General features: G+C 48.7%; 5 protein-coding genes and 1 pseudogene across 11 annotated transcripts; 3 read left to right on the top strand and 3 right to left on the bottom strand.

Annotated features, from left to right (window-relative positions):
- Nucleotides 1-33,849: 33,849 nt before the first annotated feature.
- Nucleotides 33,850-53,621, top strand: Adgre5 (adhesion G protein-coupled receptor E5). 5 transcript variants are annotated; one of them, XM_038312582.2, is made up of 20 exons: nt 33,850-34,068; nt 41,930-41,980; nt 42,181-42,312; nt 42,741-42,899; nt 44,651-44,782; nt 46,166-46,312; nt 46,957-47,103; nt 47,184-47,227; nt 47,337-47,414; nt 48,140-48,317; nt 48,398-48,514; nt 48,681-48,904; nt 50,724-50,891; nt 51,582-51,773; nt 51,950-52,176; nt 52,268-52,334; nt 52,423-52,514; nt 52,607-52,775; nt 52,878-52,982; nt 53,060-53,621. In XM_038312582.2, exons 1-20 carry the CDS (start codon nt 34,038-34,040, stop codon nt 53,087-53,089), a joined length of 2,490 nt encoding a protein of 829 aa, XP_038168510.1. In that variant the 5' UTR covers nt 33,850-34,037; the 3' UTR covers nt 53,090-53,621. The 5 variants fall into 5 exon arrangements, with proteins under 5 accessions (XP_038168510.1, XP_038168509.1, XP_038168513.1 ...); XM_038312581.2 differs by having other exon boundaries at nt 33,851-34,068; nt 44,645-44,782; XM_038312585.2 differs by lacking the exon at nt 46,166-46,312 and having other exon boundaries at nt 33,851-34,068; nt 44,645-44,782.
- Nucleotides 53,622-53,701: 80 nt separating this feature from the next.
- Ddx39a (DExD-box helicase 39A) lies at nt 53,702-62,240 on the bottom strand. Of its 2 annotated transcripts, XM_038312587.1 has the most exons (11): nt 62,118-62,240; nt 57,329-57,540; nt 57,040-57,167; nt 56,321-56,413; nt 55,820-56,003; nt 55,080-55,198; nt 54,616-54,747; nt 54,425-54,534; nt 54,198-54,342; nt 53,955-54,102; nt 53,702-53,865 (listed from the first exon to the last, which is right to left on the bottom strand). In XM_038312587.1, exons 2-11 carry the CDS (start codon nt 57,534-57,536, stop codon nt 53,849-53,851), a joined length of 1,284 nt encoding a protein of 427 aa, XP_038168515.1. In that variant the 5' UTR covers nt 57,537-57,540; nt 62,118-62,240; the 3' UTR covers nt 53,702-53,848. The 2 variants fall into 2 exon arrangements, with proteins under 2 accessions (XP_038168515.1, XP_038168516.1); XM_038312588.1 differs by lacking the exons at nt 57,040-57,167; nt 57,329-57,540; nt 62,118-62,240 and adding an exon at nt 55,416-55,476 and having other exon boundaries at nt 56,321-57,033.
- Nucleotides 61,034-65,967, top strand: LOC119802237 (annotated as a pseudogene).
- Nucleotides 65,968-82,604: 16,637 nt separating this feature from the next.
- Nucleotides 82,605-112,914, top strand: Pkn1 (protein kinase N1). Of its 2 annotated transcripts, none has more exons than XM_038312534.2 (22): nt 82,605-82,778; nt 88,750-89,050; nt 92,178-92,329; nt 92,830-92,965; nt 99,134-99,279; nt 99,764-99,977; nt 100,396-100,590; nt 102,564-102,673; nt 102,767-102,910; nt 105,443-105,518; nt 105,602-105,743; nt 105,830-105,923; nt 109,443-109,522; nt 109,599-109,674; nt 109,764-109,855; nt 110,778-110,954; nt 111,120-111,182; nt 111,294-111,370; nt 111,618-111,760; nt 112,012-112,119; nt 112,215-112,295; nt 112,641-112,914. In XM_038312534.2, exons 1-22 carry the CDS (start codon nt 82,758-82,760, stop codon nt 112,842-112,844), a joined length of 2,832 nt encoding a protein of 943 aa, XP_038168462.1. In that variant the 5' UTR covers nt 82,605-82,757; the 3' UTR covers nt 112,845-112,914. The 2 variants fall into 2 exon arrangements, with proteins under 2 accessions (XP_038168462.1, XP_038168461.1); XM_038312533.2 differs by lacking the exon at nt 82,605-82,778 and adding an exon at nt 87,712-87,762.
- Ptger1 (prostaglandin E receptor 1) lies at nt 111,050-116,349 on the bottom strand. Its single transcript, XM_038312536.1, has 3 exons — nt 116,271-116,349; nt 114,290-115,260; nt 111,050-113,741 (listed from the first exon to the last, which is right to left on the bottom strand). The coding sequence occupies exons 2-3, from the start codon at nt 115,241-115,243 to the stop codon at nt 113,475-113,477; spliced, it is 1,221 nt and encodes a 406-aa protein (XP_038168464.1). The 5' UTR covers nt 115,244-115,260; nt 116,271-116,349; the 3' UTR covers nt 111,050-113,474.
- Nucleotides 116,350-118,440: 2,091 nt separating this feature from the next.
- Nucleotides 118,441-130,723, bottom strand: Gipc1 (GIPC PDZ domain containing family member 1). Its single transcript, XM_038312842.1, has 7 exons — nt 130,640-130,723; nt 121,858-122,178; nt 120,945-121,130; nt 120,671-120,851; nt 120,009-120,121; nt 119,195-119,276; nt 118,441-119,088 (listed from the first exon to the last, which is right to left on the bottom strand). Exons 2-7 carry the CDS (start codon nt 122,143-122,145, stop codon nt 118,937-118,939), a joined length of 1,002 nt encoding a protein of 333 aa, XP_038168770.1. The 5' UTR covers nt 122,146-122,178; nt 130,640-130,723; the 3' UTR covers nt 118,441-118,936.
- Between the last annotated feature and the right edge of the window lie 9,560 nt (nt 130,724-140,283).

Genomic DNA, 140,283 nt, shown 5'->3' with positions numbered 1-140,283 from the left:
ACTCAGAGACATCCACATGAGTTTTTAATTTTTTGCTCTGTTTATGTGGTAAAAATCCATTCTATGATAATATCTTTCCTCTGCATTGATATTCTTGTAGGAGAATGCTTGAGGGTAAAACAACCAAAATGCAATCAAGCTTTGGATCCAATCCACATGTGTATCTTGTAGTTTCTTTTCCACCAAAGCCAATTCTCTCTCATCTTCAGCTGATAATTCTCTTTGACTATTTAAATTCTTGTCACCATCTAAGGTTTTAAACAAATTACTCAGTTTTTTTTTTTACTTCAATAGTGGGCCATAGATTGGAAGTGACTCCTAGCAATCTTTGAAAGTCATTAAAAGTCTGCAATTGATTTCTTCTAATTTGCATCTTTTGGGCTCTATTTTTTGTAGACCTATTTTATAATCTAAATAATTAATAGAATTTCCTCTTTGTATTTTTTTCAAGACCAATTTGTAATATCCAAGGAGGAAAAATTTTCTTTACTTCTTCCAACATTCTTTTTAAGGTATCTACATTTGAGTCAACTAGTAAAATATTATTCATTGTAAACTATAGATTGAGGAAATAGCTTATGTATTATTTCCAATGGCTGACTTATAAAATATTGTCACAGAGTGAAGCTATTTAACATTCTCTTTGGGAGAATCATTCATTAATATCACTTAACAAGCTGAGAATTATTACAAGGAAGTACCATGAAGGCAAATGTTTCTCTGTCTTTTTCTTGTAAAGATATAGTGAAGAAACAATCTTTTAAATCAATACAAAAGGGCATACCTTAGATAACAGAGAAGGCAAAGGAATTCCAGACTGTAGAGAGCCCACTGGCTGAATCATCTTATTAACAGCTCTTAGATCTGTTACCATTCTCTATTTTCCAGATTTGGGGGGGGGGTTAGTTTGTTGCTGTTGTTGTTGTTGTTGTTGTTTTTCAAGACAGTGTTTCCCTGAATAGCTCTAGCTGTCCTGGAACTAGCTCTGTAGACCAGACAGACATTGAACTCACAGGGATATGCCTGCCTCTGCCTCCCAAGTGCTGGAATTAAAGGTTTATGCCACTACTTCCTGGCCAGATTTCTTCCTTTTTTGATTTTTAACTTATTTTTATTAAGTATACAGTACATTTCTTTTTAATAACTAATACAAGGGAATTCCAAGGACTTGTTGATTCTCCAATATCTAAATGATCTAATCTGCTCCTGTACCAGCTATACTAAGGCCTGCAGTTTCTCTGTTGTTAAAGGTCATTGTTTAACCCATACAGAATTGACTATCAACCATTTTAAAGGTAGGGCTGTTGGTGCCTTTGAAAGAGCAGCAGCTATTGTGCCCAGCTCTTGTACAACCTGAATGGCCAGTTGTTCTTTATAAATCTTCTAATATTTCTCATAAAACATACATTAATTTATGATTTGTTTCTAAGATTGGAGGAGTGTTAACCTGAGTATTCCATTGCTGTAACAAATGGCATCCCCACAAATTCAGGCTATGTTAGCCACATATGGTTTTAACGTTTCTCTCTGTCCTTCTGTCCCTATACATTCAACCACTCTCATGCTCTACTTTACCTGAGATAAAGTTCCAGTCCCCAAAGCTGAACATTTACCTCCTGAACTGGCTAATTTGGAATCCAAGGTTCTGGTGCCGTTATTGTGACATCCTCACCTGTGTCTACAAGACGTTCCATGACAATGTCATTTCCTTGTACTTTTAATTTTGGTTTTTGTATATTTGTAGAAGTTTGCCAAAATATCTGCCTTGTGGTTTCTCCTGAAATTTTTGTTCTCTCTTCTATAGCTGTTCTATTATCCAGAGCAGTATGGTTTCTTACAATAGGCATTAGGTTTTTTAACTGCTCTGGGAAGGAGTTTCCTCCACGATGACAGGAAATGACTGAACTGAACTTGGCATAGGGACGTGCAAGAAGAGCCTCAAGGCAATCCCCTAGTTGATTTACATTCATTAGTCCAGTGTCTGCCCTTGCCACACCTTCTGCGTAATCCAGAAGGGAGGGGTGTTCTCTTTGAGTTGTGATTAGAAAAAACATTGTAGGGGCTGGGGAGATGGCTCAGTGGTTAAGAGCACTGCTTGCTCTTCCAAAGGTCCTGAGTTCGATTCCTGGCAACCACATGGTGGCTCACAACCATCTGTAATGAGGTCTGGTGCCCTCTTCTATTGTATATATAATAAATAAATAAATATTAAAAAATAAATAAATATTTATTTTTTAAAAAAAGAAAAAACATTGTTTCTAGGAATGATCTGTTTCAATCCCTTTTTAGGTGACTGTGTTTACAGCAGTTGAAACACTTGACATTTTGATTTTTCTTCAGACCTCTGGAAATCACCTCTCTGAGTATCCATGCTTCCTATGGCCTTGCGATTCAACACTAAGTGTACCTCAGCTCCATTCCTCCAAGGGTGCTGCTCTTGTCTTTAACAGTCTCATTATCCTTTCCCATAGAGAATTGGCACTTTCAAAACTCAGAGATTCAATTATTATTTGTCTAGCTTCTGATTTTGGTATCATTTCATTTGCTGTTGAAGTCAACTTTGTAAGAAATCCATGAAGGTTTCTTTGGGCCCTGTATAAATTTAGTAAATAACTCAATTTTCTTTCCTACTTCTTCAATTCTATTCCAAGTTGTCAAAACTGCTGTGTGGCACAGAGCCAAGGTGTGGTCATCTTATAGAGTTTGCTGTTGTACATCAGCATAATCTCCTCCTCCAAGAAGTTGACTGTGGGAGGTTTCCATACCTCTGGCCCTACTTCGTTGGTCAAGGGTCTTAGCCTCATCTCTCCACAAGGTCCTCCACTGTAACTGAGGACCAGGTTCCAAGACTGCTGTAACCAAGCCTCTCCAGTCTGGAGGGATAATTCTATCACAAGTTGACCATGCATTTAACATCTGCTTCACAAAAGGTGAATGTGTGCCATATGAGAATGTGACTTCCCTGAATCTCCTTAAACCTAACATTTCCACAGGAGCCCATTAAGCTCTTGCTCAACCTTGAGGCTATCTATCATTTGCAGTTTTTCCTATAAGGTTACTGGATAAATTAAAGTTGGCTGTTTGAAAACCTCTCTAACCTTAAAGTGTAGTGCTGAGATAGGTTCCCCGTTAAATTCCTCTGGCTGGATCTGAATATCTCTATGACCTGTTTTAATAAGTTTTCCTAAAACTTGTATCTTAGCATTCACATTAACCAATATTTTAGTGATAAAACAAAAATGATACCACTGATTATGTTTATAATTGACATTACATAAATCCTATCTAAATTAGTTATCCTCTCGTTTGTTTCATTTTCAAACCAGCCAGTGTATTGTCATACAGAGATCTAACTCCCTCCATTTTAACAGTGTTTCCCATTTTTTTTTAGGAAAAAAATGTAGTGATATTTTATTTGTATTTTAATAAACAAAGCTTGCTTGAAGATCAGAGAGTAAAACAGCCACACTGGTCAGTAATACAGATAAGGCAGTGGTGGCACACACCTATAATCCCAGTAGTCACATTTTTAGCCATAGAGGCTGGGTGGTGGCAGTGCATACCTTTAATTCCAGCTCTAAAGAGGAATATAAGACAGGAGAAGACAGGTCTAAGCTCAGTCACATTCTGAGCATTTGTGGAGACAGGATCGCCATTTCAATCTGAGGTAGAGGTAAGAGCCAGTGGCTGACTGCTTTGCTTTTCTGATCTTCAGGTTGAACCCCAATATCTGTTTCTGGGTTTTTATTATTCATGCTACATTTGGTGACCAATGTTTGGGGTTCAAGTTCATGAAAAAGCCACCAGCAGAGGCTGTGGAACTCCTGCCAGAGCTACACGTAGGGCTCCAGCCCCACCTGGCTAGGCTTTACTTTTTTTTCCTTAAGCCTCTGAGCAAGTTTGGGATTTTTCTGTTGTAGCTTTCAGGCAGCCCCCCAACGTATGTGTTTTTTCCAAACAATCACCTATGCATTTTTCAGGCAGCCTTTTTTTAATCTCTCTCTCCACCGTGGGTTGTGAGCTCTCCCTGAACCTTCTTCTCAGGCTGCTGCCAAATTAAGTAGCTGTCTTGAAATCCAGTCAGGGTTTTACTGTTCTATGCAGCAGCAATAAGTTTGTAATAGAATTATTCTTAATTACTGGATAGATTTGGTTACATGTGTTTTAGAGCCTGGTACACAATTACAATGGAGTACCTGGTTCAGAGAAGAGGCTAAGATTTTTGAAGAATGGAGTAAAGCTGAAGATAGGGAAATCCCCCAAGATCAAATTCTTGGAGAAGGACACTCCACTACTATAGAAAGGCAAGCTGCATATGATGACCACACCCTGGATTTATGACATGCAGCAGCTTTGAATATGTAAGACAGATTGGAGAAACAGAAAAAGAAATTGAGTCATTTACTAAAGTTATACAGGGACCAAGGGAAGTCTTTGCCAATTTCTTTTTTATTATGTCTTTTTATTAAGTTCTACATTTTTCTCTGCTCCCCTCTTTGCCTCTCCCCTCCCCCCTTCAACCCTCCCCAAAGGTCCCCATGTTCCAGTTTACTCAGGAGATCTTGTCTTTTTCTACTTTCTACTTCCCATGTAGATTAGATCTATGTATGTCTCTCTTAGTGTCCACATTTTTGTCTAAGTTCTCTGGGATTGTGGTTGGTAGGCTGGCTTTCTTTGCTTTATGTTTAAAAACCACCTATGAGTGAGTACATGTGATAATTGTCTTTCTGTGTCTGGGTTACCTCACTCAAAATAATGTTTTCTAGCTCCATCCATTTTCCTGCAAAATTCAAGCTGTCATTATTTTTTTCTGCTGTGTAGTACTCCACTGTGTAAATGTACCACATTTTCCTTATCCATTCTTCGATTGAGGGGCATTTAGGTTGTTTCCAGGTTCTGGCTATGACAAACAAAGCTGCTATGAACATAGTTGAGCACATGTCCTTATGGCATGATTGAGCATCCTTTGGTTATATACCCAAAAGTGGTATTACTGGGTCTTGAGGAAGGTTTTTTCTAATTTTCTGAGATATCACCTCACTGACATCCAAAGGGGTTGTACTAGCTTGCATTCCCACCAGCAATGCAGAAGTGTTCCCTTTACCCCACAACCTCTCCAGCATAAGTTGTCATTAGTGTTTTTGATCTTGGCCATTCTTACAGGTGTGAGATGGAATCTCGGAGTTGTTTTGATTTGCATTTCTCTGATGACTAAGGATGTTGAACATTTCCTTAAGTGTCTTTCAGCCATTTTAGATTCCTCTGTTGAGAGTTCTCTGTTTAGTTCTGTACTCCATTTTTTATTGGATTATGTGTTTGTTTGGTGACCAATTTCTTGAGTTCTGTGTATATTTTGGAGATCAGATCTCTGTCTGATGAGGGGTTAGTGAAGATCTTTTCCCATTCTGCAGGCTGTCGTTTCGTCTAGTTGACCATGTCCTTTGCTTTACAGAAGCTTTTCAGTTTCAGGAGGTCCCATTTATTAATTGTTTTCTCTCAGTGTCTGTGCTGCTGGGGTTATATTTAGGAAGTGGTCTCCTGTGCCAATGTGTTCAAGTGTATTTCCCACTTTCTCTTCTATGAGGTTCATTGTGGCTGGCTTTATGTTGAGGTCTTTGATCCATTTGGACTTGAGTTTTGTGCATGGTGATCGATATGGGTCTATTTTCATTTTTCTACATGTTGATATCCAGTTATGCCAGCACCACTTGTTAAATATGCTTTCTTTTTTCCATTTGATATTTTTTTGCTTCTTTGTCAAAAATCAGGTGTTTGAAGATGTGTAGATTGATATCCGGGTCTTTTATCAGTTCCATTGGTCCTCCTGTCTGTTCTTATGCCAATACCAGGCTATTTTCAGTACTGTAGCTCTGTGGTAGAGTTTGAAGTCAGGGATTGTGATGCCTCCAGAAGTTCTTTCATTGTACAGGATTGTTTTGGCTATCCTGGGTTTTTTGCTTTTCCATATGAAGTTGAATATTGTTCTTTTGAGGTCTGTGAAAAATTTTGCTGGGATTTTGCTGGGCATTGCATTGAATCTGTAGATTGCTTTTGATAAGATTGTCATTTTTACTATGTTAATTCTGCCTACCCAAGAGCATGGGAGATCTTTCCACTTTCTGGTGTCTTCTTCAATTTCTTTCTTCAAAGATTTAAAGTTCTTGTCATACAAGTCTTCCACTTGTTTGGTTAGAGTTACTCTGAGATATTTTATGCTATCTGTGGCTATTGTGAAGGGTGTTGATTCTCTGATTTCTTCCCCAGCCCTTTTATCATCTGTATACAGGAGGGCTACTGATGTTTTTTAAGTTAATGTTGTATCCTGCTACATTACTGAAAGTGTTTATGAGTTGTAGAAGTTTTTTGGTAGAATTTTTCAGATTGCTTATGTAAACTATCGTATCATCAGCAAACAGTGAGAGTTTGACTTTTTCTTTTCCGATTTCTATCCCCTTGATCTCCTTTTGGTGTCTTATTGCTCTAGTTAGGACCTCAAGAACTATATTGAATAGATATGGAGAGAGTGAACAACCTTGTTTTGTTCCTGATTTCAGTGGAATAGCTGGGAGTTTCTCTCCATTTAGTTTGATGTTGACTGATGGCTTGCTGTATATTGCCTTTATTATGTTAGGTATGTTCCTTGTATCCCTGCTCTCTCCAAGACCTTTATCATGAAGGGATGTTGTATTTTGTCAAAAGTTTTTTCAGCATCTAATGAGATGATCATGTGGTTTTTCTTTTTCAGCTTGTTTATATGGTGGATCACATTGACATCTTCACCAATTTCTTACGAAGATTGACTTCAACAGTAAATGGAATGATATCAAATTCAGAAGTTAGACAAATAATAATTGAATCTCTGGCTTTTGAAAATGCCATTTCACTATGCAAAAGGATAATTAGGCTGTTAAAGGCAAGGTCAGCACCTTTGGAGGAACAGATCCAAGATATAACTAATATTGAATGTCATGACCATGATGATGCATGGATAGAAGAGGTGATTTCCAGAGGTTTGAGGATAATCACAATGTCAAATGTTATAATCATGGCAAACAAGGTCACCTTAAAAGGGATTTTGTAAATAGGTCATTCCTAGAAACAATTTTTTAAAATCATAATCCATTCAGAACACCCTTCCCTTCTGGATTATGTGGAAGGTGTGACAAAGGCAGGCCTTGGACTAATGAATGTAGGTCAGCAAGAAATATTTATGGTAATCCTTTGTCACTGGGAAATTCCTTGAGGGGCCTCTTACAGGCCCCATGCCAAGTTCAGTTCAGTCATTTCCTGTCATAATGGAGAAAGCTTCTTCCCAGAGCAATTAAAGAACCTAATGCCTATTGTAAAAAACCATACTGCTCTGGATAATAGAACAACTATAGAAGAGAAAACAAAAAATTCAGGAGAAACCATAAAGCAAGTATTCTGGCAAACTTCTATAAATGTACAAAGAACAAAATTAAAAAATATGAATAAATGGCAGTGTCATTAAAGGTCTTGTAGACACAAGTACAGATGTCACAATAACTACCCCAGAATCTTGGCATCCAAATTGGCTTCTTTAGGAGGTAAATGTTCAGCTTTTAGGGACTGGAACTTTATCTCAGGTAAAGCAGAGCACAAGATGGGTCATGAATTTGTGGGGATGTGATTTGTTACAGCAATGGAATACTTATATCAACGTTCCTCAAATTTTAGAAACAAATCATAAATTGTTTCTGGGCAAAATATTAGAAGGTTTGGTAAAGAAGAGTAGCAAACCATTCAGGTTGTACAAGAACAGGGCACAACAGCTGCTGATATTTCAAATGTTTGACAAACAAATCTGTATAGGTTAAGCAATGGTCTTTAACAACAGATAAATTGCAGGCTTTAGAACAGCTGGTACAGGAGCAACTAGATGTCCAGCATATTGAAGGATCAACCAGCCCTTGGAATTCTCCTGTATTTGTTGATAAAAAGAAATCTGGAAAATAGAGAATGGTACAGATCTAAGAGCCATTAATAAAGTGAGTCAGCCAATGGGCTCTCTACAGTCTGGAATTCCTTTGCCTTCTATATTACCTAAAGGATGGCCTCGTATTGTTATTGATTTAAAAGACTGATTCTTCACTATACCTTTACAAGAAATAGACAGAGAAAAATTTGCCTTCGTAGTATCTACGTATTATTCTCAGCCTGCTAAAAGGTATCAATGGAAGATTCTCCCACAGGGAATGTTAAATATCCTCACCCTGTGCCAATATTTTATAAGTCAGCTATTGGAAATGATACACAAGCAGTGGCTACAATCCACAGTTTACCATTACATGGATAACATTTTGCTATCTGATTCAAATGTAGATACTTTAGGGAGAATGTTTGAAGAAGTAAAGAAAATTTTGCCTTGTTAGGGATTACAGATTGGTCCTGAAAAAGGTACAAAGAGGAGATTCTATTAATTATTTAGGCTATAAAATATGTTTACAAAAAATTAGACCCCAAAAGTGCAAATTAGGAGAGATCAATTGCAGACTCTTAATGACTTCCAAAGATTGCTAGGAGACATTTCCCATCTACAGTGCACTATTGGGATAGTTCCTAATGAACTGATTTATTTAAATGAAACCTTAGATGGTGACAAGGACTTAAATAGTCCCAGGGAATTATCAGCTGAAGTTGAGAGAGAATTAACTTAGATTGAAGAGAAATTATAGAAGGCACATGTGGATCATGTGAATCTGAATCTTAACTGCATTCTGATCATATTACCCTCCAAACATTCCTCTATAGAAATTTTAATACAGAGGGAAGATATTATCTTAGAATGGATCACTTAAAATGAGTGAAAAATTAAAACTTATGCTTTTTATTTTTTAGAAAATATTATATTTTTATGAAAACTTATATTTTTATTTCTGCTTGGAAGGAATAGACTGAGCAGAAATTTTAGTACCTTTTACTAATGATGAAATTGAAAAATTATGGGAAGAAGGTGAACCCTGACAAAGAGTTTGTAGTAATTTTTGGGAGAGATTAACATCTATCACAAAAGCAAGAGAATTTGACTTACAAAGAGAACTAATTGGTTCTATCCTCACATTGTATGGGACACACCAGTAACTGGAGCCCCTACATTCTATACTAATGCAAGTAAATCAGGAAAGGCAGGTTATAAATCAAAAAATGTAAGTAAGGTAAAATAAAACCCTTATGATTCTGTCCATATGTCAGAATTATATGCTATTCTCATGGAATGAAGGGATCTTAAAGAAACTCTCAACATAATTACCAATTCACAATATTCAGAAAGAGTTGTTTTGAATATTAAAAGCACTGAATCTATACCATATGATACACAATTGACTTTATTATTTCTTCAGTTACAAGATATAATCAGGTTAGGCATCATCCCATATGCATAACACACATTCATTCCCATACTGGTCTGCCAGGTCCTCTAGCACAAGGTGATGCTGAAATTGATCAGTTATAGACTGGAAGTGTATTGAAGGCCTCAGAATTTTATGACAAATATCATGTCAATAGCAAAGGCTTTAAAAAAGATTTTTCCATCATTTGATAACAAGCCAAGGAAATCAAAAGGAAATGTCCTTGTTCTTTATACAACCAAACTCCACTACCTGCAGGAAGTAACCCAAAGAGTACTCAAAGGAATGAAATCTGGCAGATAGATGTGTTCCATTTTGTGTAATTTGGAAAATTAAAATATGTACACCACACCATTGATACCTACTCAGGATTTCAATGGTCAACTGCTTTGAGTTTGGAAAAGGCTTATTTGTTCATCACACATTTGCTAGAAGTTATGGCCATCATGGGTATACCTGCACAAATTAAGACTGACAGTGCTCCAGCATATGTTTCTTGTAAAATGAAACAATGTTTTGCTTATTACAATGTAAACCACATTACAGGTATAATACATAATCCTACATGGCAAGCAGTTATAGAAAGATAAAATCAAACTCTAAAGGATATAAATAAACAGAAAAGGATGATAAATAGACTGCATAATGATTTTTATACTTTGAATTTTCTAAATGCTAATGAGAAAGGAACAACAGTTGTGGAGAAACAATAGGTAGTAGAAAGAAACTAAGAAATTAAATCAGCTGATATACATCTTTAAAAATGGAAACCGGGATATGTGTTACATTGGGGAAGGTGTTTTGCTTTTGTTTTCACAGGAGAAGAAAACTATGGATACCATCATGAAGGTGAACATGAAGAGGGAAATCATGAGTCAAATAATCCCAAGCTAACTTCAAAAGAGTATTCTAAGATTATTCTTTATTGTAAGGGAAAAAACTCATGGAACAGGAATGGGGGTCCACCTCAAGGTGTGGAGCATGAGAAACAGAGAGAGAGAGAGAGAGAGAGAGAGAGAGAGAGAGAGAGAGAGAGAGAGAGAGAGAGAGAGAGAGAGAGAAGGGAAAGAGAGAGAGAGAGAGAGAGAGAGAGAGAGAGAGAGAGAGCGCTGGGAAGTTTCTCTGGGTACCCAAAAGCCATGCGCCAACTTGGTCCAGCCTTTTAAAGGTCACTGACTGAAGGAGGTGCCCCACCACCTTCTCGTTTTGTCTAAATAAGAGAGTTCCCTACCCAATACAAAACTATATATACACTAGGAACAGATATCAATTAGAATTACAACCAGCATAAACAATATTAACCACAGAACATATTCTAAATGTTTTAATAAATAATCTATCCTAAGAAGTATAAGTCTTGTATTGGAAATTGCTTGGCTGGATCATAAGAGGAATGTAACTATGACTATCTAATCTTCAACCCCATCGAAGGCCTGAGAAGGGAGATAATATTACTTGAGTAAGCAGGAAGTGCAATCAAGCAGCTTCCAAAATATGCAGTAGATGATAGAGGCAACTGGCTACCTGAGCAATCACCCAAAGTCTCATTTGAAATGTTGAAGCAACCAACTTTGGCTAAGGCCTAGAGTAACTGACAGACCATTTTCAGAGGCAGGAAAATTTTCACAACCATCTTAACAAGGTTTGGCAGTCTTTTTTCTTGTATCTTGCTTGTCCAGTCTGAACACCTTGCACTTTGTCAGTGGTCGAGACATGGGCAGTTCTTTGCCCAAAGGCCAGTTGTGCCAAGAAGAAAATAAACTCCAAGTGGAGGGTCTTCAATGCTCAACATTCTCTTGGGAATAGATCAGTGCTACCAGGAGCAATCGTGTCTCACGTCAACCAAACCCTAAGTTATTTAAATGCTATATTTTCCAGATCGTTGAAGCCATTGAAGATTACCTATCTATGCAGAATACAATCTCTATGTATCTAAAGAACCTAATTAGTCTGACTATAAGTATAATATGAATGACTATTGACCTATAATACTTAATACCTATATAACTTAAAAACTAAGACTTCATATCAAAATATTAAACAATCTTGCCGGGCGGTGGTGGCGCACGCCTTTAATCCCAGCACTCTGGAGGCAGAGGCAGGCGGATCTCTGTGAGTTCGAGACCAGCCTGGTCTACAAGAGCTAGTTCCAGGACAGGCTCCAAAGCCACAGAGAAACCCTGTCTCGAAAAACAAAAACAAAAACAAAAAAACAAAATATTAAACAATCTTTAAACAACTGAGCAGTAAATGAAGACAATGACCTCAAAATGTAAACAATGTAAAAGTATCTTGATCAGAGGCAGAAATGTATAATTCAATATGATAAATATATCCTAAAAATTGTATCAATACACAAAATGTCTTAAACAGAGGTAGAAACATGTATACATACAATCTGACAAAATAACTTTGCACAGGTGTACAAATATTGTAAACAGAAATAGGAACATATTCAATATAATAAATCTAATTTAAACTTATATCAATATACAAGAATCTATGTCAATGTAAATTGTTCATTAATAATAGCTCACAAGTATTCACTCTATTATTCACTATTATTATTATTATTAGTGTGAGTAAGTTCACATTAATCTACCCATTATCCCATTCAATTTTTCCTCTTTTTTTTTCTAGATTTCTGGGCCTACATAATTTCCACTCCAACCCCCAACTCTATGAAGCTGAGCGCATCCAATGAGGGAAATCATGAGTCAAATAATCCCAAAATAATTCCAAAAGAGTTTTCTAAGATTATTCTTTATTGTAAGGAAAAAACTCACAGAATAGGAAAGGGGGTCCAACTTCAAGTTGTGGAGCGTGGGAAACAGAGAAAGAGCTGGGTAGGCTGGCAACTATTTCTGAGTACCTAAAAGTCATGCCCTAATGTGATCCAGCCTCTTAAAGGTCGTTGGCTGAAGGAGGTTCCCCATCACCATCAAAACTGATAAAGATTAAATTTGAACAAGAGAGACTTCTTAATTAAAAGAGATGATAGCTCATTAAGCACCACGGCCATTTAATCTAAACTAAACTATAAAAATAACAAATTCTGCAGGGCAGCGGTGGCGCATGCCTTTGATCCCAGCACTCAGGAGGCAGAGGCAGGCAGATCTCTGTGAGTTCGAGACCAGCCTGGTCTACAAGAGCTAGCTCCAGGATAGGCTCTAAAGCTGCAGAAAAACCCTGTCTCGAGAAAACAACAACAACAAAAAAAATTCTTTTTGTTTGATCAGATATAACTTGCCAAAGGAAAATCTCCCCCAAATTAGGGTTTGGAAGGGTTTAGTTTCTGTCTTTTCAGGAGAATAAAGGCATCCAGCTAAGGAATCTGAAGACAGCTGGACAGACGAGACATCTGAAGAAAAAGGGCAAATCATCCAGAAAAAAAAAAAATGTTCCAAGAAAAAGAGTAAATTGGCCTATTGGTACATCACATTTCCATCAGGATAAAATTTTATAAATCTTTCCAAATGTTTGTTTCTGCTGTTCTCTACAGACAAATACAAATGATCTTTTTAAAAGTCCCAATCCAATTAAAGATTAAAGCTGGCTTTGGAGTTGGAGTGTGGCTCTCTCCTTCTCTAAACCCAAGCATGCTTATTAAAGTAAAATCCAAAATCTCTGTCTCATGTCAGAAGAGCCACCTGATATGGGACAGAAGAAAAACAAATATTTAAGGGCTATTTTATTGTTACTAATCTCATAATCCTTTTGTTTTATATTGACCCTTTAACATAATATATATATATATTTGTCATGATGTTAATGGTCATATAGAGTACTAAATAATTCTAGAAAAATGTTTTATCTACCTTCCTGTACATGACTTCGGGTTTGAGTCTCTATCCATTTTCTGCAGTGAACCGTGAGCACATCTAACAGAGACATTTGAAGTCTCCAAAAGAAGGATAGGGCCCCACAACAATGATTTCTCCAGGTCTATGATAACACCACTAAGATGAAGAACACCACTTAAAAATCGTTTTTGGACTACATACTGCTCAGAACAATTTTGAGGTGGCTAGCTGAGATGATCCAGCCTAACAGACTACTCTAGCCAGGACTTGAGATAAGCCCTGCACTTTCCCATTATACAAATACTGAACAACAAACGATACAGCTACCTCTCCCAGGACTTGACAATTAAGCCAAATTTTTCTTTTCAGGATCCCCTAAAGATGCCTTTGCCCCCAGACAGCAGGAAGTAATTTTAAGAACACAACACCCACATTCCCAAGAGGTGGGGTGGGTACTTTTTAGTCTTTCATTGGGCTGTGGATATTTATTGTTTAGGGGGTTGGTTACAAGCTGTTATTGGTAATGGTCAGTAAAAAAGATGAACAAAGGAGTTTAGATTCAGGGTTCTTGTTCTGAAAATAAAAAAGGGGATACACATACTATAACACAGACACTGAGAGCAAAATTAATAAATGGACCTCCTGAAACTGAGAAGCTTCTGCAAATTAAAGGACACTGATGTAGGTGTGTCTTCTATCTATCTGATGGTTTCATTGGTTAATTAATAAAGAAACTGCTTGGCCTGATAGGTTAGAACATAGGTGGGTGGAGTAGACAGAACAGAATGCTGGGAAGAAGGGAAGTGAGTGAGATGCAATGAAGCTCCGACCCAAGATGGACGTAGGCTAGAATCTTCCCGGTAAGCCACCCCTCGTGGTGCTACACATATTACTAAATATGGGTTAATCAAAATGTGAGAGTTAGCCAGTAAGAGGCTGAAGCTAATGGGCCAAGCAGTGTTTAAGTGACTACAGTTTGTGTGTTGTTATTTCGGGTGTAAAGCTAGCTGTGTGAGAGCCGGGCAGGATGAAAAGCAGGCCTGCACGCAGCTCCTCACTACAGGACATGGTCAACAAGACAAAACAGAAGCCTACAGAATGGGAAAAGATCTTCACTAACCCCACATCAGACAGAGGACTGATTTCCAAAATATACAAAGAACGCAAGAAATTGGTCATCAAAAGTACAAATAATCCAATAAAAATTGGGTACGGATCTAAACAGAGAACTCTCAACAGAGGAATCTAAAATGGCTGAAAGACACTTAAGGAAATGCTCAGCATCCTTAGTCATCAGAGAAATGCAAATCAAAACAACTCTGAGATCCATCTTACACCTGTCAGCATAGCCAAGACCAGAAATCCTGTAGCTGCTCCGTCCACAAGGCTGGCGTCTCACCTGGTCTGTAGTGTATGTGGGGACCCTGAAGAAGGAGGCTCTAATGCCAGTGAAGAGGAAAACCTTCCTTCATCCGTGTCCTCTTGTAGGCTTCCAGAGGAGGGTGTGGCCCAGAGAAGATGAAGATGAAACATCTGGATTAAAAGTGTGTCTTCTTTTCTCAAGCATCTTCCCACTTCAAATGAAGCAGAAACTGCTCACATTTGTGCCTTCCATTTTTAGGTTTTAGTTAATTCCAAATGAAGTCTATTTAAAAACCAACAATAAACATCATAATTCAAATAGACAATCCATTTCCAAGAAAATTATTTCTGTTTTCCCAAAAGGGACCGCTCATGTGGAATCCAGTGACGATGGGAGAGGAATCCAGCTCCTGGCCCAGTTGTGTTCCAGGAAATGACCTTTGAGCTCCTCAAGGAGAGGAACTGGAGTCCCAGGCTTAACCTGTCCTTTTCTTCAAAGTCATCCTTGGACACACTGTGTGTAACCCTAGAAACAGAGGAATTTTAAGGAAGGGGAGAATCACAAGTTACAGCTGCAGAGACTGAAAGTTCCAGTGCAAGGCAAGCTCCAGAAGGAAGAAGACAGGGAGCAGGCGACTCAGTTCCATGGAGAGGAAACTATTCCCTCCTCCTGAGTCCAGGGTTTGTATAGATTCTTCTGTTGTTGTCTTATATTTGGTCTAACTGATTATGTCTCCTGATCTCTGCTCTAAAGCCTAGAACCTGACCTGCATCTGTCCCTGCATGCAGACAAGACTGTGACATCTGCAGGAAGACCAAAGGAGTGACACATAGAGAGAGGCTTACAGCTTAGCGCTAAGACATGCCAGTGCCCCTCCTGCTAACACAGCCAGGCAGACACTGGGAGGCTTGGAGGTTTGATGAGGGCTCCTTTCCTCATCAGCTCTGGCATCACTGGGCCCACTATCAAAGGCAGCATCACAATTGTCCCCTTGAGATGTAAACTACCATGTGACAAGGTAGAGGTATTTTGGCTTTGGTGAGATCTGTGAATCCAAAGCTACTTCCTCCTGTCCAGAGAATGGAAGCTGAGTTCTTCTCCAGGCTGAAATCATGAAGTGTGATCTGCCTTAACTATTAGATCCTTACATATTATCGTGTCTCCTCCCTTAGGCATTAATGTAATTGAGCCCATCAATGCCCTCTCCAGAATGCCTCCCCTCAGGAAAGTGGATTAATCTGATAACTCACTGGAAGATAATAATCATCCCATTAATGAGACAGTGGACTTACAGTTCCTAGGAAGTCCTCCCTCCACATGGCAGTTTCTACAGAATGTCACGGCCAAGCCTGCTTGTGCATACCCCCCCCACACACACACACGCACATATCATTTAAAATTAAAATAAGCGGGGTGGTGGTGGTGCACACTTTTAGTCTCAGCACTTGGGAGAAGTGGGTAGATCTCTGAGTTCAAGGCCAACCTGGTCTATAGAGCGAGGGACAGGACTGGCAGGGATACACAGAGAAACCCTGTCTTGAAAAACCAAAAAATAATAAATAAATAAATAAATAAATAAATAAATAAATAAATAAATAAAGCCTAGAACATGCCATACTGTGTGTGTCGGGGGTGTATAGGAGAAAATGCAGGCATGACCTGGTGCCCAGCCTACTTGGCAGACTGCACTTCTAAATAAGAAGCATGGCACACCGTGCTCCCGAAGGCAGAGCACTGAATTCTGAGGTCGCATGGGTAGCCCGCAGTTGGCCTGTGACTGAGTCTGTATTCTCCTTGTCTCCTGTAGCGAGCATCTTCCACGTGAGATCCTGGTGGCCTGAACGGTCGCTGTCCAGTCGGTGGACATGTGCTAGCCAATCACAGTCGACAGACTTCTACTATATAAGTGGTTGTTCACGTGTAGTAAGGCGGACGCTGATCCCTGGAGCCCTGTCTGGAGCAGTTTATCTATCTCAGCGCCCATAACAGATTCATGGGCATTTCGGGCTTGGGGTGGGGGTGGGGTCACCCGCTAACAGTGGCAGGGGTGGTAAAGAAACTACCTACATGACTGCCCCATGGTATGGTTAAGGATTTTATTGAGAGAGAGAGAGAGAGAGAGAGAGAGAGAGAGAGAGAGAGAGAGAGAGAGAGAGAGAGGGACAAACACAGCCTGAAGCATCTGGAAGAGACCAGGGCAGAAAGGAAAAGAAGTATATTGAATATAGTGATATTTTATGATATTTTGTGTTTTAATAAATAAAGCTTGCCTGAAGATCAGAGTGCAAAGCTAAGCCACCAGAGGCCAGGGAGTGGTGGCACACACCTCTAATCCTAGGACACAAGGCCACCCTGGGCTACAGGAGATTGAATCTGTCTAAAAGAGAAACAGAGCACACACAAATATATTCCCAGCACTTGGGATCCCACGCCTTTAATCCCAGCACTAGGGAGGTGGAGACAGGAGTGCTATGGCTGGGCAGAAGAAACAGGCATTGCAGTTCGAGGTCTGGTGGAGATCATTGCAGTCTGCAGTCACACTGAAGACAGGATCGCCCCTTTGTTTGTCTGAGCCCCGGTAGAGGTAAGAACTCTCTAGTGGCTTGGCTGTTTTGTTTTTCTGATCTTCAGCTTGAACCCCTGTCTCTGGGTTTTTATTATTCATGCTACAATTGAACATGGCCAGCAGACTGAACATGGCCAGGACTAAGAAGAGAAGAGGGAGAGAATGGTAGGGATTACAATTGTGATGGTTATTCTTGGTTCTTTTTGTTGTTTTTGTTTTTGTTTTTTTGAGACAGGGTTTCTTTGTAGCTTTGGAGCCTGTCCTGGAACTAGCTCTTGTAGACCAGGCTGGCCTCGAACTCACAAAGATCCGCCTACCTCGGCCTCCCGAGTGCTGGGATTAAAGGCGTGCACCACTACCGCCCAGCTATTCTTGGTTCTTAACTTGACTACATCTGAAATGAACTAAACCTCAGAAACGGAGCAGCACACTTGTGAGGGATTTCTGCCTACTCTGAAGTAATCCACTTCTAACCTGGACCTTTTGAGGTGGGAAGATCCACCTCTAATCTGGACCACCCCTTCTGCCGGAAGCCTGTAAGGACGTGGAAGAAGGAAGTTTTTGTTCTTTGCTTGCTTGCTCTCACCTGGCTAACAAGTCCATTCCTTCACTGCATTAGAACCTACTTCTTCAGGATTCCAGTGTGTACTGAAGATCGGCTGAGACACGCAGTCTCATGGGCTGAATAACTTGAATAACTACTGAATGCTATACCACACACACACACACACACACAGCGAGCAAGAGAGAAATTCATTCTATAAAATTCTGTTTCTTTAGAGAACCCTGACTAGTGCAGGGAGAGAAAGCATCAAGCAGAGCAAGAGTGAGTAAGAGAACAGTGAGAGTAGCTGGATCAGAAGGATGAGGCGAGAGGGAAATCCCATGCGCTGGAGGGAGTTTCCATAGAGGAGGTGAGAAGGGCTAGGATGCAAGCATGTACTCTGAAATGTGTAACAGGTACTTGTGATACTGAAGAACGCCTGGGGGCAGCGTGTGCTTTGACATGCTGATAGGTTCCACAGGTAGCCACAGGTGCCTAGCCCTCTGTGCCTTTTGGCCAGAGATAAGGAAATGACTCCTTTTGGTAGATGGGAACCAGTTTTACAAGTTCCTGAAGAAGGCTGGCTTATATCTAACCATCAGAAATCCTCCTATAGTCCAGTTTGAGTTCATTTCTGTCTATCTGGACAGCCTGAGGGACTTAACACATACTATTATCTCCTCTCTCTGAAAAACTGTGTGTGTACAAGTGTGTAAGTGTGTTTCCTATCAAAGGTAGTTATCCTCAAGAACTCAGATTCCTGAGTCGTCTCCTCCACCTTTGCACAGATTAATCACGTCAGATTGTAAAGTCCTGCTCCTACCAATAAGATGAGATGCACTCACGTCAGGAAGCCTTTTTAACCAAGACTTCTTGCAGGCCTGGTCCGGTTTCTGTTGAACCCTGTTTTTTCCAAAAAGAATTTCTTTGTCAAGCTGTTTTGGCTCGTATTCGCCTTTGTGGACACCAAGTTTTTTGTTTGTTTGTTTTGTTTTCTTTGTTTCAAGACAAGGTTTCTGTGTGTGACAGTCCTGGCTGTCCTGGAACTCACTTTCTGTACTAGGCTGGCCTCGAACTGCCTCTGCCTCCCAACCAAAATTATTCTTTATTTCTAGTATTACTTAAAATTTAATTCAAATTCCGGGTGGTGGTGGCTCACACCTTTAATGCCAGCACTTGGGAAGCATCAGACAGATCTCTGAGTTTGAGGCCAGCCTGGTCTACACAGTGAGTTCCAGGGCAGCCAGAGCTACACAGAGAAATCCTGTTTCAAAAAAACAAAAGCAAAGCAAAGCAAATAAACAAGGATTTACTTCAAAGGGACCTGAGTTCAATTCCCTGCACCCACATGGCAGCTCACAACCATTTGTAACTCTAGCTCCAGGGAATGGTGCCCTCTTCTGGCTTCCATGAGTACTACATGCATGGTACACAGTCATACACAGGCAAACACCCACACACATAATCTAAAAAGAAAGAAAAAAAGATTTTAACCTGTAACCCGCCCAGCGGGTCAGCTATTCAGGGTCTCTGAAGAGGCACTATCTGGAAGAGACATGGGGGGAGAGAAGAACGAGACCAAGCAGGGTGCGATTGTCAAAGTCTCCGCTTATTGAAGCAAGCTTTTCATCTTAAATAGTCCTCCAGCGAGGAACTGCGGGCAGAGGGAGGGGGGAAGGGAAGGAGGGACTTGGCAGCTTCGGCAGCTATGCGGGGTAGTTGCAAGGTCAGTGGTTAGAACACCTGCAGTTAGCGATAAGCAAGGAACAATGTGGGCACTCTATGGTGCTTTTCAGACCTTGAGTCTCTAAGATTAACACTCAATGTTTCAGTTAACTTAAAGTTTTCTGTCTCAAGGTTTTACTTCAAGGCCCTGTAAGAAAGGAGAGGCCTGAAATGGCCCCTGACATTAACCCAAAGGTGGACAAAGCATTTGTGGCTCTTCCAAGTTGGTGCCCTCTTCTGCCCTGAGGGCACCTGCACACACTTGCACAGACACAAAGATAAAATATTAAAATCTATAAAAAGTTAATCTTTTAGGTCTGTCGGTCACCTCAGGAAGGCGGGTTCGCCTTGAGCCAGGCTAAAGAGATTGAAGAGGTAATTGCCCTTTAACGAGATAACGCATTTTCCTTCCCAGAAGCCCTGCTCTGAGCAGTCACTCACAGAGCTACCGCAACTAAATATGACCACTCTTCTTACACAGAAAAACACAAGTCTTTCTTTTTCTTTTTTCTGTCTCTTTCCCCAGAATCCTTGCATGCTTTCCCCAGCACCCTGGGCTTCCTTTTTTCCTCTGAAGACTATCATCTTATGCCATGAGGCTGCTCGATTTTGCTGGACCCTAGCTCCAAAGGCCCAGCTCCCCTTCCTCGGCCCTCTCTTCCAGGCAGCTGACAAGATCTGCCCCTCTCCTGCTCTGTTGCTCATCTCTTAACCTCTAATTAAATTGTCCCCAGACTTCTTTCTGAGTCCATTTCTAAATCATTTTATCAATGAGACTAATGAACCAGTAAAGGTCCTTAGCTTTCCCAGCAATGTAGGGAGTGTGTAAGGGGAGCATGTAAGGAGGAGGCTGGGAGGAGGCCAGGAGGGAGAGGCACAGCCTAAGATTGATGGACCGCATGAGGACCTGGGATTTTGTTCGGAGAGAAGTGTGAGTCAGAGGGGTCTGAGCTCAACAGTCAGTATCACATGATCAAGGAGGGGTGTGTGTGTGTGTGTGTGTGTGTGTGTGTGTTGTCTTTTTCCTTTTCTTTTTTCTTTTCTTTTTTTTGGTTTGTTTTTTTGAGACAGGTTTTCTCTGTATAGCTTTAGAGCCTGTCCTGGAACTCGTTCTGTAGACCAGGCTGGCCTCGAACTCAGAGATCTGCCTGCCTCTGCCTCCTGAGTGACGTCACCGTGTCCAGTTTATGACATTTTTATCAGTGTGTCTCTATGTGCACAGGTGCCACAGTGCATGGTACCCAGGTGACGGCCTTGGAGAGCTGGTTCTCTCCTTCCACTGTGTGGATCCTAGGGATTTAACTCAGGTGGTCCGGGTTAGTGGCCAACACTTTTACCTGCTGAGCCATCTGGATCTGCGCAGGTCGTCTGGATTCTTGAATTTACCCAGAAGTCGAACTCCTACCTCAGGGTTAAAGAAAACGCCATTGTCCCCTGAGCTGTCCCATCTGTGACCCTGAGCAAAATTTCTTTCTAGCCTCAATTTCCCCACCTTCCTCTGTTACAGTTCTAAGCATTAGCACTCCAGCACTAGGGTGGGTGTGGCTCGACAGGGTGGGGAGGGGGGGGTTAAGGAGACAAGAGAGAAGCCACACTGGCCTTGGGCAGGAATCTCTGAAGACACAGGACAGTCACCAGGCCCCTGACACTGCTCAGCTTGGAGGGGCAGGAGAGCAGGGTGCAGTCAGTCTTGTGACCTGTGTCCTTTCTGTACCTCTGCTCTCCCATGCTATAATACAACCACAATCCTCCCGGCCCTCGGGCCACTGCCACGCTGTAACTGTTGATCAGCTTCCCTCCTTGCTGGGAGTCTTGTTACTATGTTTGCTTGTTTGTTGATGTACAGGGATTCCTATTACTGACTGGGCCTCGATCGGCAATGGCTTTACTACTGGCCAACACCCGAGCACAGTGTGATCAATGCACACATCTCTCATGTACCCCCAGCTCTCGCTCTTGTTCCCTACTTCCTGCTGTTCCATGCCAGGCATGCTCCAGCCCCAGAGCCTCTGCCTGAGTCTTCTCCAAGCTTGGGACACTCTTCCTGAGATTTAGCCTGTTTCTATTCATCTACGTTTTGCCTTGGGGTTCTTTCCTTTCTTTCATTCTGCACATCCTACTTTCCTGCTTCCTTTGTGTCTGGCTGGCCCCTGGCGTCTCTCTGTTTCTATTTTTTTTTTCCTGCTCTCAATCACTCTTCCTGCCCAGAAGCCCTACCCACACCTCCTCCCTCATTATTGGCCATTCAGCTTTTTATTAGACCCATCAGGTGCCTTAGGCAGCAGCACATCTTTACATAGTTAAACAAATATTCCGCAACATAGATCTCAGAGTTCGAGGCCAGGCTGGTCTACAAAGTTAGTTCCAGGACAGCCAGAGCTACACAGAAAAAACCCAGTCTCAAAAAACCAAAACCAAGCCAACAACGAGGAGTTGAAGGTGATCAGCCTGACGGTACTGGACACCGAACTTGAGTCCTCTGAATGGCACCAAACACTCACAACTGCCGAGTCATCTCTCCATGCCAGAGAGATGGATTTGGGGTTCTTGCCCCTCCTCCTCCAAGTCTGACTGCTCTTTCCTGACTGGTCCTATTTTCCCCTTATTTGCATGCCCATATTCAGCCAACTGGCACTCTGTGAACCTAGGATGCTGTAGAATTCACAGAGGGGAAGAGGAGATTGCCTTTACACTTGCTGAGAACATACTGGCTGGAGAAGTCCCTGAGCCTGAAACGTTTACCCCTGGTGGGGTGCTCGCTGAAGCTAGGCTTCAGGACTCAACAGAACTCAGCCTTAGAGACATCATGCTCCAGCTAAGGATGGAAACCACTGGAAGCAGCTGGCAGCCTCTAGATGTGGAGACCCAGCTCCTGAGACATGTTCAGAAGTCCTTACCGCCACCAGGACTTCAGACTTTCTTCATTTAAAACCAGCATGGCCGTCTGTTCTAAGCGGTGTTTATCCCATTTTAAAGTTGCTAATCCCAAACTGACAATAACACACCCCTTGTTTGCACTCTTCCCTGACGACCCACTCCAGTCATGGAAAGGGTGGGACAGGAGCCCAAGTGGGGACAGGGGATGATCTCCACTGACCCCTTAATCTCCACATCTTGAAGGTGGAATAATCGGGATTCTGCAGGAGGCCTGGTTCTTAATTCCTTTTAATGACTGAATAGTATTCAGCTGCAGAACGGACCATTGTGCTGATTGACCCTTGGGTTGTTTCCACAGTGGGCATCTGTGAACTGTGCACTTCTGAGAGACCCTGGTGTCAGTCATGTGATTTAGAAAATAAACTTTTATGTTTATATGTTTGTTTATTGTATGTGTGTTTGTTCGTGGATGACCATGGTGCTGATGTCCACAGAGGCCGTTTATTTATTGTATGTGTGTTTGTGTCTTCTGGGAATCCCTGGTCCCCAGGCTTGGTAGCAACCTAAGACATCTCATCGGCCCAAGCATCCCCAGCCCTGAGTGGATACTCTAGGCAGGTATTCTCTACTGAGCCACCCACCCCCTCTGCTCTCAGCTGTGCCACGCATACATCCCTGCATGAAATGGCAGTCTCCCAAAGGACAGTTTGTGTGTATGAGGGTGATAGTGTCAGGGTCTTACTGCGTGAGGTCACTGAGACCTCAAAATTATGATTCTCCTGCCTCAGCCTCCTGGTTGCTGGGCTTGCTAGTGTGGTCTGCACACAGCTGACACCTCCCTTTTTAGGCTCTGACACATGATCCCCAAGGCTGTAGGCAGACACCCCAACTAGATGAACAGATGGGCCTCTGCCTCTTCCCAGATGGTTGTGACTTGCCAGCATTTACTGTAGGGTGAAAGAGGTCAAGGAAAAACACCCTGACTTGACCCCAGGACCAATGCTTGAAATCCCAGCAATCCCTGAGCTTGCCCCAGAGTCAAGCTGCAGAATTCCACAAACCCCAAGCCACCCTGGAAAGCCTGGCCCCCAGAAACCCTATATAAACTCTGTATGTAGCTCTTTCTTACAAGACGCCACCCTCTTGGGATCTTCCCTCAGAATAAAGCTCTTGAGTGAGGTTTGTGTGACTTCCGAGCCCGAGTGTAACAACTTTTGCCTGAGCTGAGCAGAGGGAGGGCAGAACTGTAACACTTTCCCGGGGGAAGATTTCGCCCAGTGGAGCAGAGTTGTTCAGCTTCCCCAGACATGAGGAAAGCTGTATATTTCTTAGGCTCTGTAACAGCTTCGCTGGGGGAACCCTCCCCTGCCAGAGTAGAGTGGTTACACTGGCTTTAGAACCCTTTCCCTGTAAGCTGCTTCCATTAGAGGCTTGGTGGTATTCCTTGGCTCCCGCCTGCCAGAATACCTTTCCAGCCCAGCTGCAATGCTTGTGCTTGCCTTTCCCCAGTGCCCAGAAAACACCACACAGGGGTTCCAGAGGGAGGGAGGTGAAGCACTGGGAGAGACTTACCCTGGAGCCCACATAAACCCCTTCTTTCCCTAGCCCTAATCCCTTCCTAGCATTCTGCAGGCCCAGGATACCCCTAAAGAGGCCTGGTCCTCCCCCTGGTTTTCGCAGGTGCCCAAAAGCTGCTGTAGAATGAGGAGGAGGAAGAGTCTGCAAGTTGCAGAGACGCCACCAGAGCTCAGGATTGCCTGGGTCCAGGCCCACTCCCATGCTGGCAGCTGTGTAGCCAGCTGGCCCACCCCTCCCTCTCTCCAGCTTTCCCTGCCAGCTTTGTCGGCTCCTCCTCTTCTTTCTTTTGTTTAATTTCAAAACAGGATTTCCAGCACGGCCTTGAACTCACCGCCTAGCTCGGGCTAGCTTTTAACTCACAGTGGTCCTCCTGCCTCCTACAGAGCCTCTCCAGATCAAAGGGGGTGTACCCATCCCACGCCCTCAGCTCTTGCTTCTACTTTTAAAAAATGGGGTAAGTGAGCTGGAGGGGAGTAAAGGCACCGGCTGCCAAGTCCAGGGGCCAGAACTAAAGGCTCAAACTGGAACATATTGAAAGGAGAGAGCAAATCCCACACCACAAGTTGTTTTCCACACACTACTAAGACGTGTGTGCACCCACAAACACACACATACCCACACACAAATAATTGTTTTTTCAAGACTCAGTTTGTAAACCAGGTTAGCCTTGACCTCAAGGTGCATGCCACTACATTTGATGAAAAAAAAGTGGGTTTTTGTTGTTGTTGTTGTTGTTGTTATTGTTGTTTTCTTGGTGAGGTGTTCAAAACACGATTTCCCTGTGTAGCCCTGGCTGTCCTGGAACTCTCTCTGTAGATCAGGCTGGCCTTGAACCCAGAGATCCACCTGCCTCTGCCTCGCAAGTGCTGGGATTAAAGGCATGCGCCACCACACCCAGCTGCAAAATAAGTTTTTTAATGTAAGTAAAAAATTGAAACAAAAACTTGTGCCAGTCACAAAATTTAGTCCCAGTCCTTGGGATGCAGAGGCAAGCAGATCCCCGTGAGTTCGAGGCCAGCCTGGTCTACATAGAGAATTCCAGGCTAGCCAGGAATACATAGTAAGAACCTATTTGAAGATAAAGAAAAAGTGTGTATACTACTCATCTGTGTGCACAAGTGTATGTATGTGCGTGTGTCAGAGTTCTATGTCTTCTACATGTTTAAGTGTGTTCACAAATGTAAGCATGTGTATGGAGATCCGAGGACCACGTTTTCCTAATTACTCTCCTCCCATACTATTATTCTTTTTTTCTCATTTTTTTTATTAAAAATTTCCATCTTCTTTCCTCCTCCTCCTTCCCTCCCCTCCCCTCCACCCATACCCCCACTCCCTCCCTCTCCAGGCCAAAGAGCCATCAGGGTTCCCTACACTATGTTAAGTCCAAGGTCCTCCCAACTCCCCCCAGGTCCAGGAAGGTGAGCATCCAAACTGACAAGGCTCACACAGAGCCCATCCATGCCGTAGAATCAAAGCCCATCGCCATTGTCCTTGGCTTCTCAGTCAGCCTCCACCGTCAGCCACATTCAGAGAGTCTGGTTTGATCGCATGTTCCATCAGTCCCATTCCAACTGGTCTTGGTGATCTCCTGTTAGTTCCGTCCCACCGTCTCAGTGGGTGAACGCACCCCTCACGGTCCTGACTTTCTTGTTCATGTTCTCCCTCCTTCTGCTCCTCATCAGGACCTTAGGAGCTCAGTCCGGTGCTCCAGTGTGGGGCTCTGTCTCTATCTCCATCCATCGCCAGATGAAGTTTCTCCCGGATGTATCTTCTGGTCCCATACTATTATTCTGCTGGAGATGAGGACCAATCCCCAAACTTGGCAGCCTGATTTTTTGAGACAGTCACTCACGGAAAACCTGGAGCTTGCTGGTTAAGGCGAGGCTGGTTGGCCAGTGAGTTCCAGGGATCCTCCTGTTTCTGCCTCCACAGTCTGAGATGACAGGCATGTGTCACCATGCCTTGATTTCTACATGGGTTCTGGGAATCGAACTCAGGTCCTCATGCTTGTATAACAACCACTGTACTAACTGAGCCAACTCCCCACCCCCAAACTTTGCTTCTGCTTTTCCTTACAGCACTTGTTTGTTTGTTTGTTTTTCAAGACAGGGTTTCTCTGTGTTTTTCTGTGAGTTCGAGGCCAACCTGGTCTACAGAGTGAGTTCCAGGACAGACAGAGATGTTACACAGAGAAACCTGTCTTGAAAAACCAAAAATAAAATAAAATAAATCCCCAGAATTGGGATTTTAAGCATCCGTGCTGCATTGCACCTGGCTCTTGTGTCTGTGTTTATGGTACTGTGGATGGAGTCCACAGCCTCTCACACATGAGGCAAGCACTTTGCCACGGAGCTACATCTCCAGCCCCTCAGCTATTAAAGTAAATAAATGGAATATATTATGGAGACCGAGCCACCTTGTTACCCGCCCTTTTCCACAGCTGTATAGCATTCCAGGGGTCTTCTGCAGTACTTCTGAGGAAGGTTTACACTAAAATCTCAGAGGCGCTCATGATAGCACACTGCCTTTGACAGTCTTACTCACCGGAGCCAGACTGTGTCTCTGGGGTACTACCCACACTTAGCCCAAGCGAGTCTCTGGGCTCTGCGCCCACCACGGAAGGAAGAGGAGAAACTCCATGATTTCCCTGTCAAACACCTCAGTACTGAATTCTCCCACCCTGCCCCAAACCTTGGTGATCAATGGCTGTCTGGATGGGGTGCAGCTGGCTGTGAAGAACCTCCTCAGCAGGGCTTCCTGTGGGACTGAGCGGCAGCAGCTGCTTATATTTCGGTCTATTTATAGCCCTAACCCCCACTTCTGTCCCAGCCCCAGCTGTTGGCACTAGTGAGCTGAGGCCCATGGGAAAGGGGAAGTGTGTTGCTAGGTGCTAGGCTTGTTTGGGGTTTGGGGATGCCCCTGCAGCTTCCTGAAGCCTTTATTTCTTAGAAGCTAGGAACATTCAAGTCACAGTTCTGCCCTTTCTCTCATGCTGCCCCACAGTGGGGAGAGGAGGAGGTGGGTGTAGGACCCGGGGCACTAATGGGTGCATTCCCCCAAAACTAGTTTGTCTCTCTCAGGGACCTACACCCCAAGAGCCTCTCCTTTCATGTGGAATCCACTTTGACAGCTGCCTGCCCCTTCCCTGACTCTCTCCTCTCCTCTCCTCTCCTCTCCTCTCCTCTCCTCTCCTCTCCTCTCCTCTCCTCTCCTCTCCTCTCCTCTCCTCTCCTCTCCTCTCCTCTCCTCTCCCCTCCCCTCCCCTCCCCTCCCCTCCCCTCCCCTCCCCTCTCCTCCTCTTTTTCTCCTCTCCTCTTTTCCTCCCCTCCTCTCCTCTTTTCTTCTCCCCTCCCCTCTCCTACTCTCCCTTCCCCTCTCCTTTCTTTTCCCCCTCTCGTAGGCTCTCACTGTGCAGCCTGGCCAACCTTGAACTCAAGATCTTCCTGCCTCAGCCTTGCTAGTTCTGAGTGAGACAACAGCACACACACACACACACACACACACACACACACACACACACACACGCCTTTATCTCTGCAGGGGCACATCCCAGCACCAACATCTGTCCCCCAGGGAACTCCCATGGCTCCAGCCTCAGGGCACTGTCAGGCCGGGTGGCCTTAGAGACAGTGACAAATCAGGTGGCAGGTGTGCTTCGCTTCACCCTACTTCGGGGCCGGGGCTCCAAATAACCTAAAGTCTATATTTAGGCGCTGTCGCAGCACTGCCAGTGACTATAAATACAGTCGCTGCACTGACTGCCGACACACAGACCGACTGGGATTCATTAGGACAGGGTGAGGAGTAGATCGCTGAGGCCAGGAGTCTGCAGCTGTGGGGCGCCAGACAGGGGGAACCCGGGTGCCCGGGACTGTAGGAGGAAGAGCAGCTTTCCCACCCTCTTCCCTCTCCCGTGGGGCTTCCTGGTTCGGCGACAGCTGTCCCGGCTCACAATTGCGCGGCCGCCCTGCTGGAGCCCAGTGCCCGCTCATCCGCGAGGAGCTGCCCGGCCTCTTCCTCTGCCATTGTCTCCAGCCGATGGCATCCTGTTATGGTCTCTCGGCCAGGGATCCCATCCGACCCCTGCCCTGCCCAGGCTCGTGCATGCGCTGTTGGGCTTGCGCTGGTGGGACGTCGAGGTCCCAGTCTGCTTGCCACACCCCAAAGACAGCTGCTAGTTTTTGCGTTTATTCTCTTGCAGCTTGGTCATTCCCTCAGGATCCCCGTGGGCGCCAGGAGAAGCTCCACTCACAGATGGGGAAATTGAGGCTCAAAGAAAACACATCACTCCCCAAAAGGGCAGAGCTTTGAGGTAGATTGAAGTGTTTTGAGCCACCAAGTAATTCATTATACTCTTGCAGGCTTCCCCAAATGGAAACCATGCTGCCCGGAGCTATTGGGAGGATGAGCAAGTTCTAATCGCTGTGAAAGCTTACAGAGAAAGAGCAATGGCTGACGTTCTAGTCAATAAAGGACGCTGAATTCGGGCTTTCGTCTACAACACTGTGGAAAAATGCGGGGTGCACAATAGATATCAAATATCTATTGCACCCATAATAAGCATAATGTGAGAGGGAGGCTGGACGGCTCAGCAGTTGAGAGCGCTGGCGCACACCTTTGATCCCAGCACTCAGGAGACGGAGGTAGGAAGATCTCTGTGAATTCCAGGCCAGCTTGGTCTACAGAGTGAGTTCCCGGACAACCAAGCTGAACAAAGAAACCCTGTCTCAAAAAAAAAAAAAAAAAAAAACAAAAACTGCTGCAACAGAGGATATGAGTTCAGAGCTCAGCATCCATGCATCCATCAGCTCAAAGAACCCAGCGCCCTCTTCTGGCCCCTTTGGGGTCCTGCATGAACATGCACACGCACACAGATACATTCCTTATTAAAAACAAAATTTTGCTTGTTTGTTTGTTGTTTGTTTTTTTCGAGACAGGGTTTCTCTGTAGCTTTGGAGCCTGTCCTGGAACTAGCTCTTGTAGACCAGGCTGGTCTCGAACTCACAGAGATCCGCCTGCCTCTGCCTCCCGAGTGCTGGGATTAAAGGCGTGCGCCACCACCGCCCGGCTAAAAACAAAATTTTACTAAGAATAAAAGAGATAGAAGTACTGGGTGGTGGCGCACGTCTTTAATCCCAGCACTCGGGAGGCAGAGGCAGGCGGATCTCTATGAGTTCGAGGCCAGCCTAGCCTGATCTACACAGTGAGTTCCAGGACAGCCAGAGATGTTACACAAAGAAACCCTGTCTCAAAACACAAAACAACAACAAAAAGGAAACAAACAATCTGAGATCCATTGCCAGCACCTACATGGTGGCTCACACTGTACTGTTAGCTGCAGTTCTGGGAATCGATCCTCTTCTGGCCTCTGTGGTCATCAGCCTCACAGCGGTACACAGAAACATGCAGACAATACTCACACACATAAACATTTTAGAAAAAGTATGAATCAGTCATAGTAATCCCATCCCTCTGGAGGCTCACACAGGAGGATCATGGGTTCAAGGCCAGCTTGAGCTATAAGGCCAGATTCCAACTTTAAAAAAATGATAAAAGTCCTTCCTGGGGACTAAACAGCAGAGAGGGGAGAGGGTCAGACGTAAGACCGAGTTTCTGGTGGACAGACGATAATGCTATGGGAAATAGAAACAAAACACCCAGGCCTGGGAGAAGACAGAGCCCGGCAGCTCTCAGGGCTTGCTGCCAGCCAGGCTAACCCGGGGGTTCACTGAGAGACCTTGTCCAAGAAAATAACATAGAACAAAATTGAGAAAGGCACTAGACACCAGCTTCAGCAAGGCACCAGCATGCACAGGCAAGCACACACATACACACATACCTATGTTCACTGTAAACACACCAAAAGAAAAATAAAGAGAAAATAAAAGAGAAGATAAAAGATAAAAGAAGAAAGAAAGAGCAGGAAGAATTGCCGGTCCAAGAGGTGGCCTTACTGTTGAGATGAAGGTGTGGAAGGCCTGATGATATTCAAATCCAAACCGAAGAGCAGGAGGCCTTCAGAGGTTACCTAGTGAGTCTGACAGAGTTGTCCCCCGCTGCAAAGACCCTGAGGCCAGACCCTGCCAGGGACAAAGGACTTAGGTCAGTGGTGATCATTTGTCTGGCATACTCCAGACGTGGGATTCTTCCCAAGCACTGAGAAAAACACCAAAACAAACAAACACAAGCCAGGTACACAGTAGTAAGTGACAGAAAACACTGTAAGACCTGTAACAACGACAATAATACTATGATTAAAATCTCGACTTTAATTTCAGCACCCAGGAGAAAGAGGCAGGCGAATTCTTTCTGAGTTTGAGGCTAGCCTGGTCTACATAGTGAGTTCCAGAACAGCCTGGTTGGGTCTTGATTGAAATATGCACTGGGGAAAGTCTAGAGGATGGGAACCAGGATGGGGCATGAGGAATGGAGCCAGGAGCTTGTTTCAACCTGCAAACAGTTCATATTTGGGGTGGCAGTGACAGAGGAGGGGACGTCATAGAGCCATCAGCCTGAAACTCTTCTCCTGCTACTCTGTCCCTCCTCACCCTGTCCCTCAGAACACTGGAATCTGCTGCTTTGTTTTTAAGGGTTTATTTTTATTTTGTGTATATCCATGCTTGCGTGCACGTACATCTGTGCACCCTAAGCCTGCTTGGTGCCGAGGGAGGTCAGAAGAAGGTATTGGATCCCCTGGAATTAGAGTTAAAGATGGCTGTGAGCCACTGTGGGTATGCTAGAAGCAAAGCCTAGTCCTCCGGAAGAGCAGCAAGTGTGTTTAACCTCTGAGCATCTCTCCAGACTCTTTGTTTTGTTTTGTTTGAGGTCCAGTCTATCTGTAGACCTAGTTGGCCCAGAATTCACAGTGATCCTCTTGCCTTTGCCTCCTGTGTGCTGGATGACTCCTGCGGGCCACTATATGTGGCTTTTTTTTTTTTTTAGTCTAGTTTTTGTTTTGTTCTGAGCCAGTATCTTGTGTAGCTCTGGCTGACTTTGAACTTGCTATGTGTTTTAGTCGGTGTTCTCTGGAGTAACAGAGCTGGTAGAACAAATATTTATATGGGATTCACTAGAGTGACTTACGGGCTGTGGTCCAGGTAGTCCAACAATGGCTGTCCCCCGACAGTCCAGGATCCAGTACCTGTTCAGTCCATGAGTCTGGAGGTCTCAGCTGATCTTCAGGGTACAGCAGGATACTGAAGAAGTGGGCTTGATGTCAGGGAAGGGACAAACTTGTCAGTGGCAGTGAGGACAGCAAGCAAAGAGCAAGAGCTTTGTCTGTCATGTCCTTCGTATAGGCTGCCACCAGAAGGTGCGGCCATATTTAAGGTGGCTCTTCCTACCTCAGATGATCTAATCAACTAAAAGCATCTTTCCCAGGTGTGCCAATTGTCTAGGGCTTGATGTAGCCAAGGTGACAACCAAGAATCACCACCACGCTTTGTGGATGTGTCTGTCTTGAACCCCTGATCCTCCTGACTCTACTTTCTTAGTGCTGGGATAATAGGCGTGAGCCTCCATGTTTGGCTTAATCCCATTCAACAGACAGGAAAACCAAATCTCAGGGAGGCTCTGACTGCCAGTCTGTAGGGACAGTGGGCCCTAAGGTCTTATTTTTTTTGGGGGAAAAAGCCCAAATTCCACTCTGGATTTGGACTGCCCTTTATCTCTCCTCCGCCTCCTCTCTACTGTTTCTTGCTCAAACCCCAAGGGATTAAATCCTGAGCTAAGGCTTGGCCATTTTACAGCAATGCTTTCCTGACGCTGCCATTGGTCCCTTCTCAGGGTCCCCTGTGAGTTACTTTGTGCCACACATTTTCCTTTATTTTTTTAACTCACACACTAAAGCTTAAAGAGAAACGTCTACCATGCTGAGAATCCTTGGCCGCAGTTTTCCTTCCACAAGCTTCAAGCTCAATGGCCTTTCTACTTACTAAAATACGGAAAATGGGTCTAGCGTAAGGACACATGGAAAGGAGCTGCAATATTTTTACCCCCTTCTAAACAGAGGTAGGAAGATGCAGATATATGATGGTTAATAATTATACCCAGTGCATTTAAAACACCATTATAACTGACAAGGTGAAAATAAAGATTTATATTTTGAATTTAAAAATCTAGAGACTGCGTAAGAAGCTGACTTTTTCCAAATAAAACATTATTTTATCTTTACAAAATATTTCTATATGTTTAGTTGAGGGAAACGTTGTGTCTTTCAGCGGGGAGGGTTTCAAGACAGGGTTTCTTCTCTGTGTATCTTTGGCTGTCCTGGAACTCACTCTGTAGACCAGGCTGGCCTCGAATTCACAGAGATCTGCCTGCCTCTGCCTCCCGAGTGCTGGGATTAAAGGTGTGCACCACCACTGCCTGGTCTTGTGTCTTTATTTTCATTATTGATTTTGTTTGGCCTTGGTCAGTTCTCTGTGTGTGTAGCTGTGCACCAGTGTAAGCCACGTCTGTGGAGACCAGAAGAGGGAATCAGATCCTCTGGCTCTGGAGTTGCAGACAGTTGTTAGCTGCTCTGTGGAAGCTGGGAATCCACCCTGACCTCAGGGAGAGCAGCCAGTGCTGTTATCCACCAGTGTTCTTAACCAGGAAGCCATCCCTCTGGCCCTACCAGCACGTGCTTTCTACAACTTCCTTATTTTTGTTTTAATTTTCTCTCGTGACATCAGTCAGGCTAGCCACGAACTCACAGCAGTCCCCTCCCCTTGGCCTCACGAGTGCCACCATGACAGGCTGTGCGCCTCGTAGCTACCTCCGTCACTGTGCCCTGGAATTTAGGGAGGTGAAAAGGAAGCCTACAGCTCCGGGGGTTTGGGCCTGTGGTTCCTGCAGACTTAGGCCTCAGAGGTGGGGAAATCAGGAGTTCAAGGCTTTTCTAGGCTACGCAGCCTGGGCTACCTGAGACACTGATTCAGAGAAAAAAAAAAAAAAGAAAAAAGAAAGCCAATGATGTTTTGAAAAAAATCACTAGATGTATCTGGGAACATAGTTCACATGGTAGAGTGCTTGCCGAGCATACACAAAACCCTGGGTTACACACACACACACACACACACACACACACACACACCCCACATAAAAAGATATGATAGCTAGACAAGTTCTTCAAACAGGAAACCAGTGTTCAGCACGTGTAAGCAAAAAGCCTTGGAGTGGTTAGAGATGTCCAGTGGTCAAATCTCCTCTGTCTAAGTTTTTATTACATTGTACTTGTTGATTTATTTATTTAGGGCTTATTGCTTGTGAAGGTCAGAGGGCAGCTTGCAGGGGCTGGTTCTCTCTGTCCATCATGTAGGCTCTAGAGGGGTGTCGAAGTAAGGTGGATAGGTTTGGGGCAAGTGCCTTTACCCACTGAGATGTCGTGGTGGTACTCCTCCATTTTTATTTTATTTTATTTTATTTTATTTGAGATAGAGAACCTATCTACATATCTCTGGCTGGCCTGGAACTTTTATGAGGTCAAGGACGGCCTCGGGTTTAGCCGCTGCTTTCCAGAATGCAGGGATTATAATAGGAGGGCACAACCTTCCACACCCCTTTTTTCTTTGTGAGGCAAAGTCCTGGTAGGCTTCAACTGCGACAAAACAGCAACACGAGAGATGACTTTGAACGCCTAATTAGGGCTAGGGTTACAGGTCCGCGCCCATTTAGGTGACACTGTAACTAGACAGGGCCTCGAGCCTGTTAAGCAAGCACTACACACACTGAGTCACATCTCCAATCCCTGACATTTCTCCTTCCCCGCCTGGCATTCCAGAAGGGTCCTCTGCCCTCCTCTGATTCTTATTTGGCCTCTGGCTTCTATGAGCCTCGGTTTCCCTCCTGGAAAAGAAGAGGGGTGGGGGTAAAGTCCTACTATTGGGAATGGGGGTCGCTCAGGAGCCCGGGGCGTCGCTCCGGTGGGAGCTCCACCCAGTTCTTTTCGCAGTGACTGTCCCGGGACACCTCGTCGGCGCCGCCCAGCTCTGCGGCCGGCCGCCTGTCCGAGGGGCGGGTGTCCGGGGCGCGCGCGCGATGGGTCGCGTTTGTTCCAGGCGCGGGCGCGCGCCGCGCCCTGGGGCTGTTTCCCCGGCACTTTCCTGTTACTTTCCAGCGGGGAGGACAGTTCCGGGGAGGGCCCTGCCCACGCCCGGTGCATAAAGGCCCAGCCCAAGCGGCCGCCACCACCCTCAGCCAGCCCAGACGCCGTCCGTTCCGCGCCACCATGAGAGGCGCCCACCGCCGCCTCCTGCTCCGTGAGTCCTCGGGGTTGCGCGGGGCCGGGAGGAGGCTCGCGGGACGTGACCAGGCGGGGCAGAGACAGTCAAAGTCCACTCACCTGTGCGCCCCAGAAGGCTCCCAGGGGTGCTGGGCTCTACTGCTGCCAATTTGAAGGCTAAGAGGGGAAACTGAGGCACTGGGACATATAAAGGGAGTGGCAAAGCCGGCGTGGTGACACAAGGCGTTAGAGAGGCTGAGGCAGGAGGGTCACCAGTTCCAGGTCTGCCTGGGCTATACAGCAAGACCCTGTCTCAAAAGAACAAAAGAAAAAAAAATGCAGGCTGCGGGCTGGAGAGATGGCACAGAGGTTAAGAGCATTAAGAAAGGACCTGGTTGGTTTCCAGCACCTACATGGTAGCTCTCAAGCGTCTGTAACTCCAGGGGACCCAACACCCTTTTCTGGCTTCCACAAGCACCAGGCATGCATGCAGTTCACAAACAGTAATAAAATTAAGAAAAAAAAAATACAGGATAAAGTAAACTCCACTGGTTGGTCGCCTGTACAGGCGCTCTTATGTGGAACACATGCCAGTGTGAGAATGACCCCAGAGAGTGGGAACCCCCGGCAGAGATGCTCCTTGGGACCTGCCTCAGACTGAGCAGCTGGCTGAAGGGATCGTGTCAGGCTGAGTTTGAACTTGGACTTTCCCGCCCCACCCTGGGTTCCTCCAACTGCTATCCGACTGCTAAGTTACCTAAGTAACTCGATAACAAACAATGAAGAAATGTAATTGAGGTGCAAGCTGGGGTTACCCCAACCACAATGACTGGCCTGCGTGCCAGCAACAGGTGGCAAGTGTCAGGCAGCGCAGGGGCCTGTGGGCTCTGGAACCAGGAACTAGAGTCCCCGTGGGGCACAGTTGGTGACAGACAGCTGCTGAGGCAGGCCTGCCTGTCATCACTGGGCTGGGTCACAGTGACCTTGGGCTTCACCTTCCTCCTCTGTGAAATGGAACAAGACGAGCTGCATTTTACCGTGCTGTTTCAAGGGCCAAGAGTTTGTCCAGAAACTTTCTGGTTGACAGTTTGAATTAACTGAACACATGGGTGTGGTGTCCATGTCTGCCAGCACAGTACTCTGGTAGTGGAGCCAGGAGGATTCGAAGTTCAAGGTCATTCTCTGCTGCGTATTGAGTTTGAGGCCACAGTGAGACCTTACCCCAAAAACCAAAACCAAAACCAACCAACCAGCCTAGCTGGTGTCTTTAATCCTAGCACTAAAGGAGACAGGCAGATCTTGTGAGCTGGAGGTCAGTCTGGTCTACATGACAAGTTCCAGAACGCGTGGGGACACACACACACACACACACACACACACATACACACACACACAAAGGGGGTGGGAGAGAGAATTAAGTGGGTACTGTTTTATCATTGTGATAATTATTTTCTGAGTGAGATGCTGGGGGATCTCCCGCACCAAGCACAAAGGCTTTTCCATTTTGAGCCTGGGAATTTGAACCACTCCTGCCTTCCTACCCCCACTCCTGGCTTCCCATTTTGAGTCTGGGAATTTGAACCAGATGTGTCTGGGAGCAGAAAAGAGCAGCTGTGCTCCTGTTTGGTTAACTTCCAAGCCTCCAGATGTGGGCAGCCTGGCCAGTGTCTTCAGGGTAGTGGAGTAGAGCCCAGCTCAGGGTGTGGGGATGAGGATCCCACCCTGCCTGGGTGACTACTCCAGCCTCCCTTCACCTTCCAGCCTGCTTACCCACTAATCTTTTTCCAAGCTCCAAACCTCACTTTGTCTTGGTGGAGATTGGACGTGACCCCAGCCCCTGCCTCCTGATGCTGCCCTGAGTCTTCTCCGGGTTTCTTAGGAGATAAAATTTCAGGGTAGTTAAGGATGACCTTGAACTTCTCATCCTCCTGTTTCCCCTTCTGAGGACTTGTGCAACCAGGCCTGACTTCATTTTGATTTTGATTTGATTTGTTTTGTTTTTGAGGCAGAGTTTGGCACTGTAGCTATGTATCCTGGACTGGTTTCGAAATTAGAATAACTCCCCTACTTCTGTTTTGTGTTGTGGTTATTGATGAGACAGGGTCTTGCTATGTAGCCTGGGGACCTGGAGCTCCCCAGGTAGAGCAGGCTGGCCCCAGCAGAGTTCCACCTGCCGCCTCACTAGTGGGCACCACCACACCCACTCCACCATGCTTTGACTCTTTTTTCTTTTTCTGGTTTTTCAAGACAGGGTTTCTCTGTAGCTTTAGAGCCTGTCCTGGAACCAGCTCTTGTAGACCAGGCTGGTCTTGCATGGTTTGAGTCTTAAAGGAGTTACTTAAGGCAATGGAGACTTGGCTCAGTGGTTAAGAACACTTGCTGTTCTTCCAGAAACAGGGGTTTCAGTTCCCTGCAACCACACGGTGGCTAACAACCACCTTTAACTCCAGTTCCAGAAGATACAATGCTATCTTTTGACCTCCCTAGGCACGAGGCAACACACGCGCAGACAAAACATCCATACACATACAAAAGGTTACTTGAGGGCTGGGAAGAGGGCTCTGTCAGTGAATGACCCATGGAAAGGGGGCTGGATATGGTGACTCACTTGTAATCTCAGTGTTGTGGCAGATCCCTGTGGCTCGCTGGCTGCCCAGCCTAGCCTGCATGATGAACACAGGTTCTGTGAGACCCTGCCTCCAAATTCAAGGTGGAAGGCACCAGGACTGGTCACACACAGAGAGACAAGTACTGGCACTAGACTTTAGAAACTGTGAAGTTGCCCCAGGGCCCATCCTGGAGGGAAGGTCGTTTGGTGGGCTGTCACACAAAGAGGAACTGGGTTCTGATGGGGGTGAGAGGGGGAGAAATCCAACATTGTGGCCCCAGAAAAGGAAGAATTCTAACTGGAGGCTGACAGTCGCCAGGCTGGGGTGGTCCAGCCTCAGGATCACCCCAGCTTTAAGGGGGTGAGTTTCACCCGGAGCCTCTGGCCCTCTATTGGCCTGGTGGGAACCCAGTCAGACAAAGACTGAGACCCTCTTAGAGACACTGTCCCCGACCCTTCCACCAACCCTGCCCATAGTGACTGACCCCAGGACCACCCCCCCACCAAGAACCTGGCATGCAGCCAGCCCAGTGGTGGGTGAATCATCCAGGAAGTGACTCACTTCATCTCCCCCTACCAACCAACCCTTCACCCTAGGGCTCGCTCTAGGATTCCTGTTAGAATTCTTTTCTTGATGCTGTGGGAACAACTCTGTCCCCTAGGCTCTCCCCATGTCCCCTGCTTCTCAGACACCCCTCCTCCCACTTTCTGTCTGCATGCCCCCCCCTTCCTCCTGTACTGAGAGGGAAACTGGGCTTCACACCTGCTAGGGCCGCATCTTCACACATGCTACACCCCATTCTTTCTCTTGACTTCTATTTTGAGACAGGCTCTCGTGCCTATGGTCTGTAGCCCAGGAGGAGACTTCGGTCTTCTGGCTTTGCATCCTCCACCGTCACGGTGCTGTACCACTGCACGGGTTGCCAGGCTTTCTCCTTTTAGATTTACTTAGCTTGCGTGCATGGTGGTTTTGCTTGCCTATGTGTGAATGCACCATGTGAACGCCTAGTAGGTCTGGAGATCAGAAGAGGGCACCGAAATCCCTAGAACTGGAGTTACTGACCGTTGTGAGCCACCAAGTGGGCACTGGAAATGGAACCCTGGGTCCCCTGGAACAGCAGCCAGCGCTCAGCGTTCTTATCTGCGGAGCCATCTCTCCTGCTGCCAGTTCTTTTGTTTTGTTTTGTTATTGTGTTTTGAGACAGGGTTTTTCAGTGTAGCCCTGGAACTTGCTTTGTAGACCAGGCTGGCCTCAAACTCACAGAGATCTGCCTGCCTTTGTCTCCCAAGTGCTGGGATTAGAGGCGTGCGCCACCACGGCCTGGCCCAATTCTTTTTTTAAATTTTTCGTTTTATTTTTTTGTGGGGTGGATGTGTGTGTGTGTGTGTGTGTGTGTGTGTGTGTGTGTGCGCACGCGCTCTCATGGCATGACACACATACAGATCAGTTCTCTCCTTCCACCATGTGGATCCCAGCTATTGACTCAGAAGTCGGGTTGTGCCTTTGTTTGAGCTCTCTCTCCTCTTCTTCCTCCTCCACCACCCCCTTTCGATTTTTGGCCTTGGAGATGAAACCCAGGGCCTTGTTTCAGTCAGATTCCCACGGATTTGCACTTGAATTTTGTGTAAACTTAAGAGCTTCCTGCCTCAGCCTCAAGTCAGTGGGTCACACACTTCTTGCCCTCATGCCCTGCTTCCCCTTCTCTCCCTGCTTCTCTCTTCCTTCCCCATCATTTCTTTTCTCTCTGCCTCTGCTTTCTTGGATGTCTGTCTCTAGTGACTGCGGCTACCTATGGCTTCCTGTCCTGCCTGGCGGGATGCCTGCCAGCTACAGCGAGGTAGCAAGGCTGTGTTCCGCAGCCACCCGCCCTCCACCGCAGCCACTTCCTGTGTGTGAGGAGGGCCTCTCTGACTTGTTACCCTGCGGTTGACAGCGGGTAGGTGTGGGTGGTGCTGGAGTGACAGAGCTTGGGTGGGACCTGGGAAACACAGTCCGAGTCGTCATTCTTCCCTAAAGGGTCATCGGGCCGTGGTGGCGCACACCTTTAATCCCAGCACTTGGGAGGCAGAGGCAGGTGGATCTCTGTGAGTTCGAGGTTGGCCTGGTCTAAAAAGCAAGTTCCAGGACAGGCTCCAAAGCTCTACAGAGAAACCCTGTCTCAAGAAACAAACAAAAAGAATGACAAGGGTCTGGCCTGGTAGCACAGGCCCGTCTCAGCTCCTTAGGTCACTGAGGTAGGAGAACTTCAAGTTCAAGCCCAGCCTGTACAATTTAGAAGTAAAGTAAAAAGCGGGGGGGGGGGGGGGGGGTATTGGGAACAAGGCTCAGTGGTTAGAGCAACTGCCTAGCATGCAAAGGCCTGGGGCTCATGAGGGAAAACAATGTAAAACGTGGTCGCTCCAACAGGGTGGAGGTTGGAGGGTCAGGAGTTCAAGGTCATCCTACTTCAAACAAACCTGAAGTGGCCAAGATAACTTAGTCCATAAAGGTGGCTGCTGTATGTAAACCCAGTGACCTAAATTTAATCCAGGGCTCCATGTAGTGAAAAGAGAAACAGCTTCCACACAGGATGTTGTAAATGCACTGCTTAGTTTTTTGTTAACTTGACACAAGCTGCAGAGTCATTTGAGACGAGGGACCCTCAGTTGAGAAAAGGCCACAAGTTGACCTGTTAGTCAAGTTTGTGGAGTATTTTCTTGATTAATGATTGATGTGGGAGGGGCCAGTGCCCCCCCCCCCCTTTCTTTGAGACATAATCTCTCTGTACAGCACTGAGTGTCCTGGAACTCACTCTGTAGACCAGGCTGGCCTCGAACTCAGAGATCCGCCTGCTTTGCCTCCCAAGTGCTGGGATTAAAGGTATGCGCCACAGCCCTAGTTTAATATTGTCTTTCACAGTTACTCTTTATCTTAGTTTGGTTTCTGTGCCGTGATAAACACATAGACACAGACACACACATACACACAACCTGGGCTATATAAAATAGCAGGCTGATCAAGCCAGTGAGTAGCCTTCCTCTGTAGATAAACTTTTCTGTCCCGCTAGTCAATTCTATCTAGTCAGCCAATTCCCCCATTAACCACACAGAGACTTAATATTAATTATAAATGCTTGGCCTATAGCTCAGGCTTATTACTAATTAGCTCTTGCAACTTAACCCATATTTCTTATCTAAATTCTACGACGTGGTTCATGGCTTGTTGCCTCATTTTCTACATGTCCTACTTCCTCTGTGTCTGGCTCTCTCGACTCCCGAGTCTTCCTCCTCTTCTTCAAGCTCTTTTTTTTTCTGCAAGTCCCACCTAACCTCTATCTGCCCACCCACTGGCCAGTCAGCTTCTTTATTAACCCAGTCATAGTAACACATATTCACATGGTCTCTGCTTCAGTCCCTGGTTTCTGTCTCCTGCTTTGACTTCCCTGAAAATAGACTGTAACCTGTAAGCAGATAAACCCTTTCCTGCCCAGCTTGCTTTTGATCATGGTGTTTATCACAGCATAGAGTCCAAACTAAGACAAAGATTTAAGTGTAAAAGACAGTGTTTAGCCAGGCAGTGGTGGTGCACACCTTTAATCCCAACACTCGAGAGACAGAGGCAGGCAGATTTCTGTGAGTTCGAAGCTAGCCTGGTCTACGTAGTGAGTTTCAGAGCTATATAGAGAGACTATGCCTTTTTTTTATGTATACAATATTTTGTCTACATGTATTCCTGCAGGCCAGAAGAGGGCATCAGACCTCATTACAGATGGTTGTGAGCCACCATGTAGTTGCTGGGAATTGAACTCAGGACCTTTGTTAAGAGCAGGCAATGATCTTAACAGCTGAGCCATCTCTCCAGCCCCAGAGATGATGGAGGAGTATTTATGTGTTAATTTTTTTGGTTAATAAAGAAACTGCCTCGGCCTTTTAATAGGACAGAAAATTAGGTAGACAAAATAAACAGAACAAAATGCTGGATAAAAGGCAATGGGGAGACGATGCTTCAGGCAGTCGCCATAAATGGTTGCCATGCCTCCCCTCTCTGAGATGAACACAGGTTAAGATCTCTCCTGGTAAGCGACCACCTCTTGGTGCTACACGGATTACTAAATATGGGTTAATTAACCAATGAGAGGCTAAAACTAATGGGCCAGACAATGTTTAAAAGAATACAGTTTCCATGTAATTATTTTGGGTAAAACTAGCCGGATGGCGGGACACAGCCCGCCACTCCATCTACACAGAGAGACTATGTCTTAAAAGAAAGTGTTAATCCCTAGGCACGTAGTAGGGTTTGTTGCCATCATCACCTCCATTGCCACAGAAAGGGAAACCGGGTGAGAGAGTAATGAAGCTGTCATCCATCATGCAAAAGCTTCCTGTGGCTTCCTTTCTCCACCCCACAGGCCTGGAGAGCCTAGAGCTCAGCCACCTGTACACAGGCTGTCTGGTGCTCAGGCCCTGGATGGGCCACTGTGGGTGCCAATCCCCTGGCTGTAGGTGTCTGAGCCACAGGAAGCAACACCTGGGTTTTGTAGTTTTTCCTCTCTGTGCTTTGTTTTTGAGGCAGATTCTCACTATGTGACGTAGGCTAGTTTAAAACTTGCATCTGGAAACTCTTGTCTGGCTTTCTGTTTTCTTTGTTGGTTTTGTTTTTTGCTTTGTTTGTTGTTTTAGAGACAGGACTCTTGTAGGCTATATTGGTCTTAACCTTGCTATGTAGCCAAGGATAACCTCAAACTTCTGATCCTCTTGTAATTTAACCGCTTCCCAAATATTGGGATTACAGCATGCGTCCCATGCTCTACTTTGTGAAAATTGTTGTTGTTTGCTTGTTTGTTTAATGTTTTTAAAAGATCTATTTATGTATTCTGTGTATATGCATCTTCTGCCTGCATGTATGTCTGCACACCAGAAGAGGGCATCAGATTCCATTAAAGACAGTTGTGAGCTGCCATGTGGGTGCTGGGAATTGAACTCATGACCTCTGGAAAAACAGTCAGTGCTCTTAACTGCTGAGCCATCTCCCCAACCCTGGTTGATTTTTTTTTTTTTTTTTTGAGATGGGAATCTCAGTATGTAGCCCAGGGTTGGCCTTGAGCTCCTAATTCTCCTTCCTCAACATCCTGAGTGACTGAATTATAAGCAAGTGTCATTATCCTTGCCTGCTGGGTCTATTTTGAGTACAAAATAGTACAACTACAGAATCTTAGCCCAGGCAGGGTCCGCACCCACTCCCACAGACACACAGCTTTGGCCGCCTGTCCCCGCTCTGGGTTCCGGCTGACCATCTTTTGCTTTGTTGCAGTGATGTGCATCCCACTGAGCCTGTCAGGAGCCCAAACCCAGAAGACTGGAGGTAAGGCCATTGGACACTAGGGCTCCAAGGCCAGAGCTGGGGAGGGAATCCCAGCCGACCACAGAGCCCCAGGAGCAGATGGACAGCCGCTGGGGAAGCTTGGGGCCAATCCTCACAACTTTCCAAGATTCTGTTCCGGGTGGCACTTCCCCTCTACTGGGCCTCCTTTACTCTCTTACCAAAGTACCTGCCCCCCACAGGCTGTCCCCGCTGGCCGTGCCCTAAGAACTCAGTTTGTGTTGATAAGAGAAGCTGTCAATGCAAGGAAGGCTTCACCTCAAGTGGCACAAATAGTCACGGGCTCATCACGAGACTCATAGAGACCTGTGAAGGTACAGAGGCTTGGGGTGGGCACATGGAGAGATGACAAGGTGTGGTCTGGGGCTAGGGGTCTCAGCTGCGTCAAATACAGAAAAAAGACAGCAAGATAGGGAGGCAAGAAGCTAACAATTAGGGTTTCCTGAGAGAGGGGGACTGGGTTCTGGGGATCGGTGCCTGAACTTGGCTTTAGGAGTGGGGAGGGGGAGGCTTGTCTGCCATTCCACCCCCACATTGGTATTGTCCATCCAGAGGACTGAGAGGAGCAGAGCTGACAGTTGCAGCCTTCAGGAATAGCTAGCTCAAACTATAGCACAGGGCGTAATTCCCCTCAGCGATGCTGGCTGTCACTGCTCCATGCTGTAGTCAGGAGGGGTGGGAGACCCTCCATAAAAGAACTTTACAATTTGGGAGGTGACCCTGACCGCTTGTTGTGTTGTAGATGTCAACGAATGTTTACAACCTGGTATGTCAACGATCTGTGGCTCGTTCGCCACGTGTAAGAACTCAGAGGGGAGCTATTACTGCACATGCAACCTGGGGTATAAGCTCCGTTCTGGGAAGACATCGTTTGCTAACAAGAGTGAGAACACATGTGAAGGTAAGAGCCCGCCAGCGTCACCCATGTCAGCTTCAAGGTCATCAGCATTAATTACCACAGCAGCCACAGGGCAGGGTCCTGATGTTGGTTCCGCCTCTGTGGTTTGCTCTGGGTCATGTGTCACATCCACAAGCATAGAGAGGCAGGGAGAAGGGGACCCCCTGCTCAGGCCTCATCCTGATAGCCGAGTGTGGCCCTGAAAGCCCTGTTTAGTCGGGTATTGTGGTGCACATCTATGATCCAGCACTCTGGAGTTTGAGGCTAGAATGTGAGTCAAAGAGATCTCTGTCAGTTTAAGGCCAGCCTGGTCTACAGAGGGAGTTCCAGGACAGCCAGGGCTACACAGAGAAACCCTGTCTTGGAAACAAAAACAAAACAAACAACAAAAAGAATTCTGAACCCTTTTTTCCCCGTGGCTTCGCTCTGTATTTCCTAAGCAGTACAGAAAATGCAGCATGGGGGCTGGAGAGATGGCTCAGTGGTTAAGAGCATTGCCTGCTCTTCCAAAGGTCCTGAGTTCAATTCCCAGCAACTACATGGTGGCTCACAACCATCTGTAGTGAGGTTTGGTGCCCTTTTCTGGCCTGTAGGCACACACACAGACAGAATATTGTATACATAATAAATAAATATTTTTTTAAAAAAAGAAAATGCAGCATGGGAGAGGAATGAGGGATTCACTACAGAAATCTTTAACAGAATTTTATAAGGGAAAAATGACTTTATTTACCCAGAACAGTAAATATGATGGCAAACAGACATTACCAACCTATATCCACCTGTTGTTTACAGAATTTATGGTGGATATTTGTTATATAAAGTTGTTTCCAACTTACTGGTTGTTTTCAGCAAATGATTACCACAACACACTCACACACACAAAGGCACACAGATACATTATTCTGGGTCAGGAGCATGGGAGAGCACAGAGCGTGAGATCAAAGCTGTGCATTAGATTAGGCTGTGAAGCTGATTACCCCGTCAATCCAAGGCACAGAAAGGTTGGACGCATTGTTCTCTGAACCGCAGGTTAAACTTCGACAGGCTGCACACAGCAGCACAGCAGCGTTAAGTGCACACTCAGGGGATTTCAAGGCAGGTGATTAACTTGATGGTACAATTTGGAAAAAGTTCATCCTCTGAATGCAAGAGATAGTTTCAAAGCCAGGTATGAGGTACAAGCCTTTAATCCCAGCACTCAGGAGGCAGAGGCAGGAGGATCTCTGTGAGTTCAAGGCCAGCCTCGTCTACAGAGCAAGTTCCAGGACAGCCAGGGTTAAATAACGAGACTCTGTCTCAAAGAGAAAGACTCTCACACACACAAAGAGAGAGACTGATTTTCAGAAAACTATGTCAATACATGAGTGACACAGTGTCTCCATGGACCTCAAGGTGACAAATAGCACCCAGCTCAGAGCAGGACCATTCAGTGCCTAAGGCCCTGGCTTAGCCATCGATTAGCACTCCAGACTCCAGCCTGAACTGCTTAGAGGACACGCCCACCTGGATCACACTCAAAGGCTGGCAGGAGCTCTGGGGTCACATCCTCTGCGGCTTCTTTACTACTTGGTTCAGGAAGTTCAGAAGTTCCTTCCGCTCATCTGCATCTCATTTGCATACGCCACCACCCTTCTGCCCATCTACATTTCATTTGCATAAGCCGACACGTCTCTGCTCATCTGCATCTCATTTGCATAAGCCTCTATCACAAGCACGTTCCGCTGCAGTGTCTGTCCTCTTCCCAGCATCAGTGGACACTGGGGTGACACCTGCGCCCTCCGGGATCCACACAGTTACTGCTGAGCCTGGAAGTCTCCCTAAGCAGCCAGCTACAGTACACCCACGGACACAGCCTGGAGGCCCAGGAGAAAAGACACCCAAGGGTAGGCCACATTCCCTGCCGTTGCTCCTGCTGGAAGACAGCACTATGGTCAGCCTCGTCCATTGCTCTTCCCAATCACCGTTCTATCCCCAGCAATCCTGGTTCCTTGAAGACAGCATAGAATGGTATGACCAGATTGGGCAGGGTGACATCAACCCCCAACACATTCAGAGTTGAAGGCAAGCACCGTGCAAAAGAAGGTGCTATGGAAGACCATAACCACTGACCCAGAACCCACCCTCACCTGAAGATGTCAATCTGCTACTGCCAGGCAAGGCAATTCAGGACAAGGAGGCAGGGCTACACTCAGTGCATCCCCACAGGTCTGTGACCCGGACAGGAGAGAGGACAGAAATGCCTGTCACTCCTACTTCCATGGACACAGCTCCCTTTCTGGACACTGTGATATTGAAGGGTTGGCATTAGTAGAATACATGTTCTTACTTCCCTAACTCCAGCCAAGTGATGCCTGGCTGGTTGTGTACCAGCTGGTCACTGCTCACCATACAGGCTGGCTCCCACTGTGTGGCTCCCTGGCCAGTGTTATTCCTTCTTGCCCTGCCCATTCTACTGGGCTTCTATATAAAGGGGGTGTGGCTTGGGAGCAAGGCTCACTCCTTCTCCGCTGCACAGAACAGAAGGCATCATATGATACCTTCATATGAGTTAGAAGGGGGTGTGCCCACAGAAGGAGATTGGAATATTCCAGATGCTTCTGTGTCATGACCCTAGCCAACCCTGAGCCTGAGGCTTCAACTTCAAGCACACAACACCTCCTCTCCCCCCGCTTCTTCTCATGAGGTAGATGAGGGTCAGAACCCCAGAGTCTGTAGGAACACCCAGGGCGGCTACGCACGCAGATGTCACCTGACCTCAAGCCCAGGCTGAGGCCCCAAAGGTATGCACAGGTGTACCCCCAGAAGCATCTGCAAGACCAGACAGGAGCTGGGAGGAAGAGGCGGGGCTGTAGCCTGAAGAGGGAGAAGTTCTGCTGGGTCTCGGGAGCTCCCAGAACTATGAAGACCCCACTGAGGATACAGCTCCCAGCAACATGTTCCGACAGGGTAGGGAGGCCCCAGGGTGTTCTCAGCCCAGAAGCTCTGGAACCCCCAGAGCTTGGCTCTTTCTCATTAGTGAGAACAGTATCACATCCTGTTCCGAGAAGGGTCAGAAAGCAACAAGAGGCCTGGGTCATGAAGTCCAGCCCCATGACCCAATCTGCTTCCTGGTTTTACCTCCTATAAACGGAGTCCCCTGATCCTTGCGGGGCCTGTCCTGCAGAGGTCACATGCAGCTGAGTTTGAGGCAGTGAGAAGATGGAAAGCAGGCACAATGCATGGAGGTATGAGCGGGGGCCAGGATGACCCTTTGCTTCTGTTCTCAGATGTAAATGAATGCACTTCCGGGCAAAACCGCTGCCACCCATCTACCCATTGCATCAACAAGTTGGGCAACTATTCTTGCAACTGTCGTCACGGCTGGAAACCTGTTCTTGGATCCCCCAATGGCCCAATCAACACAGTGTGTGAAGGTCCGGATGCCACCTTTTAAGGACCCGCAGTCTTGTTTAAGATTTATTTAGCCAGGTGTGGCAAAACACACCTTTTATCCCACCACTCGGAAGGCAGGCAGAAGCAGGCTTACCCTTGTGAGTTCCGGGCCAATGACCCTGCTTAAAATATATATATATATATATATATATATATATATATATATATATATATATATATGCACCACATGGATGCAGGTGCCCAGGGAAGTCGGAGGAGGCGTCAGCTCTCCTGGAACTGGAGTTAGAGCTGCTTGTAAGCCACCCGGTGTGGATGCTGAACCTGAAGGTTAACTGAGTCATCTCTGCAGTCCTCGTGTTTACTTAAGGAATGAAAGGAGGCTCTGTGGGGTCAGGCCTTAATCTCCTGAGGTTGAATGTAAAAAGCTGAGGGGCCCAGGAAGGGAGGTGAGACACTGAGAGGTATCCCCAGAGGACCCCAGATGAAGTCCATAGTCCTGTTTTCCCGTGTACATTCGCCTTAGACCTCTCCACATTCCTAACCTGTCATGTACCACTCACTGAGGCCACCAGGGACCAGTACTTTCAAGCCAGGCACTATGGATGTACTAAGGAAGAGACTGGGACCATACAGAAAGGACCTAACCCCTGTTTTGTGTCCCCAGATATCGATGAGTGCAGCACTGGGCAGCATCAGTGCCACAACTCCACCACCTGCGATAACACCCAAGGCTCCTACAAGTGCCGCTGCCGCCCAGGTTGGAAGCTAATCTCTAGGTTGCCCAGTGACCCAAAGAGCACCAAGTGCCAAGGTACTTGCCCTAGCCACCCAGCACCTCCATGCCCTGCCCATGCACTCTGAGATTACTGAGCCACAGTTCTGTCCCTACAGAACCCTTCCCTGCCTGGACACTGCTGCCCACAGCCCAGAGCCGGGTGAGTAGCCAGTGGGGACCAAGAGGTTGGATCCCTTCACACAGTCTGTCCATCCCCTTCAGCTGTGCTGCTGCCCACCTGTGACCCACTGTTTTGTTTCCTTTCCCAGAGTCTCTCTCGCTTTTCTGTTGAAGTCCAGAATCTGCTCAGGGACTTTGATCCAGCTATAGCCAGCTACACCATCCAGGTAAGGGAGAGGTCTGGGGACCCCAGCGCAGTAGGGGAAAACCAGTGTCCCTGACGTGCAGCCGTGTGTGTGTGTGTGTGTGTGTGTGTGTGTGTGTGTGTGTGTGTGTTTGTGTTACGACACAAAGGCTGTCGAAACGGCAACGACTGGAGCAGTTAAGAGTGGAGTTAAGCAGAGTGTGGTACACTATGCTGCTTGGAGCCTGGGGAAGGATCTCAGATTCCTGAGCTATGCAGAAAGACCCTGTGAAAAAAACAACGGAACAGGGCTGGGGTAGCAGTTGGTAGAATGCTTGCCCAGCATGCAAAACACCCTGGGTTTACTTAACTTCTAGCCGTGAACAAACAAGCTGTGGTGGTCAGTGACAGGCCTCCACCCCAGAAGGTAGAGGCAGGAAGATCAATAGCTCAAGGTTATAGGGCTGGGGGTGTGACTCAGTGGTAGACCAGCCTGGACTACCCCAGTGAGGGGCTGGGGGCATGACTCAGCGGAGCCTTGGCAGTCATGCCTGCTGGTGTGTGCGTGCTGTTGTGACATGCATAGGCTCATAAACCTCATCTCTTTGGTTTCTGGCTACTGTGTAAATCTTAATGTATCCCTGCCGCTGGTTCCCCAAGCAACCCATGCGGCTTTTCAGTGTCTGCTGATGGGAAGGGTGGTCCGGGTCCCTTTATTCAGTTCCTGTGGTTCAAACCTCCACAACTCTTGTCACTCGCCACCTCCAGAAACTCATTGAGGCCATGGACAAGCTGCTGGAAGCCCCCACGGATATAGATACTCTAAACGCCACTGACCGCCACCTAGTGGCCACCCAGTTGCTCAAGTATATGGAACAAAGCCTTCGAATGTTGGCCCAGTTCTTACCCAAGGGCCCCTTCACCTACACATCCCCGTCAAACACTGGTAAGGCTTCTTCTGGTCCCACCCCCGGGTACCATCCTGTCCTCGGTTTCCCCAGTCACCCACTGTCACTGTCTTTTCAGAACTGTCCCTGATGATCAAGGAACAAGACAACAAAGATGTCACCACAGTGTACCACAGCCAAGCTTGGATGAAACTGGACTGGGCTTTGACAGCTGGAGCTGAAAGCTCAGAAAATGGTAGGGGTCGAGGGAGAGAACCTTCCAGGGAAGCCAGGGTGAGGTCTGGGATGTGGGACAGGCAGACAGCAGCTCATCAGGAGGACCTTAGACTGAGGTGGATGTCCTCACTGGGAGGATGGCAGTGGAGGGAGGACAGGAGGCAAGTCTGTGTCTCTGCCCCCAGGCTACTCCTTGGCAGGCATCCTGTCCAGTCCAAACGTGCAGAAGCTGCTGGCCAATGCCTCCATGGACCTGAGCCCGAGTCGGGATCTGCTGGAGGAGCTCTATGAAAGCCCGGTTCTGAGTGTGTCTCTCACGCTCCTCTCAAATGTCAGCTCCATTTTCCTGACCAACACGGACACTGGGAAGCTCACCTCCAACGTCACGTTCAAATTCTCCTATTCTCCTGTGAGTCCTTAAATGGGAAGAGCGGGGGGAGGGGGATGCTCTGCTGCTCATTCCCTACCCAAAGTCAAAGTGGCCCTTCTTGACCCACATGGTAGAAGGACAGAACCAAAGAAAAACCAATTTAGCCTTTAATACCAGCACTCAGGAGGCAGAGGCAGGTGGATCTATGAGTTCGAGGTCAGCCCGGTCTACAGAGTGAGTCCCAGGACAGCCAGGGCCACACACACACATATACACACCCCAAAAAGAAAAGAAAAACCAAAAGTGTCCTACTCCTTTTCTTTTGTGTACACAAAATAGATATAATTTAAAAAACACTAAAAAATACAGAAAACTTTTAAAATTACAGATGGGTGTGGTGACACACACCTTTAATTCTAGCACTTTGGAGGGTCTCTGAGCGAGGCCAGTCTGGTCTAGAGAGAGAGTTACAGGATAGAGCTCTCTAGAGAGACCCTGTCTCAGAAAATAAGCGAAGCATTTGCTGTGGTCTTGTGGCATAGGTGTCTTACTCCCAGCTGCAGGGAGGGAGGAGAGTCACGGTTCAAAGCCTGGGCCAGCCTGGGCTCGGACTTGCTTAGAATTCAGAAGGGCCTGGGTTCACTGCTGAATGAATGAATGAATGAATGAATGAATGAAGCTAATAAATAGCTGGCAGGCAAGGCTAGCAGTTGACTCAAGGAAGAATGTTTGCCTGTCATGGTAAGGTCTGGGCTTGATCCTCTCCGTATCATAAAAAGGTTAAAAAACAAAACAACACTACAGTCTAAGCCCAGCAAGATGGCTCAGCAGGCAGAGGTGCTTCACCATGCCTCAGTTTAATTCTTGACCTGAGCTCATCTCCAAGACCTGCATCTTGGGAGAAAACTAATTCCCAAGACATGCTCTGCCTCCCGTATGCATGCAGGAGCACAAGGACAACCCCACCAATGAATCTGTGCGCCACATGTATGCCTGGTCCCCCGGAGGCCATAAGAGGGCATCAGATTCCCTGGAACTGGAATTAAGACAGTTTGAGCTACCATGTGGGTCCTGGGAATTGAACCTGGGTCCTCTGGAAGAACACCCACCTGTGTCTGCTGATGTCTGCTGTGAGTGGATTAAAGGTGGAAGTGGTGGCTCATTCCCAGCACTCGGGAGGCAGGCAGATCTCTGAGTTTGAAGCCAGCCTGATCTACGTAGCAAGTTCTAGTATAGCTAGGGCTACACAGAGAAACCCTGTCTTGGAGTAAAAAAAAAAGGTGTGTCACATCTGGCTACATACATGTTAACTTTTAAAGTTAAAAAAAAATTAGTCTAGGCTGGATATAGCTCAGTTGGTAGAATATTTGTCTAGCATGCATGAAGCCCTAGATTCAAAGATTAAATGACTACATAAAATGTAATCCAAACACTCAAGAGGTAGAAGCAGGAATATAAAAGCATCATCATCCTCAGCCACATGGTGAGTTTGAGGGCAATCAGGAATGCATGAGACTGTCTTAAATTTGTGGGTGGATGGATGGATGGATGGATGGAGAGAGGTAGCATGGGGATCCTTCCCTTGCAGTACATTCAATAAACCTGGTTTTTGTTTTTAAATTACAATCTGAAAGCAATCATTCCCCACAGATTCTTTTAATTTCTTTGGCATTTATTACCTGCTAACTGCTTGTGATTTGCTTCAGCTCACAACAGGGACTGGTGTCCTGTCGTCCCATTGCTGGCTCCCCATGCTCTCTGCGCAGAGTAGACATATTATGCAACCAAAAGCAAGGTCCTCTGCTTACCCCAGACCCTAACTGTGCTTCAGACACCCTCATCGCCTGTCTGCCTGTAGGTGGAGTCAAAGCGGCCCCGTGAACAGCTGATATGTGCCTTTTGGGACACTGGTGACGATGGGAGTGGGCGCTGGGCCACTGACGGCTGCTCAATGAATGACACTGGTTTCTGCCAGTGCAACCATCTGAGCAGCTTCGCCATCCTGATGGCCCAGTACCACGTGCAGGTAAGTGGCAAGTCCCAACACCACTGGTATCCAGGCTTCCTCCCCTGGAGTCCTGTGACCCAGTAGCTGATGGGTACAGGCCCCCACCCAAGTCCCTGCACAAATGTGATCCAGTAGCTAATGGATGTACGCCCCCACCCGAATCCCTGCACAAATGTGACCCAGTAGCTGACGGATGCAGGCCCCCACCCGAGTCCCTGCACAAACATGATCCAGTAGCTGACGGATGCAGGCCTCCACCCGAGTCCCTGAACAAGTATGAAACACTGCTAAAAATCCAAGTTTGTGCAGATGAGACGGGCTAATAAGCCAACAAACATGCCTACACACTTCAGCCCTAATAACCTGAGTTTCATCTTCAGATAACACATACAGTGAGTGGCAGGCAGATGCTTCATGCCATACACACAAATAGATAAATGTAATAAAAATGCCCTGTGTAGAATATCCCAGAAAGTATAGCTTTCTGAACATGACCAGAACCTGAGTCTCATGGTCAGCTGTAATTATTTTAGCCAGGCAGAGTTGGCCCTATGGTTCAAGACAGGCGTGTGAAGTCTCTGACTTCTCATGGGTGCTAAGAAGTTAATAAGTGTGTAGGGAAAAAAGGAGTCCCCCCCCCCAGCCCACCCCTACCCCTGCCCCGTGTACGGGAACACCACTCCACTCATCCTGAGCTGCCCCCCCCAGGACCCAAGACTGGAGCTGATCACCAAGGTGGGGCTGTCACTCTCCCTCGTCTGCCTGCTGCTGTGTATCCTGACCTTCCTGCTGGTGAAGCCCATCCAGAGCTCCCGGACCATGGTGCACCTGCACCTGTGCATCTGCCTTTTCCTGGGCTCTCTCATTTTCCTGGTTGGCGTCGAGAACGAAGGGGGTGAGGTATGTTCCTGTCCTGACCTCACTAGAGCGTGGAGTGAAGACCTAGGAGTAGGGTAGCCCAGTCTGTCCTGGGGCTCAGTGTGGAAGGCGCCCCATCAGGCTGATTGAGCCCAGCTGCCAGGGCTTTAGAGGCCACTGGGCCTGCCCCGCTGACAGCCCAACCTTTGCACGCACAGGTGAGCCCGCGCTGCCGCCTGGTGGCGATGCTGCTGCACTACCTCTTCCTAGCGGCCTTCTGCTGGATGGCCCTGGAAGGCGTGGAGCTCTACTTCCTGGTGGTGCGTGTGTTCCAGGGCCAAGGCCTGAGCATACAGTGGCGCTGCCTGATAGGCTATGGGGTACCCCTCCTCATCGTGGCCATCTCAGCAGCTGCCAAACTGGACGGCTATGGACAACAAACATAGTAAGTCTCTGTCGAGGTGAGGCTGGAGTGGAGGGCTGGGGCCTGGCGGCCGGCCGGCCTGGACCACTGATGGGTGCTGTTTTCTCCCCAGCTGCTGGTTAAACTATAAGGATGGCTTTCTCTGGAGCTTTGTGGGACCCCTGGCCTTCATCATTTTTGTAAGTGCTCTCTGGGGACTGGAGACCTGAACAGCAAGCCTCCTAACTACCTGCAGCCCCCTAACCCTGACCCATATTCCCTACCCAGTGTAACTCCGCCATTTTCCTCATCACTGTCTGGAAGCTCACAGCGAAGTTTTCTGAAATCAACCCAAACATGAAGAAATTAAGGAAGGCAAGGTGAGAGGGGCAACGGGGAAGGCTGGCAGAGCCAGGCTGAGGAGGGAGTTGGAGAGACTGTTAGCTGCAGCTGCTTCCCCCCCCCCCCCCAGGGTGCTGACCATCACAGCCATTGCTCAACTCATCGTGCTGGGTAGTACCTGGGTCTTTGGCCTGTTCCTCTTCGACCCCCACAGCAGATGGCTGTCCTACATCTTCACCCTGCTCAACTGCCTACAAGGCCTCTTCCTCTTCTTGATGCTTTGCCTGCTCAACAAGAAGGTAGGCAGACCAGAAGCAGCTGTGGGAAGAGCTTGGGGTGGAGGTAGACAGGGCCAGGCCTGATTCCTCTTGTGCCCCTAACCTGGCGCCTTGGGCTCACAGGTGAGGGAAGAGTACCGCAAGTGGGCCTGCTTGCTTGCCGGCAACAAGTACTCGGAGTTCAGCTCTTCCACAGCGGGCACTGGCACCAGCCAGAGTCAAACACGGGTAAGGGGGCTGGCCTGGTGGGGCGGAGCTGGGAGGACAGGCAGGAGAGCTCAGCCTGAAGGGCTCTCCCTCTCCAGTCTCTCAGGGCCTCAGAATCAGGGATGTGAAGGCAAGTTCCAGTCAGGTCACCAGCACATGCTCGAAGCTGTAGCTCTCCTGCCTTCTGTTGCCGCCATCTTCCCAGCTTTGGCCCCATTTCTGATAAAGAAGGGATGTACACCTGGCAGCGAGTGGTAACGGGGCCACTGGTCCTGCTTCTGGGTGCTTCTTTGCCCCATCACAGCTACCGTCTACCACAGACACAGAAGCCAGCCAGCACAGACCTGCCGCCCACTGCTGTGGTACATGAAGCAGGCAGTCCTGGGGACAGAGTGCAGGTCCCTTGACCTGGGCTCTTTGCAACTGTCTTTGGCCTGTAAGAGGCCAGGGTGCTGGGTTCAATTTCCTTAAGCTAAGACTCATGTCATGTCAGCCATCAGTGATCCTGCCTGCTGCCGAGGCTCACGGTACAGAGGCCCAGCTGCCCCTCATCCAGGGCAGAAGGGTCTCATTATTAAAAAGGTTATGTTTTGTAACGTTTTTAAACCTGTAAACCTCTCAATGTTGACACATAAAATTAAATATCCTGATGCAAAACAGGTGGCATGCTTGTTGGTAGAGGTGCTTGGTTGGCCTTCAAGTCCATGAAATGCTGACCAAGAGAAGAAAGATGGTCGGGAGCCAGGCATCCACAATAAAACTTTATTCTTACATACTACAGCTTTGGAACAATAAAAAGATACACCCATCTATTATCTAGGAAAAGGATCTGAAGCAGCAGGTGGGAAAGAGGGTGGCCGTGGTTGGTGTCTTGCTTCCACATACGGTTATCGGCTCTGCTCAACTGTAAAGACAAGAGTGAGGCAGTGAGGGAGGAGGGCCTTGCTCTGGAAGCCCAGCTCTGCTGTGCCCAGAATGGCCCTGGCAACTTACTGTATGTAGAGATATCTATTTCTTCTGGAAGCTCTGCCACATTCACTTCAAACCGGTCCTGAACATCATTGAGGATTTTGGCATCATTCTCATCAGATACAAAAGTGACCGCCAGGCCTTTAGTACCAAAGCGACCAGCACGAGCCACCTGCAGGGAGATGGGTCAGCAAGTCAGGCACCCTTCAAGATCTGAGAAAGGGAGGGGCCCTGATCCACCCACACTGGGAGGGGGCACTCACTCACCCGGTGAAGGTAGGTGTCTGAGTCCTCTGGCATGTCATAGTTGAAGACGATGTTCACTCGCTCAATGTCCATACCTCTACCAAACAGATTGGTAGCTACCAGGATGCGCCGCTGGAAGTCCTTGAACTGCTGGTAGCGGGATAGGCTAGGGTGGGAGACAAACAGAGGCATCAAGCACAGGTGGGTCCCAGGGGCACCCTTGGCCATGGTGGACATCATGCACTCACCGCTCCTCCTGGGGCATGCCTCGGTGAATGGCAATGGCTGGGAAGTTCTGTTCCACTAAGAGCTGGGCCAGAGCCATGCAGCGTTGCACAGACTTGACAAAGATCACCACCTTAAGAAAGAGAATGCTAGTTAGGCCCATGGAGAATCACCCACGGTCCCACATCTTGGTGTAGGCAAGTAGGGACATCACCTGGTTAAACTCTAGGACGTCAAGGAGGTCGAAGAGCTTCCGGTTCTTCTCACTGTCCTTGAGCTTGACATAGTACTGCTGTAGCCCGTGCAGTGTGAGCTTGGTCTCGTCATCCACAAACACCTCCATGGGCTGTACAGGAAGGGAAGCAGAAAGGAGTGAGTAGGGCTCACCTCTGGGCATCCCATGTGCCCAGAACCTTCCAGGGAACAGTTCCTCTGTAGTGATGACTTCCAGAGGGCCTGTTGTATCCAACCTCAGGAAACAATTCCCTCCCAAAAGCCAGATGTAAGCTCTGCTCTGGCTCAGGTGTAGACTACTCTCAGCTCCCAGTCCTGACAAACCAGGGAAGTGAGGCTTGTGTGTGTGTCATGGGGTGGCTCAGGCCCTAGAAGAGCCAAAGCTGCTGTGCGGAGTTGTTGGCCACGGTAGGCAGGTGGCTAGCTGGGCCATCCCCTACTCACATCCTGCATGAACTTCCTGCAGACTGGCCGGATCTCCTTGCTCAGGGTGGCGCTAAACATCATGCACTGCTTTTCATGGGGTGTCAGGCGAAAGATCTCTTGCACGTCCCGGCGCATGTCTGGATGGGATGCCAACATACAACAAGCCTGAGTGTTTTGTCTGACTGAGCAGACCCACACCAGAGAGGAACCAGCCCTCCCCAACCTGGGCCAGAGAACATTGGCACCATGGCCATGGTGGAATGGACCCAGGGGTGTCCCCGCTGCCTGAGGGGCTGGGCTCGGATGGGCGGGCGTGCGGGAGCGCAGGCATGGGAGGAGCCGCGGTCCACTTACTCGCTGCCAGCATGGAGCGGCCCTGCCAGTGCGCCTTGAGCCATGCTTCGGGAAAGGGAGCCTGAGGCAGAGACACCCGCTGGCGTGAGAGCTGCAGTGGCTTCCCAGGACACATGCCCATCTCTCCCAGCCCCCGATGGGTGGCAGAGGCCACATTTTTCCTCCAGATCCCCTGGGTATGCCTACATGTCCTAAAGGAATGGCAACTCATGGGGCCTATGCTTCCACTCAACTTGGGCTCAGAAGCAGCGCATACTCTGTCAACATTGGACATTCCCTTAGGCCTCCCAGGAGCCCTGAGTTCTGCTCCACCCATGTGACCCACTGTCCCATCCATCAGGCCCCCTAGAAAACTGCCGTGACTGAGTGGGGGAACCGGCTGGGCAGGCCAGTGGGATACTCACCCAGCTGCTCCAGCATCTTGTCACACTCATCTAGCACAAAGTGTTTCACATTCCTTAGGTTGAGGCTCCTGCTCCGTACGAGTGCCAGGATCCGGCCTGGTGTCCCCACAACAACATGGGGACAGTTCTTCTTCAACACATCTTCATCCTTCTTAATGGAGAGGCCCCCAAAGAACACAGATACCTATGGGGACAGAAAAGGAGCTGTTTTCATCTGTCTGGGATCAGTGATCTTTGCAGCATAGGCTCCACCCATCCTGGGGGCATCTGGTACACCAGCCCCACTCTCTCAAAACCCAGGCAAGCCGGAAGAGCAGGGGCAAGCCTGAGAGGCTAGCTCTGATGAAAAGAGACACCTGGGACCAGCACAAGCCTGTGGAGGCTGGGCATAATTCATCAGACTTAAGAAACACAAATTACCACTAACCTTCAGCTTGATAAATGCCACTTGGGCTGGAGCTGAGGCCAGCATGACCCAACACAGCACCTGAAGAGGCTTACCTTAACGCTGGGCATGTACTTAGAGAAGCGCTCATATTCCTTGCTGATCTGGAAGGCCAGCTCCCTTGTATGGCACATGACCAGTACTGATACCTGTAGAGTAGGCAAGAAACACATTCTTTCCCAGAATCCACACCAATCCACCCCAACACACGGTGTACCTATTACAATAGTTCCTTCCACACAAGCTGCTTGAAGGCCCGAGCATCTATCTCCACCTTCTCCTTAAGCCTATCCTCCTCAAACTCTCTCATGGCAACTAAAGCCTGTCTCCCTCAGGAGGCCAGGAACAGAGAAAGGTAGCAACGAAAGGGTTACCCCAGGATGGCATGTCTTCTCGCCCACCCACAGCATAGCAAGGACTCACACATGCCACTCAAGAGCTCTACCACACAGTCAAATTCCAGCACACCCCAACCAAACAGTTTTCCTGTAGCTTGGAACTCTCAATCCTGCCTCAGCTTCCTATCCTGGACTCAAGTATAACTCTTAAGACCTTGTAGTTGACCTACAATGGTGGTATTAGAACACTGACCTACAATGGTGGTATTAGAACACCTGCATAATAAATCAGCAGTAACACTGGGGACTGTTACTGTCACTATAGCTTCAATCCCCAGCTTAAAATCAAAAGCACACAGAGACTATGAAAGTTTCATGATACCCAAAGCTGCACGGTCACATGGGATCCCAGCCCAGAGAGGAACCCACATTCCTACCTGGCCATTGATGGGCTCAATCTGCTGCAGGGTGGCCAGCACAAACACAGCTGTCTTACCCATCCCAGACTTTGCCTGGCACAGGACATCCATACCCAGAATGGCCTGGGGAATACACTCATGCTGGACTGAGGAAGAAAAGGGTAAATGAGTAAGACACTGGATGCTGTCTCCCTGAACACCCCTCTGGCAAAGGTCAGGTCCCAGCCACCTGCTTGCACAGGGGCTGCTGATAACTGACTCGTGGGGCAGGTGTGGCTGGGAGGGGGATGGCACCAGGGAAACATACCCTCTGAAGGATGCTCAAAACCACAGTCAACTATGGCTCTCAGGAGCTCCGGCTTCAGCAGAAAGTCCCGGAAACCGGAACTGTGAATGGACACGTAAGACCCTTTGACATCTTTCTTTGGGGGAGCTGGAGTGCTCTCCTGGGGTGCTTGGGGCTCTTCATCTTCATCATAGTCCAAAAGCTCATTTTCCACATCTTGTTCTGCCATGGTACTGAAAACAGAAGGCAGAGGGAGGCAGAGATGAAGCTGAGATGCAGGCAGGAAAACCCACTTGGTAGAGGAAAAGGCAGGTCAGCAAAGGGGTTGGCAGGGCAAACCCTGTAAGCAGGCAGAGATCAGTGGTGCGCCTGCACAGTGCCTCCCACTTTGGCCTACTGCCCCTTATCACCACCCTCCCAGCAACCTCTCATCTGCTACACACCGCACTCCCCCATCCAATGCCACCACCGTCAAGCATGCTAAGGTCTTCAGTGAAATACCAATCCCACATTACAGCTGGGGATGAGGCTCAGTGATAGAGCACTTACCTAGCAGGTTCTGTCCCCAACACCACAGATAAAATACGTGATAGTGATCACACCTCCTGGCCTGGCCTCTGATTCCTTCCCACTTCTTCACCTCATCAGACCATCCTTCCACCCCAAGGATGCCCAGCTCCTAAGTCTCTGCACACACAACTTTTTTGAAATAGATATCCCTATATCACCCTGGCTGTCCGAGACTTGCTATGTAAACCAGGCTGGCCTCGAAGTCATAGGGATCTGCCTGCCTCTGCCTCCCGAGTGTTGGGATTACAGGTGTGCGCCACCTCACTTTTTTCCTTTTTAAATATCATGCTGGGGCTTGTGTCTTCTTGACAAGTATTCCACTAACTGAGGAAAATCCCCTATCTTTGTGAGGTTTTTTTTTTGTTTTGTTTTTAAAAAGATCTTAATAGGGCTGGAGAGATGGCTCAGAGGTTAAGAACACTGACTGCTTTTCCAGCAACCACATGGTGGCTCACAACTGGCTATGAGATCTGATGCCCTCTTCTGTGTGCAGGCAAACATGCAAACAGAATATTGTATACATAAAAATCTTTAAAAATTACAAAAGATCTTACTATATAGGCTGATCCAGAACTTGTAGTGATCCTCCTGTCTTTGCCTTACAAGTTTCTGAATTACAGGCAGACACCACCTTGCCTGATTAATGTGCCCTCCCTGACGTTCAGATTCAGCACTAATAAGGCTCCTCAGACCCATCCCCTCCAAGGACCTCCCAGCACCCGAATGAAGCAAGACCTAGGACCTGCAGTTGTGGCTGCCTAGGTGCTAAGAATGGAATGGTGGCGAGGGAGCAGGCAGCATCTGCCCTGCCCTGCCCTGCCCACCCCACCCTGGCTGTTTGTGGTCGACACAGGGGAATCATTAAGTGCTTTTATGAAAAAGGTTCCCATTGGACCAGGCAAGCAAGAAAGCCAGCCAGCTGAGATGCTAAATGGAATTCACAGGAGACAAGCTCCCCCGCTCACTTCATTAATCCCTCAAACGCCAAGTACAAGGCATATACCAGCCAGGCTCATCTACTGTTGTCCCTGGTCTACTGAGGTCAGTCCCTAACGTACTAGACCCTCTTCTGGCTCTCTTTCGTCCCTCTGACTTTATCCAAATTCAGCCATGTCTATGCTACGTTCCCAACTTTGTTTCCGGTCATATGCCTTTCTACTCCAGACCAGTTCTCAGTTATCTTCCCATACCCTTAGGAGTTGAACTCAAAAGGCCTAGGGCAAGATTTCTGCTTCTCCTCGAGGCCGCATCCACCTCAGAAAGTTATTCCATTCTCAGAGACAGTCTTGACTGAGTAGCAAATCCCGTCCAGCAAGCCCGCTCACCAAATTCAGTCATGTCTACCTAGTCACTTCTCACATAGGAAACCATGGCCCCAACGTGAAGGACTTTTTTATTTAAGACTGGAACAAGCTTTACCGAAACAGTCATATGCTATACAATTCTCCAAAGTACATAATTTAAGAGTCAACAAACATGTCGGCATCAGCACAATCAACTCTAACATACGCCACCACCTTTATAAGAGAACACCTGATGGACTGGAGAGATGGATCAGTGGTTAAGTTTCAGAAGACTGGGGTTCGATTCCCAGCACCCACATGGTTTGCTCCTGTTCCAGGAGACCCAATGTCCTCTTCTGACCTCCAGTCATAAAGCATGCCCTCAGTAAATATAAACGTATTCAGGCAAAACGTTCACAGAAAATAAAATGAATAAACTTAAAAAAAAAAAAAAAAAAAAAAGACTCTGGATCTGGAGGTGTGGCTCAGGGGTAGATGTGGAGCAGGTGAGAGGCCCTGGACTTCATTCATCCCCAAACCACAAAAGTGAAACTACATCTCCCTTTAGCCACCACCTACCTCCCGGAACCACTAATCTGCTTCTCATCTCTGCAGACTAGCTTTGCCTGAACATTTCTATAAACAGATGCTGACAGCATCACGTGACCTTTCACTTCTTCAAGCCTTCCTTCTGCACTGTTCTCAATGCACATCCACAATGCAACATAAACCAATGCTTCATTTTGTTCTTTTTTTGTGACAGGATTTCTCTGTGTAGCCCTAGTTGTCCAGGAACTCACTCTGTACACTCAGAGATCCTCCTCCCCCTCCCAAGTGCCGGGATTAAAGTTGTTGGTCACCACCACCATCAAATAAAATATTTTTAAAATGCCAGGTGGTAGCACACATCCTTAATCCTAGCACTTAGGACAGAAGCAAGCAGATCTCTGTGAGTTCCAGGCCAGCCTGGTCTACACAGCCAGGACTGCAGTGAGATCCTATCTCAACAACAAAACCCCCACACACCTTACACTACTGCAGTTGCTGCCTGCACACGGCCATGACCTCCCTTCTCCAACACACACTTAGTCGGGTGTTTATTCTTCAGATGTGTACTTCCTTTTAGCATCAATTTAAAAAAGCTCTCCTCAGATAGGTGTGGTGGCACACACCTTTAATCCCAGTTCTCAGGAGGAAGAGGCCAGATCTCTGTGAGTTCCAGGACATTGCCCGTCAAGAAAGATTACTACCCAGCTGGTAAAGGTACGAGTCCCCAAACTCCACATAGTGGAAAACTTGACAAATGGCCCTAATCTACACACACAAACCCACACGCATACACAAAATAAAAATGCCTTCAAAAGTTATGGGGAGGTGGCTGGAGAGCACTGCCAGGTTAAGAGCACTGGCCGCTCTTGTAGGGGTCCTGAGTTCAAGTACAAGCAACCACATGGCAGCTCACAACCATCTGTAATGAGATCTGGAGTCCTCTTCTAGTGTGCAGACAGAACACTGTATACATAATAAAATCTTTTAAAAAAAAGTTTATCAGTCACTAAAGCACCAGACCCCAGCGACAGGACTAAAGCAGACAGCTAGGAGAAGCTAGGCAGCCTAGGGCATGTGTGCTTAAATTTCTAAGCAATGCCAAGCATATATTAAAATTAACTTTCCCCACTCCCCCGAGAGTTTTCAGAGCCTGTCCTGGAACTAACTCTTGTAGACAAGGCTGGCCTCGAACTCGAGATCAGCCTGCCTCTGCCTCCCGAGTGCTGGGATTAAAGGTTTGTGCCGCAGCCGCATGGATTTAAAATGAACTTTAAAAAATGCCTGAGGCAGGGGCTGGCAGATCCCAGTGAGTTCCCGGCCAGCGATGGGTACGTAATGAGATCCTGTCTCAACAACGAACAAAAACCTTACGAGTTCAAGACTAGCCAGGAGAGAGGGCGGAGCAGTCAAAACACTTGCTGCTTTCAGACGACCTGAGTTAGGGTTCTCAACCTAACTTTTCAACCTACCCTAACAACCACGTTCTAACTCCAGCTACAGGAAATTCGACTCCCTCTTCCGGCCTCCAGGAGCACCTGCACACAAGTAATTCGTTCACACACAGACACACAAATTAAAGGTTCAAGGACAGCCTCGGCTTCACGAAAACCTATCTGATGGCCCCTCACTGTTTTTAGGCAGTATAGCTTAAAAACGTTTCTTGTGCTATTTAAGGAATAAATGTGAAGCCGGACCTAGTGGCACACGTCTTTAATCCCAGGGCTCTGAAGGCAGATGCAAGTGGATCTCAGTGAGTGGAAGCTGACCTGGTCTTCATAATGAATTCCAGGACTCTGTAGAGAAATCCTGTCTCGAAAGACGTGATACACCAAATGTTCCTGGAACGGGTTGGGGTGCTACTTGGAGCGGATACCCCCAAATGCAACAGGCCTCGGTTCCATCAGGGGCAGAAAATGAAAGAAGTGAACCCAGAAAGTGGCTGCCCCAAACAAGTTCCAAACAGGTCCAGGGAAGCTGAACTGCAACCGGGCTGGACCGGCTCACACGCGGAAAGCGACCCCGGGTGAAGAATCAGGGCTCCTTCACCGGGGGAGTGGTAGAGCCACATGGGAGGAGGGAGGTGACTGCAAACTCGCGAAGCCTGCCCACAGGAAGCCTGGGTCGTCCTGCCGCGACCCGAACTGCAGCGTGAAGCCGCCCTCTGCCTCGATCCCCCACCATACACAAGCCGGTCTCGGAGCGCAGCCCCGACTTCGCTCCCGGAAGCCGACGCACTAACGGCTGGCCCGCCCCTGGCGCATGCGCAAGGGACCCCAACGGCTGCCAAATCGAGGTGGGTGCCTAACCGCCCAGCCGCCTCGCGCCGGCTCCTGCCGCTGCACCGCGGCGTCTGCTTCAGCAAACCCTCAGCCCCGCACCGCGGCCCGAGCTCGGAACCCACCACCTACCTGTCGCCCGGTTCGCCTCCGCGAGCTGCAAAGAGAACCGCCCGTCGGCTTGTACGTCGCGCCCCTGGAGGCGAGCTGCAACGCTTCCTGTCGGGAGCCCGACTTGAGTCCCGCTCACTGGGCTGCTGGTTTATCACTCAACGGAGGAGGGAAATGACGATTGGCTTATAAGGACGGTGTCGGCCGGCTATTGGTGGAAGGAACGATAGGGCGTGCCTGAAAAACTCACGTTCATTGGACAATCCAGAAGTAGGCGTGTCTGGGTGGGGCTGAGCTAATCGTAGGCTCCGCCCCGTCACGTGAAGTGAGTTGAGCCCTGAGTGGATTCTGCCATATTTAATACTGGCAACGGCCTGTTAATTGCCCATGTTTGTGCCCCACCCTTTTAAAGTGTAGTTTCCTGGCTGTCGTGGGATTTCTGACTGGTTCATCGGTTGGTTGTTTTTTGTTTACCCCCCCCCCCCAGACAGGATTTCTCTGTGTAGTCTTGGCTGCCCTGGAACTCGCTCTGTAGACCAGGCTGACTTTGAACTCAGATTCACCTGCCTCTGCCTCCTGACTATTTGGATTAAAGGTGTGCGCCACCACCACCTGGCCCCAATTTTTTTTAACCTTTAAACAAAACCAAAACGTTTACTCCTACGTTGTACACAATGGGTTCAGTTGATCTGCCTCATCTTCCCTAGTAAAAGAATCCCCTCCCCGCCCCCACAAAAAAAGAGGTGGAGGTTCTAAACTGAGCCCAGAGCTCCAGGAAGCCAGCTATTTGGGGATTACAGAAAGAGACAACAGACTCTGCAGCCTCAAATCCACCTTATAGAAAAACTTCCCCATTCTGTCCCTATGAAACCCTCTTCTCCCTTCCCCATCCTTAGCTAAAAAAAAAAAAAAAAACAAAAAAAAACTCGGTCTTAAAGCACATGTAGTCTGCATTGTCTGGAACTCTGGTCACTGTGTTGCTGGGTGTTACATCCTGGTCATGGTGCAGTCAGACACAGAGAACATTTACCAGATAAAATAAAGGCTACTCTAGCTGCTAATGTCTAAACTCTGCGTTATTTCTTTCTTCAGACACTAGTAGCTGGGATCACTGGAGACCACTAGCAGGCCTGCCTTGACAGTACTTAACAAAACTTGTGGAAGGTTTCTGTACCCAGTATTAAGGCTCTCCACAGACACAGCCAATCAAACCGAGCCAGAATTAAGAATTCATAAATCCGGGCTGGAGAAATGGGTCAACAGTTAAGAGCACTGCCTGCTCTTCCAAAGGTCCTGAGTTCAATTCCCAGCAACCACATGGTGGCTCACAACCATCTGTAATGAGGTCTGGTGCCCACTTCTGGCCTGCAGGCACACACACTGACAGAATATTGTATACATAATAAATAAATATTTAAAAAAAAAAGAATTCATAAATCCAGATTTAATCTAAGCAAAGTATTGCCATGTGGTTCCAGGGGAAGAGAAATTCAGGAGAGAGAATGGCGGGGCTAGGGGGTGGGGTGGGGTGTGGGTTTGTCCAGGGCATCTCTAGGGGGAGCCACTGATCTCCAGGGAGCTGCTGCTTAGCATACTGGGGCTGGAATGCCCCCCTGCCAACTGGAGACTCCAAAGTGGGTGGTTTGACATAGTCATCGTCCCCCTACCCACCTCCCAACCCCCCAGACAGGGTTTCTTTGTGTAGCCTTGACTGTCCTGGAACTCTCTCTGTAGACCACACAGGCCTCGAGATCATAGAGATCTGCCTGCTTCTGCCTCCCAAGTGCTGGGATTAAAGGTGTGTGCCACCAGTCGTTAACAAAACTTTAACGAGAGCTCCGGACCTGTGGGGTGTTTGCTCTCTGCTCTTGCGTCCCCTCTGTCCAGCCGCCATGATAAGCGTCTCGTGGGCGCGGCAATCTGGCGGCCGCCGGTCACCAGGGTGGCTCGAATGGCGTTAGTCATGAAGCTTTTAGATTTGTTTCGAGATTATGCATCAGAGGCAATTAAGGGTGCAGTTGTTGGTATTGATCTGGGTACTACCAACTTCTGTGCGGCGGTTATGGAGGGCAAACAAGCAAAGGTCCTGGAGAATGCTGAAGGTGCCAGAACTACGCCTTCTGTTGTTGCCTTTACAACAGATGGAGAACGACTTGTTGGCATGCCTGCAAAGCGACAACCCAAACAACACCTATGCTACTTAAGCGTCTGATTGGACATCGCTATGATGACCCTGAAGTACAGAAAGACACCAAAAACGTTCCCTTTAAGATTGTTCGTGCCTCTCATGGTGATGCCTGGGTTGAGGCTCATGGGAAACTCTATTCTCCTAGTCAGATTGGAGCATTTGTGTTGATGAAGATGAAAGATACTGCGGAAAATTACTTGGGTCACACAGCAAAAAATGCTGTGATCACAGTCCCTGTTATTTCAATGACTCACAGCAACAGGCCACTAAGGATGCTGGCCAGATATCTGGGCTAAATGTACTTCGAGTGATTAATGAACCTACAGCTGCTGCCCTGGCGTATGGTCTGGACAAATCCGAAGATAAAGTCATTGCTGTGTATGGTTGAGGTGGTGGAACCTTTGAGGTTTCTATCCTGGAAATTCAGAAAGGGGTGTTTGAGGTGAAATCCACCAATGTGGATACTTTCTTGGGCGGTGAAGACTTTGACCAGGCTTTGTTACGACACATTGTCAAGGAGTTCAAGAGGGAGACAGGTTCATTTGACGAAATGAACAACATGGTACTTCAGAGGGTTCGGGAGGCTGCTGAGAAGGCTAAGTGGGAACTCTCCTCATCTGTTCAGACTGACATCAACTCGCCATATCTTACAATGGATGCTTCTGGACCCAAGCATTTGAGTATGAAGGTAACTCGAGCTCAGTTTGAGGGCATCGTCGCAGATCTAATCAAGAGGACTATTACTCCATGCCAGAAAGCGATGCAAGATGCAGAAGTCAGCGAGAGTGACATAGGAGAAGTGATTTTGGTTGGTGGCATGACGAGGATGCCCAAGGTTCAGCAGACTGTGCAAGCTATTTTTGGCAGAGCCCCAAGTAAAGCTGTGAATCCTGATGAGGCTGTAGCCATCGGAGCTGCCATTCAGGGAGGTGTGCTGGCTGGTGATGTCACCGATGTGCTGCTCCTGGATGTCACTCCCCTCTCTCTGGGTATTGAGACTCTGGGAGGTGTCTTTACTAAACTTATTAATAGGAACACCACGATTCCAACCAAAAAGAGCCAGGTATTTTCTACTGCTGCTGATGGACAAACTCAAATAGAGATTAAAGTGTGTCAGGGAGAGCGAGAGATGGCTGGGGACAACAAACTTCCAGGACAGTTCACTTTGGTTGGAATTCCACCAGCCCCTCGTGGAGTCCCTCAAATTGAAGTTACATTTGACATTGATGCCAATGGTATTGTACACGTTTCTGCCAAAGATAAAGGAAAAGGACGTGAACAGCAGATTGTGATCCAGTCTTCTGGTGGATTAAGCAAAGATGGCATTGAAAATACGGTTAAAAATGCAGAGAAGTATGCTGAGCAAGACCGGAGAAAGAAGGAACGCGTTGAAGCAGTTAATATGGCTGAAGGAATTATTCATGACACAGAAACCAACCAAGATGGAAGAATTCAAGGACCAGTTACCTGCTGACAAGTGCAACAAGCTAAAGGAAGAGATTTCCAAAAGGAGAGACAGTGAAACGGGAAAACGTTAGACAGGCAGCGTCTTCACTGCAGCAGGCACCACTGAAGCTCTTTGAGAGGGCATATAAAAAGATGGCATCTGAACGGGAAGGTTCTGGAAGTTCTGGTACTGGGGAACAGAAGGAAGACCAAACAGTAACAGTGGCAAGGCGTTGAGAGAGGCCAGAAGGACAACATGAAGCTTGGGAGTAAAGGGACGTCCTGAGCAGAAAAGGGTCAAACTTCAGTCTTTTTACTGTGTTTTGCAGTAACCCATATAATTCCCTTAATAAATATATGTAGTGAAAATTAGCTAACTCATTTTAATGGGTGGTAATTCAGAAGTAGCAGTTCATACCATTCTGTCGCTAGCCAGTTAGTTTCAGCCACATCTAAAGGGGTGGGGTGAGACTCTATACCAATCATTATTAAGATATATCTGGTTTGTGCTGGAGGGGCCATGTTTTCAAAGTGTGAAACCCATTTCACATGCAGTAGTCTTGCCATGGACCTTGGATTGTATGTAGATCTTTGTTGGCCAAGAGGACTGCTATAAAGAATGGTCTATTTGTATATGAGGTCATCCTTCAACAGGCCTTGCAAGACTAAGCTACTTGTGCCATGCATGGTTTGTTGGTACAGAAGCTAAGTCAATGTAAGCCAGCTCTTAGCTATGGCTTAAATAGATCCAGGATAATGAATGATGAAGTTTTTGTGGTCCTAAGTCATACTTTTCAAGCTACCCTCTTGGATGGCCTGTGTCTGGCACCTATATCCTTGATGATTGTTCTTTTCATCCATTTTGGAGGTTTTTTAAAAAAAATAAAATTCTAAGAAATCTGGAAAAAAAAACTTTAACAAGAGCTGGGGTGTAACTCAGTGGCAGAGCACTTAATGTAGCATTCACAAGATCCTGTGTTCCACACTTATATTGAAGAATATAATAAGCGCCTTTAATTCTAGCACTTGGGAGGCTAAGGCGAGGCAGTGGACTCGTGTGATGCTAACCTAGCCGACATAGTGAGTTCTAGGACAGCTAGGGTTACATAGTGAGATTCAATCTCAAAAAAAAACAAAAAAAAAAAAAACAAAAAACAAAAACAGGCCATAGTGGCACACACCTTTAATCCCAACAATCCAGATGCAGAGAATTGCGAGTTCAACCGGCCTGACCTACATAGTGTAGTTAGAGACAGGCAGAATTATTGAGTTTGAGGCTAGCCTAGTCTACACAGTAAATTCTAGGATAGCCAGAGCTACGAAGAGAGACTGTCTCAAATAAAAATAAAAAAGAAAGAAAGATGGAAAGAAAGGAAGGAAGAAAAAAAAAGAAAAGAAAGTGCCCAAAGAGATCTGGGTTGCAACTCAAAGACAGCACTGGCCCAGTATGCCTGAAGCATCTCCATCCCTGCAGAATCAAAGCTACTCCCAGTTATGACCACAACAACTCATAAAAGAAAGCATTTAATTGGGGGTTTCCTTACAATTTCAGATGATTAGACCATTACCATTTGGGAGGATGGGGACACACATGGGGTTATTTATTTTTAAATTTCCCTGGTTTTTGAGGGGGAAGGAGTGTGTATGGAAGTCAGTGAATCCTGAAGTTCAAATTCAGGTCATCCAGGCTTGGCAGCAAGTACCACCGTCTCATTGGTCCTTTGTTTATATTTATTTGTTTGTTTGTTTATTGAAACAGGGTCTTGTAATGTACTCTGGCTGGCTTGGAACTCACTATGTAGACCAAGCTGGCTTCAGACTCACAGGATCTGTCTGCTTCTGCCTCTTGAGTGCTGGGATTAAATGGGTAGGCCACTACACCTCATTTTTATTTTATTTATTTTTGAGACAAGGTTTCACTATTCAACCTTGGCTGACCTGGAACTTGCTATGTAGGTCATAATGGATCCTGGCTCTGCCTGTCAATGCTGGGATTAAAGGTGTGTGGCCATCAAGTCTGGCTTTATTTTATTTTATTTTAATTTTCTGAGACAGGGTTTCTCTGTGAAGCCCTGACTGTCATGGAACTCTCTTTGTAGACCAAGCTGACTTCAAATTCCAAGTTCTGGCTCTGCCAGCTCCTACACTGTCCGTGCGACCCCATTGCGCCCAGTTCTTATTGGATCAAGTATCCCAAGAGAAGATCACACCCATTGGGCCAAGCTGCCCCAATACAGTTGCCTATAAGACTGAATTCCCACAACATGTTATGGTTATGAGCCTTTTGTCTGTATATATATTATATGTGCCACATGTGTGCCTGGTCTACCAGAGGTCAGAAAATGGCACTGGATCCCCTGGAACTGGAGTTACAGGCGATTATGAGCTATCCTATGGATGCTGGAAACCAAACCCCTGTCCACTGCAAGAGCAGCAAAGGCTCTTAACCACTGAGCCGACACTTCAGCCCTGGTTTTGATTTTTCCTATTTTATTTTGTTATGATTATTACTATTATTATTTGATTTTTGAGACAGGCTTCCTTTGGGTAGTCCTGACTGACCTGGAACTTGCTCTATAGACCAGACTGACCTCAAACTTGAAGATTTGCTTGCCTCTGCCTCCCAGAACTGGGATTAAAGGCCTGTGCCACCGCTTCCTGGCTCTGGTTTTGACTTTTTGAGGTAGGGTTTCATGTCGCCCAGGCTGGCCTGAAAGCCTTTAATTCTCTGAAAACTGCATAAAGGTTGAAAAAGGAGAGAATAGATCCTTGATAGTCGTTGTCTGACGTCCACAGGTGTGCATGTATGTTGCCAGAGGTTTCTGTCCTGCCCAGTCCTGCAGCTGTTCAGTCCCAAAGAAACACACAGAGGTCTGTTGTCAAGAGCATTGTCCCAAGCACTCCCCCACCTTTTTTTCAAAACAAGAACTCTGAATCTAATCTCCTTTATTTAGCTTTTTTTCCAGACCATTATCCATAACAATTTGTAACCAACGCTCTAAACAAAGACAAACATCCATAATCCATTTTTGGGGGGGAAATGTGGGTATAGTTTTCCAGGCTACTTCCTGCTGATTGGGGTACTGATAATCTTATAGGGACCTAAAGAAAATTTTGAATTATGGTCAAGTCCTGATTGAAATACTCTGTGAGGCTTGCTCATCTCAGCCAGCAGTCTTGCGGCTGTTCTGGATGTAGAACTCAGACATCTGGGCCATCTGCTCCTACTGGAGATTTCTCAGGGGCTCTTCCTTGATCAAACATGACTTTTCTTAGCCCGGAATGAATCCACAGCCTCTCATTTCCTGTGGAAACAAAAGCAAAATCTCTACTCCAAAGTAACATAACTTTTGACTTAAATTTTGAAGTCAAGTCATTTTCAAAATATATATGTTAGATTAATCCAGAAATTTATAATCAATTTTTTTTGTTTTTTTCGAGACAGCGTTTCCCTGTAGTTTCTAGAGCCTGTCCTGGAACTAGCTCTTGTAGACCAAGCTGGCCTCGAACTCAGAGATCCGCCTGCCTCTGCCTCCCGAGTGCTGGGATTAAAGGCGTGTGCCACCACTGCCCGGCTTAATCAAATGTTTTTTAGCAGCTTTTGCTTCTTCCTTAACCATCAAACAATTCAAAGACAACACAATGGTGTACAGTATCCAGACTCTCTGTGTATTTTCCATCTTTATGTGGTTTTATTTTAAACTCTTTTATTTTTATTTTTAATTTTTGGTTTTTTGAGACTAGGTTTCTCTATGTATCTTTGGCTGTCCTGACGCTCACTCTGTAAATCAGGTTGTTCTTGAACTCACAGAGATCTACCTGCCTCTGCCTCCCCAGTGTTGGGATTAAAGGTGTGTGCCACCACACCCTACTACTCTCTTTTTTTCTTTTTTCTTTTAAGGACTTTATCCTTTTTTCTTTTCTCTTCCAAGCCTACATATATTTTTAAACACACTCTAAACCGTTTATAGGTTTTTTCATCTGAATCTATCTTTACTGTATATCTCTCTTTTTCTGACCACATGAGTTTTTAATTTGCTAAACAATATGGCTAGAATTAAAGCCGTGGCTGTGCTGGCTAGATCCAGCCTATTCCTTAGCTTTCTGAGAGTCTAGCTTCATGGCCGAGGTACTGGCGGGAGCCATGTTTATTGCCACAACTCTATCGCTTCATAAATACCATTTAAGTATTTTGTGGGAGAACCTCTTGAAAGGGCTACAAGGTTTTTGCAGCTAAAGCTGAGTCAGGAAGTCTCTCTTAAATGAGATGCGCTTGCCTCTAGCAAACAGAGCCCATCTGAGAAAATGCTGCTACCAAGAAGCCACACTTAACTCTGTTCTTTTGTGTCTAGAATTCCTTCCCAAACTCTCTCAGGTTTTAAGTGGATTTAGTTGTCCATGTTCACGCCATTTGTTGACAGAGATTTCTGTCTCACCTGGTCCTGTAGCCGTTCAGTTCCAAAGAAACACACAGAGGTCTACATTAATCATAAACTGGTTAGCCTATTAGCTCAGGCTTCTTATTAACTCTTACATCTTAACCCATAATTCTTGTCTATGTCAGCCATGTTGCTTGGTACCTTTGATCAGTGCAGCATTCTCATCTTGCTTCCTCTGCCTCTGGGAAATGACTGCAGACTGAGTCTTTTCCTCTTCCCAGAAATCTCCTGTTCTCATCGCCCCACCTCTTTTCCTATCTAGTTGCCTTGTCCATACTTCCTGCCTGGCTACTGACCAATCATCATTTTATTAAAGCAATACAACTGATAAATCTTTATAGGGTACAAGATCATTGTCCTACAGCACGTGTACACATACACACACAAACAGGAAATGAAAGGTTTTGCTCTTAAGGACACATTCACTATATGTGGCTCATGCCTGTGATACCAGCATTTGTTGACAAACTGAGGTAAGAGGAGTTTAAATTCCAGATTAGCTTGGGCTATTTAGTGAGATCCTGTCTCCTAAAGTGCAATTGGTTTGAACAAATTAACAGTTAACTCAGAGTCACCTATAATGCCCCCATGTCGCATTGAGGAAAGAAATCAAAGATCTTCCCCTTGGTGTCATTAAACCAAGAGCAAGGCCTGATTTGAATTCTCTACATTGCTCTCCATGTCAGTTTGGGCCTACATCTGTTCCTGCCTGAAAGCTGTCCTGTGAATCTGTCCCTGTATGTGTATCTTAACAAAGAGCTTCACTCTTACCTTTTCTTGACCAGCACAGAGAGGATCCCACGGAGAAGGGATGAGGGTTACTTTACAGAAATCTTTAACCAAGGTTTGCAAGGGATTAAGTCAGTAAATCCAACTGACCCAGGTAACAAAAAGTTGATGGAGGAGAGTTATCTGTCTATGTTTCTTTCATTGGTTAATTAATAAAGAAAACTGCCTTGGCCCTTTAAGAGACAGAAAATTAGGTAGGTGGAGTAGACAGAACAGAATTGTGGGAACAAGGAAGTAGAGTTGGGGAGACGCTTCAGGCAGTCTCCATAGGGAGTCTCCATGCTTCTCCTCTCCGAGATGGACGCAGGTTAAGATCTCTCCTGGTAAGCCACACCTCGTGGTGCTACCCAGATTACTAAATATGGGTTAAAGAAAGATGTGAGAATTAACCAATAAGAGGCTGAAACTATGGGCCAGGCAGTGTTTTAAAAGAATACAGTTTCCGTGTAATTATTTCGGGTGTAAAGCTAGCCGGTGGCCGGGTGGCGGGACACAGCCCCGCCGCTTCACACTACAAAAAGTATTACAAATATCATTGTTTATCAAGCAGTACCCATATATTTATTTCAACATCCATGGTGCATATTCCAATATTTGTTGTTTCCAGCAAATGATTATCATAACCAATGTATAAACACACATGCATTATTTGTGGGTCAGGCCATAGACCAGTACATAATTTGAGATTTCAGCTATACTTTAGTTTAGGTTGTAAAAATTGACATGGGAAATATAAGCCAACTGAGACTGAACTTACATTTTCTCTTAAACAGACAGGCTCAGCACACAGTAGGATAGCAGTTTTAAGTCTCAAGTGACCTTACGGTGAATTAACTCTGGCTGTGAGGTCTACCAAAAGCACCAGTCTCTAAGAATGTAAGAGATGTTTTGTTTGTTTGATTGATTTTGTTGTTGTTGTTTGTTTGTTTGTTTTTTATAGGCAGGGTTTCTCTGTGTTACAGCCCTGGCTGTTCTGGAACTCTCTCTGTAGACCACCCTGCCCTCAAACTCAGAGATCTGAGATCTGCCTGTTTCTGCTTCCAGAGTGCTGGGATTAAAGGCATGTGCCACCATTACCCAGGGAGAGGTTTTCATAATACTACATAATCCCAGTACATAACCAGTAGGGGTGATTCATGGGTTAAAGTGTCTTGTTTACATTCTCAAAGCTCTGAGTACTGCATAAACTGGATGGCACACACCTTTAGTCCCAGCACTCAGGAGACAGAGGCAGGCAGAGCTGAGTTCAAAGCCAGTCTGATCTGCAGAGAGAGTTCCAGGACAGCCAGGGCTATACAGAGAAACCCTGACTTAACAACATCAACAACAACAAAAAAATTCTTAGCTATATATTAAGTTTGAGTCCAGCCCGGGCTATGCAAGACCCTATCTCAAAAACAAAAGCATGTTGAGTAGAAGGAGAGAGTGCTGAAGAATTGTGAGTTTACTCCCACAAGTTGTCCTCTGACTTCAAGCCATATGTGGTGGCATGCTTGTCTCTACACATATACACAATTGAATAAATTTAATTAAAAATACTGAGCTAGTTCATTCTAGATAAAGTCTCTGTCCTCCTTCCCTCCGCACCCTGACCCTGTTAAGCGTGACTATAGCCTTGATCCTTGAGGGGCCACGATCAAGTCACTGGAGCCTGCCAGGAACTCATGATTGTCAGCTGCTGCTATCAGATGTTTCAGTGTTTTGTGTCTTTGGTTTGGTTTGATTTGGGTTTCTCTGTGTAGCTCTGGCTTTTCTGCAGCTTGCTTTGTAGACCAGGCTGGCCTTGAACTCACAGAGATCCACCTGCCTCTGCCTCCCAAGACCTGGGGTTGAAGGTGTGTGCTGTCATGCCCAACTATTATACTGTAGATGGAAGTTTCTGTCCTGCCTGGCCCTGCAGCAGTTCAGTCCCAAAGAAACACACAGAGGCTTATATTAATTATAAACTGTTTGGCCTGTTAGCTCAGGCTTATTATTAACTAGCTCTTACAATTTATACTAACCCATAATTCTTGCCTATGTTTAGCCACATGACTTAGTACCTTTTCTCAGTAAGGCATTCTCATCTTGCTTCCTCTGAGTCTGGCTGGTGACTGCGTCTCCACCTTTGATTTTTTTTCCCAGAATTATTCTAGTTTGGTTGCTTCACCTATGCTTCCTGCCTGGCTACTGACCATTGAGCATTGTATTAAACCAAACTGAGTGACAGATCTTTACAGTATACAAGAGCATTATCCCACAGCATCATACATTTTGTTTTGCTTCTTTTTTGATTGAGACAGTCTCCACATGTACCCAGGCTGGAATGCTGGAGTTAGATGTGAATTGTTGCGTGATGGTGGCAGATGTCAACCCCAAAACACAGCTCTCACCACCTCAAAGGAAATAAGTCATTAGTTTATTCTGGAGCCAGATGTGAGTGACTGTGGCTCAGGAACAGGTTTAGGTTACCCCAAAGTCTGGTGGGCCAACACGGAAGCAGCATCACAGAACAAAGAAAGTGATGAATCAAGCCATTTTTATTCCATTATCATCATCATCATCATCATCATCATCATCATCATCATTTTGAGACTGGGTCTCTCTCCTGGCTGTCCTGGAACTCACACTGTAGAACAGACTAGCCTAGAACACACAGAGATCCCAGGCCTCTGGCTCTCCAGTACTGAGATCAAAGGCCTGTGCCATGACAGCTGGCTAAATGAAGGTATTTTAAAAATGCACTTTGATTCCAGGTGGTGGTGGTGCATGCCTTTAATCCCAGCACTCAGGAGACAGAGGCAAGTGAATCTCTATGAGTCTGAGGCCTGCCTGGTCTCCAGGCAGACAGGCTTTAGATGCTGTCTGTCAGCATTCTTAGCCCTTGCAATGGTGGAGAAGAGAGTTCTCTAAATTAATGCACTCCACTGGTTTTTATCAGTTTATTGGGATATTGGGTCTGACATACTGTGGGGTAGGGATAGCTATTTATTTATTTATTTATTTATTTATTTATTTATTTATTATGCATACAGTGATACATACTTACGTACATACATAACTACATATGCCTGTGGGCCAGAAGTGGGCACCATATCTCATCATGGTTGGTTGCTAGCCACCATATGGTTTCTGGGAATCGAACTCAGGACTTCTAGTAAAGCACCCAGTGCTCTTAACCACTGAGCCATCTCTTCAGCCCAGAGATAGCTTTTTAGAGAGCCTGGTCCTCCTGCTTTGGCCTCCCTGGTGCTAGAATACCACATTTTATTCACTTTAACACGTTATTTCGTTGTGTTTTATAGTGGTGGGGATGGAGTCCAGGGACTCAAAAATGCTAGGCAAGTGCTCTGAGTCAAATTTGTCCTTCTGAGGTAAAGTAACTAATTAGGCTAAGTAGCCCAGGCTGACCTGGAGCTCTTGGACTCTCCTGCCTCAGCCTCTGGAGTGATACATTTAATACTGACGTTAGGTAAATCTATCCCATAGTATTTATGCTCCCCCTCTCTCCTGGTTGTTGATTTTTAAGGTGTATTTATTTTATGTGAATGGGTGTTTTGCCTGCATGGGTGTCAGTACATGTGTGTAATGTCCACAGAGATCAGAAGAGGGCATCAGTTCCCACAGACTGGAGTTAAAGACATTTGTTAGCCACTGTGTGGATGCTTGGACTCAAACCTGAATTTTTGGAAGAACTTTGAGCCAGTGGATTATTTCTCCAGTCCTGTTTTTGTGGTTCGAGGCCGGCCTCAAACCCACTCAGTAGCTAAGGAGAGTCGGTCAAGCGGACAAGTGGATTTTTTTTTGGGGGGGGGGGGGGAAGGGGTTTCTCTGTGTAGCCCTGGCTGTCACTCTGTAGACCAGGCTGACCTTGAACTCAGAATTCCCCCTGCCTCTGGCTGGGATTAAAAGTATGCACCATCACTGCCCAGGTGTTTTTGGTTTTTCAAGACAGTGTTTCTCTTCAACCCTGGCTGTCCTAAAATTTGCTCTGTCCTAGAACACGCTGGTCTCAGACTCAGAGATCCGCCTGCCTGTGCCTCCCCAGCTCTGGGATTAAAGGCATATGCACCATGCCTGGTTTAAAGTGGATGATCTTGAACCCCCGACCCTCTGTCATTACCTGGGAGTCCTGGGATCCAAGCCTGGGCTACCACCTCTCTCTGTTTGTGTGTGAAGGCTGAAACGAGGCACCGGATGTCCTTCTTCTTCCAAGGTCTCTCGGCAGAGGGAGCTCACGGTTTCTTCTGGGCTGATGCGGCCCTCATCTCATGATGCAGAGGTTACAGGCACCCGCATTCATGCCCAGCCTTTGGGCACATGAAAGTCAGGTCATGCTTACAGGTCATTTAACTTTTTTTTTCCAAAAAGGAGAAGTTTAATTTCTTTTCAGATTTATTTTTTATTTCTTGTCTGTATGAAAATCTCCTTGGAGCTGGAGTTTCAGCCACTAGACATGGTTAATGGGACTCAAACTATGGTCTTCTGGAGAAATGGCAAGCACTCCTAACTACTGAGCCATATTTCTAGTCCCTGGTTTTTTTGTTTTTTGTTGTTGTTATTGTTTTTTGTTTTTTGGTTTTTTTGCTTGTTTTTGTTTATTTTTTGAAACAAGGTATCTCTGGATATCTCAGGCTGCATGCACCAATCCTGCAGCTTTAGCTTCCTCTTTTTGAGATAAGGGTTTCTTTGTGTAGCTTTGGAGCCTGGCCTGGAACTACCTCTGTAGACCAGGCTGGGCTCGAACTCACAGAGAGCCGCTTGTCTTGCCTCCCCAGTGCTAGGATTAAAGGCCTGCGCCACCACCACTGCCTGGGCAACTTCAGCTTCCTGATGGCTGGGATGACTGTTCATGCTTAGTATTTGGTTGGCAAAGAACTTTATCTTTGGAGCGACACGACGTCATCCAGCTCCACCCTGATAAGAACTGTCTATGTTTTTTATTGACTCAGAGTTCAGTTCAAATACCAAGGCTCTGCTAGATGCTTGCCTAGCATGTGTGAGGCTCTGGGTTCCTCCCAGCTCTGGAAAGCAGAATACCATAGCACATGGAGTGGAACTACCGTCTCAGGCTCCACAGCCTCACCTCTGCTGAGCGTCTCTAACGGGTTGATCATCAGGCCGGCTGTACCCACCTCCACGCCCCTCTGTCAAACACCAGACCAGATTCCAGCAAGTCCCATTTATTCCTCTTTCCAGCTGCTTGGCAGCTGTTTTTGTTGTTTTTATTTATCTTCTGGTGGTTCTGGGCACAGTCTCAAGGCCTTCCACAGGCCAGGCAAGTGTTGAACCCTTGAGACATGTGCCTAGGATTCTAGGCAAGGGTTCTCTGCCTCTAATATTACTGACTAAATTTCTAGTACATTCTAGACTTCGTTGTAGGAGCTTGGAATTCAGCTATGAACAAGATGAATCCCTAATGAGCAACAGAGAAAATGTATTAACCTTTGGTGAGACCTAGTGGCACAGGCCTGTAATCCTGTTACTCCACAGGCTGAGATAGGAAGCTGCCGGGTCCACAAGGTGAGTTCAAGGCTAGCCTGGGCTGGGTAGAAAGGTACTCTGTCTCAAAATAAAAGTTAGGGCTGGAGAAATGGCTCAGCAGTTAAGAGTATGTTCTTCCAGAGGACTCCACACATGTCACAACAACTTGTAACTCTAGCTCCAGGAGATTCATGCCTCACTCTGGCTTTGGTGACCTCCTGCATACATATACACCGTATGCATGTATTCACCAATAAGTCATTGTAAAAATCTTTTTTCTCAAAGTCCTCACTGGGATAATAAAGAGTGGTTCTCAATTTTTTGTTTGCTTGTTTGTTTCAGAGACAGGATTTCTCTGTGTAGCCCTGCCTGTCCTGAAACTCACTTTATAGACCAGGCTGGCCTTGAACTAACAGAGATCCATCTGCCTCTGCCTCCCAAGTGCTGGAATTAAAGGCATGTGTCACCACCACCACTGGCCTGTTTTTTCTTTTTGCCTTTTAGACAAGGTTTCTTTTTTCTTTCTTTCTTTTTTTATTTCCTTCCTTTTTTTTCTTTTCTTTTCTTTCTTTCTTGTCCTGGAACTTGCTCTGTAGACCAGTTTGGCCTCAAACTCAGAGATCTGCCAAGACAAGGGTTCTTTGTGTAGCCCTGACTGTCCTAAAACTGACATTGTAGACCAGACTGGCCTCGAATTCAGAGAGCCCCCTCCTTTGCCTCCCAAGTGCTGGGATAAAAGATGTGGCTCATCAATTTCTAGGATTTAAAAAAAAAACAAGGAGTCCAAGTCTACACTGCCTAAAGTTGTCTTGTTCCCACACCTAAAATATATACTTTTTAAAAAATGAAAAGTTATAACCAAGCAGTAGTGGCACACACCTTTGATCCCAGCACTTGGGAGGCAGAGGTATGCAGACTTCAGGATTACCAGCCTGGTCTATATAGTGAGTTCCAGGACAGCCCAGGCTACATAGAGAAACTCTATTTTAAAAGACAAGCAGAGAGAGAAGGAGAGAAATTATTTTAAAAGAGAGCGGGAAATATAGCTCATACCCAGAATGTAGGTGTTCAGCCCTACAGTACAGAAAGAGAATACAACTTGCAGGGAGGGAGCTGGCTCAGTGGTTGAGAACACTGGCTGCTTTTCCAAAGCACCTGTGTTCAATTCCCAGCACCAACACTGTGGATTGCAACCATCTCCCACCTCCAGGTGATCTGATGCCCTCTTCTGGTTTCTGAGGGCACCAGGCATGCACGAAGTACACAGACACGGATGCAGACAAAACATCCGTACATGTAAACTAATTTTAAAATATTTCTTTTCAGGAGAGCTGAGAATGTAGCTGAGCAGTGGAACACCTGTCCAGATGCACAAGGCCCTGGGTTCAATGTTCAAAGTACCACACAAAGTTGTTTGTGGGCGCTGGAGACATGGCACAGTGGTTGTGAGTACTCGCTTTTGCAGATGACCCAGGCTTGGTAGCTCACAAAGTACCCGTAACTCCAATTCCAGGGGAATCTGATGACCTCTTTTGACTTCTGCAGGACCAGACATGCATGTGCTACACAGACATGCATACAGGCGAAACACTTGTACACAGAAAGTGAAATAGATCTATATTTTAATTGCAGGGTGGAGGTTGGAAAGGATGGATGGGGCTGTGTTAGGTGAAGGCGGCAGGAAAGGTCTGGCTTAGGAGGTGGCATTCGAACAAAAGTGGGAATGAAGCCAGAGAGAAAGCCAAGATGAAAAGGAGCAAGATTACAGAGAGAGAGAAGAACCAGTTCAGAGGTCATGAGGTCAGGACAGGCTTGTCTGAGGAGCAGTGAGGAGACCCCTATGGCCAGAGCGGATCGAGGGAGGAGAGATGTGGAAAATGGGGGACAGGGCAGCCAATAGCACCCCAGACCTTCAGTGTTTTCCCTAAGGATCTCTCAGCCTCTCCCCATTACTTTTTTTTTTCACCCGAGAAAGGGTTTCTCTGTTCTGGCCGTCTTGGAACTTTCTCTGTAGACTAGACTGCCTCTCCGAGCGCTGGGATTAAAGGTGTGGGATACCGTCATCACCCAGGTTTGTTTTTTTTGTTGTTGTTGTTTTTGTTTTTTGACAAGGTCTTACTAGGTGGCTTGGCTGGCCTCTCAAATTCACAAAGATCTGTCCACTTCTATCTTCTGGATTCTGGCATTTTCTAACCACTGGGCACATTTCTGCTCTTTCTTTAACACTTAACTCCAGGGCCAGCTCCTCTGAGAACCGTGGCCCGGTTCATCACCCCACCATGGTAGTCTTCCACCCTCCGTAGGAATAGTGTGGTTACCTTGGCCCAGCTCATGCCCTGTGGTTGTCTTCAGGCCTCCATAGGGATAATGTTCCTTTGCCCCCCTCACTGTGTCCTCTCCTCAGTTCTACAGATGGAGCGAGCAAAGCCTGTAAGTCACTGTTCTATTGCTGTGACTAGACACCATGACCCCACGGCAATGTGTAGAAGAAAGCATTTAACTGCAGCCTTGTTTACAGTTTCAGAGGATTGGCCCATGGGGAGTGGTGGCAGGCAGGCATGGTGCTGGAGCAGTAGCTGAGAGCTCACATCCCGATACCCAGGCAGTGGGCAGAGAGAGCAAGTCTGGACCTGACATTGGCTTTTAGACCCTCAAAGTCCAGTCCCAGTGGCACATTACCTCCAGAAAGACCACACCTCCTAATCCTTCCCAAAGAGTTCATCAACTAGGGGCCAACCTTGCAAATATCGGAGTCTATGGAGTCCCTTCTTAGTGAAACCACCACCGCAGGAGCAGAACACCTTTGAAATGAAGTCAAGCCAAGCCAAGCCAAGGCCTGGAGATGCAGACTCAAGTCACAGAGGAGGACTGTGAGGGGCTCAGAATGGTGATATTCAAACAGCTGATTAGAACAAACAAGTAAAAATACTTAAAGCAGGCCAGTGACAGGCTGGAGAGACGGCTTAGCTGTTAAAGGCTAGGCTCACAACCAAAAATATAGAGCAGGCCATTGAGATTGCTTAGAAGGCCAAGGGGCCCACCATCGTGCTAGTCAGTCAGAGTTTGAGCCCAGGACCCACGTGGGAAAAGATGAGAACAACTCCTGAAAATTATCCTCTGAGCACTCCATATGAGCCATTGATGGCACACGTGTTCTCTCTCTCTCTCTCTCTCTCTCTCTCTCTCTCTCTCTCTCACACACACACACACACAATCCATTTTAACGTGTAATAGAATTGAGGCTGGAGAGATGGCAGCAGTTAAGGCTCACAACTACCTGTAACTCCAGTTCCAGGGAATCTGCTACCCTTTTCTGGCCTCTGTGGGCACATGGACCCATGTGCACATATCTACACGCAAACATACAAACACATAAAAATACATTTAAATACAATTTTTAATGTAACAAAAAATTTTTAAAATGAATGAACCAAGGGGACCAGCCTTGGGAAAGTATGGTGGAAAGATATTTTAGATCGGAGAACATCCTGTGCAAAGGTCCTGTGGTTGGCAGCAAGAAGAGGACCCAGAGTGGCTGGACAGACCACCGTGTCAGCCAGTGAGGGTGAGAAGCCCCTCCTAAGGCTGCTTCAAAGGTAGGACTAGACTTTCCAGCATGGAGGCCCGGCTATGGCGAGACCTAACCTGTCTGGGATCTAGTGTACCCAGGTCCCAAAGCAGACTGCAGAAGGGAGGCCAGGGAAGCTTAGGAAATCTGCTGGAACTTTTATCATTGTTATGTGGAGATCTTACAATTAGTTCTTTGTCCCTTTTAAAGCCTAGAGTACGGCTCTGTTTCCAGGGCACCCAAATCCCCAGCGGACCGTGATAAAGACTCACTGAGTAAATGAATGTTGGAAGGTTGAAGGAGAATCTGGCTGGATTCCCAAGCTCCATCCCCAGAGACAGTTCAGAACCTGGCAGGCAGGGCCCTAGGCAAGGTTTTTCCTGCCAATCCCATGCCCTTCTCAATTGCAAAACGGGTGGGTTCAATGCCCACTTTGCAGGGACCATGAACATCCTGTCTTGATTATAAAGGCAAGGGGTTTTCTCCTCTATCAATCAGCAAAAAAAGGAAGCTAGATGACTCGTTTGGCAAGCTATTTAATTTACTCAGCAAACATCTGAGGTATAATTAGGATGTCAGCTTGCTGCAGGAGTGCGTGAGGAGAGATGTGGAGAAGACAAGGACAGCGTCACACAGGCCTGGGGGGTTCCTCCTGAAAGTGTCCAGGCTTTAGATACTCATGGGCACCCTTGGGCTATGTTTGGAGAAACTGTAGGAGGAGGCTGGGAGACAAGGAGGAAGGTCCAGGAAGGTCGGTGATGGCGTATGGGGCCTATGGAGGGTCTGGGCGAGGTGCTAAGGGAGTGGTCTCCCTAATGCTGTTATTTTCCTCCTCTCTGTTAAAATACCCTACAAAGTTGGCCAAAACACAGAGAGAAACCCCACAGCGTTGTCCCTGGGAAGACAGAGGCATATAAGACACTCTTGTGTCCCTGTGCCAGCGCTGATTCCGGGAGGGCACCCATTGTAGGCCTCCAGTGAGCGTTGCCTGCCTGGAGCCCTGGGGACCAAAGTTTGGATCCCTGGCCTGGGTTTCTGATTGACAGAGCCGCACGGCTGCCACAATACAAACTGCAGCTGCACTCCTCTGGTCCTCCAAGAGAAATCCTGCAGAAGCCCTACATTCCATTTGGACACTCGTGTGCACTGATGGCGTACCATCTGAACGCAGCATCCAGGAAAAAGAAGCCAAAACGTCACAGAGGGCAAAAACTAGAGCCCTCAGGGACCCACAGGGTCCAGCGCATCAGAGGCCATGCTGAGGTTCAAACCCCTTAATCAATAGCGGCAAACATATTAAAAGTGGCTGCGTGACCGGTGAAAGGGCTCAGCAGGTAAGGAAGGGCACTTAAGGTCAAGCCTCATGACCTGAGTCTGGGCCCCGAGAACAACAGGGTAGAAGAGGAGGACTGACCCTGCAAACTGTCCCGAGCGCCACACATTTGCCTTGGCTTGCCCATGTGCATGCGCACACACTAAATAAATAAACATCAAAATAAACTGGGGTTCGAGAGATGGATCCATGCTCTTGAAGAAACCCAAGTCTGGCCCTCGTGGGCGCAGCTCACAAACCATTTATAACTTCCTTTTGGGGGACGCCATGCCCTCTTCTGATCTCCAGAGATACCTGCACACATGTGCATAGCCCACACACAGACACACACATATACACATGTAAGAAATAAAATATGAATCTTTTCTAGCAAATACTATAAAACTTGTGTTTGGGACAGTAACTGCAATCATTATCTCCTTACCTTGTAAGACTTCATGGGGATGTTTTGATCCTCCCTGCCCAGTAAGACTTTTGTTTACACAAATGCTCCCCTGCTCCTTTCTAGGAATTTGAGGCTTGGGGCAGTGACCCCTTTCCCCTTCGTCCTTCAGCTCCTCTGCACTACTTTTTTTTTTTTTTTCACTAACCAATTGGATAAGATTGTGAGGTCACCTGAGTTAGAATAAAAACCAAATGTACTTCCTGCCAGCACTCTCTTGATCTAGAGTAAATTTTGCCTCCCTCAGACATTTGTTAGAATGGTGGTCCCTTTCTTATTTCTAACTTATCTCGAACTTATTTCTAACACACATAAGTCAAAATAAAATCTTCAAAACAATAAAACTGACAGCCGCTGGCGTGTGTGTGCGTGTGTGTGTGTGTGTGTGTGTGTGTGTGTGTGTGTGTGTGCGCGCGCGCGCGCCTACTCTTTCTCATTAAGTTTTACGGACATCCTTGCCCTGAGAGGTACGGTGGTCTCCAAAGGCTTAGGGCCCTGGGATTTGAAATCCTGTTCTTCCAGTGCTTGCCTCCGGGGAAATGGGAGGAAGCGCCTGTGCGGTGGGGAGATAGATCGTGACTTTTGCATTCAGAGGGGTCCGAGGCGGGGGTTGGAGGGAGGAGAGACAAGGCCTCTGTAGTTCGCGAAGGCTTAGGCCTGTTCAGAGTTCCAGCACGCTAGGAGGAGAGCAGGGAGAGCTGCACAGCGAACGGGACCCGACTCCGGGCTGCGAGCCCCGGGGGCCGCCGGGAGCCCCGCCCCTGCCCCGCCTCCTCCCCAGGCGCGGACCTCGGCGCTCACGTGACCCATCCTGCAGCCGCTGGGGCCGGAGGGCGCAGCTCGGCGGAGGCCTGGCCAGGCCGGGCCGAGCGGAACAGGCCGGAGCGCGCCGCGCGCCAGGGAGGGTCTGGGTGCCGCGCCTCCCGCCGCGCCCGCTCGCGCGCTCGCAAGCCGTGCCTCGGCGCTGGGACCCCTGGCGGGCGGCCGGAGGACATGGCCGGCGACGCCGTGCAGGTAGGCGACTTGTCCACACCCGCGGGGCGACCGGATGGCGCGGAGGACCCCAGGCACCGGGAGAACCCGGGACGGGGTCCCCATCGGGAACCCGCGCGGGCCCTTGTAGCAGGCGGGGGCGCCGACCTGGTCGGAGAACGGGGTGCTGTTCGGGATTCTACTATCGCACCTCCTCCTCCCGCCCTCCCTGAGAGCCAGCGGGCGCAGCGGGGGCCCCACTGCGGTGTCCGAGGCCAGCTGCGGGTTCCGGTGCTTCTGGTCCCCAGACCCTCCCCGCCGAGGTCCTCAGCGTTCGGTTTCTGACTGGTGCCGCTTCACCTGGAGCAGGTGCCTGGCACCCTGCCGTGGACCGTGCCCCTACCCCGCACAACAAAGCCCGGGCCACCCCCGCCCACAGACGTCTTTACGACGGTCTTGACGCCACCCAGATGGGCACCTGTTGGAGGAAGTGTCTAAGTCACTTCATATGCCTGGGGCCGGGTTCCTCCTCCAGCGCCCCCTTCCCCTTAGCCACCCTTCTCTGACAGATGGAGCCGTACCCCAGGTGGGGCGTGTCCTGTCACCCAGGCGGAAGGATTTTATGTCTGGAAGGCTACAGGGCTGGGTCGCCGCTCCCCCGCAACAAACACCTGTGACTGGCATCTGTCAACCACAAGGCCTTCCCAGTGTGACCTGTTGGGCATTACTGAACCCACCTTCCCAAGAGGAAGCAGGGTCAGGGTGACTTCCCACCCTCCAATACAATGACCCAAATCTGAGATCTTGGTATCCTTGTGGCTCCATTAGTTCTCCACCGTGTAAGTCCATTGTCCTGTGTAACTGGTTCTCATCTCCTTCCACACCTGCCCCCATGTCTCCCCTGTATTCTCCTGTACCCCTCTTCCCCAGTCCTGCTGATGGCCTGCCGGCCTTGCCGAGGAGCTGGGCGTATCTGGTGCTGCCGATCTCACAAGGTCAGACCTCCAGACGTGATGCACTGGGTGCCGGCTCCCCTTCAAGCCCACAGAGGGCTGTGTAGGGCTCTCCCAGTGCATGCATGTGCTTGGTGTGTCCCACACTGGACACACACGGAGGCTGTTATTCCCAGAATGAGGCTGGACGTCCACCACATATCTCGGTCCCCTTCCTGTCATCTCCCTTAAGTTTATTCCCGCTTGGACTTGCTGCCCTGTCCCACCACCTCCATGCCTGTCTGTTCTATGTCTGGCAAACGGATGTCCTGTCTCGATTCTGGAAACGCCCCAGGCATTGAAATCTCAGGATGTGGGGTTCTGGATCCCTAGCTACTTTGCCAAGAAGGGTTCCCCGAGGTGAGAGTTCTTGTTCTGGTGTCTCCAGGTCTGTGATGGCAGGTGGAGAAGCTGATGTTGTAATGCTTCAAGACCAGGCCAGGCGTTTGCCCCGCTGCCCTCAAGTGACTCCTTGTTCCTGGGCACAAGTGAATCACCCAGGGGAGGAGGACCCAGGAGGCCCTGCCTCCTTCCTTCCCTGCATGCTTTACATATTCTCAGGCCTCCTCTGCTGGAGGTGGGCCCGAGGGCCTTCATTTTTCCTCTTTGCCTGTATGCTCCCCATGAGAGCTGGCCCTGCTCCTGGCTGTGTACCTGCTTTGCCTGCTGGTGGGGGTGCTGGTGAGGGACCGTGGGTGGGGCCTGGTCACAGCAGGGTGTTGTTCAGTGAGGCTAGGTTTAAATCCCAGTGCTGTCTGTCTTCCCTGATGAACTCTTGGGTCAAATGCCTTTACCTTCCTGAGTCTTGTTCCTGTTTTGGAGGAGGGAATGGGGTTATGACTGATTGGTTATGAGGAGGGAGGTGGAGCCTCAGCCGGTGCTCTAAGGGTGAACATGGAGATTGGCAATCCAAGATGGGAGCCCACAACCCCTTCCCAAGGCCCCAGCACTGGCGCTGGGGCCTGGATCATTTTGTGGTGGCGGACTGTGCTGTGTGCCTCAGGATGTTGATCCTCAGCAATGGCCTCCACTTGACAGGTGTCTCCTGTATGCCTTGGTTGTAATGACTACCAAGAATGACCCCAGACAATTACATGTGTATCTAGAGGTGATGAGAAAACAACCCCACCTTCTTTGAGAGCCACTGCTATGGCCTCCTTGAGCCTCAGTTTACCCCCATGGTTACTACTACACAGATATATAGAGAGGAGATGACAGAGCAACAAGATCTGTGCCCTTGGCCTGCAGTCTTATCGCCCTCCCGGAGAACTTTGCTCCTTGTGATGGTGGCTCACAGCAACACGGTGTGAGGGACGTGGAATTCCTCCCAGCTAGTAGTAGGAAGTGTGGCCCTATCTCTAGCTGACTGTGGGACCTTGGGCAAGGTGCCCCAGCTAGTCTCTTCCTTTCTTCTGTTCTTCCTGTTTTTGTTATTGGTGGGTTTTTTTCTTTCTTTCTTTGCTTGTTTTGAGACAGGGTCTCATTGTGTAGATGAGGCTGGCCAGGACTCAAGGAGATCCTCCTGCCCTGGCTTCCTAAGTACTGGGTTAAACGTGTGTGGTAACAAGCCTTCGCGGGCCTCAATTTCTTTCTTCATCTCGAAGACAGTTTGATATCTGTCTGTGTATCTGTCTATAGCATCTGCATTGTGCTCTGCTGGGTGCTAGCACTGGCAAGGAGGAAGCAGGAGGGTCAGGAACTCAAGGCCAACCTTAGCTGTGTATTGAATTCAAAGCCACCTTGGGTCACTTAAGATCCTAGCACAAAACAATATAAAGCCAAACAAAACAAATAGTGCCTGTCTCATGAGATGACATTAGTGAGACCTGGATGAGATTGTAGTAGCTCTTGTTATTGTCTCTTTTGAGGTACAGTGCTTGTACATGCTACCAAACTCCACCCACTGCCTGTAGCTGCTCTTGCTACTACTCTTATTGATTTTATTGTTTTTAATTATGTATGTGGGGGATATGTACATATGCCCACAGAAGCCAGAGCCATCAGATCCATCTGGCATGGCTAGGCCCTGAGCTCAGATCCTCTGGAAGAGCAGTGTGAGCCCTTAACTGCTGAACCATCTCTCCAGTAACACTGCTCCTGTTTTGAAATAGAAAAGTTTTAAGAGCAGTTTTAGGCTCACTGCAAAATCTGGAGAGAAATAGAATGTCCCCACATACCTTGTCCCTGATATGTACAGCCTTGTAACTGCTATAGTTGAGATTTGGTGTATATTTGGCAAACAGTCGTGGGCTGCTGTTTGGGGCCACCGAGGACTGCCTCCTCCTGGTGTTAGCTTCAGGGAGCTACTACTAGGCCAAGTGGGCCCCCGAGGCCTCCAAGCTGCCATCAGCTGTGGTGGACATCTGGGTAGGAGGAAGCAGGAAGTCGATGCTGCCTGTGTACAGGAAGCTGCGCGAGCGCGCTCGCACACACACACCACTGCAGAACTGGTTGTTCTGATCCCTTAAGGGGATGTTGGGGACTGCGGGCAAGATATGAACAGACAGTAGCAGGGCTGAGGGCCTGAGGGAGCTCACAGTTGCTGTGGGGCATGGACAGTGCAACTAGAAAAAAGAAAAGAAAAGAAAAGAAAAAAAAGAAAAGAAAAGAAAAGAAAAGAAAAGAGAGCATGTACAAGCCCTGCATCTCAAAAAGAAAACAAACAAAAGAAGCATGTGAGCACACACATGTGCTGGAGCTTGTAGGCTCTGGCCAACTGGCGGGTAGACTGAGAGAGCAGCTTCCCTGGGGGACTCAGACTTACACTCATGCTGTTTGTTATGAGGTCTGTGCAGGCAGGTGTGGGAGCCTGTGTTCACCCACGTGCTCACATGGATGGGAGTGCAGTATGTGTGAGACTAGTGTATGTGCACATGAGCCATATTCCAGGCACACACCTGCAGGTGTGGAAGTGCAGATGCGTGTGAGTTGGTACTCTGTGCATACAGTGAGCCAGGCACCCTAGACTTGCAGAGCTAGTAGCTGCAAACCCTCGTGAACCCATGCTCTAACCACACACTCCTGCAAGTGGGGATTGTTCTAGTTTGCTTTTTGTAGCTATGATAACAGACTGACCAATTGCAACTTGGAGAAGAAAGGGTTTATTTGGTCTTATAAATTATAGTCCATCATGGAATGAAGTCAGGGCTGGAGTTCAAGACAGGAGCTTAAAGCAAAGCCACATTGCTTACTCCTCACTTCCTCTGGCTTGCTCAGCACCTTTCTTATACAGTCCAGGCCCACCTGCCCAGGGGTGGCATTACCCACAGAAGGCTGGGCCCTCCTACATCAATTAGCAATCAAGAAAATGCCCAATAGGCCAGTCTGATAGGCAGTTCCTCAACTGAAGTCTCCTCTTCACAAGTTTGTCTGGTTGACAACTGAAGCTACTTGTGACAAGGGTATACATATATATGAACCTGTACTGTATGAGCACACGTGAGCCTATACAAATCTCACACTTGCAAAGCTGGACATGGGATCATGCCTGTGAGCCTATGGTCTACACACCTGTGTACCATGTGAGATCCTGCCTGCTGCATACATACTGTGGGTGCATATGTCCAGGGTGTTCTCTCAGGTCAGGAATTGAGGAATGCCTGTCCCTAGCTTGCCTCCAGTGAAGCAGGCATAGCCATTTAGGGGATAATGTAGGAAGAACCTCTTATGTTCCACACGCCTTTAATCCCAGCACCCAAGAGGCAGAAGCAGGTGGATCTCTGAGTTTCAGTCCACCTTGATCTTCATAGTAAATCCCGGGACAGCAGGGGTTACATAAAGAGACCCTGTCTCAAAAAACAAACAAACAAAAAAACCCAAACCATTGCCCCAACAAAATAACAACAAAACAAAACAAAACAAAAAACAAATGCCCTAGAGCTGCCCTGGCGTAGAGGATGCTGGGAGTCAGCAGGAAAGAGGAAGTGGCAGTCCAGAGGCCCTGGTGGGGCTGAGGTTCAGGAAGAGGGCGTGGTCCTCAGACCAGACCCGGGACCCAGATGGCGGCTGATCCCCCTTTGGATCTGGAGCTGGAGGTGGGAACTAGGGTCTTCATGGGATGGGTGGGAGGGTCTACTCTGGGTGTCTATCATTGGCTATTAAGGGTAGGAAGGAGATGGGGCACAAAAGACAGTTCTCTAGATGGAGGGTGAAACTTCTGGGTGCCATGGCAGCTGTCAGGATTGAGAGATGTGGGAGGAGATGAGAGCTGCTCTTTGGAGTACCAGATATAGAAGCCAGGAAGGCAGGGCCAGCCCTTGGGACCTCCAGTTTGGGAATGCAGATGAGAGAAGTCAGAATATGTCTCTAAGGTTCTCCTGGTTTTGGAGTGTGACAAAAGAAATGTGTAGCCCACCCTTGGGACCTCCTGGTTAGGAGTGCAGGAAACTGGAAGCAAAGAGGGATCTTCTGGAACCTTCCTGCTAGAATCCTATTGCATAGATCACAAATTAAGGGAAATAGGGCCCACCCGTGGCGAGCCTGGTTCTTGCAAACAAGGGAGGAAGGAGATCTTGTTCTTGGTCTATTTGACTTCCTATTTATTTATTTGTATTCTTATTATGCATATGTGTCTGTGGGGTTATGTACACATTCACACCAGTGCCTGATGAGGCCAGAGGTGTCAAGTCCTCCTAGATCTGGAACTAGAGGCTTGAAACGGAATTCAGTTCCTCTGCAAGAGCAATGTATGTTTTTAATGGAGCCATTTCTCAAGCCCTCCATTTATTTATTTGTGTGTGGGGGTGTGGTAGAGGTCAGAGGACAGTTTTTTCTCTCCTTTCACTGTGTAGGTTCCTGGGGGGTGAACTCGGGTCACCAAGCTTGGCATCAAGAACCTTTACCCCTGAACCATCTTTTTGGCCCAGATATCACCATTCTGAGGGTCAGGGAGGAGGAACAGGCCCCTGTCCCTGGAATTCTAGGGTGCAGTAGGGTAAAGTGGTAGGTCAGGTGAGCTGCGCCCTGGTGAGGTCACCTGTCCTCCAGCCCCTGACCTCTGTGTCTGGTTCCTCCCCCTGCAGAGCGAGCCTCGCAGCTGGTCGCTGCTGGAGCAGCTGGGTCTGGCTGGAGCAGACCTGGCAGCCCCCGAGGTGCAGCAGCAACTGGAGTTAGAACGAGAGCGACTGAAGAGGGAGATCCGCAAGGAGCTGAAGCTGAAGGAGGGCGCCGAGAACCTGAGGCGAGCCACCACTGACCTGGGCCGCAGCTTGGGCCCTGTGGAGCTGCTGCTGAGGGGCTCTGCTCGACGCCTTGACTTGCTCCACCAGCAGCTGCAGGAGCTGCATGCGCATGTGGTGCTGCCTGACCCTGCAGCCGGGAGTGGTGAGCAGAAAGCATGGGGGCAGGCAGGGTCACTGACTTTCTGGAGTTAAACTCCATCAGGATACTGTCCTGGGCCAACCAGAGCCATGGCAAATGCCAGACTCACAGGGCGACTAACACCCAGACATTACACCTGTGATGTAATATCTCCTAGATGCCACCCAAAGCTGTCTTTGGCGTTAGGAATACCTAGATACACACGCCAACATCTAGATAACACCAAAGGTCCACACACTGTCACCAGATACCTAAGGAAACAGCTCTAGCTGTGCCCAGACAGCATCTGAGTGACATGCTGTCCCGTGAACACCCAAAAGCTCATGGGCTCCCACACCCAAATACTACACACTTGTCACTCGGAGCCTTGCACAATTATAACAATACAACAGCAGCAATAGACTGTTTTCTGTTGTTCTTTGCTTTGTTTTATTTTTGTGTTTATGTATCTATATCTATATATGTGTGTATATGTATTGGACAGAGGGAGGTAGATAACTCTGAGTCAAGGCCAGTCAGGCTACGCAATAAAAAGCTTTGTCTAAAAAATCAAAAACAAAGTTACTTGCAACCCAGGGGAGAAAAAGAAAAAAGAAAACAACTCCAGATAAAAATTCACATATGAATAAATAAAAACAGCCAGGCAGTGGTGGTACACGCCTTTAGTCCCAGCACTCTGGGCCAGAGGCAGGTGGATCTCTGTGAGTTTGAGGCCAGGCTGGTCTACAGAGTGAGTTCAAGAACAGCCAGGGCTACACAGAGAAACCCTGTCTCTAAAAACCAAACCAGAACCAAAACCAAACCAAACAAAACAAAACGTATTTTTAGTTTTTCATTTATGTGTATGTGTATATGCCGGATGTCTTTATGTGTGTCACATGTCAGGTGCCTGCGGAAGCCGGAGGGTGGCATTGGAGCTCCTGAAGCTGAAGTTACAGGTGGTGTGGGCACTGGGTCCAGCCTGGTCCTCCACAGAGCAGAGCGCTCTCTCCAGCCTTTCCTCGGAACCCTTGCTTTTTTCTTTGAGGCAGGTTTCACTGTGTAGCCCTGGGTGTTCTGGACACACTCTGTTGACCAAGCTGGCCTCTGCCTCCCTGGTGCTGGGATTAAAGGCCTGTGCCATTTGAGACAGGGTTTCTTGAGGCCTAGCCTGGCCTTAAAGTCACTGTAGCTGAGGATGGCTTTGGCCCCCGGCCCTCCCTCCAGCTGGAGGGCTGGGGTTACAGGCTGTAAAGTGTGCCCAGTTTAGCAGTGCTGGGAATGGAACCCAATTCTTCGTGCATGCAAGGCAAACCCTACCAGCTGAGCCACATCTCCAGCCCTAGACTTTTGCAACAGTTAAAGATTTGAATTTAATTGGGTCCTGGGGCCGTCTACACTCTGAGTGTGTTTTGTACCATTGGGCTATACCTCAACCCTTGCCTCAGGTTTTTTTTTCTTTTAACATGGTTTTTGAGACAAAATCTCACTAAGTTGCCCAGGCAGGGCTTGGACTTGCTTTAGTCTCCCGAGTAGCAGAGATTACTTATTGGAGTGCTAAGCCCAGGAGGGTGCTTCCCTCACCCCCCTAAGACTGGGTTTCTCTGTGTGTGGCTCTGGCTGTCCTGGAACTCACTCTGTAGACCAGGCTGGCCTTAAACTCACAGAGATCCATCTACCTCTGCCTCCCAGTGCTGGGATTACTGGAGTGTGCCACTACCCCTAGCTGTAAGGCTCATTTTTATATTTTTAAAAATTTAAATTTTTGGCCTGTGGGTGGTGTTGCATGCCTTTGAGAAACCCTATTTCAAAAAAAAATTTTTTTGATCATAGTTAAAGTAAAATAAAAGATGTTGAGAAACTTAGCCAGTGAAGTGTTCGCTATGCAAACATAGACTTGAGTTTGGAGTCCAAGGACCCAAGTAAAAGCCACGTGTGGTGCTAATTCTAGTACTTGGGAGGTAGAGAAGGATCTCCAGGCTCACTGCTCAGCCACAGCAGTTGAATCAGAGAGCTGCAGGCTGGCTCAGTGAGAGACCTTATCTCAAAAGAGAAAGGGAGGAAGGGAGGAAGGAAGACGGAGAGCAATTGAAGAATTTACCTGCTGTCCCTTTAGCTTCCATATATACACATATTCACACACACACACACACACACACACACACACACAGAGAGAGAGAGAGAGAGAGAGAGAGAGAGAGAGAGCGAGAGAGAGAGAGAGAGAGAACGAACCCACACATAATTTATCCTCGCCAGAGTTCAGTAGTGTTATGTGTGTTCACACAGCAACCGTACAAGGTCACAGGTCCTTCATCTTGTAGCCAAGATGTGCATGGTCACAGGAACACAGAGGATACCCAGAGAGTTCAGAAGTGCACAGTCAGTGATGAAATCATGGCACCTGAGCAACACAGCAAACATGACTTCATGATTCCAGACATTGTAGGATAGTCATGACGGCACCCAAGGTTTGTGCCCTGTCACCTACACCTTGAGACACTAACCTGCAGTGACATCAGAGCTCCTCCATCTGGTCACACCAACCCAGAGGTGCCCCAACATTGTCTCATCCACAGCAGACTTTATATGCAGTCAACAGACTCAGCTCCAGCCTCTAAATACAGCTGTGTCCACTATTGGGGTCCAATACTATCCATCAACACTTGGGTGGAGTCAAGCTGAGAATCCCATAAGCCCCTTTTGCAGTGAATCTACCACCTTGACCCCACTATTTTTGAGTGTAGACTTCACCTCTGACTATGACAACAGCCAAGCCTCAAACCAGAATCCCAGGTGCCCTTAGAGATCAGAACTGAGCTGCACCAACTGAAACAGTGATTGTAAGCTCACACAGATCTCCCGATTACACCCACATCTAGGGTACCACAATCCTGCTACCCCTGTGGTTTACACTCACCCTTAGGTAGATAAGGGCATTTATTCCAGCTAACCCTGAAAACCTGCATACCTGGTCACTAACCACCTTCCTTCATGCTAGGCACACTGCAGTGCTGAGGGTCATGTGTCTCCTGCCTGTGTACTAGCACGCAGGCTCCTTTTCTGGGCGGAGGGCTTCCTATCAGCTGGGGCAAAGTTTCCTGGGTCCACTGAAGTGACAACTGTGTGATTCTCTTCCCTCCTTTTTCCTCAGATGCTCCCCAATCCCTTGGAGAGGGCAGCCCTGTCTGCTCATCCACCAACCTGAGCCGCGTGGCTGGCCTGGAGAAACAACTGGCCATTGAGTTGAAGGTCAAACAGGGGGCAGAAAACATGATCCAGACTTACAGCAATGGCAGCACCAAGGTGGGACAGTGTTTTAGAACATTCCATCGCTGTGACAGGAAGCTGTGTCCCAATTAGCCACTACTAGTCTGCTTCCTGTCTCTGGTTTGACCTGCCCTAGGCATCTATCTATCGATCTATCTATCTATCTATCTATCTATCTATCTATCTATCTATCTATCTATCTATCTATGTTACTGTAGTATACGTCCTTTTGTCTGTGACCCTGCAGACATCCGTACAGATGTGCTGAGAGCTGAGGAGCATGTAGCTCCAACTGGTCCAAACTGGCTGAATCCTCAGTCCAGTGGAGGTCCAGACTTTGCAGAGGAGGGAGGTGAGGCCCAGAGAGGGGAGAACATGGTTGAGGTCACAAGGCTCAGCTCTTGGTGGCAAAGCTGGAGTGAAGCCCGTGGACTATACCTCACTGCACTGGCCCCAAGGCCTTCATGGCATGGCAGCAGGGTTGCTGTCAGACTTGAACTCCCAGTCTTCCTGCTACCTTGCATGTCTGTCTCTAGGACCGAAAGCTGCTGTTGACGGCCCAGCAGATGCTGCAGGACAGTAAGACCAAGATTGACATCATCCGCATGCAGCTTCGCCGTGCGCTACAGGCTGGCCAGCTGGAGAGCCAGGCGGCTCCTGAAGAGACCCAAGGTGAGGCCTTTCCCTTCATATTGCCTGCCTGCACTCAGCCTTCATTCCTTAATGCTTTGCTGTGTACGGCAAGGAGGCGTGAAGGGAGCCTATTCCTGCCGTTTCTGACTTTTCCTTTTGTTCCATTCAAGGTTTGGGCTAGGATAGTTGTAGTCAAATGCTTCAGGCCAAATGCACCTGCTGGTTTGTTTGTTTGTTTCTTTTTTTTTAAAATATTTATTTATTTATTATGTATACAATATTCTGTCAGTGTGTGTGCCTCAGGCCAGAAGAGGGCACCAGACCTCATTACAGATGGTTGTGAGCCACCATGTGGTTGCCGGGAATTGAACTCAGGACCTTTGGAAGAGCAGGCAGTGCTCTTAACCACTGAGCCATTTCTCCAGCCCTGTTTGTTTCTTTTTCCTTCCTTTTCTTTCTTTCTTTCTTTCTTTCTTTCTTTCTTTCTTTCTTTCTTTCTTTCTTTCTTTCTTTCTTTCTTCCTTTTGTGTGTGTGTGTGTGTGTGTGTTCAGGATAGAGTCCAGGGACTCTTGTATACTAGGCTTGTGTTATTGAACCAGGCCCCAAGGCCTTCACTGGTAGAGTCTATGAAGAAGGCATGGAACCATTCAGCCATGCTCTATTCCTTTTTTTAAAGATTTAGTTTACGTATGTGAGCACGTATGTGAGCAGGTTCCTCAGAGGCCCGAAGAAGGCCTAGAGCTGGAGTTACAGGTGACTGTGAGTCACCCCGTGTGGGTCTGGGGACACACCTGACTCCTCTGAAGGGCAGCAAGCTCTCTCAACAGTCACCGCTCAGCCGTATCCTTGGTTGCTTTTAGTTTAGTTTAGTTTTGAGACAGGTTTTTCTACATAGCCCTGGCTGTCCTGGAGCTCACTCTGTAGACCAGGCTGGCCTCAGACTCACAGAGATCCCCCTGCCTCTGCCTCCCGAGTGCTGGGATGATTGTGCCTCCACCACCCACGAATTGACCTAGACCAGACTTGAACTTTCAGTCCTCCTGCCTTCACCTTATAAATGTTGGGAATTATAGGCTTGTGCCACCAGGCCCAGGTACCTTGATGTAAACAAAGTTCTGTTGGCACAGGTCTAGCCATTTTTCATGTTTGCTTTTTACCATCTCCACAGAGCTAAGGAGTGGTTGGTGACCAAGCCTTGGTGAACTAGGCGTAGTGACAGAGGCCTCTCATCCTACCGCGCTGGAGGCTGAGACAGGAGGCCTTGAGCTCCGGCACAGCTTCCACTACATAGCAAGATCCTGTCTCAAAAAGCCACAAAACTGAATAAATCTCATGTCCAGCTCCTTATGAAAATGGGTCATAGCGGTCACAATCGTGTGGCTCCCTTGTCACGTTAATCTGACACATCTGTCCAAAGCTGTGGGTGTCCCTGAGTGGATGCCATTGCTTTTGTGTGTGGGCTCACATGCGCACTTACGCGTGCAGCCAAGCTGATGCCAGGTGTCTTCCTTGATTTTTCTCCACTTTGTTTTTGAATTAAGTGTGTGTGTGTGTGTGTGTGTGTCTGTGTGTGTCTGTGTGTATAGAGGCTGGGGGGAGGCTGGAAGGATGGCTGAGTGTTAAGATGCTGACTGCCCTTCTAGAGGTGTAGGTTCAGGTTCCCAGCATCCACATAGTGGCTCACAACCTATAACTTCAGTTCCAGGGGATTCAGCACATTTTCCTGGCTGATGTGGGCACAGATGCACATGGTGCACAAATATGCATGCAACCAAAACACGTATACAACATTAAAATAGAAAACAAGATTTTTAAAAAATATCTTGACAAAAGCAACATAGTGAAGCAAGGGCTTATTTGGCTCCCACTCCAGGCCCCTGTCCATCATTTTAGCGAGGTTTTGTCAGCAGGACCTTGAAGAAGCTGTAGCATGACAGCCCAGAGTCGAGAGCAGTGCATGAATGCATGCGTGCGTGCTGGTTCTCTGTTCTCTTCTTCACCCTTATACGATCCAGTCTCCCCTGCCCAGAGAATAAAACATACAGTGGATGGGTCTTCCTGGTAATCAAGACTTGCCCCACCCTCCTCCCCACTGGCCATCCTTATCTAGACAATCCCCTGGAGACTCCCTCCCTAACTAATTCTAGATTGTGGCAAGCTGTCTGCTAAAACCAATTTTATCAGTGCTAGGCACCTAGGTGGTGGTGCAGGCCTTTAATTACAATATCAGGAGGCAGAAACAGGCAGATCTTTGTGAGTTCCAGCCAAGACTATTTAGTGAGACAAAACAAAACAGAAACAATCATCACAGTTGCCAAGAGCTAGGCATCTGTCCTGGTCACTGTGAATACTGTGTCGCTGTGACAGGCAAAGGAGCGTCAACTGTTGATGGAACCCTGAATGGCCATGTGTGGCCGAGCGTGACTGTGTGTAGGTGACGTGCTTGGCGCCCTGCAGATGTGTCCGTATCAATTGTGTACAACTAAAGGCACAGGGTGACTGTTTCGAGCTATTTATTTACATTTCGTGAAGATGTGTCTGTGTTTTGCCTCACTGGCCTAAGGCACCTGATTGGTTTACTAAAGTGTCAATATCAGGAGACGTTAGGCGGGACTTCTGGGCAGAGACACAGTGAGACACTGAGGAAGTTGGGTATATATTATGAAGGATAGGTAACTAGCTAAGGCCAAGCTTCCATAATTAATAAGTCTCATGTCGTTATTTGGAGGCTGGTGTCCAGAGAACGTCTGACAAGAAAGTTCCACCACAGGTGGCTGAGTCAGGACCCTACACACACAGGACAGTGGTTCTGTCCTCAGATGGCCATGAGTGGATGTGACTGGAGCGAGCTCTAGTTACCTGTGCCTGTGTGACAGTCTGTCATCTCTGTATCAGGTACCATGCTTCATGTAGGCTGTGATTGTCCTTGTGCCTCCATCCTGGGTATGACTTTTTCTACCATTGACGTTGGGTGTGCACGTATCAGTACTAGTGTTGCTTCGGTATGTGTCATGTGGTGGCCCTCTGCTTGTCCATATGGCAGTGCATTCTCCTAAGACTTGAGTCTAACAACTCTTCCTCCTCCTCCTCCTCCTCCTCCTCTTCCTCCTCCTCCTCCTCTTCCTCTTCTCTTCCTCTTCTCCTCTTCCTCTTCTCCCTCTTCCTTCTTCCCCATTCCCTCCTTTTTCTTCTGTTCTCCTTTCTGCCCCTCTTTTATTGCTTTTATTTTATGTGTGTGCATGTTTTAACTGCATGTCTGTGCACCACTGTGTGTCTGGTTTCTATAGAGCCAGAGAAGGGTATCAGATCCTCTTGAACTAGAGTCATATATGAATGTGAGCTACCATGCAGGTGTTCTGGAAAAACAGTATTTACTCTGCACCCTTGCCATCTCTCCAGCACTACCACCTCCTTTTGGGGCAGCCTTTCACTCTGTAGCCCAAGCTAGCCTCATACTTGCTAAGTAGCCCAGCCTGACCTAGAACTTGTGGTCCTTCTGCCTCAGCCTCTTGAGTGCTGGTGTCACAGACTTGTGCAGCTACACCCTACACCCGCCTGAGTCCTAGGACTTTTGCCACATTATGACTATGCCCATTTTTCTTTTCTTTTCTTTTCTTTTTTCTTTTCCTTCCTTCCTTCCTTCCTTCCTTCCTTCCTTCCTTCCTTCCTTTCTTTCTTTCTTTCCCTTCCTTCATTCCTTTCTTTCTTTCTTTTTCTTTTTTTTTTTAGACAGGGTCTCACTATGTAGCTCTGACCATCCTGGAACTCACTGTGTAGAACAGGCTGAGATCTGCCTGCCTCTGCCTCCCGAGTGCTGGGATTAAAGACTGGGCCAGCACTACTTTGTTTTGGGGACAGTGTCCCTGAGTGATTTACTAGTGATTCACCGATTTACCTAGATTGGTTGGCTGGCAGGTCTCTGGGATAGCAGGGCACATTGCCCTACCTGGTTTTCTCGCATGGATTCTGGAGATTGGAACTCAGATCCTTATGTTTGCATGACATGCTCTTTACCCACTGAGCTGTCTCCCCAGACTCAGGCTGCTAGCTTTTTAACATGCTCACCAGGACTTATCAACGTGCCCTTGGTGGAGGTGATGGGCTATGTCTGTCTGACAGCTGACAGTGCCCTTGTGTGCAGTAGGACGGTGTCTTTATGGTTTGAGTGTCTGCTCATTTGCCTGTAGGTTCAGTGTACTTACAACTGATATCAAAATGGCAGTGCCATCGAGTCCCTGCTCACAGTGTCTGTCTTGGGTGACTTGAGCCGCCCTAGGCTGGAGCTATAAATGAGGCTATACAAACATAAGGCAGCTTCTTCACAGCCGCAAGTACATGTGTGGGAGTGGGGTGTAGCATAGCCAGGCTCTCTGAGAAAGGCCCGGAGATGGTGGAAGGAGAAGGAGCTGTGGGAGCTTTGGAGGGAAGGAAACAGGTGCACACAAGCAAGCTCTCTGCTGCCTCTCATCTTCTGCATTTCCTTATTCTTAATTTTTTCTAAAACAAATTTGTTTGATTGTTTGTTTATTGGTTTTTCAAGGCAGGGTTTCTCTGTAGCTTTGCAGCCTGTCCTGGAACTAGCTCTTGGAGACCAGGCTGGCCTTGAGATTCACCTGCCTCTGCCTCCTGAGTGCTGGAATTAAAGGCATGCACCACTACTGCCCAGCTATTTTTAAAATTTTTAAATTATGTGTGTGCTCATGTGCCACATGTGTGGGTGCCCAGAGAAGGCAGAAGAGGGCACTAGGTCCCAGTGGGGGCTCAGGTGCAGACAGTTGTAAACTGCCCAGCATGCGCACTGGGGACTAAACGTGGGTCCTCTGCAAGACTAGCAAGTGCCCTTAACCACTAAGTCATCTTCCAAGTCCTATTCTTGATGTTTTGAGACAAAAGATTCACTCTGTAGCCCAGGCTGGCCTTGAACTTTTGGTAATTCTCTTGCCTCAGTCTCCCAGGTGCTGTGATTATAGGCATGTTTCATTTTTCCTATTTATTTATTTGTTTACTTATTTTGTGTATGTGTTGGCACAACCGAGTGAGGTCAGTTCTTTCTTTCCATGTGGGCTCTGGCAATCAAGTTCAGGTTGCCAAACTGGTTAGCTCTTTATTCTCCCCACCCTTTGCTTCCTTTTCCTTTGTCCTTTTTCCTGTCCTTTCTTCCTTTGATCCTTCCTCTCTCCCTCCCTCCCTCCTTTCCTTTCTTTCTTTCTTCCTTCCTTCTTCTTCTGCCCCCTTCCCCTCTCTCTGTCTCTGTCTGTCTCTCTCTCTCTCTCTCTCTCTCTCTCTCTCTCTCTCTCTCTCTCTCTCTCTCTCTCTCTCTTCCTTTCTTGGGGCAGGGTTTCATGTAACTCAGGCTGGCCTGGAGCTCATATGTAACTTTAACTTCTAAACTTCTTGCTCTCTATCCCAAGTATTGGGATTACAGGTGTGTTCTACCACATTCAGCTTTTTGTTTTTTTTTGAGTTTCTTGTTTTATTTGTTGTTACTGCTTTGTGTGTGTGTGTGTGTGTGTGTTGGGGGGGTCTCTGTGTGTGTGTACATATATATGCAGGGGATGGAAGGGCTCCTGTGCACCAGGCAGGTGATATTCCCAGTAATTTGCCCTGCTAGCTCTTGACATTTTCCCTTGTGACCTCATCTAGCCCGGAGACCCCCATCTCCAAATAGCCAAATACCATCTCATTAGAGTTGAACTCCACATGTGACTGGTGCAGGACACACACATTCAGTTTCTTACTGCGTCCCTATTGGTGGTAGTTCACTAGAATGTGAAGGGAACCCGAATTTTAGGAATGTCTGAGTTATGTCTTCATGACAGCCCCTTGTTGAAAAATGTTAATGCATGGGTGATGGCCACTGGGTGTAGATAATATCTGCCCTTGTAGATTATGGTGCTCCCTTGGTCCCGTGTTATTCCCCGGGAATCACAAGGGGCTGTTACCATGTCTGTCCGTAAGTCTAGATTGACAGTGTGCCTGTGTGTCATTTCTATGAATGTACTTGGGTGACGGTGCCCCTAGGGGTTCTGGTGTTTGAGTAAGAGTGACTTGAGCTTGGGTGGAATTATGACAGTCCGTTCCAGCGGAAAACTGTGATGCACTTTGGTGGCAGTGTGTGGTGTGCCTGTGCCTGCCTGTCCACGTGGTGTGTCTGGGATCAGGCTACCCTGAAGGTTGTCCCACTGTCTTGTGGCCCATGCCCATAGGAGGCCCAGAGCTGGGAGCTGTAGAGCTTCGCATTGAGGAGCTGAGACACCATTTCAGAGTGGAGCATGCTGTGGCAGAAGGTGCCAAGAATGTCCTGCGCCTGCTCAGTGCTTCCAAGGCCCCAGACCGCAAGGCAGTCAGCGAGGTGACACTGAGGGCTTCTACTAGGGGAGGGGCATTCAAGATGTGGGAGGATGGGTCTGGGACATAGGAGAGATAGGGAGATCCAACAGGAACAAGTCATGATGAGGGATGGAGCCAGAACTTAGATGGGCCACCATTAAGTGTGGTGCCTCAATAAGAAAGAGGAGAGACACCAGGACAAATCTAAACTAGGAGCAGGGTAGAGTCTTGGGAAGGTGTGGAGCCTAAACTGGGGCCTGTGAGAGGTAGGACACCTGCAAGAGGCCGGGCTTTAAGTGAGGTGGTGGGCACCAGAAAAGAAAAGGCTTTGGTGAGGATGGAGCCTTAGTGGGTCCTGGCTCCAGCAAGGGGCAAGGCCTAGTCCTTAAGACTCCACCTGATGGGACCAAATAGGTTGGAGGTTTAGGCCTGAGGAAAAAGTTGCTGGAGGTGGGTGGGTTCTTGGGGGCCTATGCCTGTCTTTAGCTCTCTACCTTCTGCCTCAGGCTCAGGAGAAATTGACTGAATCTAACCAAAAGCTGGGCTTGCTGCGTGAGTCACTGGAGCGGCGCCTCGGGGAGCTACCGGCTGATCACCCCAAGGGACGGCTACTTCGGGAGGAGCTTACTGTGGCCTCATCATCAACCTTCAGTGCAGTACTGCCTGGGCCCTTCCCTGCCACGCACTACAGCACTTTGAGCAAGCCTGCACCTCTCACAGGTGGGCTCCAGGCTGCAGCCCCTGGGGTCTCGCTCTGAGACTCCTTACCTGGTCTCCGGGCTTCTCATTGTCTCCTTCCCCTTCTCATCCTGGTCCCCATTTCGTCTCTGATAGCCATGTTCTTGCTCTCTTCTGATTCTAGACTGTTGCCCCTCACCCCCTTCTTGGCCCTGCCTTCCTCTGCCCAGTCAGCAGCCTGTGGCAGGTCATTAACCATTAGCCCCCCAGTGCTGCTTTCCTCCTTAGTCCTTACTTCTGGCTGTCCTGAACAGTTTTTTTCTTTGAAAACGTCAGCACCCTGAACTTCCTTAGACTGGTTGTCCTCTACTCTGACCCAGTGTCAAAGCCCCCACTGGCTGCCCTTTCTCAGCTGCTCTGTCTCCTTAGCCTGCCTCCCATGAGCCTATCCTTCCTGCAGGGACCCTGGAAGTACGAGTGATAGGCTGCAGGAATCTTCCAGAGACCATCCCCTGGAACCCTTCCCTCTCAGCTGGGGCATCTGGAACCCCTGACAGCCGTACCCCTTTCCTAAACCGCCCAGCTCGGGGCCTTTACAGCCGAAGTGGAAGCCTTAGTGGACGGAGCAGCCTCAAGGGAGAAGCTGAGAACACGAGTGAGTGGGTGGCTGGGTAGGGTGTCTGCCTTTGTAGCATTTTATTTTTTGATTTGTCTATTTGCTTGTTTATTCAAAACTAGGATTTCACTATGTGGCCCAGGCTGCCCTCAAATTCTAGCCTCAAGTGATGACACTCCTGCTTCAGCAGCTGCGTAGCGGGGCACAGGGGCCCTGACTTCTGTGATGACACTCCTGCTTCAGCAGCTGAGTAGCGGGGGCACAGGGGCCCTGACTTCTCCGCCCCTGAACAGGCACTAGAGAGAGGACTCAGTGGTAAAAGTGTGTACTGAGCTTACAGAGGACCTCAGCCCACATCAGGGGTCTCCTGACTGCTCTAACGGCAGCTCCAGGGCCCCGATGCCCTCTTCTGCCCTTCCTGATCTCTACATCATGTGCACAATCCCCCACGCAGACATACACATGCATATATAATTAAACAATAAAAATGAGAGGCCTGAGAGATGGCTCAGCAGTTAAGAGCACTTGCTGCTCTTGTAGAAGACCTTGGGTTTGGTTCCCATTATCCTCATAGCTGCCCACAACCCTCCATAAATCCAGTTCTAGGGAATCTGACACCCTCTTCTGACCTCTTCAGGCACCAGACACACACCTAGTACACATATATACATACATGCAGGCAAAATACTTATACACATAAAAATAAAAGTAAATAAATAAAAATTAAATAGATAAAATGGTGACATCCATTGGGATAACTAACCAAAACAATAACAAGACAAAACAAAAAGCCCACAAATGGAAGAGAGGATGTAGAGAAGTTGGAGCCTGTTTACATGGGGTGTGGGGGTGTAAAGTGAAATAGCCGCTGTGGGAAACTGCAGGCTGGGGACCCCATCAGTGCTAGAGCTGCCTAGAATCTGCCAGTGAGGGATGGGGTCACGGGCTCAGAGGAGAGCACTTGCCTAGCATACTCGAGGCCTTGGTCCCATCCCAAGCCCAACAAACATAAAAGAGGAAATCAGCAATAACCCTGTGACCTAATAGTTTGGTTTCTGTGTCCATCAAAGAACTGAACGAAGGTCTGAGGTCCTAGACACCCGGTTTGTGGCGTTTTTCAAAATGACAAGAAGGGAGAAGCCATGTCCGTTGTGTTTTATGAAAACAGGAATAGTGGACTAGGATTCAGTCTCAAAAGCAAGGAGACCATGTGCTATGCCACAGCATGGATAAGCACTGAGGGCTGTGGGGAGCGTGAGGCCCTCGGAGACAGGAAGTAGGGTGGCGGGCGCTAGAGTAGAGCACGTTTACTAGGGAGAGATGCTGACGTCTCCTGAGCTGGAAGGAGGGAGGTGAACTGATGGGCACAGCAGTAGGCGAGGGACAGAGGGTATGTGGAGTGCTTGCCTAGCATGTGTGACGCCCTTAATCTGAGTCCCAGCACTAGATAAACCAAGTGTGGTAGCACACACCTGCAGTCCTGGCAGGCTTAGAAGTAGAGATGGGGCAATGAAACATTCATAACCATCCTAAAAATGCATCCAACGCTAGCCTGAGCTACACAAGACTGTCTCAAAACAAACCAACCAAACACAGATCTGGGGTGGTCATACAAGCCTCCCAGAATTTAGGAGATAGAAGCAAGAAGAGCAGAAGTTCAGGGCCAGCCTGGGCTACATGAAACACTATCTCAGAAAACATAAAACAAAAATGAGGACAGACATGGCGGTGCATGCCTGTAACCCTAACACCTGGGACGTTAAGGTGGGAGGATTCACGGAGGTCTGGGTTTCAGAGGAAGTTCTAGGCTAGCCTGGTCTTTGGAGTAAAAGTCTATCTTAGAACCAAAAGGTAAACACCCAAAAATGAACAGCCCCTTCTCCCCAACCCACAATCTGAACTAAAGGCTTTACTGTGCAAGACAAGCTCTCGGGGCATTGAGGCCAGGCCTTTAGAAAGACACTGACAGGGTGTGGAACACCCCCTTTCCTGCTGCCCTCTCCTGGTTTCAGCTGAGGTCAGCACCGTGCTCAAGCTGGACAATGCAGTGGTGGGACAGACAGCCTGGAAGCCGTGCGGCCCCAATGCCTGGGACCAGAGCTTTACCCTGGAACTGGAGAGGGTGAGCTGAGTTGGGGGACAATGGGATTAGAGGAACAGGAATTTGGACTTCAGACACCTGAGGTGATGGATGGCCCCATTCTTCTTCCTTGAGGCACGGGAGCTGGAGTTGGCTGTGTTCTGGAGGGACCAGAGGGGCCTGTGTGCGCTCAAGTTTCTGAAGCTGGAGGACTTCTTGGACAACGAGAGGCACGAGGTGCAGCTGGACATGGAACCTCAGGGGTGCCTGGTGGCTGAGGTACAGCTTGCTCCCTGACTCCTGACCCCAAGATGTGTTTTGCCTCCTTGCCCCTGATTGTCCAGTATGAGGAGATTAATTTCAGATGGTTCTGAGCATTCATGGGAAGTCAGGCTCCTGAGAGTGGGGAATGATGCCAGGAACAGCACCGCTCACGTAAGGAAGGCTCAGCGGTAATGGACCACATATGAGATGTGGTCCCAGAAGATTGTGCCTCAGCAGATTACATGTTGATCTGGAGGTGGGGCACAGTGGGGGAATGCTTGCCTAGCATGCACAAAGCCCTGGGCCCCATTTCTAATTCCAGATAAAACTAGATGTGGGCACTGGAGAGATGGCTCAGCAGTTAAGAGCACTAGCTGCTCTTCCAGAGGACCCAAGTTTGATTACCAGCACCCACATGGCTACTCACAGCTATCTGTAACTCCAGTTGTAGGGGTTCTGACACCCTCTTCTGGCCTCCTTGGTTACTAGGTACACATTTGTACACAGACATACATGCAGGCAAAACACCCATACGTTAAACAAACAATAAAACTAAGTGTCATATAACCTCAAGCCACATGGTGAGCAGGAGGCCAGGGATAATAAAAGACTTACCAAAATCCAAAACCAAAGCCAGGTGGTGGTACACACCTTTAATCCAAGCATTCTGGAAGCAGAGGCAGGTTTATCTCTGAGTTTGAGGCAGTCTGGTGTACTGAGCAAGTTCCAGGACAGCCAGAGCTACACAAAGAAATCCTGCCTTGAAAAACCAAGGAGGAGAGAGAGAGAGAGAGAGAGAGAGAGAGAGAGAGACCGAGAGAGAGACCCTACCTTAAAAACAAAACAGTTGGATATGGTGGTGCACACCTTCAATCCCAGCACCCAGCACTCTGGAAACAGAGGCAGGCAGATCTGAGTTTGAAGCCAGCTTGATCTGCATAGCATGTTTCAGGCTACATAGAGAGACCCTGTCTGAAAAACAAATCAAGCCCCAAACTCCTATTTTCTGCCACTCCAGCCTGGACTACATAGTGAGTTCTGTCTCAAAGAACCAAGCTCTGTGGTGAGCCTAGTGTGGAGCACGAGGCTCGTGTGTTCAAAGCTCTGGCGTACGTCCCCAGCACCACCAAACAGCGGCAACAGCAAACTCGGGTAGAGGCGGATGCTGCTGGTGGCCGAAAAGCAAGTGAGGGCCGCACCTGACAGAGCTCTCGGAAGTGTGGCTAGTCTAACTGGAAACCGAAGTTTTTACCTCACTCAAGTTTTGAGGAATTTAAATTTTGGTCTCCACACATGTCACCTATCCAGAACTCAATAACTATAGCGTTGGAGTTGGGAACACTAAATCATCATGACTCCCTCGGGGTGGCCATGCCTCCTCCCGGATAGAGCCACAGATTTGTGACTAAATCTTCAATACACAGGGCTACTGGGGCACGGCAGACCTTAGCAGCAGTGCTAGATGACACCCGTGTGGCCAACGGCGACCACACTCCGGAGTCGAGTCAGTAGGCCATGTGACACAGGTCCCCGGACTTGCGCCGGGCTTGTTGGTCCTCAGGAGGGTCTGATTGCTTGCTTCCTCCACTTCCAAGCTGGAAGCCTGTTATGGTTTGAACACGGATGTTCCTGTCTTAAGTACTTTTCCTGCGGCCGTGGTAAAACACCCTCGCAGAAGCAGTTTCGGGAAGAGGGGGTTTCTTTTGGCTCCTGGTCTATCATGGTGGGGAGGTGAGGACAGTGGGAGCTGTAGGTGGCTGTTTCAGTGGTAGGGAGTGAAGTCAGGAAGCAGGGGCCTAATAACTAATATTAACTATTACAACCCCACAGAAGACTTATGGGTTTGAACACTCGCTCCCCAGCTGCTGGCCGTTTTGAGAGGTTATAGAAGCTTCAGGAAGTGTGTCACTAGGGGATAGACCATGAGGACTATAGTTAGGCCCTTCTTCCTGCTAGCTTTCTGCCTCCTGGTCCTCTGAGGAGTAACTGTGCTTTTGTCTTCTGCCACTGCGGACCCCCCTGCCTGAGCCGCCATGTCTTCCTTCATGATGGACTATGTTCCCTAAACTGTGCGCCAGAATAGACTTCTCCAGTCGCTTCTGTCAGAGTGAGCACTTCCGAAGGCCAGCAGGGAGTGCTGGTGTCCTCCACAGTCGTCAGCTCCTGCTGCTTGACAGGATATCCAGGAGACAAACTTAGAGGAAGCAGATTCCTTTGGGTTCATGGTTTCCCCCATTGCCACTAAGTTAGTGGCAAAGCACGGCATGGAATGGAGCTGCTCTCATGCCGACCAGGAGACAGAGGGACGAGTGAGGTCTGGCAGTGATGTCATCTTCCCTCTTCCCCACAGTCCATCAGGCTCTGACCCCATCAGTGATGAATCCAGGAGGGCGGTCATTGGCTGTGCATTGTCACTGCCAAAGGTCAGCTTTACACCTGGCTGCTAGAGTCAAGCCACTTGCCCTCAGAGAGGCCTAGTGCCCATACTTAAGATGATGAGTGCCTCTGCTCCTGAGACCACTGCAGTGAGCATGTATGTCCCCACAGGTCACCTTTCGCAACCCCATTATTGAGCGGATTCCTAGGCTACAACGGCAGAAAAAAATTTTCTCCAAGCAGCAAGGTAAGAAGTGGCCCAAGTAAGCCGAGTCGGAGCCAGGGAATCCCAGGGCATCACAGGTAGTGATCCTAGCCTTGCTCTCCTAGGGAAGGCATTTCAGCGTGCCAGACAGATGAACATTGATGTGGCAACTTGGGTGAGACTCCTCCGGAGACTCATCCCTAATTCTGTCACCACGGGTACCTTCAGTCCCAACGCATCTCCAGGTTCTGAGGTTCGGAACACTGGGTAAGGAAGGAGGATGGCCCCAGTCTCACCTGTCCCTTGTTTCCAAGGTACTAGGTCCCCAACTCATCTTCCTCCCTCTCCTGCAGAGATATATCCATGGAGAAGTTGAACCTTGGTGCTGACTCAGACAGCTCATCCCAGAAGAGCCCACCAGGGATGCCCCCCGCCTTATGCAGCCTGGTGAGTGCCCACCCCCCTCTAGGCAGGGCGGCCTAGGGAAGCCGCTGCTCTTTCAGAAGCCTCCAGGAGCTAACCCTGGATCGCACAGCAGGACCAGGCTTTGTGTTTGTTTTTGTTCAATATAGTTTAGACTTTGAACTCTTGAACTCCTGATCCTCCTGCCTCTGTCCCCTGAGTGGTGGGATTCCCAGGCCTGGTCTCTAGGTTGCCAGTGGTGAAATCCAGGGCTTTTTGCATGCTAGGCAGATGCTCTGCCAACTGAACAACATCCTAGGACCTCGACTGTTTTCTATCCTAGCTTAAAATTGTCATCTGGGAAGCTGGGCAGAGTGGTGCCAGCATGCCATCCCAGCAAGGGGTGGCTGAGGCAGGGGCATCACTGGAGTCCAGCCAAGACTGGGTAGTAAGTTCTAAGCCAGCTGGGCTACACACCCAGACCCTGTCTCAAAACCAAAGCTAAGTAAGGGTCACGTGAGCTTGGGGGCTAGAGATTTGTTCTCCAGAAGCTCTTGAGTAGCGTGCTTGCAGCTCTGGGTTCCATCTCCAGCCTGGAAAAAGAAAAAGAAAAAAAAAAGAAAAAAAGAAAAGAAAGAAAACATAAACTTTGAGCTGGGGAGAAGAGGGCAGAAAGGTGCCCATTCGTGAGCCGTGTTCTGGGAAGCAGGGGTGGGGTTCGGGAATGCAGGTCATCCTCAGCAAGGTAACAGTTTCCTGTAGGGGAGCATTTTTTCTTTTTTGAGATTATAATATAGCAGTTCCCTCTACCCTTTTATCCCTTTAAATCCTTCTGTAGACCCCTTCTTGTTTTCTTTCAAATTCATGACCTCTTTTTTCATTAATTGCTATTGCATACATGTATGTATGTGTGAATATTTATATATTCCTAAATACAATCTGCTCATCCTTGATAATGTCAAATATTTGTATGTTTTCAAGGCTGACCATTTGATATTTGGTAACCAATTAGTGTGCTTTTCCCAAGGAAAGACTTATTTCTCTTACTCTAAGCATACCTTAGTTGCCTGTAGTTCTTTGAGTAGAGCTGAGGCTTTGTGGCCTTTTCCCCATCCTCTTTGGCATGCCTATTGTTGTCCGTGTTCAGCTCACAGCCATTGAGACTTTATAGACTAGCTTCTGCCACCTGCAGGAGATAGCCCACAGCAAACTTCCTGATCCTCTGGCTCTTACAGTCATTCCACCACTGCCTTCCACAGAGTTCCCTGAGTCTTGGGTGTGAGTGTTTTATAGAGGTGTCCACTGGGACTGGACTCTACACCTCTGCATTCTCATTGATTATGGTTTCTGTAGTGGTCTCCATCCATAGCAAAGAGAGGTTTCCTTCATGAGGAGTGAGGACTACTTATCTGTGGGTGTGAGGACAAATATTTAGATATGGTTAGGGACTGTGCTGGTTCAGTGCAGTGGTGGCTGTGGGTCTCCTCCAGGCTCGGTAACTTCACTAGCTCTGGATAGCTGGCTGGGTTTCCAGTACCTGGCATATTTTGTTGAGCCGGTGTTAAGTCCAGTTACAGAACTGTTGGTCTAAAACATGAAGGAAAACAAATGAATTTATATCAAAGACAGATTTTGTTGCTCCCTTGATGGGAGTGCAGCTGTCATGAGCTTGCTCAGTTCTGTGGTCGTGGTGTTTTTGTAGAGTCAAGGAGCTGACTCAGCTCTGTGAGCCTGTTGAGTGCTGCACGGGAGCGTAGCGGACAGACCCCAGCGCTTTCCTATTGATCACCGTGGTGGGGGTGTCATAGACAGGACTCCTGTGGGTCACCAAATGCTCCTTTTCTTCTTCCCTTGTCTTAGTTAGGGTTCTGTTGCTGTGAGGAGACACCATGACCATGGCAACTCCTATAAAAGAAAACATTTCATTGGGGCGACTCGCTTACAGTTCAGAGGGTCAGTCCATTACCATCACGAGGGGACATGGAGGTGTGCAGGCAGACGTGGTGCTGGAGAAGCACCTGAGGGTCCTACATCTTGCAGGCAACAGGAGGTGGTGTGAGTGTTACACTGATTGAAACTTGAGCAAACGATTCCTTAAAGCCCGTCCCACAGTGACCCCCTTCAACAAGGCCGTGCCTCCTAATAGTGCTGCTCCCTTTGGGGGACATTTTCTTTCACATAGCCACATTCCTTCCAACCATTTCTGGCTTTGATAGGCTATATGTCCATAGGCTGGCCCACCAGCATTCAGCATTTATCTATTTTTCTCTTATATTCATCTATTTATTTGTTTGTTTATTTTGGATTTGTCAAGACAAGGTTTCTCTGTGTAGCCCTAGCTGTCCTTGAACTCACTATGAGACCAGGCTGGCCTTGGACTCACAGAAATTGCCTTCTCTCTCCTGAGTACTGGGATTAAAAGTGTGTGCCACCATTCCTGGCTTCTTTTTAAAGTTTTTAATCTTTCTATTTATTTTGTGTGAATGTGTGGGCACTCATATGGAGGTCAGAGGAACAACTTACAGAACTCAGTTCTCTCCCTCCACCTTGTGGGGCCCAGGACTCAAAGTCAAGTCAGACTTGTTGACAGGTGCCTTACCCACCATGTTACGTTGTTGGCCCAGTTCCCTTTTCTTTTTGTATCATGCTGCTTCCGCCTCCTGAATGCTGAGATCGTGTCCCACCGCACCTGACTGTAGTACCTACTTGTCACCTCTTTCCATTTGGAAAAGGGGATGGAACCTGGGGTCTCACATGAGCTGTACCCTCAGGTCCTGATTCTCTTTCTCTTTCAATATATGTGTTTATATGGTTTTTTTTGGGGGGGGTGTGCATACGTATTACACCTCACAAGTGTGGGGGTCAGAGGACAACTTGTAGGAATTGATTCTGTCCTTTTACTGTGTGGGTCTTGGGGTCTACCTCAGGACACCAGGCTCGGTACAGGAAGCACCTTCCCTTATCTGAGCCATTTTGAAGGCTGCCCCAGGTCTGACTGTTTTCAGTCAAATGTTCGTGTGGCATGGCTAGGCCAGGATGGAGCTCTGTAGAAGAGCACTCACCTCACAGGTGTGAGGTCCTGCATTCCATGCCCAGTCCAAGTCCAGCAGTCCAGCAGTCTGTCCAGGCTGAAACCAGTAACTATGAAGTAGACTGGAGGGCAATGGAGCAGAAATGGACGGGGCCTGTTCTTCAGTCAGGAGTCATCTGGTGCCTGCACAGGTGATCTAAGTAAAGGGTTACAGAGGAGGGACCTGGGCCTGGTGATGTAAGTCTGGGGTCCACGTTACCCAGCAGGCTGAGGCAGAAGGATCACAAGTCCAAGAGATAGCCTGGGCAATTCGGTGAGAACCTGCTCAAAGAAATAAGTAGTGCCAGGGGTACCATGTGTAACCATGTGCAGGAACTAGGTTCTGCCCTAGTCCTACAAAGAAATCATGTCAATGTGAAGGCAAAGGGCCTGAGGGGGGTGGGTCAGGCACGGGGAGGGGAGGGAGTAGCTCGGGCCCTGTTGGCTCTTAGGGATAACTCTTGATTGTGGCTACCATGACCTCTGCACCACAGAGTTCTCCAACCCATGAATCCACCACCTCTCCAGAGCTGCCTTCAGAGACCCAGGAGACCCCAGGCCCTGGCCTGTGCAGGTAATACCCCTCCCTATCCACCCCCCCGCCGCATTCCTGCCTACTCTCTGAGTTCACTAGCTCCCTTTTTCCACAGCCCCCTGAGGAAGTCACCCCTAATGCTTGAGGACTTCAAGTTCTTGGCAGTGCTGGGCCGGGGTCATTTTGGGAAGGTGAGGCAGGGGAAGGACTTATGGGCTCAGAGGTCTTCCTCCAAGGGCCCAGGGTGTCCATTAAGGCTCCTGTGCCCACTGTGTTCCAGGTGCTGCTGTCTGAATTCCGCTCCAGTGGGGAGCTCTTTGCCATCAAAGCCTTGAAGAAAGGTGACATAGTGGCCAGAGACGAGGTGGAGAGGTGAGGCCCTATCCTGGCCCTTGAGGATTTCTAGGAAACAGCCCAAGAGTAGGTCACCATTGAGCATTTCAGTGAGAGACTCATGGTACTAGAACTTACAACCCTCTTACCTAAGACTTAGAAAGTAGTTACTGCGACTCACTGTGCCCCTCTCCCCTTCCAGAGCGAATGCTGCTATTGTCTCCCACTCTGCTCATGGGTTCACAGTCTGCCAGAGGTCACACAGTAGGCAGGAGGTTCAGGACTAAACTGTAGGGATGTGGGACTGCCTCAGTTTGGGGGTCAGGGTCAGAGGTAAGATGCCTCTGTCACCTGTGCCTCCGGATGCTAGGAAAAGCTGGCCTCCCTTCAGAGCTCAGCCTCCTGATCTACCCATCAAATAGGGTTGTCTATTTAAAGTGTTCTTCACGGTCCTTGACCCTTGAGAGGCATCAGGCTGTCCCGAGACTTCCCAGCCACCTTTGTAATAACCAGGAACCTGATCCAAAGTTTAAATGAGTAAGAGGGGTTTATTTACTGATCTGGAGAGAAGCCGTCATGTCTGCCTTAAGGCGCTATGCGCAGGTGCTTGGTGACGTTTCTGGTTGTGTGCTCCTTTGTGGGCTGTGCTTGCGGTCCTTTCACAGAGACTGAAGCTTTTCCACCCCGAAGTTCGGACCCGGTTCCTCCACCTGCTTTAGTCCTTACACAGGGTGCTGTCCCTAATCCAGACTCCAGCACACACTTGGACTGCTCTGATCAGTCTGAGCCTATGCCCTCACCTGCTTCCCAAGACAATGTGTGGGTTGCCGGTGTGTAGCAGCCACGGCGCCCAAAGTTGCACAGTAAAGCAGGTTCTCAACAGACACCTGTTGTGAGCGCCAGAGGGCACGGGTGCAGGTCAGGGAGCGGCTGGGCCCTCTGACTTCTGCCTCCCGCCTAGCTTGATGTGTGAGAAGCGGATTTTGGCGGCCGTGACCAGGGCAGGACATCCCTTCCTGGTGAACCTTTTCGGCTGTTTCCAGACCCCAGAGCACGTGTGCTTTGTGATGGAGTACTCAGCGGGCGGAGACCTGATGCTGCACATCCACAGCGATGTGTTCTCCGAGCCGCGGGCTGTGTGAGTCTTCTTTCCTGCCCATCATTGGAGGCCCCACCCCTCCTCCCTGCCTCCCACCCTCCACCCTGCCTCCCACCCGGCTACCCACAGAGCTTTGGGACCCCAGGGGTTAGGGACTCTGGCGCCGGTGGAGCCAGGCTTGTGTGAACTTGTGCGTCTCTGCAGCTTCTATTCCGCCTGTGTGGTGCTGGGGCTGCAGTTCCTCCATGAACACAAGATTGTCTACAGGTGTGTACACGAGAGCACATTCTGCCCATAGACTGGACGTGCTCAAGCTCTGTACAAAGCCCCCACTCCCAATCACCCCTCTTTACATCCCCTGACACCCCCATTCCCCAGGGACCTGAAGTTGGACAATTTGCTCCTGGATACTGAGGGCTACGTCAAGATCGCAGACTTTGGCCTCTGCAAGGAGGGTGAGGGGCTGCAATCCTGGGATGAGAGGACTAGGGGGTGGTCAGGTGACATTTTCTTCTTTATGGGCTTTGCTTGCAGGCACATGCTCACCCTAAGAGCTTCAGGGTAGTTTGCCAGCTTTAGCCCCTCCTCCCTGGGTCACCCTATACTGATTAGGGGTAGGGCTGGCTAATTGGAGAGTCTCATGCTCTACCCCACCCCCCAGCCACTGGTGGCTCACATGGCCTTGCTTTCCACTCCACCCAGGGATGGGCTATGGAGACCGGACAAGCACATTCTGTGGAACCCCAGAGTTCCTGGCGCCCGAAGTGCTGACAGACACATCCTACACGCGAGCGGTGGACTGGTGGGGACTGGGCGTGCTGCTCTATGAGATGTTGGTTGGGGAGGTGAGACCTAGGCTACCTTCTTTTCTGTAGAGAACATGCATGTGCCCCGGCGTGGGATGGGAATCTGCTCCTGCTATGTGTTAGCTTTGCCTCTCTGATCTCAGTTTCTGTAAATAAAACGAGATACTTACCCTCTGTAAGCCAGCTCTAGGGCACCCCCAGGGGTAGGGGTAGGGCCCTTGGGTAGTACTGGGTGAGCTGGACTGGCTAAAAGTGGGGTCTTACTCAACCTGACTCTCTCTGCCCTCCAGTCTCCGTTCCCTGGGGATGATGAGGAGGAGGTTTTTGACAGTATTGTCAACGATGAGGTTCGTTATCCCCGCTTCCTGTCAGCAGAGGCCATTGGCATCATGAGAAGGGTAAGCATACCCCCTACCACAAAGGGCAAGGTAGGCAGAAAAGGGTTCTGAGGCACAGGACTCAGATACACATTGACATGTGCCTCGTCTCACAGCTGCTGCGGAGGAACCCAGAGCGGAGGTTGGGAGCCACTGAGCGGGACGCAGAAGATGTGAAAAAACAGCCTTTTTTCAGGGTGAGCAGACTCCTTCCTCACCCTGTCAGTCACCCCCAAGGACCTGGGTGTTTCTCCCAGTTCATTCCCACCCCAAATCTAGTTGCTCCATCTCAAGAGTTTTATTGTCAGCCCCCAAGGTCACCATGATTCCTCTCAAATGTTACCTTCTTTTGTCTGCACCCCTCATTCCCCTCTTTACTCCCACTGCTAATCCAAGCCCATGTCGTTACAGGACTAACCTGAGCTACCCCAGACTCCCTTGATTGATCTGAGCTCTAGTCCCTCTGCACCTTGTCTACTTCCTGCTGGTCTCTAGACTTTCCCGGCATCCTCCATCATGACTCTCTGTCCTCCTCTCCACAGACGCTGGGCTGGGATGTCCTGCTGGCTCGTCGCCTGCCCCCACCCTTCGTGCCTACACTTTCGGGGCGCACAGACGTCAGCAACTTTGATGAGGAGTTCACTGGGGAGGCGCCCACGCTGAGCCCACCCCGGGATGCGCGGCCCCTCACTGCTGCGGAGCAGGCTGCCTTCCAGGATTTCGACTTTGTGGCAGGAGGCTACTAGCCCCAAGCCCCTGCCTTGCCCAAGAGTTCTTGGTTTTAAAAAGGCCTTTGGGGTTTACCCCATATATGCATTTTCAGCCTCTTTGTGCAATCTGGGGTGGGGTATGCTTGGAGCAGGTGATGGAGGCAGGCAGACTCGGGGGACAGAACTGTGCTAGGGCTCAATTGAACGGTCAAGCTGGGAACATGCATTAGTGGGGGATGAGGACGGTGCTCAGGGCTGTGTTGGAGAATGTTGGGGTTATAAGGCTGTAGTGGGTACAGGGTTAGGACAGAGATCAAAATAAGGAGAATGCTTGGTTGCAAGGCGGTGGCAGAGACAGGAAGTGGACCCAAAACCTCGTTGCATTTGTGGGGAATCTCTGATCTCAGAACTAAGGATTCGGTGTAGTGCGCATGCTTTTGGAGCTGCCGACCTGAGGAGCCCACCTCTGATATTTGGAACATCCCAATATGTCTGCGCCACCGCGTGGCCAACGTTAAAATTGTACTCGTCTGGGTGGAGCCTCTTTCACTAATGAGCAGTCACAGTGTGTGTTCCACCACACAGGACACATCGCCCATGTTAGTGTTTGAGGCTCTCTACACCCTCGAGCCCTGCCCAGTGGTTTGGCTTAGCTTCTGGGCACACTCAGAGATGGCTGAAGTCACTGTGCCGGGAGCTACGCAGTGAACTGGCCTCCCAGGCACCCTTGGTTAGGCCCAGCTCTGTTGAGCCATCCTTTGAACCGGCCCTCACGGGCAGGAGACGAAGCAGTTGACGCAGCACGGCCTGGCGCAGCAGAATGTACACCCACGGGTCCAGGATCTGGTTCCACGACGCGAGGCGCACAGCCAGAAACAGCGGCTTTTGCAGGGAGCTAGAGTTCCAGCCCCCGATGGCCAACATCACCAATACCTGCGAGAAAAGCAGGCATGAGCAGGTGTGAGAGAAGGGGTGGGGCGGGCTATGCAGGGCAAATACTGTGTGGGAAGGAGAGTGACTGAGCAAAGGTTGTCAGTGAGTGCGGAATCTAATTAGAGAAGACCCATTTTGCTAGCACACAGGACAAAAGAAAGGTAAAAAAGCTGGGGAGGGCCAGGCGGTGGTGGCATACGTCTTTAATCCCAGCACTAGGAGGTAGAGGCAGGCGGATCTCTGAGTTCGAGGCCAGCCAGGTCTACAAGAGATAGTTCCAGGACAGGCTTCAAAGCTACAGAGAAACCTTGTTTCGAAAAACCAAAATAAAATAAAAAGCTGGGGAGGAAGAAGGCTAGAAAGGAATGAAGCTGAGGGACGAACTAAGAAGCTTGAGTGGATGGGGTAAGATCCAAAGATCCAAAGAGGGCGAAGGTGGAGCCGGGGATAGCAGAGGGGTAAGGCTTTTTGTGCAGGCAGGGTGATAAGGGGGCAGAGGCCAGGAGGGGGAAGGAAGGAGTATGGTTGGAGGAGCAGCTGCCCCTCACCAGCAGGGGGCTCCAGCAGATGCACGACACCACCATGATGCCCACGAGCTGGCCCACCATTTCCACGTCGTGCGCGCGAACCCTGCGCACCGAGCCGCCGCCGCCGCCCCGGGAGCTACGGAGAGTGGCGGAGGCTGAAGCGATGGATGAGGCAGACGAGGTGGAGGCCAAGTGTGGTCCACGGGACCCCCAGCGCCGGCGATCTTCGGAGCCTGTGGTGTCACGGAGACGTCGAGAGCGGCGACGCCTCCAGCGGGCTCGCAGGAGCGCCAGGCCGCTGAGCGTATTGCACACAAGTGCCGCAAGGAGCGCCGCCAGGCCAAGGCCGGCGAAGAGGCCAGCAAGCAATGCCTGGCGCCAACCTCCACGAGGTCCAAGACCAATGAAACACCAGGTGCCAGGGTACTGTAGCTCGTAGTGACCCACGTGTGCTAGCGGCAGCAGCGCCACTGCCAAAGCCATGGCGGCCAGCACGGCCAGTGCCAGGCGTGCGTGGGCCACTGACATGCGCGCCGCATGGAGCAGCGGCTGCGTGACACCCACGCAGCGCTCCACGGCCATGCCGCAGCCAAGCAAGAGTGGGCACAGGCCGAAGAAGACCATGCAGCCACCCAAGAAATGACAGGTCCCGCCAACAGGCGAACGTCCTGCAGCATACAGGCGAAGCACCAGCGCTCCCGGGATCACATGGCCTGCCAGGTCAATGGCCAGCAGGCTAGCAACGAACAACAGAAAAGTGGCAGCTGAGCGGCGCCGCCGCAGACGACCTGCTGCTTGTGCCAGCAGCGCCAGCGCCAGCACGTTGGACACTGCACCCAGGGTCATGGAGAAGATAGGCAGCGCCGGTGATGTGCCGGAATCGCCTGGCAGCACCGTAGATGTGTTGGGGACTCTGGGTGCTGCACACGCTGTTGCCTCGTCCGCTAGGCTCACGTTAAGACCACAGGGGCTCATATCAGTGGCCAAGAGGGCTGGGTAGATAAGAGGAGGACACAGTGAGGGTAGGGTCCCACCACCACCAGGATCCACGTAACAATGTGGGCTCTGTGCCTAGGGCACCTCCACATGACCCTGGTTGCGCCATATTCAGATCCCTCTTTACCTGTCAATGTCCCATGCCTTGTGCCTGTCCTCGCTCTGCCCCTACATCTGTCTACTGCTTAGGGGACTCGACTGATCTGGCAGACATTTTTAGTACCTTTCCTCATCTCCCCTGCTCCCCACCTTCTAGTGCATCAGATTCCTGGTTCATGGCCTCATAGAATAGACCCTGGGCCACTTCTGACCCAACTCCAGCCTTCACCATGTCTGCCCACTCTCCTCTCCTTTTTAGTAAGTCTCCTTGGCTGTCCCCGGAACTGGCTGTGTAGACTAGGCTGGCCTTAAAGAGATTCACCTGCCTGTGAGACCTGTGTCCTGGGATTCAAGACTCACACCACCATGACCAGCTGTTGGTCTTTTCTTCCTTGACGTCCCTATCCCACAGCTCCACTACTATAGCCTCTCTCTTCCAGTGGCCATGTCCTTGTCTCCAGAGACGCACTCTTGATCTCCAGTTTCATCTCTCCGGGAACAAGCCATCTCTGCCCCAAGGTCACTATGCCCTGTGGCTACATCTCTTGCCTCCATGTTCCTGTCCCCACAGACCCCTGCTTCCATGGACCCATCTTCGGTGCTCTTGGACTCCATGGGCCCACCTCTTTCTCTAGAGTCCCGTCTTTGTTGCCAGAGTCACACCTCTCTGTCCCCATGGCAATCTCTCAGCAGTCTGGCATTGCCCATTCAGATGCCCACCCCGTACTCCTACTGTGAACCAGCCTCTGGCTTGTTCTTCATTCTCTAGTTGAGAGGGCTAAAGCAGACATTCAGACATGCAGACATAACGGATGGACAGCCAGCCTTGGGCTGAGACCAGGATGGCCACAACCCATCAATGATCTCCTCTTCCCTGTTTACCGACCCTCAAGTCCCGGCTTCTTACCCAGTGCTGCTCAGGATGCAGGATCCCCATGGCCCGGAACTAGGCTCCTGCAGCCAGCGCCAGCTGCTCCCTGGCTCCCGGCAGGCCGCTCCCTCTTCCTGGGGCGGCTCCTCGGCTCCGTGCCGCCTCCACCCGCACCCCACTGGCCTCCAGGGGCTGCTCCACCCCATGCATGTCTGCCCGCTGGGGCTGGGAGCATGAGTGGGCGAAAGCTCTGCTGTTGGCAATGGTCAGGATCACTTGGGCTCAGTTTCTTCCCGCCAAGGACTGAGGTTCTCTGAATTGGTCTGGTCTCTGTGACCCCCCCTCCTCCCAGTGAGGCAGAAGCAACCCCCCACACCCTCACCCGGGCCTCTTGCCTGCCTCATTAATAAAGTGGATAAAATCTAAACACTGGAAAATGTGAGCATCGCCTAGGGCAGGCTGGGAGGTCTACACACTCTCGTGGGGGTGGGGTGGGGTGGTATCCCCATTGGGTTTAAGGGTTTGGGAACTAGCTGTGTGATGGAAACCAGCAATGTTGTCTGCCCTTAGGCCTTTGAGGTTGTCACAGGGTGGATGTAGGTGAGCAGCCCGGACCAGGGCAACAGGGAGTCATTCTTGGAGAAAGGGAGGTGGCTAAATGGCTCAGAGGAGTCAGGCTAGCATCGGCATCCTGCTTTAGGGTGGGATAAGCAATTCGTAGGGCACCTGAGCCACATCCTGCACCCACAATTACAGCCTCACTTTACGTCTTAAGAAGCGGAACATGAAGTCACTGTCCGCTCAGTCATGAGGGCAAGTAAACACTGGATAGCTCCCACCATTGCTGACTTTAACATCCACTCCCTTAGTACCCCCAAATACAGACCCCTTGGGACGGATGTTTGCCCACAGGGTATGAGCCTCACTTGACACTGAGTCTGTTACAGTGCTAGGGCACACCTCCTGGAGACGTTACCCCACAAACCAATGCCCATGGGCACCCAGACCGTGCCCCACCTAAGTCACATAATCACATCTCTAGACACTCTTAAGGCCTAGCTGTTTACCGATTCCCAAACAAGGACACACCGAGACCTATGCACACACTGGACACATCTACATGACCACACTCAACACCCCACAGCTCCCTGAAACTCAGAGGACCCAACCCTTATCCACTCAACAAAGCCACACATTCCCAGCAGCTCCCATCAGAGACATGCAAGACCCCAGTGCAGGACCTGAGGCATAGTTGAGCGATAGAGCACAGCCTAGCACGGGTGAGGCCATGACCTCAGTGGTCAGGGATGGCAAGTCACCCTGACAGTGGTTGTCCATAGGGCTTGTGTATGGAAATGTCTGGTGTCCAGAGTCCGCATCTCCTGCTTGGAGTCAGGCAGCCAGTCCTACTCAGCCTTCCTGCAGCATCTCCACTGGGCTCACCCCCAAACATTCCTCCTGGGTGCTGGAGAGGGACCTCTGGCCTGGCTTCCCTCACTCTCTCCCTGCTCTCCAGGTCTGGCCAGGGTCCCACCCCACCCTTTCCTTGATCTTTCTAAATCCTAGGATGAAATGGACTGTCAAAACAAGCTTGGCAGGTTTATATCCCTGCAAAGCACTGGGCCATGAATGCCCGTGTCCAAAACACAACCAGTTCACCCAGGGTGCTGCAGAAGGGCAGCAGGCCTTGCTGCCTCCACAGGGGTGTTAGCTGCAGTCTCCTCATAAGGAGCACAGGAGGCCTTGGTGAGTGGGGAACCAGGTCTGAACCTCAAGTAAGCCAGAATCCCTACAACTGCCTGGGAGCTTGATGGCCTCCAGCCAGAGGAGGGGCTGTGGGCCAGCCAACTCTTAATTCAATCTGGAATCCAGGAGATAGATTTCAGCTGCCGCATTCTTTCCCTGCCACCCCTTCTACCCCAAAGCCAAACAGTTCCCAGAGAGAGTCTATATCCAAGAGAGTAAGTGGGGTACAGGAGCCCACTGCCTTGCTCACCCCTCCCTCCGGCACTGTCTAAGGAGATGATGAGGAACCAGGGTTCACAGCAGCGTGCACTCAAAGGGGAAGTAACAGAATCCAACTTAGGGGCTCCTCTCAGGGAGCTGCCAAAGGGGGTGGTAGTATTGCCTTTGCTAGGAGGGTTGTGCCCCATTTCTGCAATTCTGTTGTCAAGAAAGTAGGGAGAGTCAGGCATGGTGGCGCACACCTTTAATCCCAGCACTGGGAGGAAGATGCAGGCGGATCTCTGTGTGTTCAAGGCCAGCCTGGTCTACAGAGTGAGTTTCAGGACAGCCAGAGCCACATCATCAGACTCTGTTTTGAAAAACAAAGCAAAAAAGTCAAGTAGGGAAACCTAAAACAGAACTGAGGCCCAGGAGACAGGAAGGGGCAGTTTGCCAGCTGATAGTGGAAAGTGTTGGGGACAGAGGTGGTTGGTTGCCCAGTGTGCTCGTCCCTCCCCACACGCTTACTCTGCTGAGGTAGGTGGGGAACCCGCCAGGGGGTGGGGGGTGGCCGGGGACCCCAACCAGGCTGGGCACCATGGTGATCGGAGCGGGGCCAGGACCACAGGCCACTTCTACCCCATGCCATCCCCAGGCTGCTGGGTTATGTGCCCAAGCTAGATGCTCAGGTCTTGGCTGTGGGACCCCTTCTGGAGGTCAAGCCCAGGTCATCTCAGGGTCCAGGTTCAGTTCCAGTCTTAGTAGCGGCCAACCTTGGCATCCCCGATGGCCCCCCAGACATCAAAGACAAATTCGTCCGGGAATGCGAAGTCACCAAGCCGTTCATCCAGAGCCTCTGCCAGTTCATCTGGGTTCCGTTTGTCTTTTCCCAGCTCCACCATGGTGGCAGCTGTCAGGGAGGAGAAAGATGGACACAGAGGGCATGAGGGACAGAAGGGAGCAGGAGGAGACCTGGAAGCCTGCTCCCACCTTCCAGGCATGGGTGCCCCACTCACCCAGTTCTGTGTCTCTGATCCCCATGTAGCTCTCTAGCAAGTCATCCACCTTCTCAATGGCCTTCTCCTCGAAGGCCGACGGCTGTGGAGGGGAGAAGACAGCACAGCAGGGTCAACAGACTGCTGTGATAGTGAATGTCTGCAGTGCTGGGGACGGTACCCGGGGCCTCACATGTGGTAGGCAACAGCTCTACCAATGGGCTGCACCCCCAGCTATTTTTTACACTTATTTATTTTGTGTGTAGGAGCGTTTGCCTGAGGAGGTCAGACGAGGACGCTGAATGCCCTGGAGCTGGAGTTAAGGGGTGGTTGAGAGCCACCCAATATGGATGCTTGGAACTGAACCTGGGTCCTCTTCAAGTGCAGCAAGTGCTCTAAACTGCTGTGCCATCTTTCCAGCCCCAACATTCAGATATTATTGTTCTTATTTTGAGACAAATTCTAAGTTGCCCAAACTCGTTTTGAACCCTAAACCCTCCGATCTCAGCTTCCCGGGTATCTAGGATCACAGGTCCCTGTCACACTAGGCTGGCTTTCACACACCTCCTTTCTGGTGACAAGCTCCTGTGGTTTGCATTACCCTTGAATATGAAATCCTCCTGCCTCAGAGACCATGCCTAGATGTGGTTTCTGTTTGCATCACTGAGGTCCACTCTGACAGGAAGTTACTAGGACTCCTATTTTACAGTAGGAAAACCAAGTCTCACTTGCCCAAGGAAGGCCCCAAAGTTGGGAGGAGGCAGATTTAAGCAGAGGTGTCCAGAGTTCCTCAGGTAATGAGAATGCTGTCACTGGCCCAAGGTGGCTCACTCACCAGATCCTCCACTGTGGCAGGACCCCGGGATCGGAGTCTGAGGGTCCCTCGGCCAGTGCCCAGTTGTGGGCCCGAGCCAGGGTGGCCACCCGCTGAACGCTGGCTGATCATATCTATGGGAATTTCAGCACACAGTCAGTACAGTGCTCAGGCAGCTGAGCTTACAGACACCTCTCACGAGCCTTGGGATAGAGGCTGGATTCCAGTGGACAGGACTTGACATGAATGGAGAGGGGCAGCGGGGGTCGGGCATAAAAGAAGCTAGAAGAGAATCCAGGACAGCTTCTACTTCTAGTTGAAGGGGTGGGAGCTGGGGAGGGGTGGGTATAACTACTGGGTCCCAGGTCAGTCCTATCTACCCATACCAGGGGCGCCTCAGGCCCATTCCTGAGAGTTAGTGAAGCCAGGTAGAAACAGCAGCAGGGCATGGGAGTTGTGCTGGGCAGCCAAGCCTCACTTCTCCAGGCTGAGGGGGCTGGCCAGGGTTGGGGGCAACTTCCTTCAGGCTGGGCTGCCAGCCAGCACCCAGTTCTAGGGTAGGGTGGGGCAGGCACCACTTTGCATTGCAGCTTGGGTGCCACCTGCTGGTGTTTCCCAGTACTGCAAGCCTTATTTTTGACGTGTTCAAGGTCATCCCAGTGGGTGGTCCAAGGTTTGCTCACCAAAGGCTTTTCGAGGCTCTGTGAGTTTGAGGGTGAAGGTGCGGCCTCGGGGAAGTTCCTTGAGGAGCCTGGCAACTTCATAGTGCCGACAGCCCAGCAGGCTCTGCCCATTGATGGCTTCAATCATGTCACCTACGCTGATGAGCTGGATGTGGTCAATCACACTGCCTTCCTTGATGCGCTGTGAAGGGGCTGGTGTCAGCTCTGGAAGCTCCACTGAGGTCCCATTACAGACTCTGACCACTGACTAAGGGTGTGCCACCCACCCGGGCACCTTAATGAAGGCATAGCCAGCCCCGTTGTCGGTGATGGTGAGCCCCAGTGCCTCCTCAGACTTGAATACTTCCACTTCTTTGCGCTGCCCCTTAACGTGGGCAAAGATGAAGTCCTCCAGCCCGATCTGGCCTCCCAGGAGCTTGTCCATATCCACTTTATGGGTGTTAAGGGTGCAGAACATCACCTGCAGGGGTGGGGTAAGATGCTCGTCCCCTCCTCCTGGGTCCCCTTTCCTAACACTTGGGATAGGAGGGGAGTCCAGAGAAGATAGCTACCCCAGGGAACGGGGACACCCAGAGCCAGGGCAAGGTCCGCTAGCTCAAGTGCTACGAGCAGGACTCCTGTCCTGGTAAGAACTCAGTGAACACTCAGTCAATGCTGGGGTGGATGAAGAGTCCACATTCCCACCTCGCCCTCCACCTGTCTCCACCGGATGCTCAGCCCCACTGCTGCCCTCCGTGACTTCTCTGCCTGCTTCTGTCTTGGGGTCATGTCTCCAGTGAATCACGGAGAAATACAAACTGCTCCTGACTTCCAGTTCCCATTGTGCTCTGGGGCACAGGCCTCCTAATGCCTCGCAGAAACCCAGTTACCACCTGTGGTCACCAATCCTCCACAACCTACCATGCTGCAGGCTACTCCAGACCTGAATGGAGATCAGCATCCACACCCCCACAACCTACTGGGATACCAGCCTCTCAAAGCCTGATGGGAAACCCACCCCCACATACCTACTGGGGTACCAGTTTCTCAAGGCCAGACACGAACTAAGTATCCTGTTGCAGCCATGCTTCCTAGATTCAGGAGTTGCTGGTGAGCAGATGGCATCAGCACCTGACCCCCAGTTCACAGGAATGCACAGCACACCCAGGCCTGTGGCTTGCTCTCAGGGGACCCTGGCCCCACTGTACCTCAGCAGCTGGTAGTCGGAAGGCCTCAGCAATCTTGCCATACAGCTCCTTGACATTGGTGAAGCCCTCGATGCGGCCTGTGGGACTACCATGGGCCAGCTGGGTGTGGAATACAAGGCGAGGCCGGAGGGCAGCAGGAGGTGGGGGTAAGCCCATCTGGGACTCCCCTGCTCCGCTTCCACCAAGAGGCCCGGGCTCCCCAACTCCCAGTCCGCTGCGGCCTGGCTCCGCCTCTTCATTTTCCACCAGAGGTGGTGCCTTTTTCCGCCGCCCCAGTCCCAGTGGCATGAGCAGCCAGAAGTGGGGGCTCGGCCAGGAGACCTGCAGAAAGGGAACTGGGCTTCATGCTCTGCGTGACAGCCTTGGGTGCCACCGTCACCACCACATGGTACCAATACCAACACTGCTCTGTTTTGCAGAGCAGATATCCTTAACTAGGGGCCTGGTGCGGGCTGGGGAAGGGGGGCCACCATTGAGCCTTAGCCCAGCCCTGATGATACAACTCATGGCTCCTAGGCACAGGGTTCCAGGACACCTCCAGAATATTGCCCCCAGCCCCCAGCCCGTGTAAAATGGTATTGTATTCGCACTGTGCAGACTTGGCTAGTACTTGGCCACAAAGCTGCGGCCCCTCCCATACTCAGGAATCAGCTCTAGACTTAAATCTATGGAAACTCTTGTTCCACTCTATTGTTTAAGGGGTAATAACAAAAAATTCCGTCCATGTTCAGCACAGGTGCAAGGCTCTTCCTGAACCAACCAATCCTCCCTTCCTCCCTCTGTGCTGGGGTGAGATTTCGGCCTTGTACATGTATACCCTAGCTACATGCCCAGACTGCTCCTTTTTATTTTCAGACATTTATCGCTTTGCTGCTCAGGATATCCTTGAACCTGCGATCTTCCTGCCTCAGCCTCCAGAGTAGCTGGGATGTAGCATATACCAGCACATCTGCCCTGAGTGTGTTCCATCTAGTGGGTTTGATCTGGGCATCCAGAACAGAAGGGAAGATAAAGGGCTGGCTCTACCCGGATGCTGGGGTGCAGCACAGTGGGGGGCCACATGCAGAGGAAGGCCCAGGTCTCTTCCCAGTAGGGGGTACCTATTACAGCCCACGCCACCTGCAGTGACCTCACTCAGCCCTCCTTCAAGAGCTCCTTAAGGCATCCGGCTCTAGCTACACCCACTTAGATGCACAAGCATACCCCTCTGAGACAGGCTGGCCTAGAACCTACAACCTCCTGCCCTCAGCTTCTCAAGAGCTGAAGAGAGATGGACACCACATCCGGGTTCACTGTTCCACCAGCTGCACTCATTAAAGCTGTGTACAAAAGCTCCCTAGCCTTTGGCTGGGGAGATGGCTCAGTTAGCAGAGTGCTCCTGAGGACTGGAGCTGGAGCCAGTTGTGACAGCATGCACTCGTGATGTGCTGGAGTCCCTGTCTCAAATACCAAGGTGGGAGACTGGCAAGGTGGCGTGGTGGGCAAAAACAGCTGCCATCAGGCCTGCAGAGCTGAGTTTGGTCCGTGGACCCACATGGTAGGTGTGCACTGTGCCATGTGTACCTACACACATACATATGCACACACACACAAATAAGCAAATGCAATAACATAAACACCCCAGTGGACAGCTCCTGAGGATTGACACCTGAGGCAGACGTGTGACACACAGAGGAAACAAAACCCTTGAGTCTCTCCCTCAAAGCACACAGCGCATGGCCCCTGCCAAGTCCCTTGGGACAGGGCAGGCTGATGAGTTCTAACAGGAAGTAGCACGTGACACACCCGCACAGAAACATTAATTACTGGAGCAATTCCCAGGAGCACGACAGCTCTTGACAGCGACCAGCAACAGCTGACATGGTGGTGATGTTACCATGCTGCATGGGTCTCCAGCAGCAGCAACTGCGGGCGCCTGGACGAGAATGTCCCCCCACAAGCTCATATATATTTCAATGTACGGTCCCTAGTTGACAGACTGTTTTGAGAAGGATTAGAAGGTGTGGCCTTGTGGAGAAATGTGGGCTTTGAGGTGTCAAACACCCGTGTCAGGCCCAATGTCTCCTTCTCTCTGCTTGCTGCCTCTGCATAAAATGCAAGCTCTCATGGTGCTGCGCCAGCACCATGCCCACCATGCTCTCTGTCATGCTCATGGACTCGTCCTCTGACACTGTTAGTAAGCCCTTAATTAATGCTTGCTTTAGTGAGTTGCCTTGATCGTGGTGTCCCCACAGCAACACAACAGTGACCTAAACAGCAGGGACGGACTCTCTGACAAGGTGCAATGGAAACGCAGCCAGAGTGAAAAGCACCAGCCAAGCATGGTGGTGCAGTATGGATTCAGACTCAGGCTGGAGAGCTTAGTGGGGAAAGCTCAGTGTAAGAAGACCTAAGATCAAATCCCCAGGACCCACGTAGCACTAGATGTGGTAATCCAAGCAGGCTTACGCTGAAAGCTGGAGACAATGTTGAGGAGCTTATGGGCCAGCTGGTCTGGTGTGTGGAGGCAATGAGATTCTGCCTCAAACAAGGTCAAGAGGACTGACCTGGGATTGTCCTCTGACCTTCCATAGACGCCAGGGTACGCATGTGCCTCTGTGTGTGTGTGCATGCATGCGTGGTTCAGGTCAGATTTGGTGGCAAGCACCTTTACCTGCTGAGCCATTAAATTGGCCCCTGTATCTGTTTTTCTTCCTTTAAAAAATACACTGTTACTGTACACACACAAGTGTGAAGGTACCTGGAAGGCAGGTCAGTGGCTCTATATGACTTCAAGGCCAATCTGAGCTCATAATTTCCAGGACAGCCACAGCTGCCTAGAGAAATTCTGTCTCACACCCACCCCACCCCTGACAAAAGTATGGGCTACCATGTTTCTGTGTGTTTCTGTGTTCACAGAGGTCAAAGGAAGCAGCCACATGGCATCTTCTACCGCTTTCTGCCTATTCCTTTTGAGGGAGGGCTTTCTGCTTCCCTTTGGCTAGTCTGGCAACCAGCAAGCCCCAGTGATGCTGGTCCTGGGGTCAGAACTCGGTCCTCACCTGAGCAGCAGCACTGTAACTGCCTCTCCAGCCCGGCACCCTTTTTTCTTAGACAGGGCTGACCTCAAACTCACAGAGATCACCTGCCTCTGCCTTCTCAGTGCTGGAATTAAAGGCGTGCTCCAGCGCTGCCCAGCTTTATTTTCTGGAGAAAGGGTCTTGCCATATTGTCCAGATTAATCTTGAGCTCGTGGTTCTCCTGCCTCAGTTTACAGTAGCTTAGACTATCGCACGTCCCACCATGCTCAGCCGTTTTACTCTAACAAACACTCCCTGACTAGGAGCACTACATCCAGCTGTACAGCTGTCCACTATGCTGCAGACACAGTAGGTATTAAGGGAGCAAAAGGGGTGAACCCCTGCCCACAGCTGCCTGCTCAGCTGTGGCTATCTTTCTAGTTTACTTATGAGAGGTACAATAAGCTGGCCGGAGCTGACCATCCCCTCCAGAACTGTGTGGTGCTGAAGCAGGGAGCGCGGCCCGGTCTCTGACCTCCCCCACACAAACATCTGGGACAAGAGAGTGCTAGGCGGACGGCAGTGCAGTTCACACACAGCACAACTCTGAATAGTGTGGCTGAGGGGGAGGGGAGGGAGACAATGAAGGCAGAGGGGAAGGAACCGGGCCGCAGCCCAGGTGAACAACCACCGATCCGCACCCAGCCTGACTTCATTTTCAAGCCACGGGCGCCCTCAAGGCATCTGATCTGTGATCCCTCCAGAAGCCGCTCGCGTAGCCCAGGCTGCCCTCACACTTGCTAGGTAACCAAGATTGACCTTGAACTTGTGATCCTCTTGCCTCACCTTCCTGAGTGGGAACACAGGAGTGCGTCAGCACGTCTGGCTCAGTTCATTTCATTATTTGGGGACAGGGTCACACCAAGTGGCACAGGCTTGCCTTCAACTCCTGACCCTCTTCTGTAGCTTCCCATGCCCTAGGGACTTCTTGTGTTCTGCAGATTTGCTCTCCTGAAGGGCAATGAAGGTACAAGGGAACCCAGTTGGCCGAACCACATCTTCCTGAGGGTTCCCTGTTCACTGTCATGCATTCTTCTGACCCTGCAGGTTCCATTCCCACCCCACTCACCTACACTACAGTTGCCTCTGGGTCCTCAGGCATCCCTTAGCCTCCAGCTTCCTGTCAAGACAGCAGCCAGAATGACCCTACAGTCACCTCGTGTTCTGCTCTGCTCTCCCACTGTCCAGCACCCTCCCTTACGTCCCTCAGCTGGGAAAGGCATTTTATGTCTTTGTCCACTGTCTGCTGAGGGGAGAGATCTGTGTCACTAGTGGCATCCCTCAGTATGTGGGACAGAACAGCCACAGGAAATCATGTTGGATGAGTGAGGGCCCTGTGTGACTGAGGGAGGAAAGGCAAGACTGGCCATCTCCCAGGAGAGCACAAGCCCCACACCACGGTCCTCACCCTGTTCTGGGCAGTGAGGCACCACTTGACTTCTCGCTGGAGGCTTGCTTTTGCACATGGGAGAATCAATGGTGCTCCTGATTGGCTTGTTAGTGGACTACCTGTTAACTGTTGTTTGTTGACTTCTCTGTGTGTATGTAGGTAGACTTCTTTCCCTCCACCAGGTGTGTCCTGGAGGTCAAAGCCAGCTCTTCAGGTTTGGAGGCAAGTGCCTTTACTCACTGAGCCAACCCACCTTCTTTAAGATTGTATTTTGCATTATTTGTATAGGTGTGAGCCTGCATGAGGTTATGTGCACCTGAGCGCAGGTGCCTGCAGAGGCAGAAGGCACCGGATCCCCTAGGGATGGAGTTACAAGCAGTGGTAAGCAGCCCAACATGGATGCTGGGAACCACTCTCAGCTGCTGAGCCCTGCCTCTGGGTCTCACTGTGCTCCTTGGGCCTGTGCTCACTCATGCCCATGGATGTGTGGGCGCGTGTGGAGGTTAGAGGTCAACCTTGGGTATTGGTCTTCAAGTGCCATCACTTGGCTTTAAAAAAAATTATTGGGGTTGAAGAGATGGCTCAACAGTTAGAGCACTGCCTACTCTTCAAAAAAAAAAAAAAAACCTGGGTTCGAATCTTAGAACCCACATAGCCACTAACAACTGCCTCCAACTCAAGTACTAGGGAGGATTTCATATCCTCTTCTGCTCCGTGTGCAGACATGCAGGCAGACAAAAATAAATAAATAAATAAGTTTTTAAAAATTATTAGTTTCAGGCTAGGCAGGCCAACACAGCAAGTTCTAGGACAACCAGAACTACATAATGAGACCCTATCTCAAAGGAAAAGGATTCATTTGTGTGCATGTGTGTTGTCACAGTGTGCAGAGGCTGTGGGCGTCAGTTCTGCCCTTCTACACTCAGGTCGCAGGCTTGGGGGCAGCCTCTGCACTGCTGAGCCATGTCTCTAGGGTCACCCTTTTTGTACTGGGAATTGAACTCCCAGCCTCAAGTATGCTAAGCAAGCGCTCTACCACTAAGTTATCCTATATTCCTAGCCCCATTTTGTCTTTCTGAGACAAGGTCTGAGCTCTCCAATTAGGCTGGCTGGCCAATGAGCCCCACAGGTCCTGCTGTGTTGTCCCCAGTGCTGGGGTAAAAACTGCAAGCCACCAAGCCTAACATTTCCATGTGGGCTCTGACTGTCAAACTCAGCTGGCGCAGCGAGCACTTTACCAAGTGCTGTCTCCACGGACTACCTGGCCCCTGCATGGTTTTCTTTTGCTTTTCTGAGGAGGGTCTCCTTGTGTACTACACAATAGCCTCAAATGAAGATCCTCCTTCCTCATCTCCCATGCCCTGGGATAACAGGCCTGTTCCACACCTGGCTGGTTCGGCTTTACTTGGATGTTTTTCTTACTGATTTGTGAGAACTCTTTATATATTCTGGGCACTAGTTTTTACTGGTTCCTTCATCTCTGTCCATAGTTCTGTATCCCAGAACTCACTCACTGGCTACTAGACAAAGGTAAACTCTAATGAATTACATAGAAATGTCCTCTAAAATTATGTCACCACATTCACTAGCAGAGAACAGCGGAGGCACCCCCAGTACACAGTCTCTAGATCACCAGTCCTTGTTCTTTCGTCTTTGAGACAAGATTTCTCTGTGTAGTCCTGGCTGTCCTGGAACTTGCTCTGTAGACCAGGCTGGCCTCGAACTTGGAGACCTGCCTGCCTATGACTCCTGAACGCTGAGATTAAAGGTGTACACATCACCGCCTGGTTTAAGGCAAGTATCTTAACCCCTCTGAGCTCATAGGAAACCATGTGTGTTCCTGGGGTGGTCCCCAGAGCACTATTAGGTTGTGTGTTGTGTTGATGCACTGTCTTACCGCACTGTCTTGGAACCCCACACCCCAGCCTCCTTTCTGTCTCTGAACATGTTCAAGGCTCTGGTTTAGTCTAGCTTTTGTGTGCCCTCTGGTGAGTGACACAGGCATTGAGGATCATGCCATGGACCCCGAGCTGTAGTACAGTGGCCTGGATTCAAGCCCCTTTGCCACTCACCAGAGGCACAGACAAAGTCAAGTTGCTTAACTTCATGAGGCCCCTGTTTTCCCATCTGAAAATGTGGCAGAGTTCGTGTCTCTCAGGGTGTGCTGCACGGCACCTGCTCAGTACTCCAGCACACACGTCAGGAAGTGTTGGAAGTGTCACTATGTGCAGTGAGAGACAATGCTCCAACCTTTCATCCACTAGGAAGGTGCTCTACTGCTGGCCCCTCCCCTCCCCCACCGCTGGATCCTCAGCAGGGGTTGTACTGTTGACCCACACCTCCAGACTGCTCCAGTCTCTATTACTGTTATATCCTTCCTTCCCTGGCCCAGGGGCATCCAAGTTCCTAACTTGGCAAGGCTATTCCAGATATCTCCAGGAAGTAGGCTTGCCCTAGCCCACTGGAGAGGCTCCACAGGACTTGGGCCTATGCACTTAGCTGTACATTACCCTGGACAGACAGACAGAGTTCATCTCCCAACATCCCAGTTGTTATTTATCTTTGTGTCTCTATTTTTGAAGTGTTTTTTTTTATGCGTATGAGGGCTTTGCTGCATGTCCATCTGTGCACCACTGGGTGCGGGGTGCCTGCAGAGGTCAGAAGGCACTACCGCTAGAGATGGTTGTAAACCATGTAGGTGCTGGGACTCGCACTCCCAGCATGCACTGTCTCCCCAGCCCGGGTCTCTATAGCATCCCTCATCTGTCTCCGACCTCACAAAGGGATCCTACCACATAGGGGAAAACTTGAAAAGTGTACCAGGCGCCCCAAGCCCCCACAGACTCACATCTCTAGCTTCAGTCCCGTGCCAGCTATTCTATGCTTTGCTCTGCCTGGGGTGTGCGAGCTGCCCCTGCCCAGTGATGCTCTCTGAGAGGCCACTCAGCACTCAGACAGATCTGCAATGGCTGCCCATGGAAACTTGTGGCCTGTTCCCCACTAGAGTGCAGAGAATTCTGTCCTGCTTTTGGAGGGCAGTTTCCTCCAAGCCCAGTGACTGCTTAGTCCTTGTAGGTGATGGGGGTGTAGCTCGAGGTAGAGCACCTGCCTAGCATGTGATGCCTAGGGTTCCCCAAGAGCTGAACTGTAGAATGTCTTATACCTGACTGACTGTGGCCCAAGCCCCACCGTGACCGTTAGAGAGCTAGGAGCACCTCCCACTGTCTGCAGGAGCTGAAGGGAAGTGGGCTGGATGGATTTCCGGAGTCCAGCGCTCTCATCCCAAAAAGGGCCTGAAACTTAGCAACCCCCACCCGCAGTCACAGAAAAGCTAAGTGGGAGGAGCAGGAAGCAGGGAAGGGGGGGTCCTGGGGCTCAGATAACACCTGGCTTAGGGGACACCACACCTGCTCCCCTGTCGTCCCTCCCTCCTTACCCCCAGCACAGTACTGCTTTGGGGAGGGCTGGAGGCCTCTGATTCATTCTTGAAAAACCGGATCCTAAAAGGTCTCATCTCTCCAGTGTTTCCGGGGCGGGGGCTGAGGGGCGTGAACGCACCGCTCGCCCGGTCTTGGCGGCCGCCGAAGCCCAACACCCCAGATACCCGGCCTCTACACTCCCAGGCATTTCCTTTGCAGTAAAGTGGACAGGGTGGGTGGAGAGGGTATGGGATTCAAGGTCCCATGGTGTTTGGGCTTTGCCTCTCCAGCTCAAGAGAAGGGACACGAGGGCAACTTGGAAGCTGTCTAGTGACCTGTGGGCGCGGGGAGGGACGCAAAACCCGGCAGGTACGGCTCCGAAGTGAATATGGGGGTGGCGGTGTGCAGTGAGTCCAGGGGCTGATCAGGGACGATCTCTGGTATTAGTTTCAGGACTCAAAGGCGTGGGTTCCTCATCCCCACCAGCCACTCACTACCTGTGTGACCTTGAGTGAGTCACTCCACCTCTCTGGCCCAGGTGCCTCACTTCTAAAAGAAGTTAAGAGCCCCTCCCAGGAGGCTGTTTTGATTCAATGCAGTGCACCGAAAGCGTCTGACGAGAAAGCTCTGGGTCCGGGCTAGCAAGTGGGGGAGGGATCCAAACTATTACTGTGGTTGTTATTGTTATCCACGCCCGGTGGTCTCGGTGTCCCCGCGGGCCAGCTTCTGGGCAGGGGCCCGGGAGGGGTCTGGACCCACCACCAACAGGGAGCGTCCCGGGTGCAGAGGGCAGGGGTGGACCGGAGGCCCCGGCCTGCGGGGAGGGGTCCGTCCTTGGGGTCCCGTCGCGGCCAGCCCCACCCCGCCGCCACGGCTCCATGCCCGGGAGGCCGCCCCAGGCCGGGGACACTCACCTGCGCCGCAGCCACCCCGCGCGCCCAGTTCGGTCCTCTGGAAACTCGGCCCGGCTTCTCCCTCGGCCTCCGGTACCTGGGCGGGGCCGGCGTCCCGAGCGGACCAATCAGCAGCGGCCTCCCGCACTCGCGGCCAATGGGCGCCTCCCGTCGGAACGCTCCAGAGGGATCCCTCCGCCGAACCTCGGCCTCCCCCCCGCGCGCGCAGTGGTCCGATCTTACTTGGTCTAAATGGCGGCGGGCTGAACCATTGCGGGGCTGCGCAGGGGGGAGGTCGGGAGACAGGGCGGGAGCTGGCGGTAAGAGTCAGATGACAGGGTTTGGAGGATTGTGCGCGGGCATCCAAGGAAGCGGGCTATTTGGGAGGTCAGCGAGGGGGGGCTGAGAGCAGCCCCCAGCCCAGCTTCCCTCCCAGAGAGACTGATTCTACAGAGTGGGCCATAGTGAATGGGGAGGGTCCCGCGTGTCTCTGCTTCTTCCACTCTACACAATAGACAAAGGCAATCGTGCATTCATTCAGTCTTTCAATCTTTAAGTGCTCCTGCCTGGTACCAGGCTCGGCCTTGGCTCTACAGACACGTGGATGGAGAGAACCAAAGAGCACTTGGCAAGCAAAGCTGTGTAAGAAGACACTATGGAGAATATTTAAACAGTCGACTTGTCAATTGAGTACCTACTTTGCAGAATCCCTAGATGATGACCAACCAGTGCAGGCCTCTACTCTTCTACTTCCCCCCACCCCCAGACAAGACAGCACTAGCTATCCTGGAACTTGCTCTGTTCACCAGGATGGCCCCGAACTCACAGAGCTCTGCCTGCCTCTGCCTCAGAGCGCTGGGGTTAAAGGCTTTTGCCATTACTGCCCAGCTAGAAAATTGAGTTTTTCTTTCTTCTAGGTTTCTTGGTTTCTCCAAGGTTGAGCCTCATCAGAGTTCCTCTTCCTCTTGTACTGGGAGTTAAACCATGTTCTTGTGCATGCTGGCCAAGTGCCCAAGGTGAGACGCTGTAGTTGGACTTTCCGTTGAGACAGGTGCCGGCACACAAAAAACGACACGGAAACTTGTTATTGATTATGAAAGCTTGGCCTTAGCTTAGGCTTTTCCCCAACCAGCTCTTCTAACTTAAGTTAACCTGTTTCTGTTAATCTATGTTCTGTCTCGTGGCTCGGTTACCGCTCCTCTGTACCATATGTCCAACTTCAGTGTCTGGCTGGTGTCTCTTTGCACACTCAATTCCTCCCGTGTTTCTCTCTCTCTCTCTGGAAGTCCGCCTATTCTCTCCTGCCTAGCTATTGGGTATTCAGCTCTTTATTAAACAAATCACAGTGATAGATCTTCACACAGTGTAAACAAATATTTTGCAAATAAACCACAGTCACTGGTGGATTCTAGGCTGCAGTCTACTTGCAAGCCATGTCTCCTGCATACACACACACAGACACACACACACACACAGAGTTGACAAACCTATATGAATAGCAGCAGACAGGCCAGGTAGACTTCACCTACCATAAGGTGGACTCAAGTTCAAGAACAAAAGACACAGATGTACCTGGAGAGAGGCCAGGTGGACAGGTGAGATTACATTCTGGTCACTCTGCTAGTGCTGGGACTGGCCCCAGGGTTCTGTGAGTTTTGAGGATTGCTAGGGGACCCCAACAGAGCTTTATTGAATTACTAGGTCTTTGCAGCTCCCAGAGAGAGCTGGGATGGCTCCCAGCCTCAGCAGGATGTGCAGAAAGGCAGAAAGGAAGGAAGCTTGGGCTTTCGATCTCGGGGCCCCGCCCAGCTAGCAAACACACTGTGCCGTGGCCAGGACAGTGAGGATGGATGCTGTCCCTCCCATCTTGTCCTGTTAACGCTGGCCGTCCCCATCGAGCAGGCCATTGCCTTGGTTAGGCCAGTGACCTCCAGTTGAGCATAGCCCTGTGTGAGTTTGGCACGGAATCTAGAGAAGGTTGAATGTGGGGCCCAAACTGCAGGGTGCTGAGCTCCAATCCCCTGTCTCCTGGACTGTTAAGAAAGTGCTCAAAACAGAGGGTCGTGGGATTGCCCGAGGGCACAGGGAAGACCTGGGCACCTTCCCAGTGTTATATGCCTGAAACAGATAGGGAGACCAGGCTGGGGAGTGATGTGGAACTAAACTTCAAGTCTGTCTTCTTTGTAAAATTATAAAGATAGGAGCAGGCAAGATCACTCAATGGGTAAAGGTGGTTGTTACCAAGCATTACTGCCAAAGATCCATCCCTGGGACCCACATGGTAGAAGAGGGAACTGACTCCTGCGAGTTGTCATCTGACTCCCCCCCCCCAAACACACACAAACACACTTTTCAAAATAAAAATGTGAGCTGGGCATGGTGGCACACGCTTTCATCCCAGCACTCAGGAGGCAGCCACTAAGATCTCTCTAGGCCCACCCTCTGCCCCCACTTCAAAAATTTTAAAGTAGGATTAAAGAAATGGCTTGGCGGTTAAGAGCACTGGTTCAATTCCCAGCAACCACAAGGTGACTCACAACCATATGCAGTGGGATCTGGTGCCCTCTTTTGGCCTGCAGGTATACAAGCATACAGAATACTGTATACATAATAAAGAAATAAATCTTTAAAAAACTTTTTTAAAAGTAGGGCCAAGGGACTGGAAAGATGGCTCAGCAGTTAAGAGTACTGATTGCTCTTCCAGATTGGATTTCCAAATTGGATTTCCAGCAACCGCATGGAGGTTCACAACAGTCTATAGCTCCAGTTTCAGGGCATCCAGTGCCCTCTTCTGGTCTCCACAGGCACCAAGAATACACATGGTACACAGACATACATGTAGGCAAAATACCCACATAAAGTAATTTTTAGTTATCTTTTAAAGACTGGAGATGGCTCAGATAATACTTAAAAGTGCTTGCCACTCAAACACAAGGCCCCAAGTTCCATTCCTAGAACCAATGTTAAAAACAAACAGGTGTGGTGGTTTGGATAAAAAGAGCCCCCATTGACTCGCAGGGAGTGGCATTATTGGAGGTGTAGCCTTGTAGGAAGAAGTGTGTTGCAGGAGTGGGCTTTAAGGTTTCAGAAGCTCAAGGCCCAGTGTCACCCTTTCCCTGCTGTCTGCTGATCCTGGTGAGAGACCCTGTCTCAAAAGCAAGATGGGACTGGTGGTGGTTAAACCCTTTAATCCCAGCATTCCAGAGACAGAGGCAGGTGGATCTCTGTGAGTTCAAGGTCAGCCTGGTCTACAGAGTGAGTTCTAGGACAGCCAGGGTTACAGAGAAGGCCTGTCTCAAGAACAAAGAAATAACAAAAACCCCCAAGGTCCCCAAAATCGAGGTCGACAGTCTCTCAGGAATGAGGTTGTGCTTTGGCCTTCATATCCAGGAGCATGTATTCACATGTACCTGCACACACACAAACACACACACACACACACACATCAGCACATGCGCGCCTACACACACACACACATAAACAAATGAATAAATCATTTTGCTGCCACTAAAGGAATATTTTTTTCACACGATCTTAAAGGATTGGTACCCAGACTGCTTATCAGTTAGAGCAAGGGGAAGAAGTCACATCCACGATGTGACTTACCATGACTCAACTTGGATTTTTTTGGTTTTGTTTTTAGTATTTTGGCTGGCCTCCCAGTCACCAAGTAGCCCAGGCTGGATTTGAGCACAGTCTTTCTTTTTTCTTTTATTGGTTTTTCAAGACAGAGTTTCTCTGTGAAGCCCTAGCTGTTCTGGATGCTGTCTTGTAGACCAGGCTGGCCTCAAACTCACAGAGATCTTCCTGCCTCTGCCTCCTGAGTGCTGGGATTAAAGGCGTGTGCCACCACTGCCCGGCTTTGAGCACAGTCTTCCAAGTGCTAGGACAACAGCCAGGCGCTGCCATGCTAGATGGACTACAATTTTCCCTGTTGTGATAGTATATTAGCTACTTTTAGCATTTCTTTGACAAAAGCAATTTAAGAGTTTGATTCACAGTTTGGAGAAAGAGTCCATCATGGTGGGAAGTTACAGTCACCCTGCAGCTTCAGTCAGGAAGGAGAGAGAGAGAGAGAGGGAGGGAGGGAGGGAGGGAGGCAGAGAGGGAGAGAGAGAGAGAGAGAGAGAGAGAGAGAGAGAGAGAGAGAGAGAGAGAGAGAGAGAGGCTCTTTATTCAGTCCAGGACCCCAGCCCTCAGGGTGGTGCTGCTCTAGACAGGGTAGGCCCTCCTGTACCAGTTAAACTTTTCTAGGAATGCTCCCACAAACCTGCCTAGGTGTGTGTCTCCATAGCAATGGTATCAGTTACTGTTCTACAGCTGCAATGATACCATGGCCAGCTCAGTGGTGGTGGCACACCACTTTAATCCCAGCACTTGGGAGGTAGAGGTAAGTGGATTTCGGTGAGTGGTGAGTTCGAGGCCAGCCTGGTCTATAGAGCTAGTACTAGGACAGTTGGAGATGTAACTCAGAGAAACCTTGTCTCTAAAAATAAACTGCTGGGTGGTGGTGGTGCACACCTTTAATCTCAGCACTCAGGAGGCAGAGGCAGGTAGATCTCTGTGAGTTTGAGGCCAGCCTAGTCTATAGAATAAGTTCCAGAGCAGTCTCCAAAGCTACAGAGAAGCCCTGCCTCAAAAAATAAAAAAATAAATGAATAAATAAATAAAATAGACAAACAAACAAGACACCATGACCAAGGCAATGAATAAAACTTTTGATTTTAGCTTACATTTTTAGAAGGTTTGAGTCCAAACTATCAAAATGAGGACATAGTGGCCGGAACAGCTAGGGGCTCACATCTTCATCTGCACGTACAAGGCAGTGGGGGAGGGGGAAGAAGAAGAGAGAGTGTGTGTCTGGGAATGATTTGAGTCTCTGAAACCTCAGAGTCCCCTAATGGCATACCTTCAAAAAGGACACACCCTAATCCTTCCCAAACAGTGGCACCAACTGGGGACCATTTTTTTTTGCTATTGTTTTTTTTTTTTTTGAGGTAGAGTTTCTCTCTGTAACAGCCCTTGCTGTGTCTTGGAACTTGCTTTGTAGACTCAGAGATCAAACTCAGGTATCAAACTCAGAGATCAAATTCAGAAGGCCTCTGCCTTCTGAATGCTGTGATTAAAGGCATGTGACAGTGTGCCTGGAAGTGAGGGGACCAAATAGTAAAACTATAAACTATGGGGGATCATCTTCATTCAGACTACTACATCCCATCCCTGGCCCCTATAGGCTTGTGGCCCTATCATAAACAAAATGCACTTAGTCCAGTTCAAAAGTCCCTATAGTCTTTCACAATGTCAACACAGTGTAAAAGTCCAAACAAAGTCTCTTCTGAGACTGAAGGCAATCTCTTAACTGTAACCCTCTGTAAATTCAAAAAGCAAGTCACACACTTCCAACATACAATGGCCCAGAATATGCATTACCATTCCAAGGGGAAGGAAAGAAACACAGTGAGGAAATACTGGAGCAAAGCAAGACCAAAACCCAGAAGGGCAAACTCAAAATCCTGTAGTTCCAGCAGAGAGGTGGTGGCGCACACCTTTAATCCCAGCATTCGGAAGACAGAAGCAGGCAGATCTCTGTGAGTTCAAGGCCAGCCTGGTCTACAAGAGCTAGTTCCAGGACAGGCTCCAAAGCTACAGAGAAACCCTGTCTCAAAAAACCAAATAATAAATAATAAAGAAATAAATAAACCCTGCAGTTCCGTGTCTGATGTCAAACAGTTTAGGTAGATCCATCCTTCCAGCTTGCTGCCTGCAATAGTGATTCTAAATCCAGTCAAGCCGACCATGAGATGGGCGGGTGGCACAACTCCATCTTTTGTCGAAATGATACCGAATCACAGCACATAGAGTAGCAATAGTCCACCGTTGGACCCCAAGTTTCCTTCATCTCATACTGCAAGACTTATTTAGTAGATCTCTAAAAGACCCTTAAGCCTTTGAAGCCCCAGCTCTCCTGAAAAGTCCCAAGACAGTTCTAGGCCTGAAGGCTGTCTCTGTGAGCCCGGAGGGGTCGCTAACTGTGAGCCTGCTGTGGTTTGAATGTGAAAAGTCCCTCAAAGGCACATGGGTCCTGGCTGGAGGTGCTGGCAGGGACCTTGAACTGCCACAGAGTTGTGACAATAAACATAGCTACAGCCGATACCTCTGCTATGAGGCTCGGAAGCTAAGGAATGGGCTGGATCCAGCCGCCAAAGCCACGATTTTAGTCCTACCAATATTGCTTGGTATATTAAAGACTCATGTGGTCACAAAAAGAGAGATATACAATAAAAGAAAGATTCAACGTTGAAGAAAAACTAAATGGTTTACAGAGTGTTAAAAATATTTGTAGGCAGCCGGGTGGTGGTGGCGCACGCCTTTAATCCCAGCACTCGGGAGGCAGAGGCAGGCGGATCTCTGTGAGTTCGAGACCAGCCTGGTCTACAAGAGCTAGTTCCAGGACAGGTTCTAAAAGCTGCAGAGAAACCCTGTCTCGAAAAAAAAAAAACCAAAAAAAAAATATTTGTAGGCTAAAGGTTAAAGTTCTTAAAGGAAAGAAAAAGAAAGAAAGGAAGAAAGAAAGAGTAGTTGGGTGTGGTGGTACACACCTTTAATCCCAACACTTAGGAGGCAGAGGTATATTGACTCTGTGACTTCAAGGTGTGGCAGAACACACCTTTAATCCCAATGCCTTGGAGGCAGAGACAGATGGATCTCTGAGAGTTCAAGGACAGCCTGGTCTACAGAGTTATTCCAGGACAAAGATATACAGAGAACCTGTCTTAAAAAATAAAAGTAAAAATAAACGAAATAGATGTTAAAATAAAGCCATACAAAGATGGAAAATACACAGAGAATCTTGATACTGTATGCTATTATGCTCTCTTTGAATTGTTTGAATGCTGAGGGAGCAACAGCTGCTAAAAGATATTTGTTTATAAATGCTGCTGAACTAATCCAACATAGATATTTTGAAAATACCCTGACTTCAAAATTTGGGTCTAAGGTTATAATACTTTGGTAAAGTTCTTCTTTTGTTTTCACAGAGGAGGAGACTCTGTGGATTGCTTCTATCCCAATATGGTATGATAGACCACACCCTCCTGAAAGGTTGCTGTAAACACCCTCAAAAAGTTACTTCACTCAACTGCTGACTGAGATGAACCTAGCAGATAGGCTATAACCATGAGAGACCTAAATAACAGCGCCCCCATTCAGCACGAAGCAGTTTGGAGAGAAAAAACTGTGCCCATATTCCCAAATACTGTTTATAAATGTTCTTTTACATTTAAGGGGGGAGATAATATAGATATAAATAATTTGGATTGATATAAATCTTGGTTTACTGATACTAATTTAAGGTCAATCTTGTTATATGTATTTCTGATATTGACTAAAGTATTGTGATTGTGTAGTTCATTTAAAAATGTAATGTATAATCAGGAAATATAGGTTGTTAATGGATAATCATCGATAGTCAAGCTTGTAGTCATGTTAGTTAGATTTTCTAGATATATAGAGATATATTTCAGTTAGATAAGCATACTTCATATCTTCCAAAGACTACAGAATATGGCATTTTAAATGTTTTAATAACTTAGGGCTTTTCATAACAATGGGACACGTCTCCTCCTGGCAGCACCAATCTACTTCAAGAGGAAGATGGGCATCGAAGAGGCTCCTTATGGAGTTTGATAGCCATTTGGGCAAGAAACTGCTCTTGCCTGGACTGTTGCATAAACTGGACACAAAGAACCCACAGAGAGAGGACTGCTGAACTTGCCTAAAGGTGAGATAGTCTTTCGGGGTTCCTGATTCATGAAAGAGTCCGTGAGACATTCTGCAGGACACAGCAGATAGTGACTGAACTGCCTTTGAAATCTCCTGCTTCATGGAAGTCTGCTGGATACTATGGGCCTGTAGGCTGAAGATGGATGCCCCAACGGTATAGAGGAACTTTGGGTGACTGTCCAGGTAGCAAGATGTCTCAGTCATTTCTAGAGTTTTGGAAGTTGCTTACTTCTTGTTCACCTAGGTAATATTGTGTCCTTCTGGAGTCCTTGATGGAGTTGAAGAATAAATAGATAATTATAGTTTTCCTTAGTTATGATAAAAGATAAAGTAGATATAAATATTGTAACTGTAATTCTTGCTTGATAACTGTTTTGTTATATGTAATTTTACTATGTTAAAGTGAAAGCCTTTCTTTTTTGTTTAAACAGAAAAAGGGGAAATGATGTAGGTGGGCCTTCTATCTATCTGTTGCTTTCATTGGTTAATTAATAAAGAAAACTGCTTAGCCTGATAGGTCAGAACATAGGTAGGTGGGGAAGACAGAACAGAATGCTGGGAGGAAGAAGGCAGTGAGACAGTCGCCCTGAAACCAGCCACCAGGTCAGACATGCTGAACCTTTCCCGGTAAGCCACCACCTTGTGGTGCTATACAGATTATTAGAAATGGGTTAAGCAAGAAGTGAGAGTTAGCCAGTAAGAGGCTAGAGCTAATGGGCCAGGCAGTGTTTAAATGAATACAGTTTGTGTGTTGTTATTTCGGGTGTAAAGCTAGCCGTGTGGGAGCCGGGCGAGATGAAAAGCAGGCCTGCCCGCGTCATCACTGCCCGCACTGACTTTGTCTAGCCTTGGCTTTTGTGAGGTAGGAGGCTTTTCCATTGCTGTTTCTATTTCACTAGGGGTTCTAGGTCTGTTTAAATTGTTTATCTAATCATAATTTGACTTTTTGTCTTCCTGTTTGGTGTAGTACAGATTTTTAAATTATATTCTTATGATGTGTTGTTGGTTGTCTTTACTCTTTTGGCTTTTTGTTCTTTGGGGGCCCGTCACCCAGCTCCCAAATAGATGCACATGAAGACTTGTTCTTAAGAATGTCCGGCTTTGGGCTGGAGAGATGGATCAGAGGTTAAGAGCATTGCCTGCTCTTCCAGAGGTCCTGAGTTCAATTCCCAGCAACCACATGGTGGCTCACAACCATCTGTAATGAGGTCTGGTGCCCTCTTCTGGCCTGCAGCCATACACAGAGACAAAATGTTGTATACATAATAAATAAATAAATAAATAAATAAATAAATAAATAAATATTTAAAAAGTATCCGGCTTTAGCTTGGCTTATTTCTAGTCAGCTTTTCTTCCTCCCTCCCTCCCTCCCTCCCTCCCTCCCTCCCTCCCTCCCTCCCTCCCTCCCTCCCTCCCTTCCTTCCTTCCTTTCTTTTGTTTTTGTTTTTTGAGATAGGGTTTCTCTGTGTTGCTCTGAAGACTGTCCTGGAACTAGCTCTTGTAGACCAGGCTGGTCTCCAACTCACAGAGATCTGCCTGCCTCTGCCTCTCGAGTGCTGGGATTAAAAGTGTGCACCACCACCTCCCAGCAAGCTTTTCTTAAATGATTCTATATACCTTTTGCCTCTGGGCTTTTATCTTTATCCTAAATTCCTTTCTTTACTTCTTACTCCATGGCTTGCTCAGTAGCTGGGTGACTGGCTACTTCTTTTCTTGCTCCTTGATCTTTTCTTCTCTCTTTTTCTCCTATTTGTTCTCTCTGCCTGCCAGCCCCCCCCCCCATCCTTTCTCCTGCTTTGCTATTGGCCATTCAGCTCTTTATTAAACCAATCAGGTGTTTTAGACAGGCAAAGTAACATAGCTTCACAGAAGTAAACAAATGC

This window comes from Arvicola amphibius, chromosome 15 (genome assembly GCF_903992535.2).
Source record: "Arvicola amphibius chromosome 15, mArvAmp1.2, whole genome shotgun sequence".
In the NCBI taxonomy this organism is placed as follows: domain Eukaryota; kingdom Metazoa; phylum Chordata; class Mammalia; order Rodentia; family Cricetidae; genus Arvicola; species Arvicola amphibius.
The sequence above is the reverse complement of the archived record's forward strand: the minus strand, read 5'-3'. Positions and strand labels throughout refer to the sequence as shown.

Excerpts from the sequence above, each read along its gene's own strand:
- Ddx39a (XM_038312587.1), bottom strand. The coding sequence starts at position 57,536 with ATGGCAGAACAAGATGTGGAAAATGAGCTTTTGGACTATGATGAAGAT. Across the intron at positions 57,168-57,328 it reads TTTTGAGCATCCTTCAGAGG|TCCAGCATGAGTGTATTCCC; the intron begins GTATGTTTCCCT and ends TTTCTTCCTCAG. Across the intron at positions 56,004-56,320 it reads AGTACATGCCCAGCGTTAAG|GTATCTGTGTTCTTTGGGGG; the intron begins GTAAGCCTCTTC and ends CTGTCCCCATAG.
- Gipc1 (XM_038312842.1), bottom strand. The coding sequence starts at position 122,145 with ATGCCACTGGGACTGGGGCGGCGGAAAAAGGCACCACCTCTGGTGGAA. Across the intron at positions 120,852-120,944 it reads CTGGCTATGCCTTCATTAAG|CGCATCAAGGAAGGCAGTGT; the intron begins GTGCCCGGGTGG and ends GCCCCTTCACAG. Across the intron at positions 120,122-120,670 it reads AGAGCCTCGAAAAGCCTTTG|ATATGATCAGCCAGCGTTCA; the intron begins GTGAGCAAACCT and ends AAATTCCCATAG.
- Ptger1 (XM_038312536.1), bottom strand. The coding sequence starts at position 115,243 with ATGAGCCCCTGTGGTCTTAACGTGAGCCTAGCGGACGAGGCAACAGCG. Across the intron at positions 113,742-114,289 it reads TCTGCTGGAGCCCCCTGCTG|GTATTGGTGATGTTGGCCAT; the intron begins GTGAGGGGCAGC and ends CTTTTCTCGCAG.
- Pkn1 (XM_038312533.2), top strand. The coding sequence starts at position 87,727 with ATGGCGGCTGATCCCCCTTTGGATCTGGAGCTGGAG. Across the intron at positions 100,591-102,563 it reads GGGAGAAGCTGAGAACACGA|CTGAGGTCAGCACCGTGCTC; the intron begins GTGAGTGGGTGG and ends TCCTGGTTTCAG. Across the intron at positions 109,856-110,777 it reads GCCAGAGACGAGGTGGAGAG|CTTGATGTGTGAGAAGCGGA; the intron begins GTGAGGCCCTAT and ends CCTCCCGCCTAG.
- Adgre5 (XM_038312581.2), top strand. The coding sequence starts at position 34,038 with ATGAGAGGCGCCCACCGCCGCCTCCTGCTCC. Across the intron at positions 34,069-41,929 it reads CCACCGCCGCCTCCTGCTCC|TGATGTGCATCCCACTGAGC; the intron begins GTGAGTCCTCGG and ends GCTTTGTTGCAG. Across the intron at positions 52,515-52,606 it reads AAGAAATTAAGGAAGGCAAG|GGTGCTGACCATCACAGCCA; the intron begins GTGAGAGGGGCA and ends CCCCCCCCCCAG.